This window comes from Eleutherodactylus coqui, chromosome 10 (assembly GCF_035609145.1).
Source record: "Eleutherodactylus coqui strain aEleCoq1 chromosome 10, aEleCoq1.hap1, whole genome shotgun sequence".
NCBI lineage: Eukaryota > Metazoa > Chordata > Amphibia > Anura > Eleutherodactylidae > Eleutherodactylus > Eleutherodactylus coqui.
In genome coordinates this window covers 60,652,782-60,792,101 of record NC_089846.1, presented here as the reverse complement: position 1 = coordinate 60,792,101, position 139,320 = coordinate 60,652,782, and the positions used below count along the sequence as shown (strand labels likewise).

Here is a 139,320-nt window from a genome sequence, read left to right as displayed (position 1 = left end):
AGTTTTTGAACAGTTTATACTATATACACTGCGTAGTCAAAAATAGGGATCCAGCGCTGTATCTCAGTACGGGTGCGCTATCTGGAAATGATGATAGCCTACTTGAATAGGAAGGAATGGAAACGATGGTACGGTACACAGGTGCCGGAATATGGATTTCATTGATGTGACGTGGCCCTTGTAAGGCTACATTCACACAGACGTTGGGATATTGCACTTGCCAACGTGCGCTTTTCACGCCATTGCAAAGCGTTTTTTTTAAATTCAAAAACTCATGTTGCTTCTGTGAAATTGCGATCCCCAGGCACACGTTTCACGGGTGCCGGAAGATTCCAAGGGTTTCCCGTTGATTTTGATGGGAAACAGCGCACACACATGCAGATCGCACAGCATGCGAGTGCCATGCAATGTCTTTTAGGGTCACATTAAAAACAATGGTGGAGCTGGTGTTAACTGTTGTCAGCAGCTGACACTGCTGCGACGGCCAAGATCTGAGTTCATGCCAATCACTGCTGTTAACCATTTAAATGGCACTGTTAATTCTGACAGCAGCATTTAACCCCTTGAGTGGCAGGTTTCCTACCACCCTGTCGTGCCCACCAGGGCATGGTCTAATCATTGAATTTCAACTAGTTTTGCAGTTGCGTCTCAAGAGCCATAACTTTTTCATTTTTCCATTGACATGGCCATATGAGGGCTTGTTTTTTGCGGGACAAGTTGTGATTTTTTAAACAGGGGGGAGGAAAAAAAGAAATGGGGAAAAAAGAAAAAAAGGGGCCATGTCATTAAGGGGTTAAATAATGTATTAACTTCCTTCTCTGGGTCATTACGACGCACACAGATACCACATGTGTGATTGTACTTTTGATTTTTTACAAAGTAAAGGGAGACAAGTGTTTTTTTATTTTTTTAATAATTTTTTTACTTTTTTTTTTAAAATTTTTTTTAAATTTTTTTTTTTTTTTTGTCCCTTTAGGGGACTTCCACAGGGACCCATCAGGACCCCTGATCACATTCCGGGGGTACGATGGTGACAGCCCTTTACATGCTGCAGTGACAACCCTTTACATGCTGCAGTCACATAGACTGCAGCATGTAAAGGGTTAACACAGCAGAGATCGGAGGTTTTCTCTGATCTCTGCTGTAAGAGCTAGTACCTAGCTGTCCTCTGACAGCCAAGCACCAAGCTCTCCCTGCCACAGAGACCATCGGCTTGCTTCTGACAAGCCGATGGTCTCTATGGCAACCTGTAAACAAAGCAAGACATTGCCGACATGTCGGCAATATCTTCTGCTGGTTTTTCAAAGCCCTTGCACTGCTCTGTGTGGGTCTGTGCAGGCAGAGCACAATGTCACAGCTTGTGTCATTGTGCTCTGCAGCTCCCATAGTGATACATAGCCCGGAAATCTTCCGGGCTATGTTGCTATGAGCAGTGGAGCTCGTCCCCGGAAATTTTCCGGGCGTGCCACTCAAGGGGTTAAATGGGCCGACTTAGAGGTCACAAATGGCCCCACTGTGATGAGAGCGCTGGGTGATAGTTTAGTCCCCTGCTGAAGGCTGCCAGAGCTTCCATGTATTTCTGCCTATTAAATTGTGCCTGTGGCATGTCTTAATACAATGCTGCAGAAATACCATATACTGCAATACTAAAGTAAGCAGTATAAGTGCTCTTGATGTTCGCAAGTTCAAGTCCCCTAAGGGAACTTAAAAAAAAAAGTGAAAGAAATGTATTATTGCAAAATAAAGGATAATTTAAAAAAAAGCTGTTTCCTGTGTTAATAAAAGAATATATATATTTGGTATTGCTGCATCCATAAAGTCCAATCTATGAAAGTAATGCTTTATTTATCCTGCACTGCGAAGATCGTCAGAAAACAAACAACGCCAGAATCATACTGTCTCCAAGAAAAGATGTAATAAAACAGCAATCAAAAAGTCGTTTGTACTCCAAGATGCTTTACGCATGCTTAAAAGTCGCATTTAAAACGCAACCGTGCGATGCATTGGATTTCAGTTGCTTCAGACGAATGTGGTTTTTTTTCCGCACAAGAATGAATACTCGATCTTTTGCGGCCGTCTTTTTTTTATACGCCTTGTGAAAAGGTAGGTCTTGCCCTATCTTTCATCATGATAAAATAAAACTATCCTTTATTTTATTAACCCCTTAGTGACCAGCCCATTTTGTGTCTTAAGGACCAAACGATTTTGATCATTGCAATAGCCAATGGCAGGGGAAGATGGAAAAAAATGTCCAGAGATTCCACCATTGTTTTGGGGTTTTTACAGTGTCCACCAGTCGGTAAAAATAACATAACTGTCTTATCGGGCTCAGCACGATTACTGCAATACCAAGTTTATAGAGATTTCTTTTATTTTTTACTACTTTTGCGATTACATTTTAAACAAAAAACAGTTGAACCTGCATCTTCGCATTCTAAGACCCATAACATTTTTATTTTTCTGGCAACTGAGCTATGTGAGGGCTTGTTTTTTTGCGAAACAGTTGTATTTTTTATTGTTACCAGTTACCTGTGACTTTTGGATTGCTTTTTATTACATTTTTTTAGCAGGCGAACAAAAGAAAAATAGCAATTCCGGCATTGATTTTTGAAACTATTTTTACGGTGTTCATTATGCGAAATAAACAAAATATTTTCGTTGTCTGGGCAGTTATGAACACAGTAATGCCTGTTATGTGTTGCTTTTTAAAACATTTTTGTATTTTATCCATTTAAATTAGTTTTTTTTTGTGTGTGGAAAAATGCATATTTAAAAAAAAAAAAAAACTGGATTTTTTTTCTTTAAATTAAACCATTGAATTTTTTTGACACTATTTATTAGTTCCTGGAGAGGACTTGAAGATGCAATCATTCGATCGCTAGAATAGTACACTGCATTACTTATGTAATGCATTCTACTGGGCCTATATCAGCAGCCTATTAGACTATCAGAGGCGGGGTCTAATGCATTGAGTTACAAGGCAAACATAGAGGCCTTTGTCAGACCTCCAGCTGCCATGGGAACCCATTGCTACCTTGTGATCACATTGCAGGGTGCCAATGGGTTACAGAAAGAGCGTCCCCCTCTTATCATATGTTTACATGCTGCACTTGCTGTTGATTGTGGCATGTAAGGGGTTAAACTGCCAAGATCTGAGGTTTCTCCTCTCTTGGCAGTCAGAGCAGGAGCCTGACTATCAGTAGTCAGCCAAACCACCTTAAAAAGCTTGGAGCTCTGAGTCACATTGCTCCGAAACATAAAACTTAATGAAATCAAGGATTCCTTTTATTTGTTGAGCTGGCTCCACCATTGTCTCGAACAGAGGGTGACAACCGGTAGCAAATGACCATTCTTGTATAGGGGTTGTCAGGCAGAGTTCCTACATTCTTGCATTTCAGCCTATTTATGCAATGACATGAGTAGGGCTTGATGTATCAATACAAACCCTAGAAAGACGTCAACGGAAATACATATCCTCCCAGATTCTGGGCGCGGGTCTGCTCTTACAGGTATCCTACTCATTCTATCAAGGGGCGAGTGTGATGGGATTATATAGAAAATAATCGGCGATTCCTAAACAAAACTCCTTCAAAAATAGGACACGCTGCAAAGTTTCTATCTAGGGTTTCTGTATCGCAATCGGATTGGAACTTGTGCGTGAAAATCGCTTGTGTAAATACAGTCTAAGTTTTGTGTGTCTGTGCATGCTGTAAAAGAACGATGGCGGACTTACAATTTTTTTCATTCCTATCCCCCCCTTCAAAAAAAATTGCAACTCTGATGCAAACTGACATCAATTTGTACTAAACTTTACCGAAAAATGGGAAAAAAACCATGCATCAAAATATAAGGCTAACGTCACATTGGCGAGCGCTCCCCGCCATGTGGATTCCCTGAGGATGCGAGGCGGTTTAATGCCAAAACAGCCTCACATCACTTCGGGGAAGAAGCAATCCTCCACTGCGGCAGTCACAGCCACAGCAGGAGGATCGCAGAGTTTCTCCCATTGTTTTCAATGGTAAACCTGGCGATGCTGCCACCAGCCCCACTGAAAACAATGGGGCTGCGATGCAACAGCATGCAGCAAGATAGAACATGCTGCGATTTGTTTCCTGCATCGCATCGCTCATGTGCATGACCCCATTCAAAAGAAGGGGTTTCATATTTGTGTGTCTTCCAATGCCCAAATCTCATGCGATTTTTGACACCCGTGTGAAGGCAGCCTAATAAAGTGAAAACTCTACTGCAAATAATGGGCACCACAGCGGCTCAGTATTTACCGCATACCTCCCAACTTTTGAACAGTGAAGAGAGAGACAATGCTTGTGCATTGTTGAAAAATTTCTTGCTGTTAGGCCATATCGCTCTTATGCTAAATCATGCCTTTTGTGTCCCTTCACAGTAATATCGACCCCCTCACAATATTAGTACACCTCTATATAGTATTCAGATATTAGTTCGGGATTACAGGGCAGTTACCTCCAGTTATCACAGATGAAATTCCAGTTGGAGTTGGCCATTTCTCTTCCTTATCAAGGCCAGATCACTATGATAACTTCTTCCACTCACAACTCATCTGCAAACTTTATGCTTCTGGATGTTACTCACAATGCTCCTCTCAGTATCCCCCATAGTAGTAGTGTCCCCACAAAACAATATGACTTTTTGTTCACACTGCAGTAACTTCCATCTACTCACATACTCTGATGCTGCACACCGATGGGATGATGCTCCAGGTACAGCTTGACTCATGTCCTGACTCCAGACGCTGTACTCTCAGAGCAGGAGCCGGGGTGAGGAGTCCGGTTGTGTGAAGAACATTCCCTGTCACTGAATCACACCCGAGGGTGTGAGTAGATAGATATAGGGTATCTATCTTCTGTAGTGGTGTGAGGGTATATATATATATTGCCATATGTTCTTTATACTTTTATACCTATATGCAAGTTTTATTCAATTCCAAATGAGAAAAAACTTAAATGTCACCTTACATCAGATATCCCAAGGCTTTGCAAGAAGATGTTCTAGAAATTCAGAGAAGATACCGAACCAGACGCAAGGACGCATGTACTTGGCTGTTTTCCCAGAAGCCCATATCAAGATGTTCAAATGTACATGACTGTTATATGATTTTCACTGTCTCAGTCCGCAAATCCGGACTGCCCATATATGGTTATGAGCCCATCACCCCCTAGTGGTGAGAGGGCAGAGGGTATAAGATCTCATGTAATCTGTAATAAAGTGCGCAGTTTTTTCTCCCGTGTGAGGAATGATACCAGATCCCTGTGTGGTGTCTATTCTTACGGCCGGCAGCGGGGCAAGTGGGGTGGGCCGGATTGGTGTTGCACTTAGAATTTTAACCCTCATAAATGGCGCAACCAACAGGGGCGGTAAAATCGGAGCTTACAACGCAATTCACCCGGATCCACGCCACTGAGAAACCGTCCTGCTGCAAACCGAGCCTGATCAACTCACAAGAACTCCAGGTAAGACAAGCATATATTTATGTTGTGTTTTACACTGCGAGTCTTGCAGCAGGATGGACTATCTGTGGTTTGTGACCGGACGGGTTGGGTTAAGAGTTCTACACGGTAACTCGTGTGGGCTCCGGGTTTGCCGTCATGGACCACTGACCGTGATATGCGCACCAATGGCTCACCCAGAAATTAGTCTGTAGTCTATTTGTTGTTGAAGTCCGTAGCGTTTTAGCGATAGTGGAGATTGTTTGTTGTATCTGCAGAATTTTTTTCTCTTACTTTTCATTTGATCTCACAGGAGAAGGGACCCTCAGGTTAGTTTAGTTAGTTGTTAATGGTTTAGCAGAGAGGGATGCATTTTGTGAGATGTCTCATAGAAAGAAGGGACTCTCGGTCGGTTTGCCTTATATATGGGGCTAGCGATTTGATTTCAGAGAGATGCATTTTTATGCGGCTGGTTCCATAAGGAGAAGGGACCCTCGGTTGTCTGCCGGTATATAAGGGGCTGACAATTTGAAAATTAAGAGGGATGCATTCTTTGGAGCGTGTTATTATTATTATTATTGTTGTTGTAATATGCGTAAGATCTTATTAAAGAAGATAGAGCCCCTCAAGGGCTGCCGCCGTGTGGATGAATCTGTAAAATGTAAGAAAACTAATGAAAATGTGTGACACCGACCCGCACGGCTGATTACAAAATGGTGTCTGGGAGGAGGTCTTTAGGACCCAGAGGTGCCTTGAAAGATCAAGGTTTGCTAGAAGCAGAGAGAGAGACAGTCAGAGTAAGTTAGGTATGTACACATTATTTGTTTAAGAAAGTATCCGTAAGTGAAATGTTGAAAAGTACAGTAAGTGATCAAGAGGGCGTCAGGAGAGTGTCTATTGAAGGTTATATTGGCAGTTAGGTAGGGGAGAGAAATAAGGGGAGCAGGCAAAGTCGATAAGTAAGTTACAATGCACGTGATTTGTTGGCAAAAAGAGAGATGGAAATGTGTATAATACAAGATAGATAATAGATAATATGTATAATCCATACTAGGTGGGTATATGTGTGTATATATATATATATATATATATATATACTGTAGTGCAAATAGTTAACTGAGCTGGCTTGTAGGGGAGAAGAGTCCGTTGACATGTAGCTGCTAACTTGTGTGTAGCCTTCCAAGGTCAGGAAGATAACAGCGAGAGAGAAAATACAATAACATCCTTAGTTAATATCTTGGCTTGCTTGCAATGAATTGAAATGAATTTAATTAGTTATACTGTCTTAGTAGGCAGGGAAATATAGTAATTTCTAAGTTATATTTTTACTTATACAGGGGTTGAAAATGAATGTTGCAAGGTCCCAGCATATGTGTTAATTATGATTTTAAAATGCAGGCAATAGTTTGAGCTCAAAATTATTCAGTATGTGTTTCATAGTCGCGGAGAGATAAGAGATTTGTTTTGAAAAGGTGGGGGCTTTCAGATTCACTCTGAGCTCAGGGTCACAAGGGGGGTTGAAAAATACCCAGAGATTCTAAAACACTTCAGTGTTTAATACAGCATATAATAGCTTCAGTAGATAAGAAATATGGAATATTTCAGTCACTCAGCAAACTTTTTCACATAATTTGTCATAAATAGCGCTCATTCACAATCTCATCTCAATAGAATTATGTACTTTATAAAAATAATAGCACTCACCTCAATGTTTTTCAACTAATGTATGTATGTTTGTCAAACTTTTTTTGTCCGTGCATCTGCATGGACTGGTACACCTTCAAAGGGGGGCGACGGAGCAAACTTGAGAGCATGGATGGATGAGAGTTGGTGACCCGTGTTCAAGCTGCGGTGAGTGATGGAATGTGTGATGTGGACGTGTGGACGGTTAAGCTGAAATTAAGCTGAGAAGACGGACGCAATGTGCCAATATCGAGGGGGTGGAGCTAGATGATGTAATAGTACGTAGTAATGTTTCATCCCTCTTCTTGTCCAAGGCAGGGGGGAGAATTTTGAGCAGCTAGTAAAAATTTTTGTTTTGTTTTTTTTCTCCTGTCTCAGATTTGATAAGACTGCAGGCAGGAACAGACTAATAATGAATTCACTTAAAGGGATATCACATTTCAAATATTAATAGATGTTTTGTAGATTATTCTGTCCCGTTGTAACTCATGTTTCTGTTATAGGTGCTAACATTTTACAGGCCTTATCTGCATCCATCAAATCTTTTTACAATGTTATACTACCTTGAAACCGGGTACTATTCTTCCAATTGCGTACCCTGGTTTAAAGGGGGGGGGAGGAGAAGGCATAGGTGATCTAGGTATTGCAAGTCAGCCATTTTAGGTATTGCAAATCAGCCATTTTTAAATTTTTTGCAAGTCATTTTTAAATTTTTAAATTTTTTGCAACAAGGTTCTGATCTTTTTGAAATAGAATACCAGCCTGATTGTCTAGCATTGATGCAACAAGAAAATTTAAGTTTTAAAAAAGTTACTGAAAGCCCTTGTTAATAATGCATATTTTGAGTTGTTTTTTATAGATGGTACCCAGGGTGATTGACGACTCCACACTGGATATACAGTGGTTACACAACAAGATGTCCTAAAAAGCAGAATGTCTCCGCATGTCACAGTACAAGAAGCGGAATTAAAAGCACTCACAGAGGCGTGTGGAGTGGCCACAGGTAAGACGGCAAACATTTACACTGACTCCCGGTATGCATTTGGCATAGCTCATGATTAAGGCCCAACATGGAAGGCCAGACAGTTTTTTTACCACAGCAGGACAGCCAATTAAGAATGATGCAGCGGTGCAGTCTCACGGAGACCCTACTTCTACCTGACAAGGTGGAAAGCTCACACCAATTCCTACACCGGAGAAGCAAGAGGCAACGCCATCACAGACCACACCGCAAAAGCAGCGGCAGTCAAGCCGTGGAAGAAAGAAGAAAAGAAGAATTTGATAATAACTTTGGACTTTGACAAAAATTTTGGACTTTGATTTGAACTTGGACTTTGATAAAAACATTGAACTTTGATATGCTAAAGACTTTACAGTTAAGAAAAAGACAAATGGACTAAAAAGGGACGGCGTATGGTGAACAGTCAACAGAACTTGCTTACCATAGTCCCTGTGCCCCATGATGGCCCAGCTGACGCACGAAAAGACGCACCTCTTAAAGCAGTAATGATGTCGACGCTTGAACGAGGACGGGTGGCTCCTTGGTTTTCTGTAGCTGCTGCATCATTTGTCCAGTTTTGCATGATCTTTGCCGTAAAGCAACAGGGCAGAAGTAAATTTGCCACATAACACTTGCCTAGACCACTCTACCCATTTCAGGGATTGCAAATTGGCTACACTCAGCTCCTACTTGTTGGGAAGCATGAAAATGTGCTTGTTGTTGATTTCTTTTCAGGTTGGAGACCTACCCTGTTACCAAAGTAAATAAGCAGGTGACCGCACAGAAGCTCATGAATGAGGTAATCCGCAGATATGGGGCACCGGAAGTGATTGAGTCAAACAAAGGTACAAATGTCACAGGTGAAATAATGCAACACATCATGTCTGTTTTGGGTATATTCTAGGCTTTTCACACACCCTACCGTCCACGGAGTAGGGGGAAAGTAGATACAAAAGACAATAGAGGAAATGGGAAAATTTTGAATTGAGTGTCTTTCATTAGTTTTTCTTTTTTTCCAGGAGGATACATGCCACAGTAGCTGAGTTTGGTGAATGATTTTCTTGTTAATGTTGTCATAGGTTTCTCCAAGGAATTGTCAATAATGTATTCTGTAGTCTCTGCTTTTATCCCAGGTCCTACAGATGAGTGTCACAATCTAAAACCAGGTGACAGGGTCTATGTGAAAAAGTTTGAGAGAGAAACCCGGTTTGAATGTCCTTACCAGATGTTGTTCACCACCCCAACTGTAGTCAAGCTCGAAGGAAAACCCACTTGGATCCACACTTCGCACTGAAAAAAACTAATGATCCTGCATATCCTTTAAATGCTATAATGTGGTACAATTCCTCTAACACACACCTTTGACTACTGTACACTAGCCCCCTGTTTCAGAACAAATTAATACAATTAAATGTGCAATATGTAGACTACACTGAGGGTGAGAATCCAACACCGCATCGTGCTAAGAGAGACATTGACACTCAAGGTGGTAACTTTGATCCACATGTATACATAGATACAATAGGAGTGCCAAGGGGGGTGCGAGATGAATTTAATTCTAGAGATCAGGTTAAAGCAGGTTTTGAGTCCTTATTTGCTTTTATCACTGTTAATAATAATGTAGATTAGATGAATTATATCTATTACAATCAGCAGAGGTTTGTAAACTACACCAGGGATGCTTTTGCAAGGGTTAAATTGACCAGTTAGGGCCTACTGCATCCATGGCGTTCCAAAATAGAGTAGCCCTGGATATGATTTTCGCAGAAAGAGGTGGGGTATGTAATTTCCTGTTTGTGTATTATCCCTTTAATGTGACCAAAATTTCCCTTGTTTGAAAAAGATGAAGAGCCAGTTCCGATAATGCCAACCAGGTACGTTACCAGAAGAATGGAGAGATGGACTAGTACTGTGCCGCCCCAGTCTCATAAGATGGACTGTCAGTGGACTTCCCATTTGCCTAGGGAAAGTGCAGAAGACCTTAGGTTCCGGCGAGGGCACACCCTGTGGGGTGTTAACTTGTACAGATAGAGGGTATGGAGGCCCGGAAATAAGCCCAGGGAATCCATGGCCTCCTTCTGAGGTGAGGTAGGGATCCCTCCCTTTTAGGAGTAGGGACTTACGGGCAGTGGAGAAACCCTGACGCAAGGGAGAGACGACCGAGGAAGAGTGCAAAGTCTGATGCTTGATCTCCATATTAAGTTTTTTAGGGGGGTTTGTGAGGGTATATATATATATTGCCATATGTTCTTTATACTTTTATACCTATATGCAAGTTTTATTCAATTCCAAATGAGAAAAAACTTAAATGTCACCTTACATCAGATATCCCAAGGCTTTGCAAGAAGATGTTCTAGAAATTCAGAGAAGATACCGAACCAGACGCAAGGACGCATGTACTTGGCTGTTTTCCCAGAAGCCCATATCAAGATGTTCAAATGTACATGACTGTTATATGATTTTCACTGTCTCAGTCCGCAAATCCGGACTGCCCATATATGGTTATGAGCCCATCACCCCCTAGTGGTGAGAGGGCAGAGGGTATAAGATCTCATGTAATCTGTAATAAAGTGCGCAGTTTTTTCTCCCGTGTGAGGAATGATACCAGATCCCTGTGTGGTGTCTATTCTTACGGCCGGCAGCGGGGCAAGTGGGGTGGGCCGGATTGGTGTTGCACTTAGAATTTTAACCCTCATAGTGGGGCTAGGCCGGGACATCTCCTTCCAGATCTAGGATTGTTCCATTGAATTCGCGACAAATGGGAGGCCTGTTGATTAGGACTGTTGCCCTAAAACGCTTGGGTCTTGGGTTCAAAATCAACCAAGAGCAGCATCTACATGGACTTCATATGTTCTCTCTGTGTTTATGTTGGGTTTCAGGTTCTCTGGCTTCCTTCCACAAACCAGATATAGGGTTATTGGCTTCCAATTTTAAAAAATGGCCCTAATGTGTATGAGATTGAAAAATTAGATTGTGAGCCCTATTGGGTACAGAAACTGATGACAATATGCTCTGATTTTCAGTCTTTAGTGTCTTTATAGTGATATTTCCTCATCAGTGGAATTACTTTATTACCTTCTTCATCATATCAGATGGTTCTGCTCTTTGTAACTTTCACTCCCATCAGGTATATGATCCTCTAATTGCACTACGGACGTTCTTCTCACTTCTTGTTGCCGGCAGGCTTCCACCTTGGTAGGTAAAGTCTATTCCTAATGTATGCATACATTGCATCTCTGCATTGTGGGAACTTTATACATGTTCTGCTTCTTGTGATCCAGATACAATATCCTGTATACCTCCTGCATATATAAGTTATGCAGCAAGTTGTAGTTAATGCTGCAGCACTACAGGTGACTCAGGATTTTATGGTTATTGTTTGTTACTGTAATATTCTTCACTTCTATACTAGAAATATGGTTTTTATGCCGTCAGTTTTATATACAGTTGTACAGCATTTGGGGTTATTAGGGGCTGCTCACTCATGACCCTACTCTATTGGTTAATGCACAGGGGGCTTCTAGCATGGATCTTGGCTTTGGAGGACCATATCCAGTAAAAACAATGGAGATCCCTTGATTTAATAACATTTTGGTGTTAGGTTTCATACACTTGTGTGGATTTTAACATATAGTATGGTGCACAAAACAGGACCATATCACTCATCATATTACAGCTGCTTAGTTTTGAATGTGGTTCTGATTCATTTATCATAATTTCCAGTTCTTCTAGGGAAGAGCTTAGTCCAATATTACATTCTCTGATTTAATGATGCCAGAATCGGAGACAGCTTTGATCGTGGCCACTAACTACTTAGATGCTGTGGTCAATGCTGATTGTTGCAAGTAGTATACAGGGGAGAAGATTCCTCTGTCAATCAACTGACTCACCTGCAACATCTTCATGGGGTGCCTATGGGCGGCCATGGCAGCCTAAGAACTCCAACGGCTGTCATGCATACTGTATTATATTTGTGGCTTGTATATACTGCAATACCAAAGTATGTGAGCAAACACGGTGGATAAGATGTTATACTACGAAAGCTTTTAACTAAGCTAATTATATGACCCAACAAAACCAAGCTGCCTAACAATCCATTAATAATCAATTTATTCATCATTAGTATCTATTTACATGGAAAGATTTTTGAAAAATTTATTCATATCTTACAATAAGGGTCCTTTTAAACGGGACGACTGTACAGCGTCTAAATGTCTGACAGTCGAACCAACGATTATCGCTCCTGTGCTTGATAATTGCTTAGTGAACGAAGGAGAACTTAATCGGAGATCCCTTCTGGCCACCCACCTCCATTCAGAGTCAGGGTGCGTTCACACGAGCGCATAAACGGCGCGTTTTTGCGCCCAATCGTATAAACGTGACCATCTGAGGTGTTGGTTTCCAATGTATTCGTTGGCACGGGTGATTTTACGGCGCGTAAAAACGGCAACCCGAAAAAAAAAGGGAACATATGCGACCGAAATACGCGCCAACGCATATTCGATGGCCGAAAAGATAGTTTGCAAAGTAGGAACAAACGATAATACGCTTTCTAGCTTTGGTCATGATCGCCGAAAAACGTTCTTTCCGGCGATTAAACGCTGCGCACGTGCGAACGTAAATACGCCTACGCTCGTGTGACCGCGCCCTTAATGGGTAGTCCTTCATAGATGAATGACTAACTCTTGACTGAAATGAACAACGAATGATAAGTGAACAAATTGTTGTTTGTCGTTCAATCGCTTGCCGTGTTTACACTGAACAATTATTAAGTTTCGCACGATCCAATGATTAGCTGAACCGTTCCATGTAAAAGGGCCCTAAATTGGCGCATTAAGCTTGTACATGCATTTTCAACATTTAAGTTTCTGTCCAAGCTTGATAAGATGGCCTTGTGTCCTTTTAAAGGAGATCTTTAAACACGTCTTGATGAGAAGTGGTAAAATATTTACTCACATTCGAGGGTTTACTTTAAGGTGGAGTCTCTGAAGTGCCGATACTTGAACTATTTTAATCTGCAAGATAATCTTCAATAGTTCTAAGGTTGAGCTGTTCCAGATATGCACTTTGTTCCCGCTTCAGTAATAACAGTGCATGAGAAAATAAAGTCCACACCCCTCTTCTCCAAAAAACAGTTTTACGTAAAGTAAAGCCGGTTAAGCTGGTCATAGACGGAACAAGGTACGACAATCCACCACTCTTCAGTCTAGCGATCCACAAGGGTTTTACGGCCTGGATTCTCGTGGATACCCTCCATGACATGCCAAGACAGATTTTTTTTGCATTCAGGTACACATTTACTTTAAGGATGGTTGTCTGCTGTGAACAATCCCTTTTGGTTAGAAGGTTTCACTAAACTTAGATGATCACAAGGTGACCTTCTGCTGGGACCCCCAATGATGAGCGGTAATCTCTGGGGGAATTTCTCAGCAAGTGCTCAGTTATCTTGGAGCTCCACCATAGGTGGAATTAAAGGGGTTCCATGGGATTAGTAAAACATGGCTGCTTTCTTCCTGAAACTGTGCCACAGTGGTCCAAGGGTTATTTGGTGTAGCAGCTCAGCTCAGGAAATGAATTGCACAGGATAATAGGCGCATTCACATGAAGGTATAGAATTCAATGTAATGACTGCTTTTTTATTAATATGTTCACTTTCATATGACGCATTTAAAGAACTGAGGCCCCACTTGTTGAGTAACACAAGGATGATGCTCTTATATTACATGACAAAGGGGACCATAGTTCCTAAAATGCATTTTATATAGTAAAATATTAATAATCAGTCTGTATATTGGATCTGGCCCCTGCTTTGATGCATCAGCTGTTGGTGCATAGACTTGGATGATAGTCATGTTCAGAGGTTCTCCACTGATGCAGTCATGACCGTATCATTGATGTATTTGGGGGTCTCTATGCACCTTGCGGTCTTTTTGTTTGCCACAATAGCAACCCCTTACCTTTTTTCTGTTTCCCGAGTAATAAATGGGGGTGTCATCCAAGCTGAAGTCCCCTAATTCAGTCCAATGCAGTTCACTGATTTCCATTAGATCCACACTTGTTCTTTCCATTTCTCTTTTGGTAATGTATAGCTTTTCAATACTCCAGACCTGCTGGAAAGTGAAGTGAAATGGAATGGGCAATGAGGTAGCTGCTAAACAGCGGAGCACCTGGCATCGGTGGAATCCCTCCAGAGCTGCTCAAACCAGTCCCAAGACCTGCAGTGACAACACTATGCCAGACAATCTGGAGGACCTACAAATGGCCAAAGGTTTGGAAAAGATCAATTTTCATCCCACTGCCAAAGAAGGGTGATGTCAAGGACTGTGGAAACTGTAGAACAATCACTCAGTCTCCCCATGCCAGCAAGGTGCTTCTGAAAATCATCCAGAAGCGCTTGTGCAATATCCTTGACCAGGAACTTCCCGATGTTCAAGCTGGATTCCGCAAGACCAAGAGGGACCCGTGACCACATCACAAACCTGAGGTAGATCATGGGAAAGGCTAGAGAGTATCAGAAGAAGCTCTACCTGTGTTTCATTGATTACACCAAGGCTTTCAACAGTTATGAGCATGATGAGCCTTGGAAGGCATGGAGGGAGGTTGGAGAACCAGAACACCTGATCATGTTGATCAGGTCCCTCTACAGCAATCAAGAAGCCACAGTGGGAAGCAGGTATAGGGATACAAAAAGGTTCAAGATCAAAAAGGGCACAAGACAAGGATGCATCCTCTCTCCTCTTTTTTTTCAACCTCTTTGCAGAAGTGATCATGAGGTGGATAGACTTAAATGATCAGGGTATTGGGCTGAAAATAGGTGGAAGAACCGTCAGTAATCTAAGATATGCAGACGATACGACCCTGGTAGCAGTGACAGCAAAGCATCTGAAGACACTAATCCTGAAGCTAAAAAAGAAAGTGTGAAGATGAGACTATACCAAAAGAAGACAAAGATCATGACCAGTGCTATCAAGGAAGTCCACATGAAGGACAACTATGAGGAAATAGAAGTGATTAATAGTTCCTTATTTCTTGGGTCCCTCACTGATCATAGTCGCAGCTCTACAGGTGAGATAAAGCGTTGATTAGCTGTAGGGCATACGACCATGGTGAGCAGGGACCCAGTATGGAAGTGCAAGGATGTATCAGTCACTGTGAAGGTTAATCACAGCCATCGTCTTCCCGATTGCAACATATGGCTGTGAGACGTGGACATTGAAGATAGCAGACAGAAGAAAAAATTGCCGCTTTCAAGCTGTTGGAGAAAACGTCTATGAGTCCCCTGGACAACTAGGGCCACCAACAAAGCTGTCCTGGACCGTATCAACCCAGAAGTGTCCCTGGAAGGCAAGATCACGAGACAGAGACTGACTTACTTTGAACACGTGATGTGGGTGAATTCGCTGGAAAAAGAGATGCTATTTGGAATGGTCAGCAGGAAAAGGAAACAGAGGAGACAAAAGACATATTGGCTGGACACTGGAATGGACATCAGGCAACTGAAAGCAGCCGTAGAGAAAAAAGAAGAAGCATGAAGAAGATTTGCCTAAAGAGTTTCCAAGAGTCGAACACAACTAAACAGATAGAATTGGAATCCATGTCATGCACAGATGTGTTGGGTTCTCCAGACTGAGAGACATGGCTGATCTCTGTTCTCACTAATAGAGGGTCCTGCAATGGTTTAATTAAAGAAGTTGTGCCAAGATAGTATCCCTTGTTCATTTGAAATTCACAGAACATACACTACCGTTCAAAAGTTTGGGGTCACCCAAACAATTTTGTGTTTTCCATGAAAAGTCACACTTATTCACCACCATGCGTTGTGAAATGAATAGAAAATAGAGTCAAGACATTGACAAGGTTAGAAATAATGATTTGTATTTGAAATAACATTGTTTTTACATCAAACTTTGCTTTCGTCAAAGAATCCTCCTTTTGCAGCAATTACAGCATTGCACACCTTTGACATTCTAGCTGTTAATTTGTTGAGGTAAGCTTGTGAAATTGCACCCCACGCTTCTAGAAGCATCTCCCACAAGTTGGATTGGTTGGATGGGCACTTCTGGCGTACCATACGGTCAAGCTGCTCCCACAACAGCTCAATGGGGTTCAGATCTGGTGACTGCGCTGGCCACTCCATTACCGATAGAATACCAGCTGCCTGCTTCTGCTGTAAATAGTTCTTGCACAATTTGGAGGTGTGTTTAGGGTCATTGTCCTGTTGTAGGATGAAATTGGTTCCAATCAAGCGCTGTCCACTGGGTATGGCATGGCGTTGCAAAATGGAGTGATAGCCTTCCTTATTCAGAATCCCTTTTACCCTGTACAAATCTCCCACCTTACCAGCACCAAAGCAACCCCAGACCATCACATTACCTCCACCATGCTTAACAGATGGCGTCAGGCATTCTTCCAGCATCTTTTCATTTGTTCTGCGTCTCACAAACGTTCTTCTTTGTGATCCAAACACCTCAAACTTGGATTCATCCGTCCACAACACTTTTTTCCAGTCTTCCTCTGTCCAATGTCTGTGTTCTTTTGCCCATCTTAACCTTTTTCTTTTATTGGCCAGTCTCAGATATGGCTTTTTCTTTGCCACTCTGCCCTGAAGTCCAAAATCCCGCAGCCGCCTCTTCACTGTAGATGTTGACACTGGTGTTTTGTGGGTACTATTTAATGAAGATGCCAGTTGGGTACCTGTGAGGCGTCTGTTTCTCAAACTAGAGACTCTAATGTGCTTATCTTCTTGCTTAGTTGTGCAATGCGGCCTCCCACTTCTTTTTCTACTCTGGTTAGAGCCTGTTTGTGCTGTCCTCTGAAGGGAGTAGTACACACCGTTGTAGGAAATCTTCAATTTCTTAGCAATTTCTCGCATGGAATAGCCTTCATTTCTAAGAACAAGAATAGACTGTCGAGTTTCAGATGAAAGTTCTCTTTTTCTGGCCATTTTGAGCGTTTAATTGACCCCACAAATGTGATGCTCCAGAAACTCAATCTGCTCACAGGAAGGTCAGTTTTGTAGCTTCTGTAACGAGCTAGACTGTTTTCAGATGTGTGAACATGATTGCACAAGGGTTTTCTAATCAAACAAACACATTGTACCATTAGAACACTGGAGTGATAGTTGCTGGAAATGGGCCTCTATTCACCTTTGTAGATTTTGCACAAAAAACCAGGCATTTGCAGCTAGAATAGTCATTTACCACATTAGCAATGTATAGAGTGCATTTGTTTAAAGTTAGGACTAGTTTAAAGTTATCTTCATTGAAAAGTACAGTGCTTTTCCTTCAAAAATAAGGACATTTCAATGTGACCCCAAACTTTTGAACGGTAGTGTAGTTCCGCACTGAGGACTCCCCTCTATGTTCCAAAATGGGAGAGCCACCCACTACGAGAAACTCCCATTCTAGTGGTTCTTCTGTTATTACAGGATGGCCATTCATGTGACTGCCCTCCTATAATACTACACCCACTGCAGAGAAAAGATAGGCTGGCTGCAGCTTCCCTCAGTGACATCACTGGTCTGCTGGGGGTGCAAACTGTAAGCAGTTAGTGGAACGTCCTGCAGTCTCAAGGAGTTGGACATCTGAGCCAAATCCTTTTAATTCAGAATACCACGGTAGGCTACATTAAATCCTATTGCCTGCACAGTAAGGTGAGTTGACGTGTAGCAGACAAATCCATTTTTGCATAATTTTTCCTTGAATTAAGACGTTTTTCTGGTGTTTTTCACTAGTTATGGCAAACAATGTTTTTTGTTTTCCAGATAGAACTATATTCCAGGACTCCTAGACTATAGAACAACCACAATGATCAGAAATAATTATACACAAAGGAAAATGACGTACTTCACACCGCCAAGTACATATGAAAACCTGTGGATGGAGTTTCGTCAAAGCTTCGATCATGTGAAGCATTTACTGTTGGATTTTATCATGGCGTTGAGTAACATCCTGAAAGCCGTGGCAACCATTTTGAACATTTTATGTGAGGTTATTGAACTGCTGATTCACTTTATACTGACTGTAGTGAATGAAGTTTGGTTGATTGTAAAAATAGTCCTGGTTATGGGAGAAACAATAAGAGCGCTGGGTCCAGAAGAGCCACCAAAAGGGCAAAAACCCACCTCTGATTATGTCAGTAAATTTTCTGCAAGTCCTGATTCTAGTCAGGAGGTAACAGCACTCAATACTTCAGGCAGAAGGGAGACACTTCAGTCTGAGTTCAGCAGAAAGGATTTTACTATTCAGCCTGGATCAAGTAGAATGGATTGTTTCCGAACGGATAACAGCAGGAAGGATTCTCTTAAGTCAGAGTATATGAAGGATTCTTTCCGGTCTTATCCAGGCAGAAAGGAATCTGACCGGAGAAAGAAAAGTTCTGTACAATTTGATCTGAGCAAAAACATTTATGTGGAGTTCGATTTGATCAAGAGGAACTCTAACTTTTATCCAGGATAAGAAGCTGACCCTATGCCAGTGATGGGCAACCTTTTGAACTCGATGTGTCAAAATTCACCAAAAAAACGAGCATAACTTGGGTGGTGTGTCACTTCGAGAAAAAAAACATAAATTTGCGATATTTATAGTTTAAAAAACAAAAATGTATAATTGTAATGTATAACTGTATTTAATAAACCCAAAACACCCATAGCACAGGCCCTTACCACTCCCAGCCTCCCCCTCAATTATCTCAGTAATGATGAGCCCCCAGCAGTGATAGCGCCCCCAACAGTGGCCCCCAGCAGTGATCGTGCCCAATATCCGAACAGAGAAATGGCAGCATTCCAGGCGTATTACGTTATTTAATAATTAATTCCTATATAAAACCGCAATGTTTCGACCCGCTCGGGGTCTTTGTCAAGCATAATACCCACAGCGGCCCCCAGCAGCGTACCCCAGCAGTGACAGTGGCCCCACACAGCACCCACCAGCAGTGACAGTGCCCCCCACAGCGGCCCCCAGCAGTGACAGTCCCCCGAACAGCATCGCCCAGCAGTGACAGTGGCCCCCCACAGCGCCCCCAGCAGTAACAGTGGCCCCCCACGGCGGCCCCCAGCAGTGACAGTGGCCCCCCACAGCGGCCCCCAGCAGTGACAGTGGCCCCCCACAGCGGCCCCCAGCAGTGACAGTGGCCCCACACAGCGCCCCCAGCAGTGACAGTGGCCCCACACAGCGCCCCCTCAGCAGTGACCATGCCCACTGAGACCCATATACTTACCCTCTTCACCTCTGCCCTCCGCACTGCTAGCAGGGATGATCTCCGGTGCACAGTGTGACATCAGTGTGCTGCCGGACGCCTCCTCCCCCGGACACTCTCGCAGAACCAAGTGGTAGGAGACGTCAGGAAAGGGTGAGGAGGATCCCAGCTGCACACTGACATCACGGTGTGCGCCTGGATCAGCGCTGCTAGTAGCGCTGCTTAGTGAATGCCGGTATTCACCACTAACAGGGAGAACGGCCGACAGCGGCCACGTGTCAGCGACTATGGCTACACGTGTCAGTGCTGACACGCGTCATAGGTTCGCCATCACGGCCCTATTTTAATTGCATTATCTCAACTCCATTAAAGGTTAACCAAACTTTTTAAAAACTTCAGAGGTTTTGATTGCTGGGGTCCGAGTCCTGACACCCCCACTGATTACTGAAACAAACTGGAAGAAGCATTATTCTAAGCACCGTGCCCGTTTGGCTATTTCCATCAATGCTTAAAGCCGTGTAGTGGCTTAATAGAAAGTCTATATAGTTGGTACACCGTTTGCAATTACAGCCAAACAGGCACAGTGGTCAGCTAAGTGTTTTTGGCCATTCATTTTAGTGATTGGTGGGGGGATCTCTGCACTCTGACCTCCACCAATCAAAATGTCAGGACTCAAACCCAGGAGTTCCTGTACTCCAGGTAGCGGCTCTACCTGCTGAGCTATTCAGCTCTTTGCATACCTCCCCTGCGTAACCTTGTTTTTGTCCCTAGGTCCTGCTCCAGGTTCCTGACTGGCTCCTTTCTGTTTCTTAATTGGACTTCCTATAAAAGCCTGGCTCTTTCTCTAGTTCCTTGTGAGATTATTGTGCTCCCAGCCAGTAGTTAAGCTTCACGACCTGCCTGCTCCTCCATAGTGTGAACTGCAACTACCCATGTACTGATCCCTGGCTTCCACTGACTACGCTCCTTGCCTGCTCCTCCATACTGAGAACCGATAGTACCCATGTACCAACCTCTGGCTTCCACTGGCAATGTTACCTGCCTGCTGCTCTTGTATTGCGAACCGATACTACCCGTGTGCCAACCTTTGGTTTCCACTAACTAATTTCTCACATCAAACATTTAGATCATCACTTCTCCACCCTCCTAAGCACTGCCAATGTCCTAACACTATTCCTCATAAATATGTTGTCTGTTGTGGCACCCAAGATTGGCGGATGTGCCAGTATGATGCTTTTATAATAAATGGCTGTGGAGTGATGGCTGTATTGCTGCGTTTTCCCTTGTTTGACTATTGTCCGAGCTAGAGCGACTAACCAACAGTTTGTATTTCTCCAGCAGCTACCTTTGGAGCGTATGCAATTTTGGTTCCTGAAAAACGCACCGTTTCACTGCATGTGTATATGAATTTTTGGTGCATACATGTTTTTTTTATGTCCGTGTTGCATCCATATTTAATGCGTTTTTTCACGCGCAAGAAGGACAAATTGACGTCACTTTTTTCCACTGTCTCCTGGCAACATGCGTAAATAACGCAGTGAACATGCATGTAACATCTGTTCTCAGTGCATTTTTTACACTCCCATAGACTCTCATGAGAGATTTTGGCCCATAATAGGGCATGCTGCGATGTTTCGTTTTTATATGCGTGTAAAAAACGCAGTCTGAATGCAGCAATTTAATTCAAGGGTTCCATATTCAGTTAGTAAAAAAAATACGGACTGAATGCGGTCAGAAAATACACCTGTGCGAATGGACCCTGACAAATTAAGTTAGGCTGGCTTCACACAGGCATATTTGCGTGCACAAAATTTGCGCTTGCAGTAGGCAGAAAAAAAAGACCCCATTGATCTCAGTGGGTTTGTTCACATTTCTGTATTATACAGCATTCTCAAATTTTTGCGTATTTGAAAACCAAAGTCAATGGGGGGAGGGCTATGCAAATGTGTGCGCAATACTCAAGGAAATGCGTGAAAGACTGCATAATTCCACTGAAAAAAGAACACATCTGAAACACATCAGACTAATTAGCCTTTGCCATCCGAGCGTCTTTGTTTACTGCTCGCAAATGAACATGCATTGTTGGCACGAAAAGTACAGTAAAATACGCCGATGTGCGCGCAAAAAAGCATAGTTCATTCCACAAAACTGCTACGCTCATGCATGCGCAAATATGCTAATGCTTGTGTGAAGGGGACTTTAAGGGACTGTTCAGGATTTGAACCATGTGACGATGAATGGTGTTCCAGCTCCGCCCACTTTGGCCAATATTGGCTGCTGGGAATCACTGGAGGAAAAGAAAAAGGGAGAAATTAAATAAGGAAAAATGGCAGAACAAATATACAATTTTACATTAATCTGAACAAAAATGCTGATTACAATTCCTCTACTTGAGTTCCAGAATCAATCAGAAGCTCTACAGAATCAACCAGCAAGCCCGGGTTCCTCCAAAGTATAAAATTAAGTATAGAATGAGCAGAAAGTAGAAATAACCATCATGCTGTACAATATGCTGTAGCCTAATACATGTGATGAGTGGATCAGAATATGTTGTCATTGTATGATGGACCAGCAGGTGGCGCTATATTAGTATAAATATGTGACTTGCACATGAACTACAGTTATAGAAGGTCTTCACTGTGTATGGTAGGTAAAGTCCTCTGGTGCAAGCACCGAGTCATGACCGACTCCTAGGGTGACGTCACATCATGATGTTTTCTTGGCAGATTGTTTTTGCAGGTTGGTTTGCCATTGCCTTTCCCAGTCGTATATATGTGCGGAATTAGTGAGTATTTGGTATATATGCAGTTGTTTTTTTTTTGCAGACGTATTCACTGCATTTCTCACGTGTGCAAAAAACATAAATGGACCATTTGATGTCACTTTGTTTTTACACTGTCTCCTGGCTTTATGCGAAAAAACACAGTGAATATACGTGTAAGATGCTTATTCACTGCGGTTTTTAATGCTCCCATAGACTTTTATGGCCAATTTTGGAACTGTGAATGTGGACCAAAATAGAACATGCTGCAATTTATTTCACCTGCGTAAAAAACGCTTGTCTGAATACACCAATGTATATCAATGGTGTTGAATATTGTCCGTATTACGTCTGTAAAAAATATGGATGTATTAGGGACAAAAAAAAAGGTGTGGTACGGTGTTAGCCAGTAGAGCAAATTGTGATTGTTTGGTTTCTCTTGCTGAGAACAATCTTGTAGATATTATACCTTTTAATGTCTAACAAAAATACATGATGTTATTGCGAGCTTTCAGACCTCTCAGGGTCCTTCCTAAAGCATCCTGTGAGGTCTGAAAGCTCGCTATAACATCATGTATTTTTGTTAGACATTGAAAGATATCATTTCTACAAGATTACTTGGTTTATCTCCTTGAGAACAATCACATTATGGACAGAAAATATGCTGGTATGATTGCAAAAACAGTTTGGGGCCTCCACCTGATTCACCATCTTCCTGACCCACCGGACCTCTACCCCACAACTAGGAAGGGCCCAGTCATTGTATATCTGTTTTATCCTCCATTATTACACACTTTCACCCTGTAACTGTAGTGTACACTTACCATACGTGCAGGGAAAGCTCCCAACACAAACGTACCTATAGGCCTCCCTATTCACCCGACGGAGGCCAACAGACTGTCCTTTTTACTTCTGCGGACTGGTATACCTTAGCTTCTTTTTTTTTTCTGCATGGACTAGCACAGCAGACTGTGGCATGCAGAAAACGTGCTATACTTTTATATATATATTACAGTTGTGGTAACGCCATACATCCCAACTTTTCAACAATGAAAATAGAGCACAAAGCACATATTGTCAATTTTTTAAATGCTAGACCACACCCTTTTTACATTAAGCCACGCCCTTTACATCCCCTCACAGTAATAATGCAGTCAGATACCAGTGGTACATAGTGATTACAGTGATGTTACCTCCAGGGATAACATGTTACATCTCCTCTGATTAGTGTCGTCCATTATAGATAATCCCTCTCTCTGGGCCAGGAATATTTCTTCCAGCTATGACTCATCTCTGCACATTCACCCCATCCTGCCGCTACCTCTAATGAACTTCTAATAACCTCCCATAGTAGCACTGCCCTATCTGTAGCCCCACTTTGACTCAGTGCCCCACTCTGTGGCCTTACCTAGACACTGTGCCCGCTCTGTGGCCTAATTTAGGCTCAGTGCCCCCTCTGAGGCCTCACTTAGGCCTAGTGGGCCCTCTGTGGCCCCACTTAAGCTTAGTGTTCCCTGTGTGTCCCCATTTAAATCCAGTCCTCCTCTGTAGCACAGTGAGGGGGCACTGAATTTAAATGAATATGCAATGCCCCCCTACTGTTGAGCCCGTGCTTCCAAACTTCTGTCCCAGTGAAACCCCTCTTCTTTACTCACTCTCAGTAGTGTTGGACGCTTCGCTCAGCCACTGCCATCCGGCTCAGGACACAGTATACCCAGAGTGGGAGACGGGTGGGTCTCCTACCTCCCTGGATGGCAGGACAGCCCCCAAAATCTACGACTGTTGCTTCAAATCTGTGATGGTTGGGAGGCATATGGAAACAAGGGCTCTCTTTGGGGTTTGGGATCCTGTGCAATTGCCCAGTTTGCCTCCCTTAACACCAAATCTGGCTGTAATAGGGGCTTAGGTGGGGTCCAGACCTCCAGAAATGGGATGAGAGTACAGTACAAGGACAATACAGTATAATCGAAGTATGAATACAGTCAGCGTAACAGGGCCAAAAGTAGGGACTGTCCAGAACAAGCCAGCTTTAGGAATCTAACTGAACTCACAGGGAGGGCAAAGTTAAAAAGTGATGATAGCAATGTCAGGGAACTTCCAGAACTTTTCAGCATTCTGATCAGTGGGGATTCCCCACAACATCTACCGTAATAAATAAGGCTCTAGGGGTCTTGGGGGAAAGCAAGAAGGAAACATGTGAAGTGCATCCCCGAAGTGTCTTGTGTAATAGTTCAGGGGCCAAAACTGTAAAAGAACCAAAAAACAAAAGCCCCTTTAAATCCTGTCTTTATACATTGATGCATTAAAAATTGGGCAATGTTTTAAAACATGTGTGATCCATGTACTAGATTATAACAGGGACATCGTAACCTCCAGTTCCAAGTCTGGCTCGCTGTCTTTTTTTTCTAAATAGGATTATAAAATGTGAGTACTGGATGTTCTACATAGCCCTCATTACCCAACATAACGTGATATCATCATTCACCCGTCTTTATTACCATGAGTTGTATAACTGAGCGCAGTTCTCCTCATACAGAGTACTCATAAAACCCTGGAGCAAAAACAATAACATCGCTGTGCTATCTCTTACTGGGAGTGTTGGGAATTTGCTGGGAGAGAAATTGCTGTCAACTGCAGCTGAGATCACCAAAAAAGGGCTAGAGGAGTCCGAGATAGGGGGGGGGCTGATAGTAACGGAAAAACAGAGTACGGAGGGGAGCACCGGGACTGGGGAGTTAACACTGGTGGAGGAAGGATATTAAGGCGGAATAATAAGAGAGAAAAATCACCTTGACTTTCCTTTTTACTGAAATAATGGGATTTTTTCACAGTACAAAATGTTCCTCTCATGGAAAAGAGTTTAATTTTGGCTTCCGACCTCTGACTCTGGGGATTATCCGGCTCTGCTTCTTAAATTAACTTCTTGTTCTCAAGAACGGAAAGCTGAAGACTTTACATAGAGACAGTTTTCATTTTCAGTATTAGGAAGAATACCAGTCACGGCACAAAATGCATCAATAAAATGAGTCTAGATGATGGGTACTTTTTCTCCTTGTGGAGACCACCAAGAAGGTGTAGGGTGCCTTCTAGACCATGCAGTGCCTTCTGGGAAATTTGCATTGAATTAAAATTACAAATATCCGCAGAGATTATTTAGATTGACCCTCTCAATTAGGGTGACATTACATGGGACAACTATGATCTGAATAGTTGTTCAATAGAGAGAATGCAAGCAACAGTGTAAACATGGCCACCATGTGAGTAACGAGCAAGAAGTCATTCACTAGTCGCCTCATTTCATCTCACCTAACAATAGTTCCTGGTTGATTAATTATTGTCTGGTGTAAATAGTTAATCATTGTCTTTCAACGACTGGCCAAGAATTTTGCAGGGAGGTGTGTGCTTGTTCGGCATGTGCCTTCCACCAAATACTGATTGGCTTCCACCTTTTTATTGAAAAATTTGCCCCTTCTCATGTCTTTCAAAGACCAAGAGTCCCAGCTGGTCTTCGTAAGAGCGCTCGCTGCTGCAGTCTCTCATTGGTTTGGCCTTCAACGGGTCCCTCGAAGACCACTTGCACATATTTATGTGTTGGTAACTCATGAGCATGCATTGGGAGGGGGGGGGGGGGTGTTTGAAATTTCAAATATATGCCACCAAAGAACCTCATGCCTCCTTACTAGCCGACCAACGATATTTCAGCCTGTGTAAATTATCCTAACAAGTCATTCATGGATGGCGAAATTGACCAACAATCACTCTCAGTAACTTAGCAACTGTTTCAAGTGACTATTCAGACAATAGTTGTCTCGTGTAAAGCCACCCTAAGAGTACGTTCACACGGGATGGAAGTGCTGCGGAATGTTAGCAGTGGAAAATTCCATGGCAAATTTCTGCATCCAAAGCAGAGTCAAAATCCACACCATTGGTGCAAATTTTCACTTGAAATCTGCTGCATATCCACAGCTGATTTCAGCAAACACAGTGTTTCCCATATGTCCTAATTCTTTGCACTGCAGCACAGCCTTTCATCCGGGACCCTGTGGCCACTAGTGAGTGCAGCGCCATTGCTCAGATGCCGTGAGCCATGGTCACTAGAGACTGCCGGGCGCCGGGGCACACTGACAGCACAAAGACTTTAAAGGTCAAAATTCATACAGATGAATGCGGAAATGCTGTTTCCGCCCTGTATGAACATACCCTAAAACGCTAATCTTCATTCCGCAGTCCATTTGTCCAGGCCTTCTTGTCTATTGTACAGCAGATACATCTGCTATATTATACGAGTACTTACCCTGACCTTCTGCATTACGCTGAACCATCACACATTGCAAATAACCTGACCTTCTATATTTGGAAGATCACATTGCTTGCAGTCATTGTCAGCTTGAAGTCTACATCAGATCCATCACGCATGTCATGGACTGTCTTTCGGTTTATGTTGAGTACAGGAGCTAGCTCTTCTACATAACTACAGCACTTCCTATACAGAAATTCTTCAAACTTCCAGATGCTTTTGTGCCAAGATATCATCGTTTGAAGTGTTTCCAGAACTATTGACTTGACCCTCCACTGAAATACGGTGGCTTAGACTATTCCTCATACCTTTACAAATAGGCCTACTGGTTCTAAACTTACCTTTTCCCTAAACTTTTTCAAGGTACTTTTTCCAACAGGTATACGGACCCTGTATACTATACTCTGCTCTATAAACATAGTGTACCAGGGTGTAAAGTCCCGTTCAGGACCCTTATCTATTATTGAGCGTGGAAAAGAGACTACGAAGAACGTTTCTTACTCAACCCAAAATGTCCTTAAATTACTCGGACAGCCCATTAATGTCAATACCGACTGTGTGATTATGCACTTGAGCCATAGAGGTGCTGTAAGGAAGTTGAACACTTACTGCAAGGTTGCCCCACAAAATTTAGCTGCATACCGTACTTTGAGACTCCCTTTTGTCAGCTGATCATCAGGAGAGCAAAGTGTACAATTTACTATTCCCTACAGCTAAGACCTGAGTACTAACTGGTTAGTTTCTCATTAGAACTATTTGGACTCTCATGCATGAAAATGTATTGGGTTGTTGATAGAAAATGAATTTTATGATTCCTTCAACAAGTATTGACTTTTTTGTGTTGCAGATTCAAAATCATGAGTAAGGCCTCCTGCACACGGGCAGATTTGCATTGCGAAATTCGGAGCAGGATTCCGCCTCCAGATTTCGCAGCAAATCAAGCCCCTAGCATGCTATGGAAAGACATGATTTCCTGCCTGTAAGCAGAAATTGCGGGAAAGAATTTACTGCATGCTACGATTTACCGCAGGATACGCACAGCCAGCTTCTGTTGAAGTCAATGGAAGCTGTCCATGCCACGGCTATTCCGCAATCATCATTTCGGAATGGCCGCAGGAGCCATTGCTATGGTGACAGTGCGGCGTCCTCTCAACTGTGCATGCGCAGCAAAAAAGGCCGCAGCATTCCCTGTACTGCACATATGCCGCCTGGCACATTGACAACAGAGGAGAAAACAGAGAAGACGCCGGACAGGTAAGCAGGCCTGGCAACAAGTCGAACTCCGCTGCGGTAATCCCACATGCAGTGTCCGACCGGCTCGTGTGCAGGAGGCCTAAGAGAAGATAAAATATATCTCCCTCCAAATGTCCCCCAGATCTAAAATACGGTTCTGCATTTGGAAATTCCCTCTTACTGTAAGGGTGCATTCAGACAAACGTATATCGGCCAGGTATTCACGCCAGCCAATATACGGCGTCTCTCTCTCTCTCTGCAGGGGGAGGAGGCTGGAAGATTTGGGAGCAGTGCTCTGAGCTCCCGCCTCCTCTCTGCCTCCTCTCTGCCCCTCTGCACTATTTGCAATGAGAGGACGTGGGAGGGGGCGGGGCTAAGTTCCTGGAATTAGCTCTGCCCCATCCCACCTCCCCTTATTGAAAATAGTGCAGGGGGGTGGAGAGGAGGCAGAGAGGGGGCAGGAGCTCAGAGCACTGCTCCCGACTCTTCTTGCCTCCTCCCCCTGCAGAGAGAGGCGCCGTATATCGGCCGGGCGTGAATACGCAGCCAATATACGGTCATCTGAATGCACCCTTAGGCTCCCTTAATAATGAGCTTATAACAAAGCGTACCACTGCCAGGATCTCCAGCGATCAGCTGTAATCAGTGGGGAAACCTGATAGTATGTGTTTGATTTTCCTGCAGCGCCAACACATTGGAAATGAGGTATTACACATTGTCCATTCAAATCAATGGGTTGTCTGTGTAATGCAGGACAAGACAGAAGTCTCCATAGCGGCAGACAAATTTCCATTCAGGTGAAGGACCCTGGGATCTCCTCTTTACCAAATCAGAATTACCTAATAGTTTTATATGAAGAAAGGTTTTCTAAACTGGACAACCCCTTTAAGAGTTGCCTGGGAAATGGTCCTATTAATGCGATTGTCCTCTTGGATATTAATCTCACACAAGTCACTTATCCTCTTAGTCTTTAAATAGGCGTGTAAGTCTCAGGATTACTATGACAGGGACCGCATGCCCCTTTCTCTGATGTGCTGCCATTATCTGCTAGCAATGTTATCATTAGAAGGCAAATGCTCTCAAGAGATGAGTGCGAAGCAAGAGCAATCTCTGAAAACATAGAGTCTGACCCGCAGAGATCCTTCTCCTAAAGGCCATGCTCACTAAAATATTATACTGATTGGAAAGAGGGTCATTTATTATGGAAGGACATCCTTTTATGGATGGGATGGGGAATTCTGCCAGACCCATCTGATATACATGATTATAGTACATGTGAAATGAAGTCTGGGATCTTGGATCACTACTGATGTCCAGAATTAAAGGGCTTTATAGAAATCCTAAACCCATTCTCCATTACTGATGCTGAAAGTCTTCTCCTGTGCTGCACCTATCGTTGGAATACCTGACTGCTTTCAAACCTTTCAAACTCTTCTGTTTATTGATGCATATTTATATGTTAAAGGGTTGTGTTTCTATCTCAGCCACACATGGTGGCCAAGATGATAGAAACAGCTAAGCTTGGTGAAACTACATTGTTTCCATATGTCCCATAGAAGTCAATCTAAACTGTTTCTGCAGCTCCCAAGTTATGGATACACTGTAGCTCGCTGTGCTACACCTTTTTGTAACTCCCATTGACGTCTTTGCTCTTTCCGTTCTTCCAACAATCACAATCAGGGTGGCGAGGTGGCGGTGGGGGCTCTAACTCAAGATAAGTGCTAGTCCCAGATCTGGGACCAACACCTAGCAGATTTTTATGGCATATCCTATGTACATGCCATAAAGGTTACACATGGGGAATTCCCTTATAATGCAAATAAAACCTGATCCTGACTCTGGTTATATGAGTTATGCCAAGTTTTCATCTTATCCCCTGTCATAGGATAGTGAATAAGCGTGTGATCAGTGGGGATCTGATGATTGGAGTCTCCACCAATCAAGTGTTCACCCCCATTTGAAGAGAGTGATGATTGAGCTGGGTGCTGCCACTTCATTCATCTCTAGGGGACTGCTAGAGATAGCAGAGGCCTGTGCTTGACTTGTCTTACCAGTCCTGTAGATATGAATGTAGTGTGTAAACTCAACTGCCACGCTATTCAGACGGGACCATCACTCTTGTGATCAGCAGGGGGTCTGACCACCAGAGATGTTCCCCTATCCTCACTAAATTTCTTGAGAATCCCTTTAATAAGATCATATTGAGTGGGTACACAAAGATAGGGTCTATCTAAGAGCACATCCTCTATCAGTATATGAGGACTATAGCTTCAATAACGTTGATAGCTTCTAAAATATCTTAAAGAAACATCATATTAAAATGACACATCCGATGTGTTAGGTGTTATTTAAAGGAATTGTCCACTTTGGATAGTTTCTTTTGATTAGAAAAGTCACCCTATTATAAACTAATCAAAAGCTGTTGGCTGCTGGGACTCTCAGGGCTTATTCACATGTCTGTATATCTGCCGGGTTTTCACGCCCAGCCGATATACGGTGTACCTTTCTGCAGTGGGAGGAGGCACTGAGCTCCCGCCCCCTCTCTGCCCCTCACTTCTTTTCACAATGGGAGGGGCGGGACTGGGCAGAGCGAAGTTCCGCCCCGTCCCGCCCCCTCCCATTGCAAATAGTAGCGAAGAGCGGAGAGTTGGCGGGAGCTCAGAGCACTGCTCCCGGCCTGCCTCCTCCCCCTGCAGAAAGGGACACCGTATATCGTTCGGGCATGAAAACCTGGCCGATATACGGACGTGTGAATAAGCCCTAAGGCTGGGTTCACACGGGCTGGATTTATTGCGGATTTGCTGCGGAAATTCTGTGCGGAAATTCCTTAGAATTTCTGCATATGCAGATAAACCGCTGACAAGCTTAATTTGATCTTGTGTTTATTGTTGCGTATTATGTGCGGTTTTTCTGTTTTTTAGCTCGGATTTGTCTCCATACATGGAGGCCTATGGACAAAAAACCGCTGCGGCAATGTCCAAAGAACTGACATGCTGTGTCTTCAAAAACTGTGACGCAACAATTCCCCACTGCGACGGGGCAGAAAAATTCTGTGAGAACAACTTTTTGCCAAAATACATTGATTTTGGTTTGCACTAGAGATGAGCGAGCATACTCGTCCGAGCTTGATACTCGTTCGAGTATTAGGGTGTTCGAGATGCTCGTTACTCGAGACGAGTACCACGCGATGTTCAAGTCACTTTCATTTTCTTCCCTGAGAAATTTGCGCGCTTTTCTGGCCAATAGAAAGACAGGGAAGGCATTACAACTTCCCCCTGCAACGTTCAAGCCCTATACCACCCCCCTGCAGTGAGTGGCTGGCGAGATTAGGTGTCACCCGAGTATTAAAATCTGCCCCTCCCGCGGCTCGCCACAGATGCCTTCTGACATAAATCAGGGAAAGTGCTGCTGCTGGTGCTGCTGCTATAGGGAGAGCGTTAGGAGTTATTTTAGGCTTTAAGAACCCCAACGGTCCTTCTTAGGCCATAGAAATCGCAAATCGCACCTATGTGCGATCTGCGATTCCTGTTCTCTTCTCTATATGCGCTCAATGGGGCCAGTGGCAGCAGCGCCGACCCCATTGAGAACATATAGAAGACAAATCATTCTTCTCTGCCACAGCTGTAACAGCTGTGGCAGAGAAGAACGATGTTTGCCCATTGAATTCAATGGAGCCGGCAATACAGCAGGTTCCACTGAAAGCAATGGGCTGCCGGCGATCGCAGGATGAATTGTCGGGAAGGGCTTAAATATATAAGCCCTTCCCTGCAATTCATCCAGAAATGTGTTACAATAAAAATATATACCGTATATTCCGGCGTATAAGGCGACGGGGCGTATAAGACGACCCCCCAACTGTCACCTTATACGCCGGGAATACAGCGGAGCAAAGAATAAAAATCATTACTCACTTCTCCTGGCGTTCTGCGGCGCTGCTGCAGGCTGTCGCTCCCTCCTGGTCCCCGGCAGAGCATTGCTTTCTGGACACAGGGCTCGAAATCCCCGCCTCCAGAAAACACAGGTGCCTTCAGCCAATCACAGCCAATGACAATGATGTCATTGAATGGCTGTGATTGGCTGAAGGCACCTGTGTTTTCTGGAGGCGGGGATTTCGAGCCCTGTGTCCAGAAAGCAATGCTCTGCCGGGGACCAGGAGGGAGCGACAGCCTGCAGCAGCGCCGCAGAACGCCAGGAGAAGTGAGTAATGATTTTTATTCTTTGCTCCGCTGTATTCCCGGCGTATAAGGTGACAGTTGGGGGGTCGTCTTATACGCCCCGTCGCCTTATACGCCGGTATATACGGTATATATTTTTATTTTTATACATTTCTGGATGAATTGCAGGGAAGGGCTTATATATTTAAGCCCTTCCCGACAATTCATCCTGCGATCGCCGGCAGCCCATTGCTTTCAGTGGAACCTGCTGTATTGCCGGCTCCATTGAATTCAATGGGCTAACATCGTTCTTCTCTGCCACAGCTGTTACAGCTATGGCAGAGGAGAACGATCTTTATGCTGACAGTGGTGGGGGGGGGGGGGGGCACTCTTGCCGCTATTGTGGCTTAATAGTGGGACCTGTGAACTTGAGATGCAGCCCAACATGTAGCCCCTCGCCTGCCCTATCCGTTTCTGTGTCGTTCCCATCACTTTCTTGAATTGCCCCAATTTTCACAAATGAAAACCTTAGCGAGCATCGGCGATATACAAAAATGCTCGGGTCGCCCATTGACTTCAATGGGGTTCGTTACTCGAAACGAACCCTCGAGCATCGCGAAAAGTTCATCCCGAGTAACGAGCACCCGAGCATTTTGGTGCTCGTTCATCTCTAGTTTGCACTTCAAACGCAGCAGGTTTTCCATCCTGCGGATCTGTAACAGCACAATGCAGCAAAACCGCGGCAATTCCGCCCCGTGCGAACCCAGCCTTAGGCCTCACTTACACGACTGATGCGTCTGCACCCTGGCTGCATCATCGGCGAAAATCGTGTAAATGAAGAATAGCCGGGATCAAATCAAATAGAGCCAGCTGTTTTCACAGCATTGGACACTGCTAACCCCCCCCTCCTCCCTTTTTCTGCAGCTCCCATAGAAGCTTATGGGAGCTGCCAGCATATATCGGCCGAACGATAAGGCAAGACCTACCTTTTCTGGCTGCATATAAAATTGGTTGCCGATGTCCTATTGTTTCAACGCAACATTTTTAAGCGGCTAAGAATCGCTCATCTGAATGAAAACATTGCAGACCAATGCTTCAGATGGTCGCGATTTTTTAATGTGGCTAAATTAGCGAATAAGGCCTTATAATTAGCTATATTTTTGGGGGAAACCAGCAACTAATGTTTGATTTTCCTACAGCGCCTACTTAGGAAAAATAAAGCATTACACAGTATATAATATATGGACAGTGCTGGGTCCTCCGGAGCAAGAGACTCTCTTTGTGGCAGCTCTTTAGCTAATAGATATGGAGAATACCTTCTATTAAATCACAATTCCCTAACTGGGTACCTGAAAAGGTTTTTAAACCAGACAACACAAGATCTAATACTATAGTGAGGACTTCTCCTAGGTGGTCATATTTTGGCACACACACTCTTTAGGTCTGTGAGTGCGGCCAGTGTTATATGGGTGTGGTGGTGACTAGGAACCAATGATTCCTTATTCATACCAGATGATAACATCAGCTACGGATTGATGTCCGCTCTCCACTATCTGTGATGGGAAATATTCACTAACATATTTGTGTTTCCCACCCAAGTTATTTGGAAAGTGTCAGGATTCCCGTGTTCCCAAAACGTACGGCCGCACAACGATGCAAACTCACAATGTGTGGCCACTACTCAAGCCTGGAAGATCAACTGAAAAAGTCCCCAGAAAGGAGACGCACGCCTTAGGAGTGGCCACATTTGCCGTGGAGCTTCCGCAGCATTTACAGTACAGTCTATCATAAATCTTTACACAGAGCAGAAAATTTCTGCACTAAATTTGCAGCGTTTATGAAAAATGTCGTAGATTATAAATCCGCAGCCTATTTAGGGTGCGTTTACACGAACAAGTACCATATCCGTCCAATATTACACTCTTGTGGCTTTGTCACAAGAGCGCGTCTGCAGTGGGTTCATTCTCACCTGCGCTTTATGTGACATGCTGTATTTTGGTGCGCATTTCGCACTGAAGGGACCATAGGGGTCCATGGGGGGTGCAATGGACTGCACAATTTAGCGGGGAAATCAATAATACCTGGGATTAATAGGCTGCACAGCCTTTTAAATCACGGCACGGGTGTGTCCTGCGCCGATGTGAACGGTCCCCAGCAGCACAGAAAATACAGTAAACAGCACTGATATGCGCACAATGGAGGGACCTTTGCAACGCAAAAAGTCATGCTATCGCGAGCGTTTCTGCGCTTATGCCGTGTGAAACTGCCCTTAACCCTGCGATTTCTGCTGCAAGTGGAATGCATTTTTCAAGAAAAATGCATTGAAATGCACCTCTGCAGCATGCGATCTTCACACGTGGGAAAATAGCATGCTGTTTCAATAGGAAAAATAGAAAAATCGTATCACATTTGCATGAAAAACAAATCTACATTCGTGTGCGATGCAATGTTTTCTGCTGCCATAGGAAATAATGGGCGATCCTAAAACATAATCACCTAAAAATAAGGCACGCAGCAGTTTTTCAATCTCAGACCATCAGAGCTTATTCACACGAGCGTATAACGGTCGGCGTTTTCATAATGTATATGCTGTCGGACGGGGGAAGACAGTTTCGCTCTGCTGAGCTATCTCTGCCTTCCCTCCCCCTCACTGACACTCTGCAAGGGGAGGATGGGGGATGGGGCCGGGAGCTAGTGTGCTAATCTCCCACCCCCTATCCGCCACTTGCTGCTGTTTGCAATGGGAGGGGGCGGGAGCTTAGCCCCCATAGGACCCTCTCATTGCAAGAGGCGGAGTGGAAAAGAGAAGAGGGAGGGAGCTAGCAGTCACCCGCTAAACTCCCTCCCACCTCCCTTCTCTGGGTGCTGTCATAGGCTCCCATAAGAGTCTATGCAGGCAGCGGCGTAAGAGCGCCCATGCATGGTTATGCGCCCCTGTGCACTGATGCATTGTAAACCAATGCATAAGAGGGCCAGCGTATATCGGCCGGGCGTGAAAACCCGTCCGATATATACCTGTGTGAATAAGCCCTTAGTCTATGATAAAAATCACTCGTGTGAATGATTACTTTGAAAGGAACGTGCTCTTTTCATGCACGATATCTGATCAAATCGCAATCAGTCAGATATCGCTCATGAAAATCACCCATGTGAATGCACCATTAGACTACTTGCAGAGATGCAAGTTGGGCCCAAGAATCTCAGGCAGAATTTTCTCCCCTATGCAAATAGCAATACGCTGTGGATTTTAACCCTTGAAAGCCCACAGTGAATACAGCCTGTGTGAAGGCGGCCTACAGGGCTGCTCACCCCCAGCAAACCCAACAGTGGAAACGAGTGCACTGACAGATCAAGCTGAGGTACCTCCAAAGGTCAAATATGAATGATCAAACAAAAAAATGGAAGGCCGCCTAAGGCTGGTTGCCCATGGGCGAGGGGTCATTGTGAGATCCGCGGCGATAAATCGCACGTGGAGCTCGCATGACACACTTTCCATAGGAGAACTATGAAAAGCACAGTGTACTGCACACGAGCAGAGAATCATAACGATTTTCCGCTCGCATGATTAAAATTGCGGCATGCCACGATTCTCCGCAGTGAGTCTATCATTAATATAGGCTCATCGTGGAGACCTTGTATACTCCCACCTCCTTCCCCACGGCGGAATATCGCCACTGTGTGCGCCTGGCACGCTTTCTCGCTGAGTCCTCTCCCCTGCAGAACTGAGGAGCAGGGGACTCAGGGGAGGAGGATCCGGCTGCACACTGCCGTCAGAGTGTGTGCCGGGATCAGCGTTACCAGCGGGGAGCTGCGGCACCCCAGCTGGTAATCACTACAGTGGTGATTGGGCGTCGGCACGCTGCAGGCCACATTAAATGAGGCAGTGGGCCGGATTCGGCCCGCGGCCTTGTGTTTGACACCTGTGCTTTAGAGTATAAATAAAAACAATAAGACAAAACCTCCTAAAACATATAAAAAAAATGAAAATTGCTAACTAATGACACAGGAGACATACAAGATAAGCATATAAAAATCTAACATAAGTCCAAGGTCAAGATTGTAGGATCAAACATTCACGCTGCCACTTTAGGGCCCTCGTGTGCAGAAAGTTGATCAGCAAATATTAAAATTTCATATCAATATAATTTCAAAATGGTTCATTCACAGCACGGAGACGACTGAGTAACTTCTCTTGTACTTTGCTGTACTTAGGTTTTGTTCACATCAGCATCGGAGGTTCCTTTTGGAACTTTCATCTTTGGTTTCCACTAAAAACAGGGTGAAATAGTGTAGCTTGCAGCACTATGTTGTCCTGTAAAACTCTGTAAAAAGGAGGTCCTGCTCTATTTTCCTGCATTTTGTGCAGCAAAAGTCCCATAGACTTCTATGGAAGGTGCAACAATATGCAAGGGGAAGGGTGTGACATTGCTCAAAGTACAGGAAACAGAAGACATCTGGAGCCTTAGGCCCCCTGCACACGGCAGAAATTCCGCGGCAGGATTTACCACAGAATTTCCGCTCGTGGAAGCTGCCATAGGATTGCGTTAGAAAACGCAATCCTAGGCAAACGACCGTGATTTGTCTGCGCAAAATCACGCTCGGAAAACAAATCGCGGCATGCTCGATTTCTGCATGGAAATGTCACTTCCCGGTCGCCGGATCCGGTCTGCGCATGCGCCGGTTGCCCGGCAGCCGGCACATCAAGTGAACTGAGAAGAAAACCTTGCTACTTTAAAGAGGACCAGTCACCTCTCCTGACATGCCTGTTTTAGTAAAAACACATATTTCTCATTATATTGCAATTCTAAAACTTAATTTATTGGAGCTGCCTTTTCTGTTCCTCAGTTATTTTACCTGGAAATGTATGAATAAAGTGCCAACTGTGTGTTACCCTTCTTGTCTGTAAGGTGTGTTCCTACACACTTTACATTGTCCAATGAGGGCGTACAGTGTTGGGAAACAGCCTAATGTCAAGTGCAAGGCTAACATCTAGTTGTCAATCTGTTTCCAGGAGGAATAACAGAGGATTGAACACTAAGATTTCAGTACTATTTTGGGCTGCTCCCCAGTTCAGGTAGATGTGTGTTTCTGGCAGCTCCAGACACTAAGACAAGGGTAACGGTGAACAGCTAATTGGTGGGGATAATGAGAGTTGGACTCCCACTTATATACTGTTGAAGATATGCCTCAATAGTTAAAATTTGGGAAACCTCACTAAATTTAATATGCTTTCCACCAAGTGACATGGATGGTTTTATTACCATAAGGGGGTCAAATAATGTTCTCTATCATATTGGCCATCTTATCAGATAGCATACAGCCATCACTAGATATAGAAGACCTTCACTTTTGCTTCTACCCCAGGGGTACAGCTATAGAGGGTGTCATGGCCATGTTACAGATTGTATCTTGTATTGTGGCCCAGGAGCTTCCAGTTATGCCTCTGGGGGTGCAGATGTAGAAGTTATATCTGGGCTTCTCTGTCAGAGTGGTCCTAAGGGCTACTGTGTCATACAGGAAGACATAAATGTTATAATTGGCCTTGTTACAGACGATCGCGCATTATAATTGGGGTGGTTATGGCAGCCACTGGGGCCCAAGGCTTCGGCGGCCCGATGACCATCCAAACTGCCCCACCAATCAGCTTAATACCCTGTATTCCAAACACTGGCTGCAACATCATTGCATTGCTTTTGCATTTCCATGACATGTACTAGACACTATTACCTTGTGAGGTTGGCACAAAGTAAAATGTGGGGCATAAAGGAGGGCACTATCACTGTAGGTAAAAAAGGTATTGTGGTGGGCACTATGAAGGAATTCTTATTGTGCCAGGGCACTATTACCTTGAGTCACAAAAGGGGACACTAGTGCTAAATGGGGCACAAGCGGGCACAATTACTAAGGGAACGCACTCAGATGGGCATTGAGGGTATGCATATTGCTGACTGTAATTACGGTGGGTGGGCAGGCACCCAAGTTGTGTGAACAGTCTGAGGCCTATAGTCTAAAGGGTTGTTCCACGATTGCAAGTTAGGGGGTAACTTGCTGATTGGTGAGGGCTCCCCTGCCAATCTCAGGAACGAGGGTCCTCCCTGCTGGGATGCTTCTCCCCCCCTTCCCCAGTGATGTTAGAATAAATAAAGGGCTGCCAAGCTTCTGAGGTCGACCTCACTATTAATTTTAATGGGGCTAACAGAAATACCCAAGCGCTTGGCAGTTACTTTGAAAGTGAATGGAGTGATGTTGCTCTTGCATAATCAGTGCTCCATTCAGTCCCCCCCTTACTGTGGGGGTTCAGTAACCCTCCAGTGAGAAGGATGAGGGACCCCTATTCTCGAGATCAGCAGGGGTCTCAGGATTGGATAGGGAATAACTTGTAATCTTGGTACAAACCCTTTAATCCATCACTGGGTACAAGTTTTGCATTGCGGCCAGGAATTTGATATCTTCTGCAGATATCTGATACTAGCATCCAGGTAGGAGGTCTCTGTATATCAGCACAGTCTGATCCTGCCCTGATAATATCTGCTGGTATACTACATATAGGGCTGTGTGATCCTGTCCCTGTAATAACCACATAGAGGATATTATTCCTGGCAGCCTGTGCTACATTACACCGTCCAGTCATGAAGGGGTTACTACTATCAGCCTGACGTCAGGGTCTTTTGGGATTCCATAGTCAGGGCAAGGGAAGGTGAATGTTTTCTGGCTCCTCCCTGGCTCTGTACTCAGCTGTGAATGATCCGCAGATCACAGACTGGAGCTGTGTGACAAGGAGGAGAACATTGTGTCTTCTCCATCATTCTTCCATCCGCCGCCTGGGGAACAGCACAGGTAAGGCCAGGCATACATACAATGGACGGATCCAAGCCGCGAACGACCCATCAGCACCGTTAGATGGCAAATTGTAAGCAATTGTAATGCTAATGATTATTGCCCTGTGCCCACCACTCTCCTGGCATGGGCAGCACAGTGATATTAACTCTTTATAGACTCTGTGGATTTCTAGGAGGACCAGCTGTGATTTGTTTGTATTAGACAAGGGATGTGCAGCGTAAATATTTATTTTTCCACAATGCTACAATGTAACAAGGATGGTGGCTGGAGGGATACAATGTTCATCAAGAGGCTCCATAGACTTCTGCGGGGCTAATTATCTATTGGACAGGAATGAGGCCCACTTCAAAAGAGCGTATGAGTATTTGCGCACACCTGGGCGCTGCGTATTTGGGGAAAGAACTATGCTTTATTTTGCATGTGAATTGGCGTATTTTACTGTACTTTTTGCACCCGCAAGGCATCTTCATTTGCGCGCGGCAAACAAAGATGCACCGATTGAAATGGCTAATTCGTTATTGAGTCATGAGTTCCAGATGTGTTTATTTATTTATTTATTTATTTATTTATTTTTCTGCATCCGAAATGCACAGGAAAGTATGTGCATTTGAATTAACCCATTGAAATCAATGTGCTCAAATTTTGCATGCGCATGTACGCTTGTGTGAAGGGGGGCCTTAGACTATGTAATTACGAGGGCTGTATTTTTATGTGCTGTTCAGACTATACCTGTAAAGGGCCATATTTACACGGGCGAGAAAATGTCCAAGTTCTGTGTGATTGCGAGACACTCAGAACTTGCGTGTTGTAATAACCCATTATTGCAAGATAGAAGCGTTGCAACGTGTCCTACTCTTTGGGCAATATCGCCCGTTATTTTCTATGGGAGCAAAAAGAAAAAGTGCATCGCAGTCACGTGCAGATACAATTTTCATGCGAGTGCAATGTGATATTTTTTTTTCTGTTCTTACGGAAGCAAAATGCGCATGAAAATCGCATGCGAAGAGATGCGATGGACTTTTCTTGTAAAACGCATTACAATCATGGGGAAAGTTGCAGGCTGGACAGACATCTGTCTGGGATGACTTAGTGAGTCCTGCACTGAGCAGGGGGTTGGACCCGATGAGCCTGGAGGTCCCTTCCAACTCTACCATTTTATGATTACAAGTCTGATATTGTCCCAAGTTTCTCAGATCGATATCCTGTCTCCTGTACAAACATGTCCTCAGTCACATGCAGATGTAGCAGAGCTGACTATGTTTACCCTGATTGGGCAGAAATGTAGTCGGGGCTCATTCACACGAGCGTATTCAGCCTGTGTATTATGTGCGTGTAATATGCAGTGCTAAAAGCCCATTTATTTACAGTGGGCCATTCAGACCTGCGTTTTTCATGCACATGAAAAGAATCGCAGCATGTCCTATTTTGATACGTACCATTATCATATGTTATTTACAGTCCAGTTATTTGAACCAATGTAATAACTGGGTTGACAATTCAGACACGTCTGAAGAAGCATCAAGTCCCTCCAATGGTTAGAGACCTTATCCAACCCGACATTAGGGCTCCTTGGGACGGACATATTTGTGTATGTAAGATATATGCGTGCAATGCAGGAAATAGAACCCATTGATGTCAATGGGTTCTTTCACATTAATGTATTTTTGTGCACATTTCGGTTGCACGCCAAAAAAATAGGGGCTGCTCTATTTTCCTTTGTATTTGCGCACAAAAGGGCCCCATAGAAGTCTATGGGAGGTGTGCAAAAGTGTGCGCAATATGCAAGGGGATTCGTGATACACTGCGCAAAACCGCAGGGAAAAGAACACATCTGGACCTCATTAGGTCAAATAGCCTCAGGGTGGGAGTGTGTCGCCTGCGCATATAAATTGGCCCAGCGTGCACAAAAGCGTGCAGTACTATGCACTGATGCGCGCAAATCATCCTTGTTCACTGCGAATACACTCGTCTGAAGGAGCCCTTACAATGAGATTTTACATCACTTTGGGAAAAGTATAGACTTCTTTCCTTGCATTTGTTAAGATTTCTGCTTGCTGTCACTGAATGGAAATTTTTCTATTTACATTCATATGATGAAAATCCTACAGAAACAGACCAGCCCAAATATTGGAGAGGTGGATAAATGTTTCTTTGAAATATGCTACCTAGACTGATATATTGCAGTAAACCCCTCAGGGCAGGTAAGAGATTTGAGCAACTGCTGCACTTAAGGGGTTGTCCATGCTTTTACTATTAATGGCCTATCCTCAGGATAAGCCATCAGCAGTGGTCCACCACATGGAATCCCCAACGATCAACAAATCCTCCGGCCCGCTGTCAGTAACGTCATCATTGGTGGTCAGGCCGGAAGTGTAATAGGAGGCATTGCTGCCATTGATTTCTGTGTGATTGAAGCCTTTCTATTACACTTCCTGCACTGACCGCTGATGACACAATTACTGACAGCGGGTCGGAAGATCAGCCGATCATCGAGGATCCCAAGTGGTGGACCCTTGCCGATCAACTATTGATGACTTATCCTGTGGATAGGCCATTAATAGTAAAGGTCCAGATGACCCCTTAGCTTACTGATGATTGGCTTCCACGTTAGAAGACACCAGGATGATAACCAGCCGTGGTAAGAAGGGGTCTGATACAGATATTACATTGGAGCCAACAAGCTTTAAGGTATGCCTCTGTAGCAACCCCTCAGTTGTCAGATGCATGAGGTCTCTAAGGTTTTCTACTAGAACGGCTCCCATTCACTGGCCAGCAGCAGAGATCTTGAAAAATGAATTGTAAGTATATTAGAAAGCTGCTGAACTCATATACAGTGATTACAGAAGTTTTCCAATTCAAAAGTATGTATGACTCTGTCAGGATATGTGATCAATAGCCGATCAGATCGTCAGGGGTCCCTGACGGGGGTCTGTTTTATGACCTATCCCGATATGTGCTTGTTCTACCGGTATGTATTTGTTGCTCTGACGTAAAGCCATTGACAGTGTGGCATGTCTGAGCACCATTTCTGGGGTATTGCTGCTGTTACTGTATCTTTTGACCACCCCGAGGACAGATCAGCAGCAGCTTTGGAGCATAAATCCCCTTTAAATACTAGTTACATAAAACGGGAAAACCCCTTACAAATCCTTCTTGTAGAGAAAGGATCGGTCCCCAGGACCCCCACATAGGCGGCTCTGCTAGATGTCTGAGCACATGGTGTCTCACCTACCACTGGTATTACTAAGGGCGGCTTCAGACAAGCGTATGCGCAATTGCGCACACTTCAATGCGATGAATTTGGTTGGATGAGGTAGATTTGCATGCATATCAGTGTGAAGGGCCTGTTGAGGTGCAGGAGCGACACCCTCCTTCTGTGATTTTAAAAGGCTATTTAGCCTAATGGGGTCCAGATGAGTTCTATGTTCCACAGAATTGCACAGCAAATTGTGCAATTAACGTGGCTGTTAAGTACGTATTTGTGCACTTCCCATAGACTTCTATGGGGCCATTGGTGTGCAAATTCGCACAAAAATAGAGCAGCTCATATTATTTTTTGGGGTGCGTAAAGTATGGAAATTGGAACGAACCCATTGAAAGCAATTTCAGTTTTGTTTTTTTTTAATGCAAATGTCAGTGGGACTTTCTAACGTTAAAAACACATTGCGCAAAAATCGGAAGTTAACATTCATGTGAAAAAAAAACGCGCAAGTAAAATGCAAATGTGCAAGAGCCCTAACAGTGAACAGTCAGATCCTATTAAACCTAGTGTGTCCATTCAAACAATGGTGCAAGCACAAAGGTTCACATTATACACCTATACAGCACTACTGCATGCGTATTGTACATGCACATAACACACACGGCTCTACTGCATGCGTGCATGCACACACAGCTAATATAACTCTGCTACATACAAGCACACACACACACACACACATTTGCAGCTAGCATCTCAAGCACTGATTTTATTACCACTAAGTGTCCACGGGGACAGATCCACAGCGGGTAACCCGCACGCGTGATCCGTGCCCTATAGGGATGCAATAATATAATTAAATACCTACAAATGTCATTTTTCCCTGAGGCGCAGATTGCGTGTGCGGGAAAACACACGCAGCATGCTCCATTTTAGTGCGGGTCTCCCACGCGGATGGCTCCCGCAGGCTTCTGTTGAAGCTTATGGAAGCCGTCCGGAGATCCGCGGCACACCCGCTGCTGAATTCCTGCTCTCCAGTGCGGGAGAGCAGGAGTTTAAAAAAAAAAAAAGAGTGCACGGCGCATGCGTGCGGCACGCTGCCGGCGTGCCGAGCACATCCGCCGGGTCGAAGAAAGAAGATCTGGCCGCGACAGAGGGAAGATTCGCAGCGTCCGGACAGGTAAGTAATTGTTATTTTTAGGCCTCATGTCCGCGGGAAAGGAGCGATCCGCTGTGGGATTCTGCATGGAGAATCCGCGGCGGGCCTGATTTTCCCTGTGGACTTAAGCCTGAATCCCCACATACAAGTGTAGTAATACATGACCCCCTTTCGCTGCTTCCTGGTCACATGGTTATGACATCATCTATGGTCCTGCTGCTACTGCAAGATCTTTGCTGTTGTCTGTCCCCATGTGTGTACAGAGCAGGACCTGCATCCTGGGGGAGGTATGTGAGTTATCGGCTGGAGAGGAATGATTGGACCATACAGCCTCAATATGTATGGCTGCAGGGTTCTTCCCGATGATCGATCAGCGCACTGCCGGATCGTTAAGGCAGCGGTCAGGGGTCTCTGGATCTATCAGACCTCAAGGTGCAGATGCTTTTCAGCAAGATTTTGTCATGCTGAAAACTGCGTCTTCTAATCAGAAAAATATGATAATAGAACAATGAAAGGCACAGGAATAATTGTTGGGACGATCAGATTGCCCCGTGTAAAACCACCCTGTCTCATGAATGTATGTCTGTAGGTCGGTCCTCGATACAGAGATCTCTTCCATCATCTAGTTATATCCAGGACTGTGATATAACAAGGGGGCATTCTCTACGTCTAGAGGAAAGAAGGTTTCATCACCAACGTAGAAGTAGGTTCTCTACTGTAAGAGCAGTGAGACTGTGGAACTCTCTGTCTGAGGACATGGTTATGGCAAACTTGATAACAGAATTTGAGGGGACAGGATGTGTTTTTGAGTGATACAATATTATATGTTATAATCACAGGGTTGTTGATCTAAGGATTATTCCGATTGCCAGATTGGAGTCATGAAGGATTTTTTTTTCCTATAAAGGAGGAAAATTGGCTTCTGCCTCCTTTTTTGTCTTCCTCTGGATCAACATGGGTGGTTGGGCGGTAATAGGCTGAAGTAGATGGACATGTCTGTTTTCGGCCTAACATTTGTCTATCATGTAAATTTGTCTTGCTTATAAATAAATAAATAACAATAACTAATCTAAATAGCTATATAGATAGAATATAGTATAATATTTTGTGGCACATTTACGCCCCCTGTCCACGGCCGAGGAGGAATATATATTCCGACGTGGGGGAGGAGGGGGGAGAGCTGACGAGTCTCAGCAGTGAGCCTATTTAATAGATAGGCTCACCGCGGAGAATTGCAGCATGCCGCGATTTAAATCCCGCGAGCGGAGAATCGCTCGGATTCTCCGCTCATGGAAGTCGGCGCTGCACTTTCCATAGCAATACATAGGCAGCCTTATTAAGACTGTTTCATACGCTGGTCTAAGTAGAGTTCGTGCCAGCGTAAGTGTGACTAATCTATTAAGAGGTGCAAGCCTTTTAATAAATTTCTCTCCTCTGTCGGCAACTGTGTGTGTCAGACTGAAATCTCCGCCAGCTAGGAGCTGGAATAAGTTCCAGCTATAGTTTTATTTATGCCAATTTCAGATGTAAAGTATAGTGAATATGTGCGTGACCATACCCGCCAACGCTAGGCCCCGCCCACTTTCAAATCAGGGGCTGGTATACAGGCTTGAAAAAAACAAAAACACAATTTTGGCACTTACACTAAAATTAGGATTGTTTGACGCCATAGTTCTGTCAGCAGATGATACACATGTTCTTCGTGAATCTCTTTACATGTGTGTACGCTGTTCTCCTGTCTGCATACTGTAGTGTCATGTAGTACCAGGTAAGCGTAGCCTGGAATGTGAGATGATGGGCGAGTGGTAGTTGGCGAGCGGGGAAGGGGGTGCATTTTTCCAGAGTTACATCAAAGCATTCGGAAATTCTCAGATATTGCGATAGATTTCCTTTTGGTTCTGACTCATTAATAACCTGTAATGAGCGGCGGTGGCAAACAATGAGCTGCTAGTGATGTCATGTCTGAGAAGCTCTATCTGGTTCCCGTCCTCATTACACAATGTGACCTACAGGGGTTTTCTCTTCTAGACGTCATCCACTTATTGCCTCGTAATAAATATCCCTCTAGAACATTCTCTCTTCTGTTTTACTGCTACATGATCAGAGCTTTCCATGCTCTTAGCCTAGAGATATAACCCAAATTAGTGGAACCAGCAGAAGACCTCATCCACAAGACGCCCAGAATTCAAACAGTCTCTGAGATGTTGCAGGCACTAAATGACCCCCAGGGCGGTACGCTATCAAAATAGCGGGCCATTTTGTACACTTGCTATTGTAACAACGTGTTACGTTAATAGTATAAAGCACTTGCTACATCTGTAAAGGACCATAATATGGAACCTATCACTTAGGTATTCTCCTTTATTTGTTTCCCCCAACTCCAGAACTTTAAAGGGGTTGTCCAAGATATTGAAAAAAAAAAGTGCAATGGCAGTGAATAGGTTAAAGTGACCCTCCAGTTTCAGGACAACATTTTCACCTGGGGCTATTTTGCATGCAGTTGTTTTTTTGTTCCCGTCCCTCCGATCCACCAGTTCTGAGTCCCGTTTTTGGCCATGCAAGATGGGTGATGTAATTTTCAGTCTACCTAATCTTCCATTGTGCATTGGTAGTCTTAAACTACTAATGCACTGTATCTGCTCTCTAATTGGCTAGAGTTGCTTACATGATCAGCACTGGCCAATCGGAGAGCAGTGCACAGTGTGCATTAGACAGTTAGAAAATGGCTTCAGCCATCTTGGACAGCTGAAAATGGGGACCAGAATAGGCACAATTGTAGTGATGGCAGAGAACAAATATAGGTAATATCTCCCCTCCAGTCATAGAAATTGGAGGGTCACTAATAAAATTAATAGTATATAAATTTCCCACTTCTCCAGCAGCACCGCAATTGTGGTCCCCACCAGTCTATAGTGATATTGCTGTAGCAATGGCATGCAGTGGCTACACATAACCACAGCAGCTAATCGCTGGCCTCAGGGGTCTTGTGTTATACAAGCTAACATTACCACTGAGGCCAGTGATTGGCTGCATTGGTCACATGTAAGTACGGCATGTCATTGTTGGAGCAATGTAAACAAAGACCGCCGGGGATCACCGGAGCAGCAGTGCTAGAGTGGCGGTGGATTTACCAGGTCCATATTGGCTATTTTGACATCCCCTTTAAATCCACTGTAAAGATATATATATATCTCTATATATCTACAAGTTGTCAATATACCATCTTAGAACCCATGGATTCCATAAAGTTATCGTCCCCCACTTAGTCAGGGCGGAGCTTATAATCAATGGCTTTCAATAGACTCATGCTATTACATGGATAGCCGCCACATTTCCTATCCAGTGGCTGAAGTACGGTTGCATCTGGGTTCCCTCAGCAAAATCAGTCATTTGGCATGGGTCTTTATGTTGAGACAACCACTTTAAGTGGTCTTAAAAACAGAACTCCCCTTGAAATCTATGATTCTTTTCAGTCAGTGGTATATTATATGGTTAGTAGTAGGGATAAGCAAATTCTTTCGTTTATTGAGTCTCCCAACATGCTGATCTCTGTGATCTACGGTACTGCAAATCCTCTGTGGTCGAATTTCTTCTCTAGAGGTTGGAGGTATTTTACACAGAAGATGGTGGTTCTGTAGCAAAGTCAAAAGTTAGGCCCCTTTCTGGAGCTGGTAGATACCAACAAACTCCCCATCACACATAATGGTGCTCCATCCCTTTTTCATGACCGTAGTACATTTTCCACTTGCCAATTGCTAAAACTGCAGTAATCAGGAACCAAAACACTGTGCAGGTTCCCAGGACCCATTGGGAATGAGACCAACCAGGAACGGGTCTCCACATCAGGGACCCCATAATGGCCACAAGTGTCTGTGTAACCAGAGTATACACAAAATACAAGGCTCATCCTATGTTCACACAAGAAGCCGATACACACATTGGAGACCATTTACTGGTCCCAACAAAGGGATCTGTTGATGATCTAATGTGTTGGTTGGGGGCAACGCTTGGACATTTATTTATTTATTTTTTTAGTGGCCATATTTGATTTTGCAAACCAGGTTTATTTTTTCTGAAGTTGTCCAACCAAAGGAGCCGGGAAAGAATACGAGAGGCTTTACACAGGGCAACTAATATATCATCCAAATATTTACATGATAGAGCGAATGTGAGCAACAGTTGTTCCACGTAAACACAGCCACCAACCGGGTGATGAGGGAGACCTCCTTCACTAGTCACTTAGTTTCAGCTTACCTAAAAATAGTCGCTGTTAATAATTTATAGTCTGATGTAACGGGGTAATAATTGTCATTCAATGACCAGCCAACAACTTTGCAGGGAGTTGGGCGCATGTTGGATGTGCGCCTCTCACTGATTGCCTCCTGCCTTTTCTTTATTTTCTTTTTTAAAATATTTTGTCCTCCCACGTAATGCTTATTGGTTCCTGAAAACCCATTAATACATGTGAGTGATCCTTGACTGAGCAGTCCCCGCTGGTCGTCAAGAGAACGCTCTTTGCTACGGACTCGTTCGTCAAGTGAGAGACTGCAGCAGCGAATTTTCGCTCAAGACTACTTACACGTATTTATGTGCATTCATTGGGCTTGGCAACCAATGAGCGTGTGTTGGGAAGGGGGTCGAAATTTCAAATACACGTCCCCAGAGAGCCTCACATTCCCTAAATGACTTCCACCGTGTAAAGCTTCCCAACAATTCGTTCAGCGATTGCAAAATTGAACCAGTGAAGAACAATCGCTCTGTTTAGAAGCACACACAGTCATTTGTACACTTTAGCCACTATTTCGACCGACAATTCAGGCAGTAGTTGTCCCGTGTAAAGCCACCCAATGACCGCTACCTGTACAGCCATCTTTTAGGTCCTTGATACTTCTGTTCTCGATCTCCATCATGCACAGACATTTAGAATAATTGAAAATAACAATCCTGATCTTACACATACGTGAATTGGATCCCAGTGTGCATACAGTATATACTGGTTACTTCACACACTGACAACTAGCAAGCATCTACAAAAATATCAAAAAAACCTCTTAGACTGAATTATGCACAAAAATATGACATATTCAAACAAACACTTCCTGCTTCCATGGAGACCGAGACACGCCAAAGATTTCCAGCATGTGATCTAAGATCTGGATGAAAGAGCCTTACAATCTCTATAAATCGACTTCGTCTCTTATGACCAACCTGGAAGTGTAAGGGTTAATAGAAATTGGACTGTGAAAAGTGGGTGAACTCTGACCTCAGACCCCCATGGTCCCATATGGAGGATGCAGCAGATGCAAGAGGCTAAGGCCCTTAACCCTTTCATTGCTGCTCTATAAATTATAGCTGCAATTTCACGCTAGGGAGTATAATACCTTTTTATTGGGTAAGCTCTCCGAGTGTTACACTGTATGTATAGTGCTTGTCGATGACAAGTTATATAGGAGACGATCCTAAATATGCCCGGCTGATGGCTACAGGCACTGAAAGCACCCGGAACACTCTAATTTGTGTTCTGATCTTCAGCATTACATTGGTAGATGGGAAAGGTTGCTTACTAACAGCTTGTATGTATGTATGGGATACGTACATGATGTAGATCCCCGTAGACAGATCCGATAATTATATAATGATGATAAATAAGATTTATATAGTGCCAACATATTCCACCATATTTTACAAGTTAAGGCCCATTTACACGTAACAATTATAGCTTAAAATTCATTCAAACAACCGAAAATGAGCGATATGTATTTGCGGGAATTGTGCACTTTTCATCTGAATGATGATTTTAGGGGAACTTAAAATCCATTGTTCAACCACAGAGCAATAAAGTATCTCTCAATAGATCGCATGCTGTTCTCTCCGCGGGAGCTGGGAGATTACATTGTATTCTGCTGGCAGCCCTAATGAGAACAATGCAGCTGTGTGCACAGCTGGGCATGTGATTAGTCACACACTGGGCTCTGCAAACAGCTCCTAGAGCTCCATTTACATGCAAATGAAGATGATATAATTGACATAATGGATTGAAAGATTATCTATGCGTGTAGATGGGCCTTTAGAGGGAACATAGATAAAATCAGACATTACATATAGCATTAAACCAATAGACAACGTGAACAATAGGGGTGAGTACTCCGTTTACAAGAGCTTACAATCTATGAGGAAATAAGAGTGAAACAAGACGTTGTCGTGCTTGTTCTGTACAATGGTCCAGTCATCTTTTATATAAATGGGGTCCTATACATAAAGCTGTATGAGCCAATCACTAGTGGGTATCTATGTAGGTACAGATATGAAGTGCATTACGTTGTATAGGGTGTGGTGGATATAGTGAGAAGAAGGGGGTCAGTATTGCAAAGGGGGAATACAGAAGAAGGGTAAATGGAAAAGTTAGATTAGAGATTGTAATAGCCCCCCCCCCCCCCTAAAAGGATGTGTTTTTAGGGTGCATGGTGTTAGGTTAATTCCCAACATCCACAGTTTTAAGTCACCCTAATTGCCCAAGGTAGCACATTCTATAGAACTGGTGCAGCTGAAGAGAAGTCTTGGAGATGGGAGTTGGGACGTTCAGATAAAAGAGGAACTCGGGGCCCTTTTTAGCTGAGCCGAATCTCGTTTGAATGAGTGAACGATGTCAGAGATCGCTGGTTTGCTGGAGGATATATAGGGCATCCCGTTTATACAGGCAGATACATTGTTTGCTCGTTCAAATGAGAAATTATTTAATCTTTCTCATTCACTTATACAGGGAATATGAACAATTGAAAGATCAGTATTTAAACTGAGCAAAAAGTGAACGATTTATCAATCGTTTGCTGAGTTTAGACTAAACAATTGTTGTCCACTTTCACTTGTTTGAATTATAATTGTTCCATTCGAAAGGGCCTTTAGTCTATAGTCATTAGCAGAGCAGAGGGCATGCCTAGGGTGGTAGACAGAGAAGAGGGAGGATATATAGGGCAGTGCAGCACTGTGGTTCAGAGTGATGGGTATAAATTATATAGTAGACAATCAGTTTAGTGACTGGAACAAGGTGGAGGCATTGATGTAGCAGCTGGACGAAAAGATAAGCCTCACTGATGCATTCAGGAATGGATTGGAGAGGGAAAAGTTTAATGAGGGGAGACCGATAAGTAAAGTAGACGAGAATGGATCAAGATAACCATAAAGGGTTTTGATCGTTCTGTTGTGAGATAAGGACGAATTCTGGAGATGTTTTTGAGGTGCAAGTGATATTGGCGTACAAGTGATTGATTTTTAGGGAGTGAAGGAATAATCGGAGTCAAACATGACCCAGAGATAGCGGGCATGCTGCTGAGGAGTCATGGTAGTATCACATACAGAGGTCGAAATATCAGGCTTAGGTAGGTTGGTTAGATGGTAGGTTTTCCACCCTCCCCTCCAACCCCAGTGCCTCTTGTTTTAATATAGAATAGAAGTAAGGGCTTATGCCCATGGCCGACACGGGGTACTCCTGTGGTTTTACGGCGTGGGAGTTCCGGGATCGTAAACAAACCACGACCACTGCTGATGTGGAATATCGTGCATTTTTCCGCGGTCTCCATCAAGGCTATATTGATGGAGACCCCCTGCGGCGTAAATCCGCAGGAAATAGAACATGCCGCGTTTTTTTGTGCTCTTGGCACCTCCTTCGCCAGGCACTTGGCGGCCTCTATTGATCGCAGCGCTGCTAGTCAGGTTTTGTGGAAGTGGGCAGTGGTGCTCACTAGAGTATTGCGGGTGCGTGGAATGTCAGAGGTAAAATCATATGTTGTGATAAGCCATACCCTGGTCATTCTCCTGACCACACCCTCCCTTTTTGGTAGGGAATGTTTTCCCGGGGGTTGTGCCAAGGCTGAAAAGGATGGGCAACACTGTTCCAGACATATATGATGACCCATTGTCACAGTCCTGGGTATAAAGAGATGATGGGAGACATCTCTGTGTTGTCCCATGATATATTTATACATAGTTATAAGGTCGTCCCTCAGCCGGCTTTTTTCTAAATTAAATAATCCCAATTTTGATAACCTCTCTGGGTATTGTAGTCCGCCTGTTCCAGTTCGCCCGTTACAGTTATTACTTTTGTTGCCTGCCTTTGTAACCGCTCAAGCTCTGATATGTCCTTCTTGTGTACCGGTGCCCAAAACTGTATGCAATTTTCCATGAATGGTCTGACCAGTGACTTAGAAGGCCAGATTCACATGGGTTTATTTGTTACATTAATTTCAATGGATTTGTCCATAAGCACGTATTTTGAGTGCACAATTGCGTTGCACAGAAAAAGTCTTAATACCAAAAGTGTAAATGTATCTCTTGCCATATCCACTGCATCTGAGATGACTGGTGCCATCTCTAACTAAATCTGGGTCAATGTGACGAATGACAGCTCCTATGTAAATTGTGATCATCAATCAATTTGGTCTTCAGACTATTGTGATTGTGACCTCCTGCTAATGTAGTTGCCCATAAGGTCAGTAACAACCATATTGACTAACTATAGCTGACGATGAAAATAAAGGGTCAACCGGCAGCATTCTCAGGTCATCAAGGAATTTGAGCAATGTGGAAATCATGACCACTCTCTCCTTCTCCTTCTTTTGGCAAAAAAACTGCAGCCAGACAAAACATAGACATTTTTTTTAGGCCATGCCCATTTTATGCCAGGCCACGCCCCTTGTATCCCCTCATAGTGGTAGTGCTCATTAATTACCCCCAGGAGTGTAGCTAAAGGCTCATGGGCCCGGGTGTAAAAGTTTATCTTAAGGCCCCCCAACTTCTCTTAACCTCTCACAGTAATGATATATCTCTAAATAACAGTCATATATCAGCTCTGCATAATGATAGTGATTACAGTGCAGTTACCTCTAGTGATCACAGGTGGCATCATCACTGATTGGTGTCGTTCTCTGTCCCTTTTCTTCTCCATCTGGGCCACAACTTGTCACTGCAGAATTTGACAAATAGAAATCTTTGGCTTCTTGCTTTTCCATCGCCTTCCTATGTTTTCCACACCTTTACACAATCTATAGTGCCTCAGATAGTGATTACCGTATATACTCGAGTATTTTTTATGCTGAAAAAGACTCACTCGGCTTATACTCAAGTGAGGGACTAGGTAAATAAAAAAAAAAAAAGCTGCAATACTTACCTCCCAGCCTGCTTCTGTGTCCCCAGTGTGATGGTCTCCCCGGCGGTGCGGCCAGCTGCTCTGTAATCCTCTCCGCTGTCATCTTTCTGATCTGCTTTGAATTCCTCTGCTGTCAGCAAGTAAGCACTGTGATTGGATGGAGTGCCAGCCAATCACAGCCGGCACTCGATGAACCAATTACAGCGATTCAGTGATGTCATTCACTGAATAGCTGTGAATGATGGCGCTCCTGCTGCGATTGGCTGGCGCTCCATCATCCAATCACAGCACTTACTTGCTGATGGCGGAGGAGTTCAAAGCCGAGCAGAGATATGACAGCTGGAAGGATTAAAGAGCAGTTTGCCGCACTGTCGGGGAGACCATTGCGGTGTTTTGTTTGTGTGTTTTTTTTTTTTTTTTTTTTAACCTAGTCTAGCTAGGCTTATACTTTAGGCACCTAGTTTTCCTAGTTTTGTGGTAAAATTAGGTGCCTCGGCTCATACTCTGGTCGGCTTATACCCGAGTATATACGGTAGGCCTCACACCACAAGTGCTGCATTTAAGCACCCATCCACGCAGTATAACTGCCCATTTTTCTGCCACCATCAGTAATAATCCCTTTTCTGTCCCCATAAGTAATAATACCCTCTTTTCTGCCCTTGTGAATAATAATGCCTGCTACTAATAATTCTGCCCTCATAATTATGCCACATTTTTTCCCCCCATAAATAGTACTGTCCCTTATCTGCCCCCATAGGAAATAATAAATACTCACCAGCTGCACACTCCCCCCACTACTGCAGACTGTTCCTCCTTACTTATAGGTACACGCCAAACATGTGACTGTCACTGGCCAATCTCTCGTTTTAGATTGGGAGGCCAGGGATTGGCCAGTGCTGGTCACATGAATCTGCACATACATGTACCTAGAAGTAACGAGGAACAGTCTGGAGTGTCTTTGAGGAGCATGCAGCTGGAGAGTATTTATGATTTTCATTTTTAACCAGCAGACCACAAAAAGGGCCAGACTGCATTTCACTGGATCTGCCGGACTGGTGAGAACCAGATTTGGGAGCCCCTCTCAGCTATAGGGAGTACAGGCAGACAGGGGCTCCCAAGAGCCTTGGATATCATGGAGCCCGAAGCCAATGTTCCTACTGTACTAATGATAATCCGGCCCTGGGAACACCCAACGAGACCTGCCGTTCTGGAGTTGCTCTGACTTCATCGTCTACACATCATAATTTGGTCCTTATCTCAGTTGCTTGGATCCTTCCTTACACTTCCCATTTTTCCTGCTTCCAACACATCAACAAGATAGAATTGAGTTGCATCCAATAAGCTATGGATACAATATGTGGTCTTCCCAACATCTACTGCATGCCTAGGAAGGTTGTAATTCTCCAGCTGTCATTGACTTGCAAGTATCGGATGGCTTGCAGGGTGCAGCATGCTGGGACTTCAGCAAACTCTCAGGACTCTTAGATTTTCAGTTTTAAAATCAATTAATTAAAATTTGCCTTTTGATTAATAGAATGACTTATGATATTGGAGATGTGTAATACAATCTATTATGTGGGGGAAGCCAGTTATCTGGAACACCTGATATAATAATGTAGGTTTCCATTCTGCACCCGGACGATCCCTGCAGAGTCACTGAGAGTTTAGCACCAGGGATGGACTGACAGATGGTGCTTCACGCCTCCATAATGACACATTCTTGGCTGAAGGATCTGGACAGGAGACGGGAGACTGATGTGTGTAACCTAACCATCTTCCTGCGAGGAAATGCTGACCCCGCTGACTGTCTCCAATACGGACATGATTTCACTGGCCTGCGTCCTACTGATCTGGAAGGTCTGGCCAATGCTCTACTACTAGCCTCTGCTCACATTTGCTTTTTGATCTCTCAGTCAGAGGTTGCACAGAAACTTTCATCACATTTGACAGCAGGAAAAGTGTAGCATGCCGAGCTATTCATGCAGTCAAACATCAGAACCCTTTATAGGTCAAAGGGGTCCATTGGGGGCTGTTTACATGAACTGTATGGAATGATCTAGCAGAACATTGCTATAAACCATATTGCAAAAGGAGCACAGAGCCTAATATAGTGTTACTGCAGAAAAAAGGCCATTAAAAAGGGTGGTCCCACCATTAAAAGTATTCTTACTTTTTTTGTTTACAGGGCAGGTGCATCCTGGTAGGATATGTTTCTCTAACAGGCATCGGCACTTGTGAAGCCCCCTATGTTGTGAGAACTCCAATATCTGTTTTCAGCCCTAATGGCGAGGTTGCAATTTTATTAAACTATAGTGACCCAGAGTAGGATCCCTCCATCATTCGTAAGTCTGTTTGGCTTTAAGTGAGTTTGTTTGTCTCTTTGTCTCATCAGTGAGTCATGATTGGTGGTTTGAGTAGAATAGGGGAGGAGTTAGTGTGTCGTCGGAGAAGGAGGTGCGCGGCTATGTCTCTGCTGCTGGAACGTTTGTCTCCTTGGGAATGAAAGAGCAAGAGATGCTGCTTAAGAGTCGGTGGGGGAATGCAAGAGTTATACGCGCCCCCGCTGAACTGCATATGGAGGGGAAGCACAGAAGTCTGTTACAGCTAATGACTAAAGTATGAGTGATATGAGAGACTGTGTAACCCAAGCAAGTGCCCTTCAGATAACAGCCACTGAGGATGTGTGCGCTTTGGGAGAAGAACAGTCTATTGTCAAATGTGTTCAGAAAAGTAGAGTTCAGGAAACTGTTCTGGAGTCTGCAACTTCATGTTAGGGTGCCTTCAATTGCGATATCGCTGCGTTGTTTTTTTTTTTAAAGCAAATGTCAATGGGACTTTCTAATGTTAACCCCTTAATGACATGGCCTATTTTGGGCTTAAAGGGGTTGTCCCGCGGAAGCAAGTGGGGTTAAGCACTTCTGTATGGCCATATTAATGCACTTTGTAATATACATCGTGCATTAAATATGAGCCATACAGAAGTTATACACTTACCTGCTCCGGTGCTGGCGTCCTCGTCTCCATGGCGCCGACTAACGCTGTCTTCTCCTTCCATTAGACGCGCATGCACTGTGCGGTCTTCTCCTTTGTTCAATGGAGCCGCTCCGGCGTGCTCGCGCCACCGAGGTCTTCTGCGCATGCGCAGACCAGCTCTCCGGCGCGAGCACGCCGGAGCGGCCCCATTGAACAAAGCAGAAGACCGGACAGCGCAAGCGCGTCTAAAGGAAGGAGAAGACAGCGTTAGTCGGCGCCATGGAGACGAGGACGCCAGCACCGGAGCAGGTAAGTGTATAACTTCTGTATGGCTCATATTTAATGCACGATGTATATTACAAAGTGCATTAATATGGCCATACAGAAGTGTATAACCCCACTTGCTTCCGCGGGACAACCCCTTTTAAGGATGCAACGATTTTTGGCGGATTTTCTTCTCCATTTTTCAAAAGTCATAACTTTTTTATTTTTCCATCGGCGCAGCCGTATAAGGGTGTGTTTTTTTGCGTGGCGAACTGTAGTTTTTATTGGTGCTATTTTTGGGTACATAGACTTTATTGTAAAACTTTTATTATTTTCTTTATGATAACAGGGAGAGAACGCATGAATTCTGCCATAGATTTTTTTTTTTTTTTTTTTTTTTTTTTACAGCGTTAATCATGCAGTATAAATGGCACAATCCATTTTTTTTCTGCGGGTCGGTACGATTACAACAATACCAAAATTCTTACATTTTTCTTTTTTTGTTCGTTTTTATTTATTTATTTTTTTACATCATTTGTGTCCCTCTGGGGGACTTGCAGTACAGCACTGATGATCGCTGTGATAAGGTATTGCAGGGCTACTTATACAGCGATCCCAGGCTATGGCAATACAGGACACTAGTATCTGGCATCCTGTTGCCATGGCAACCAGGCGGGTTCTCTGCGATTATATCGCGAGAGCCCAGTGACGTCACAGAGGGAGCACGTTCCCTCTGTGAACCCTTCCCATGCTGCGATCTACATAGATTCTGTCAGGGAAAGGGTTAATAGTGGGGGGAACATCTCCGTTGCACCCCCGCTGTTTCAGCGGGAGGCTGGCTACGGCTAACAGCCGGCTCCCGCTGCGGGATAGCGCAAGATCATAAGTGATCTCGCGCTATCCCCAGGACGTAAGTTTACGCCCTGTTGCGGGACGTACCCCGCTGACAGGATGTAAACTTACGCCCTGGAGCGGGAAGGGGTTAAAAAGGCATCGCTTATCGTTACGATTATAATCTAGGACTGAATTGCAGTTATCAAGTCGGCTAAAAGCTTATCTCCCTTGCTAGTGGCTGAGCCGGGTTACGATTCAGCTTTTGAGGGAAGGAGACAGTAGAGCCACAGTAAACCGCTGCCATCTTGTACCTCGCTGTCTCCTCGGCTGAAGGCCTGGTTCTCGGTCGCTGCACAACTCTAAAGGTGGCCATATGCATTAGATGTATGGTGGTAGCCTACCCTCAATGGAAGATGTTGGAGGGGAAAGAAGGATCGGGTGTATTGGTTTTTAACACACCCAATTCTTATTTGGCTGACCGCTATCTAAGATGTAGGGGCCACCTTTTAGACATTGGGACATATTTTCTTAGACCAGCATTTCATACACCGGTATAAGTCAATTTTGCACCCAGCTAATTGTGACAAATGTATTAAGTGGCATAGGTTTTAGCTATAATTTATACCAGTTTCTGGTGTATATTCTAGTAAATTTTGCAGGCCACAAGCTAACACATATTCTAAAGCTAAACCTTTTGAAAAAGGAACAGGGCTTGGTGTAAAAGTCCAAAAAGTAGCAGTTAGATATAGCTAGGAGATAGAGGGATGGATAGATAAAAGGGGCTTTACATTTGAACTTTTTTTTTTTTTTTATTACTTGTTACCTTATTATATTTAGCCAAAGAGCAAACCAAAAATTATCTGTTTTCCCGGTAACAGACTGCAAACAAACATCATGTAGTCTGATCCTACAGTCATGCTCCCTTCCATCTTCCTCTGCTTCTTACTAAAGTACATTGAAAAGGTGATGAACTGGAACATAGTCCTGACCCGGAGGATCAGGCACAGTATTTTCTGCAGACCCGCCCTAGCCCCTGGGGGTACAGGCATCTTGTACATAATGGAAAATTGTTTTGTAATCCAGCACAACCTCTTTAAATCTAGGTGCTGGCATCAATACTGTTCACTAACTGGTTACAAATGTGCTGTGAGTAAATTTTCACATCTCTTACAAGATGACCTAACCATTCATTATATATGAATTAGTGTATACAAGGCAAGAGATTACATCATAAAAACCATGAAATGTAACATTTTGGCAGTAATATGCTATTGCCACATTCAATTGTTCACATTTTAGTCGTCTTTAGCTCAGTAATATTTTCCATTCCTTACACTTAGTGTGCTGGTGCAGTCATACGGGGATTAGGACATTATACGTACATCTACACAGGCTGACTTGATTTGTTTGCTGCCATAGAATCTGCTGATATAGCACTGCGGATAATCTCTGCTATATATACATCACTACTGTTTGCATTACCAGCCTTCAGGGTTGTATAACCCTTAATCAAGTATAATCTCCGGCCAAGACTCAGGTGCAGCCGAGGTGTCAGGCAGAAACATGATGCCAACTAAACATTGCCACATGTCTTGGCCAGAGATGTAAGTTGAAGCTCCTGGGTTGCAATGCAAAACTGGGGCCCTACCCACATATGCCATACTGGTGATTTCTTATCTTGACAGAGGAGCCTTTGGGCCCCCCTCAGGCACTTTGGTGCAGGTGCAATTGCTACCTTTTGCATATAGTGACATCTATGGTCTTGGCATCACTGTACAAATAGTATACCAGCCTTCTTACATAGTGGGTATAACTTTGCATGTTCTCTCTTGCTGCCTTCCCCACTACTTGCACCTATACCAGACGGTGAGAATAACTATACATATATTTCAGACCCCGGGACAAGTTGCTCAGGTGTCCTGGGCAGATAAAAATGATCAGGACACCTGAGCAACTTGGTGTCTTGTTTCCAAGGTACTGCTGTTCTTGCAGACATTATGTTGGTGGTATACACTAAAGAGTGTTTAATCTAGAGAATGCCCCAGCTACAGACTTAAGGTGCATTTACACAAACAGATGATTGCTCAAAATTCATCAAACGTTTTGAGCGTTAGTTACTAATGGGCTAATCAGCTCTTTAGTAACTAACTAGCTTCATTTGCATGTATTTAGAGAACAGCAGGTGGTCTGTTCTTTCAATTTATTGCTATTGTTCTCCAGTGGGATAGCAGCTGTTAAAAAAAAAAATGTTATCAGCGCTGCCCGCATGCGGTCCCTCTTAACGGGGGCAACAGAGTTTAAGCTGATGGGCACACATTTACACACAACAATTATCTCTTAAAAGATGGCTTTTGAGCAATAATTGTTGTGTGTAAAAGGGCCTTTACTCCCTAGGCAGAGAGTGCTCTAGCTAGAAGGTGCCCCTACATAGAGTGCTCCAGGTACAGAAGAATGTGCCCCTATATAAGGTGCTCCAGCTAGAGAATTTGATAGAGTGCTCCAGTTAGTGTACCACTCTATAGAATATTCCAGCTAAAGTAGGAAGCGCCCTATATAAAGTGCTCCAGCTATAGACTACCACTATATAGAGTACTCCAGCTAGACTGACCCTACATAGATTACTCCAGCTAAAGTAGAAATTGCCCCTATGTAGAATGCTCTAGCTAGTGTGCCTATATAGAGTGCTCTAGTTAGACTGTCCCTATATAAAATTCCCCTGATAGAGTACCCTTAAATAGATTGCTTTCGCTAGAGGCTGTCTATAGTATATAGTAGCCCAGCCAGACTGTCGCCCTATACATAATGCCCCAGCCAGAGAGTGGTTCTATATAGAGTGCTCCAGCTATACTTTGCCCCTATATAGAGTGCTTCAGCAAGAGATTTAACCCACTAACTGAGACCCAGCCAGAGAGAGCTATCATATACAGTGCCCCAGCCAGTGACTCCATAAACAATATACAGTGTCTGATTCTATAAAATGCGGTGGAAAGCCCTTTTGGAATATCAATGAGTTGGCTGTAATTCTGTATCAATAGCACTGAGATCTTGGTGCATAAAAATCCAGCATGGTCATCTATCACAGTGAGGTCTGTTGCTGGGTGCCCCTATATAGAATTCCTCTACTAGGGAGAGTGCTTAAGCCAAAAAGTGACCCCAAGGGCAGAAACCTGGCCATAGAGTTTCCCGATATACAGTTCTCCAGCTAGTGATTATCTCTACATAGAATACTCCAGCTAGAGGAAACGCCTATACAGAGTGCTCCAGCCAGAGAGTGCCACTGTATAGAGTGTTTTCAATAGAAAGTGTCTTGATATACACTGCTTCAGCCAGAAAGTACTCCTATATATAGTTCCCCAGCCAGATTGTGCTTCAGTTAAATAGTGCTCCTGTATAAAGGGCCCTCAGCCAGAAAATGCCCCTATACAGAATACTTCAGCTAGAGTGCTGCTATTGAGAATGCTCCAGCCAGATCGTGCACTTGGAATTCTTTAGCTAGAGAATGCTCTACCCAGACAGAGTCAATATACTCCAGATAGACAGTGCCCATGTATACAGTGTCCCGGGCAGAAAATATCACTATAGAGTGCTTCAGTCAGTGTGCCACTATATAGAATGCTCCAGCTATAGAGTGCATGAGTGCCTCTATATTGAGTGCTCCAACCATAGTACCCCTATATAGACTTCTCCCATTAGTGTACCCCTATATACAGTGCACTAGCCAGAAAATGTCCCTATATAAAGTGTCCCCATAATCGGAGCTGCATCTAGAGAATGCTTTATATGGAGTGCTCCAGCTAGAGAGTGCCCCTAAATAGATTGCTCCAGCTAGGGTCCCTACTTACAGTGCCCCTATACAGAGTATAGTATGGCGAATTCTGTTGCTGAGCAGCTACAGAACCAATTACAATGTGGAACTCGAGTTAACTTGTAAAGTCAGCAGATCTTTTCTATAACCGGGGTGTGTGGTTAGGTGGCGCAACCTGCGGTCAGGATGGGAGAAGATCCAGTTAGGCTCTTGACTTTGTCTTTGGAGTCCAGTTATATCTGCAACAGATTCTATCCTGCTATGCTTCCAGAACAAAAGCACGCTTGTAAGTAGCGGGCTATCGGGTGGGAGAATATATTATGGATGACCTAAGAAACGCGCAGTTGCAGCAGATGGAGTCATGTTTTACTATCTGGGACCATCTGAGTTTCGTGCATTTCATATCCTCTAACTAGTTTCTGTTAGAAAGGAGCAGCAGAGAACGGTCCTGAAATGCATCCCGAGCTTCCCATTAATGGAGGCAGCCAGCTGGGATGTGAATGCTATCTGATATAATCTATGAGATCAGCTTTACAGCCATCTGTCTGCAAGAGCAAATGGAAGAAGGGTGGGGGGTGACTGAAGAAAAGTGCGCAGACTGTTCCTTTCACCTACCCCGGCCACACACCTCTCACAAGACGTCATCTGAATCCATATGTAAACTTATAAATGATACTCCTCCATTTTTAAGTTATTGATACTTCTGGGAAAGCTGGGTTATAACAACTGCATTATAGATCTGTTACCCAACTTTCCTCAAAGCCTGAATGGCAAATCTGCCTTGTTTGCTTGCTCCTGTCCTATTGAGTAATTATAAAAATTTGTTATTAGGGGTCTGGAAAGGCTAAGTGATGAAGCCTGCCAGAACAGTGGCCGTGGCTGTCTTGTGTGCCAATCAGCTGTCTTAGACTCGCATACAACGAAGATGCAGCTAAATTTAAAGTTTCAGACAACCTGACAAAACCTGAAAACCGAAGTACTTCTAGTACATTTATTTATGCGTTATTCATATGTATGACCCCATGCTTTTGAATGTGGTCATAAACATCAGTTATTTCCCCCCCCCCCCCCTCTTCCCGCCTGCATTGCATCACCCATCATTGTTGTCAATGGGGCCGTCAGAGCATCACACCGGGTGCTAGGTGCATGTGAGGTTTCCAATTGAAAACAATGGGGAACCCTCCGCTGCGGCTGTCAGTCGCGCTAAAGGATTGCTAATTCCCCAAAATGATGTGAGGTGTTTTTGATACAAATACTCCTTGCATCCGCGGGGAAATCGCACGTTGGTGAGTACGATGTTGGTCCTAAGTGATTAAAAGGGAAGGTTTCATCATAAAATGACCTACTGTGTAAATCAGCTTTTTTTGTGTTGAACATATTTTGTAAGAATTTTTGATGGATGGATAGATAATAATTTCAAGTATTGTTTTGAGTTATGTAAGGCAGCTGAATATATATCCATAGATCTTGGGAGGTCTTGTGTGTCTATATGTGATCGTTCTTACTGGACTTCTGCCCTTATACATTTGGAGTCTGGACTATGTAATTACCGTGTAATCCCCGTACAAGAGAAAGTTGGCCAAGTGGGATGAAAGTGACTGTGACAGTGGATTTAGTCGATGCTTCGCTCTGGGAGGGGCTTCCATCCTGTTTTGTTAAGGAGGAAGGAAGCTTATCTCATAGGCCTCATTTCCACAGGAAGTCTATTTATATAAATCCCATGTACTGATGAGCGCAGGGATAGATATTTATATCTCCATGCCTGTCCTCCCTGCTGCGATGAAGATTAATTTTACTGGCACTTTATTAGATTTACATTAAGAACCATCAACCAGAACAGATGGGAACCTTAGTTCACCCTGCTTTATCCATAATATCTATAAATATACTAATAGGTGAAGTTGGGTGGTGAGCTCCAATGGGGACAGAACCCACTATTAAGTGATGTATAGTGCTGTGGAATATGTATGTGCTATATGAATGGGTAAAATACAGAATACAATGTGATAAAAATTCTCTTAAAGCAGAACCAATATGTCTTTACAGAGGAAAAATCCATCTGAAGTGTAGCGTGGCCCAAAGTGCAAAATCCGAAACAGGGCTCTTTAATTATTCTACACAATTTATCAAACTGGTACCATTGTATGCCATAAAGGAATTGGGCCCCTTCATGCACCTGGCCACTGGTGCAAATTCAACCACTGCATCCACTATAGCAGTGTTCCCCAACTCCAGTCCTCAGGGACCGCCAACAGGTCATGTTTTCAGGATTTCCTCAGTGCTGCACAGGTGATGTAATTATTGTCAGTGCCGCGGACATTGCCAGAGGTGTTCTTACCATAGGATATCCTGAAAACCTGACCTGTTGGTGGTCCCTGAGGACTGGAGTTGGGGACCCCTGCACTATAGGACCCCTAGGGGTTAATTTGGCTCCTTAAAAAAGAAATGGCTGACACAATGGTTTCTGATTGGCAGCTTAGTATTTGTATTATAGCTGTATTTTATATAGAGCAGTAGTAGGGCTCTCAAATAAGTGTATGTACTCTCTGGTACCTACTTATGCCTCCAATTTAATATTACAGTTTTTTTCTGTTGCATTTCCTATGAATCTGGCAAAAAATTATGATACATTCTGTCGAGCTCTGTATGTACAGAGGTATACTTCCCTAAAAGCATTGCTTCTAAGGGAGAATATCTTTTTACATACAGTACTTGACAAAGACTAGCAGCCTGTAAATTCATACAGCCTCCATGCAATCTGTTTTTCTGTGTGCATGAACCATTAAGAGAACACATTTCATGGGGCTTTGCAATGGGGAAGAAAATGGCATAAAAGAGTGGACTGTGTTATAATAACAGTAACCTATACTCATATTATCGATATCCAATCCTCTAAGGTCTCTGTCTGCTTTTGGATAGTTCAGTCATATGCCCAGAAATTGGCTTTGCCAGCTACACGCTTGGGGTACTTTTACACGGGCAGATAGTTGTCCAAGTGTTCGCTCAATAGCGAGATTATGGGCGACTGTAGTCCCATGTAAACACTGGATCAGAGAGGGCAAGTGAGAAAGTATCGTTCACTTGTCAGAGTTGCCTGGTTTTTAGCTCACGTAAAAACCAAGAGACTGTTGGCTCTGTTTTAAATAGGTAGTCCTGAATTTATGAATGACTGCTGGTCTACTCTGAATGGAGGCGGGTGGCTGGTAGACATCTACGATGTGTTCTGCCTTTATTCAGTGAACGATTATTTCTACTGTGTGAAAGCACAGAAGCGATAATCTTTGAGACTGCTGTTGGGTGCTTAAGCACCTGAGAGTCGTCCCATGTAAAAGTACCCTTAGACAATACATGACCACTCTACTTGGAAATAGAGGCCAGAGTGGACCAGTGTGGCAGGGAACTGGAGTGCCAGGGACATCAATAAAGTGAGGATAAATTGTCTTGTTGTTTTAACATAGTCTGCTCTTTTAGGCTATTTACACCACCTCACTGGACAGCTCCTTTAAGTAGATCTGTATGTGTCCAATAATCATGATGCTACAGGTTCAACATATCTTATTTTTTTTTCCAGATCCAAGAGAAGATTGGCTAAGAAGCCCAAACAAGTCAACTTAACTTGTTTGACTTGCTTAACTATGGAGATAATGACCTCCAGGTTAAAGTGAGGGTTTCATTCATCAGAAGTGACTTTCCATTGGAAGCTTTAACCTCGCAGTTTGCAAGATGCCAGCGAAAACCCCGATGTACTTAAAAACCTCAACTCCCAAGAGGGGTAAAAAGCCCAAACTTCGAGATGTGTTATCAAGAGAAATGATTAGCCCTCCTTTAGGAGACTTCAGGCACAGTGCTCATATAGGACTAGATGGAGAAGACATGTTTGGGGAGTTATCTTTCTTACAGGGAAAGTACGATCTGCTTCCAAACTTGGGTCGAAAGTTGACTCTCCAGAGTGCAGACAACAGCCTGGACCAAGAGTTTCATGACAGCGAGGGCAGTTTCCGCCCCTTCTTAAAAAATGCTGTATCTCTCCCTGTTGTCACTGGAACACAGAGTAAGGAAAAAGCTCCTCCAAAACCGCCCAGGCTTCACCTTGAAGAGGTCCCCAGCCAACGCTCCATGTCCATTAGTTATGGGGAAGAATGTTTTATAAGAGAAGGTGACGTGTCTTTCTCCTCCATCTCCAAAGAAGAAAGCAGCAGGTTTTTGACAGTTTCTACAAGTTCCTCTGAAGGATCTATTACTGGAAGTGGAACACTCAGTCCTGGATGTGGAACCGAAGTATCACATAGTAAAACGGACTCCATGGACTTCCAGAACCAGGAAAATCCCCCTTCTGAATCTCTCTTTCGGTTGGACCTGGACCTTGGACCATCAATTCTGGATGATGTTCTGAGGATAATGGATGATTACAAAGCTTCATGATTGAAATGTATATGGACATTTATGGACACTATTTATTGTTGGGCAGGAACACTTCACAGATGGACAATCTAATCATATAGAGTAATGGGGAATGTCTCTTCAATCAGAGGGCCCTTTTTATATCAGTATTTTAAATGGCTTACTATGATTTGTAATTTACCTTACTGGTATAAAATCCCATAAAGTAGGAGTTATTTTTGTTAAATACTAAATTCTAAATTTCATCAGAAAATACATTTTCCAGGAAATTCTGTTGTGACTTACTCTCCTAGTCACTATTGATGTCAGTGACCTAACATAATTCTGGCAAGCAAGAAAATGTGTCATGTTTTACTCCTGTTGATCTTGGTGGATTTTTGTCTGTCTGCAGTATTCCCAAAGGTTGCCAGAATTCTTGAACATTTTTCAGTTGTTATGGTTTTGCTCGTAAATGTGCTTGAAGATCTCACCACAGAACAGTTTCAACTGTTTCCACCTTAAGAAAAGAAAAATTCAAACATGTCTTTTCTTAATTTGGCCGTAGACATTTTTAATTGCCCTCGGCCAGAAATCTCATCTTCAAACTCCCATGATTACATGAATAATAGTGAAGAGCCCTGGCAGAAGTCAAAAGCAGTGGTTACTTCTCAGGTGGTTCCAAGTATGAAACCATTACCATAGACCATTGGGTTCAATGAAGGACCTTTGTACATGGGACAACAGCAGATGTTTAGAAGAGCTCCAATTAATAAGATCAATGCCATTTAAATGGCTTTTCCACAGGCTAACAATACTAGGCACTTAGTCCTTCCCAATATAGTATTATTTACTGTCAGCAGCACATCCCTCGATCACAGGGGAAGATGTGCTATTAACAATGATTTTTTTACTGCAGCCTAAACGACCCAATCAGCTGACTGAGTGTTTTGCTTATTCATCAATTGACCAGGGCATATTTACATGGCCCGATGATTGGGTGAATATTCATGTTGATTGTCCACCCACGTAGAACGTATCTGAGAGACATTCAGTAAAAGAACGAGATGGCAGAAACTGATGGATGACAAATTATAGTATACTGGGTTTAGCCTTCCAATGTGTAACCAGACAAAGGTTAGTTTTATATACTGCTTGCTGCATTCTACCTGATGTATATTAGATTGGACTCAGCATTATATATAGTTTACCAGAATAGACTCCGCTATGTATACTTGTCAACAGAGTGGACTCCGCAATTAATGGTCACCAGAATGTGCTTTGCTTTATGTATTGGTCATCAGACTAAGCTCTGCTGTTGCAGTGGCACTTGAGTGAGCTCAACTTTGCAAACGGGTTGCCCAGTTGTAAACTATTGAAGGCCTATTTTTAGGATTAGACATCGATAAATCGGCTGTGGTGCACCGCTAAGACCCGTATGACCAACTATTTGCCAGGCTGCTATGCTCATGTACTGAGCTGATTTCTGCATGAAACAGACAGCTCTGTTCTCAGTGCAGTAACTCAGTGCAGTAGCTTGGTATTACAAAGTTCCCATTCACTTCAATGGCAACTTTGCCTTTAATACCAAGTCTGGCCACTGCACTGAAAACAGAGCTATCTGCTTCCTGCAAAAATCAGCTCAGTGCATGAGCACACTGGCCTGACAAACAGCTAATTGTCAGGGATCCCAAGTGGCGAACCACCGCTGATCTACTATTGATGTATTCACCGCATGGGCCATCAAGAGTTTACAACTGGACAACTCCTTTAAATAGTGGTTACCAGTTTGGACTTTGCTTAGTATATGCACCCCCAGATTGGTCATAAAATTAGACTCTGTCTTGTATACTTGTCACCGGGTTAGACGTAGCTTTACATACTGGTCATTATTAGAGATGAGCGAGCATACTCGTTAAGGACAATTGTTCGATCGAGCATTGTCCTTAGCGAGTACCTGCCCGCTCGGAAGAAAAGATTTGGCTGCCGGCGGAGGGTGGGGAGCGGCGGGGGAGAGCGGGGAGGCTGGGAGGAATGGAGGGGAGATCTCTCTCTCTCCGTCTCTTCCCCCCGCTCCCCCCTGCTCACTGCCGCAACTCACCTGTCACCCGCGCCGGCAGCCGAACCTTTTCTTCTGAGCGGGCAGGTACGCTCTAAGGACAATGCTCGATCGAGCAATTGTCCTTAGCGAGTGTGCTCGCTCTTCTCTAGTCATTATATTGGGTTCAGCCTTGTATACAAGTCACCAGGTGGATTTTAGCACTGCATACGGGTCATGAAATTGGACTGTTTTGTATGATGGCCACCAGATGAGGCTCGCCTCTTGTATGATGGCCACCAGATGAGGCTCGCCTCTTGTATGATGGCCACCAGATTGGGCTTTGTTTTTATATTGGTGTTCATATTGAGTTAAGCCTTTTATATAAATCCCCCGATTTTAGTTTTAGCTTTCTAGACTGGTCCCAGGATTGGAATCTGCTTTGTATACTTGTCCAAAGATTAGACTCCACTTTTTATATTGCTCATTAAATTTAGGTTCTACTTTCATAGTGGTAACCAATTTGGACCCTGCTTTGTATACTGGTCACCAGGTTCAGCTCCTCTTTGAATAATGTCATCAGAAGGAACTCTGTTATGTATAAGATATGACTAAGCCTCTTATACTAGACTATAGGCTCAGACATCTATACTTTAGGTTTATATGTTTGATGAACTAGGTGATGTACCAAACAGCCCTTTAGATTTTGGCGAGTGATGTTTCCCAATGCATATCTGTTATTAAGTAGCTTCAGAGCGGAAACCTTCCAGCAATCCTTGCCGACTCAGTAACTGGAACTGTATAGAGCTTGCATACCCAGTTTTGCCTAAGATTCCCTCTAACCCCACCTCCTGGGGCAATTTTGCTGCTTTATATGACATCCCATGTAGCTTGCTTGCATAAAATCAACGGTATACTGCAATACTTACATACTAGTCTACTAGTCTTCAGTGGATGTGGCTTGCAGAAGGTTTGTGACTGGTGCACAGTGCCGGCTTTAGGTTAGATGGCATCCTGTGCAGAATTTTTCTTTGTGCCCCCACTCATCATAAGTAAAAAAAATAATATACATGTATATTGTAAAGACAGTCTGCCTATTCAGCTTGTTCAGAAAGAAGCAAGATAGCTGCACAACTACTGTATCTGAACCAACATAACCTAAAAAGAGCACCAGATCCAACCTTCAGTACATAAATACAGTGCCTAAACCAACTTTAGTACATAAATACAACACCAGAACTGAGCTCAGTACATAAATACAGCACCAGAATCAAGCTAAGCTGATGACCTACAGTGGTAGAACTAAGCAATTTGTTGTGAGGGTGCCGATGGGGGGTTTCTTGGAACATCAGAGGGGAGAAGACAGAGCCAGGAGGAGGAGGATTCATGTAGTTCCACAAGAAATTGCCACAAGGATGAAGGTCTTCATCTAGCTAGGTGGGCCTACATGTGCCTGCAGCCTTGCGCAAGCACTTGGCTTGCAACAGCTAAGGTTAGCCATGCGGATGCGATCATAAAAAAAGGGTATCGTGTGTCATTATTAAAGAGGGCACTGGACATATGAAGTATTCACCTTGATTCCACACTTTGTGCCTGAACCTAGAAAAGGTGACTGCATTGGATCCAGCTACATTCCCTAGCTTGACTTGGCAGTGTTATTTGGGCACCTAATGCCAATATTATTTGTGCCCTGCTTATTTATATGCTGCATTTTCTGAGCACCGTATGTACATTATAAGTGGGACATTAATAGTAGATTAGGTATGCATTACAGTATTGGCTATTCTAATCGGTGATGAAATATGCTTCTATAGCACCACACATTAAAAATCAGCTTCCTTGTAAGTCAGTGTCCAACCTTCTAATAGGCCTTGCAACATGAATAGGGATATAAGCCAAACAATAGGTGGTGCTATGGAGGCATTTCTTCCATTTGCATACCTTTTTCCCAGGGAGCATTGCATCGTTTATAAGACTCCATACACCAACTTGGCGCTCTCCACCAGGAGACGCAGTACTTCCCCAGACCTAGTACTGAATTGCAGTGGATAGATGTGGCCTCGTCATTTTGTTACAGAGGTGTAATTTGAAGCTGCTGGGCCCTAATTATATGGTTTTATTTATAGTATTGATCACCTATATGTGTAAGAGACCTTATGGGTCCATGGCCCGAGTGCAACTGCGTCTACTGCTCCTATTATAATTCTACCCCTGTTTTGTTATATGACCCCCTAACCCCCCCCCCCTCCGATTATTCATGTTACATTCATCTAGGAAATGTTCTGTCAGGCTACTGATCTGTTTTGGGATGTTTAAAGGACGAAACTGTAAGTATTTTAATTGCTGAAAATTGCTAAGCACGTTATTTCTGGTTTTACTGGCAGGAAAGAAATGTGATGACAATTGATGAATGTTTGGGACACAATTCTAGTTGAAAGTTATGTTATTTTTAGAGATAAGCAATTAAATCCCGTAACCAAAAAAAAAAGCCTATGATCTTCCCTGACAGGGAGCACTTGTACAATGGAGACCGTTGTTAAGTTCTCCGAATTTATTTGGACACCTCTACTGCCCCCTGATGGATAAAGTGGGTAGTTTCAAAAAAATGTTCTCCATTTTTTTTCTCTCAATGTTAGCATACTAGCCATGCAGGGGGACTATGAATTGTGAATATGACTTGTACGTACATGTTACTGGAAGACGAAGGTGCATAACCTGTATATACTGGTACCTGAAGGAGGTGTCTGATTGTAGTTTCATATTTCCCTGTTTGCCTGATGAGTTCCTCATTGACTGAAGCTGCTATCAGGGATGCGGGGGAAATGTACACCAACTACTTGGGTCCCAAATATAACAAAGTTGAGCTCCCCTTTTGTAAACTATTATTTAATGGGGCTTTCAAAATGATGACTTCAAGAGGAACTTGTTCTTTGTAAAAAACTTTTCTGTTGATACAATGTTTGTAAAGTGTCTATCTATAAATATATATATATATCACATGTTTCCTAGATACTGGTTTGCTAGTTTTAATAAATAAATATTTGTACTTTGTGTCCTACTTCCTTATCCTGAAATGTGATGTTTGATCTGCTATGGGATAGAGAGATATGAGACAGAATAAATCATTTCTTATGCAGCACAGTGAATAACGATGCTGCATGGGACTGGGGGCGGGGCTTAAGGGATCAGCGAGCTAGATGGGGGAGGAGCTAAGTAAGGAAGAGGAAGGAGAAGACAGGAAGAACAGAAAGAGAAGAAGCGTGGAGGAAAGAGGACGGAGCCGAGCAAGACGCCCACCCACCCGCCCGTGAGATGGGTGAGGAAAGACTTTATAGGACTTTATGCGTTCGGAAGTTGTCACAGCTGTGGTTGGCCTGAACTTTCCATGCTGGAGAAGAGGAGGGTTTACAAGCCCAAGGAAAGTGGGCTTACAAACGTCCTGTGGAATAGTTAAAGCTAAAATCAGTTTAAATTAAGCGGGTTGTAGCATGGGAAGGGTTATGGAGTTAAAATAGTTAAATTAAAATAGTAGAGGTTAAATATTTAATAAAAGCTGTGGCCTACCCCACATTTACACACAAGAAGTCTCCGGGTAAGTTTTTGTTATTAGTTAAGGGAGCGTCAGTCAGGTTGATGCCCCCAGTCACAGTTTTTATGTATCTTGTCAAAATTAGTTCACTGCCCACTTTAAGTTGAGTTCTCTCAGATGCATTAGACTAGAGACACCAGCCACTTGATTAGAGACACCAGCCCTTTCATGTTTGGCAGTTCCCTGTATGGGCATTAGACCCATGACCCCAGAGTGCGGCATACAATCACATGACAGATTTTTCACAAATCAGTTTGTGTGAATCCACATTAGATGAAAAAACCCAGTGATCTGAGCGACTTCCAACAAGGCCTGGTAGACTAGCCTAACCATGATGTGCTATAACAACAGACAACCAGTTCCAGCGCCATTGTGTCTAAGAAAAACAAAAAGATGAGACTCCAGTGGGCAAAAGAGCACAAAAATTGTATCCCTGAGCAGCGGAAAAACTTCAGGTGCATCCAGATTTCTTCTGCGCCATGCTAATGGGAAGTCAGAATTTGGTGCAAGCAGCATGAACCGATGACCCCTTCCTATCAGCTGGTGCAAGCAGCATGAACCGATGACCCCTTCCTGTCAGCTGGTCAGAGCATGTCAGCCCCTCCATCTAATCTTCAGCGACTACAAAAAGCTTCCTGTCCGCATAGGCCAATATTCCAGTGGAACGATTTCATCACCCAGTGGAATCTACGCCATGATGAATTGCTGTGGTTGTGGAGACCAGAGGAGATCCAACGGGCTACTAGATGGGGGTCCTTATTAAAGTGGTCATTCAGTTTATGTAGTATAGTTATGGATCTTAGCTTTAGAATTTTAGGTTGTGACCTGGTTCTTGACCCCCAAACTGGACATATCGGGATCAAGACCACCAACCCTTTGACAGTTATTGGCTAATTTAGTGTGTGGCCTGCTTGGCATTTTCTCTTCCGGTACAAACTAGTCCAGATGAAACCTGTAGTCTACAATAGGGCCCAGTGTTTTCTAGCTCCACACTATTTCTATGTACCGTACAATGCTCACCTGAGACCCCCACCTCTCTGGAAAATGGGGGTCCACTAATGGACATTTAGCAATCCTCTGTAGCCAAGAATAGGTGTAGAGGTGGCCATGTGTAGAACCCCAGAGTTGGGGTCCCACAGCACTCCTACCACCGCTGCAGAGTAAGACCTCCTGTCCATGGGCTGGTCGGACTCCACATGCGGGGGCCTGCAGTGGAATCCCACCCTGCCTGTGGCCGAGGACACACATTTACTTATGTGGGCCTCCTGTGTCCCATCCGGAACTTCTTTCTATTGCACTACAGGCAACAACTTTTTCTTTCAGAACTCCTTTCCTGTGGTATCCGTGTCACACCTGCAATTGAATTGGCCCACCTGAAAAACTCATTTGCATGCTTTAATGCATTCGTGGACGTCCATTGATTTGTGAATCTTCTGCAAATCAAATCTGCTCATGCGCATGAGGGCTCAATGTCAAATTTTTAATTGAAAAGTGGTATGCGATGTATATTTAATTATGGAAAAGAATGTGTATCTGGTTTATTAGGGGTTAATTTCTAATGCTCCCACTATTTAACATTGTAAGATTCAGCAGAATTCAAGTTTATCCCTCTCACCCCCGTCAATCATCCTTAGATAGTTTGGGGATTGGCTAGTTCAGTTGGCCCTAGCTCAGGATTGGTAGGCGTAGTGAGTCTAAAAGGCAGTGAGAGGGCGGGGTTAGGAGAGGAGTCCCATCTAAGGTGAGCCAGCTCAATGAAGACTGAGAGGGGGAAAGGAGCACGCAAGAGAGGGAAAGGAGAGGAACCAATACCAGAGGAAATCTTCCTGTAAACTAGAAGGAACCCAACACCACAACTGTGAGTTTAACTTGTCCCTGCGCAGCCAGGAGTTAGAGCGTCCACAGGAGCGCATGTACTGTTCCCTTCATTCCTCCACAAATAACCTCCTAGTTCAGTAACCACTTTACTTAGCCTGTCAGTCTCATCCCATTCTTCAGGAGAGAGTCAAGGAATTACTGCATGTAATTTGATGTGTTCACAAAGTTGTTGAAGATTTTACTGCCTGCTAGCTGAAAAGTGTGAACCTTGTACTCCGCCCCCAAGTCTAAGTAAACCTTCAGTTTTACAGTTACGTTCATGGACTTGTCTTTCATTTCATCACCACAATGCATTGATTCAAAGGGACTGGCATCACAATGAATTTACATTAATTGTGTTAGGGCGCCCACCCACTGGCGTTTTTTTTCCCTGCGAAATTCACAGCATTTTTTTCTCCTGGGGTCTATGGGACTTGTAATGTTAAAATCGCGATCGCGCAAAATCGCAATTTACCGCGAATCGCGGTAAATTGCGATTTTGCGTGATCGCGATTTTAACATTACAAGTCCCATAGACCCCTGCAGAAAAAAAATGCTGCGAATTTCGCAGGGAAAAAAAAACGCCAGTGGGTGGGCGCCCTTAGCCAAGAATTCTTTAAAATCCCGCTTGCTGCACAAGCTACCATTGTAGGCAGAGTAGCCACCACCGTGACCGGACCAAAGTCAGCGCGCCCGCTCAAGCTATTCATGCAAACACCTGCTTGCTGCAAATGCAAGCATTGAAGTCTTAGAGAGATGCTGGCTTCATAACTCCAATAGACTTAAAGGGGTTGTCCCGCGCCGAAACGGTTTTTTTTTTTTTCAAACCCCCCCCCGTTCGGCGCGAGACAACCCCGATGCAGGGGTTAAAAAGAACACCGGACAGCGCTTACCTGAATCCCCGCACTCCGGTGACTTCTTACTTACCCGGTGAAGATGGCCGCCGGCATCTTCTCCCTCGGTGGACCGCAGCCTCCTGATTGGCTGGAATTGGCACGTGACGGGGCGGAGCTACACGGAGCCCCATTGAGAAAAGCAGAAGACCCGGACTGCGCAAGCGCGTCTAATTTGGCCATTAGACAGCGAAAATTAGATGGCAACCATGGAGACGAGGACGCCAGCAACGGAGCAGGTAAGTGAAAAACTTTTGATAACTTCTGTATGGCTCATAATTAATGCACAATGTACATTACAAAGTGCATTAATATGGCCATACAGAAGTGTATAGACCCACTTGCTGCCACGGGACAACCCCTTTAAGTAGCTGGGGCCACGTGCATGTACTCTGCGATATGGCATCAGGGGGCAGTCTGGATACCAGAAGTGGAATGGCAACCTCTACCTTAAAGGGACCTGCTGGTTTCAGGGACAACAGGGCATATTGCCTACAGGTGTTCTTCTCTGCCATTCTTTCAAAGTGCTAGTTTCAGCTCTTGTTCGCAGCCGGCTAGGATGGCTGCAGCAAGTTTCTAACTACCTAATGCACATGAGCTGCCAGGGCCAGTCACAGAACAGGTATAGTGCATTGGTAGTCTAACACAGTGGGGATTAGGTAGTCTGAACATTGCATTGGCCATCCTCAACGCCTAGAAACAGGACCTGGAAGCAGCGGATGAGAAGGATGGCAGAGCGGAACTACTGCAGAGAATATACCCCCCTCCACCCCGCTGTCCTGGAACAGAACTTTGTTGCTTTTATGTCCTGTCTGAGATGCAGTACAAGTCCCATCCACATATGGGCAGTGGCCGCTGCAAGGGAAATCTGGTATTAAAAGAGGGTAGAAGGTTCGCCAGGATGGGAGCCACTTAGTAAGCTGCTCTCTGTTTTGAGACGTTGAGGGGGTCCTAATGTTGTCACAACCCCTTTTAACTCCTTAATGCTACAGGACGTAAGTCTTTTGTGGATGGCGCAGGCTCAGAAGTGATGGCGTGGTTGTAACCAATAATGGGCTCCCGCTGCAACAGTGGGGATCAATGAGAAGAGCAATCCCCACTGTTAACCTTCTACATGTTACGATCAATATACATCACAGCATGCAAAGGGTCCACAGAGGGTGCTCTGCACTCCCTCTGTGATCTAATCACAGAGGACCCATGGGTTGTCATGACAACTGGACGCCAGACACTGATGTCCAGTCATCTCATGGTCTATGATTGCTATTGCAAGTGATAAGGCAGAGGTACTGCAATGCATTATCATATCAATCATAGCTATTATGATTCTAGTGCCCTATAGGGACATAAAATATGTGGGGGAAAAAAAGTGTAAATAAAAAAACCTTTTTTGCATATGAAAAATTAGAAATGTTAAAACTCTCACTTATTTGGTATCATTCATAATGTAATTTTATCCTTGCACGACAAAAAAGCGTAAACAAAAAAGGCAAAATGTTTTTTGTGTTCATTTTGCCTCTCAAAAACATAATAAAAGTGCACAGAAAAACCATATGTACCCCAAAATGGTAAACACCAGCTCATCACACAGAAAACAAGCCCTCACAGAGCTCCGGCAATGAAATATAAAGTTATGGAAGTATGACTGCAGCGATGTAAAAAAAAAAAAAAAAAATCAAATAAAAAGGGTTTAATTGGGCAAGAGTGGAAAAACGCTAAAAAAAATAATTTGGGATCATTGTTACGCCATGTCCTTAATTCAACTACCCTATTCCTCAAGCCATGCCTCTTTCCACCTTGTAATCATAGCAGGGCCTACTTTTCCCGGTAGTCCTCCTTATGGCGTATACTCATCGTTTTCATGTTTCTATAATGCGCCCTCTGCTGGCAGAAAACTGCAAATGGGCAGTGTATCTAAATTTGATACATGTTGCTTTCTGCATCAACCTCAGCAAACTGAGACTGATGCAGGAGGGGTGCACATATGTTCTCTGTAGGACCGGATTGGTCAGCAGAGCGTTCCTGTAGCATTGGAAATCCAGCCCAGTGCATATCGTTGTATGATTGCTCTCAAAATCGACAAATCAGTATGGACTGGATTTCCTGCCTATGGTGGGTTACTGCTAATTAGCATAACATCTGTTCCCATTATATCCAGTGGTGAGAGAAGTGCTTTCAAAACCCCATTCGCACGCAGGGAAAAAAAAACACACTGAGACTTTAGGGCACGTCACAGATGTTCTAACAACGTGTGCAAAATCTGAATGCATTTGTTGAGATGGGAATATCCCTTTAAGGGTCGTACAAAATTTTTCGTGTGTTTTGTGTATTTACACATGCCCATTGATTTCAGTAGAATTCTACAGTGCGTATTACACACCAAGATGGTCCGTGTCACTTTTTTTTTCCGTAAGAGAAAACAAATAATCTTGTAGATCTACCTTTTAATGGCTAACAAAAGGTACATGATGTTACAGCAAGCTTTTGAACCTACTCAGGGTTCTTCCTTAGGCATAATAGAACAAATCTAAAGATGTATTTATATAAAAACTTATACACATGATCACATAGGAGGGCACAAACATGGTGAACTTAATTTGTTCTTGGATAAATATCAGAGACCGGATAAGAGGGCACAGACATGTTGGGATTAATAGCACTTGGATAAATACCAGAGAGGGATAAGCATGATGTTGGGTGCACTGTTCAGACACAATCCTCTGCCTCTGGCAGACATGGGCGTTGTCCTGCTCTCCCTATTACCTGAGCTTATACTATTCTCTTCAGGCACTCCTGGGGTTAATTGTTTCTCGGTCTCCAGCTCAGCTAATGCACCTTTTCCAATCACTGCCCTATATAGTTGTCCTGAGTCTGTCAGACAGTGCTGTAGTGTTGTTGTGAGTTTGCTTTCTCTGACATCCTGCTCAGCTCCTGCTCCTGGATTTATTCTGTTGTTATCTAGCATCCTTCTGTTTGTTGTCTTTGTGCCTTTGCACCCTTTCTGGCAGTAGTCTCTTCACCTGTTCCTGTCTTGTCCTTGTAGGCCTCTCAATCTCTGTTTTGTTACTACTCCCGGTCCTGGTTTGTCTTTTGGTGTATAAGCGTTCTACCTGTAAGGGTTAGCTAGTGCCTAAAGGAAGACCATGGGGTCGTCCTTATTGGGACGAGTGCCCCGTCCTAGGCAGGGCTAGCTCTCCTCTCCTGTACTAGCTTAGGGCAAGGTATCTTCCCTAGTTCACCTCCGTGGACTGGTTACTGTCATCTGGAGTCCTTACCTCCGAATCCCTGAGGGTCAGCTATCAGCCTCGCTGGACTGGGCCTTCACTGACCTGGTAGGTTGATCCAATGGTTCCACATCCAAAGTCTTAACATGAAATAGTACTAAATTTTTTTCATTTTACGTTTTTTTTTGTGCATGATCGCATAAAACAATATGCTCATGTGAATAGAACCCATTCATTTCAATGGATTCATTCACTATGTAATGCATGGGACAAATACACATGTCTGAACGGGCCCTGATAATACAGATTATTCATTGCTATTAAATAAAAGATTCTGTCTGTTTTTGGAGCATATGCCATTTGGATAATTAAACAGAATCGTCCACTTTAAATTTGTTATTCTAATAATGCTCTGCATGTTCGCAGAGAAACTGTTTCTTGTTTTTCTTTTCCACATGCTTCCTGGGGTTTTGATCCGGATAAGCGGATTTCCCTTTTTTCTTTCTGTACCCACCCAAAAAATTTTAAATAAAGAATTTTTTACAAAAAAAAAAATACACGTTATTTTAGGCTCAACAAATTGAACGCAAGTCTTTTTTCACCACTATATTCAACCTCTCTCTGACCTCTGGCATCTTTCCCTCTTCTTTCAAGCACGCCATCATATCCCCACTGCTAAAGAAGCTGACTCTGGACGCGACTGATGCTGCCAACTACCGACCCATCTCAAGCCTCCCCTTCATCTCCAAACTACTAGAATGCCTGGTTTACTCCCGCATTGTAAGCTATCTATCAGAGCACTCTCTCCTAGATCCCCTACAGTCTGGCTTTCGACCTCAACACTCGACAGAAACCGCCCTTACAAGGGTATCCAATGACCTACTGACAGCCAAATCGAGGGGTGATTACTCCCTACTGATCCTCCTCGACCTCTCCGCAGCATTTGACACTGTTTACCACAAACTTCTCCTCAGTATGCTACGCTCCATTGGCCTAAAGGACACTGCCCTCTCCTGGTTCTCCTCCTACCTATCTGACTGCTCTTTCAGTGTCTCCTTTGCTGGCTCTACCTCCCCTCCTCTTCCCCTTGCTGTTGGGGTCCCCCAGGGCTCGGTCCTCGGCCCCCTTCTTTTCTCTATCTACACAGCCCCTATTGGACAAACCATCAGGAGATTTGGCCTCCAATACCACCTGTATGCTGATGACACCCAGCTATACACCTCTTCCCGTGACATCTCTGTACCTTTACTCCAAAACATCACTAACTGTCTGTCTGCTGTCTCTAACACTACGTCTTCTCTCTATCTAAAACTAAACCTCTCTAAAACTGACTTACTGGTATTTCCACCCTCCACTAACCGCCCTCATCCTGACATCTCCATCTCAGTGTGTGGCGCCACCATAACTCCTAGACAACATGCCCGCTGCCTTGGAGTCATATTTGATTCTGATCTCTCTTTTACCCCCTACATCCAATCTCTGGCCCGAACCTGTCAGCTGCACCTCAAGAACATCGCAAGAATCCGCTCTTTTCTCACTATAGACGCATTAAAAACGCTTACTGTTGCCCTCATCCACTCCCGGCTCGATTATTGCAACTCGTTGCTGATCGGCCTCCCCTGCACCAGACTCTACCCTCTCCAATCCATCCTGAATGCGGCAGCCAGGCTTATCTTCCTGTCCAGGTGCTACTCGGACGCCTCTGCCCTGTGCCAGTCACTGCACTGGCTGCCCGTTAAATACAGAATTCAATTTAAACTCGCTACCTTCATCCACAAAGCCCTCCACAGTGCAGCGCCCCCCTATATCGCCTCCCTTATCTCAATACATCAACTAGCCCGGGCTGTCCGCTCTGCTAACGAAACCAGACTGAGCGCCCCTTTAATTCGAACTTCTCATTCCCGCCTCCGAGACTTCTCCAGAGCAGCACCTGTCCTCTGGAACGCACTACCAAAGGCTACCCGAGCAATCCAGGACTCGCAGAACTTCAGGCGTGCTCTAAAAACGCACCTCTTCAGGGAGGCATACCACATTCCCTAAACAAACCTCTCTGTACTCCGCCTGATAACATGCTCCCTGACCTACTGACTGCAATCCCTGCTAGCCATCATAAACCGCTCCTGCAGTCATACAGTTTCTGCCGTCACACGTCTAAATGTCTGACCATTGTCTATGTGTATAACATCGCTCACTCTCCACCTCGCCATACCGCGCACATCTCCAGCCCTTTACCTTCTGTATCACCCCACTATTCGTAGTATGTAAGCTCGTTGGAGCAGGACCCGCACCCCTATTGTTTCCATCAATTGATTACTATGTAACCGTGGTTCTGTAATGTTTGTACTTTTGTCTTTCTGTATCCCCCCTGTCTATGTAAGCGCTGTGGAATATGTTGGCGCTATACAAATAAAGTTTATTATTATTATTATTATTTTTCAGCCTAAAATACTGTTGTTAGTTGCAATATCAAAATTATCCATTAGAGGGCAGCATTGCTGTATTTTAGTATATTGTCAGTGGCAAAACTGCATGAAGAAACAAACACACGAATAAAAGTGAAATGTTGGGACCTGCTATGTCAGCTGCAGATGGAGGAAACATGACTGACACATCGTGATAACTCGATTCACAACATTGTAGTATATTGCAGTTGAGCTTTACCAATTCAGTTTCCATGTAGATTTTCCTTTTTCTTTGTTTTGCTACTCTGCTGTTTGCAATCCATTTACAGGTAGGGGGTGTCCTAAGCAGCCATTCTATAGGACTGTTATGGCCAGGACTTCCTCTCCTACACTTTCCATGCTGCCTCCATTCACCTGCAAGGCAGCTTCTGAATGCCTGCCCCTCGGTTGCATGTAGTAACTAGCAGTGGGTATTAGTGTACCTAGACGCCACCAGAAGCTAGAGGTTTGAGAGGGGGAACGCCCCTCTCACACACCCAGCTCCCGATAGGGTAAAGGCGCAAAGGTCCTAGCAGCACAGTGTGCACAGCTTTTGTGTCGGCCGTGCTGCAGCAGGGTCGGCAAAAAGCCAAGCACACGCTGCTGCATGGACTCTCACCGCTGATTATTGCGACTCTTCTGAGGGATGCTTCATTTCCTCACCCAGATCAGCTGTCAGTCCCTGACACAGCCTTTGTGGAGCGTTCCGGCTGGCTGCTCAGTCCACGGGGCCTCCTGTCACAACGGATGCTTGCCGGCCTACTGCAGGATGAGACCTCCGTGTCACAGCATATGCTTGCTGACCAACCGCAGGATTAGCCCTCCGTCCTGGCCACAGCCTGTAACTTTGCTGCCTGCCCGCAGAGTGGACGCCAACCACTGTCAGACCGGAGTGCCCCATGGCTGTGTCCCATTGCGGCTCTTCTGCTGCACACAGCGGCGGCCACCTGTGAGAGCGTCTCCCCACCACCGCAGGGGCCTCTGTGTAGCCAGGCCTTATTTGCAAGTGACATCAGGGAAAAGAGGTCCCGCCTTGTGTTCCTGCGCTTGGAACTACCGATGTATGCTTGTCATATTAAAGCCTTGTTCTTTCCTTTCCTGCTTAGTGGGCTGCCAGAACCTGCAGCCCACGGCTCTGTCCAGCCAATCAACATCAGGGGGCATCACCCCCCTCTCACTCTTGACTCCACCAGGTCTTCCTGGTGGCGTCAAGATACACTAATACCCTAACAGTGTACCCATGTCCCGATTACTAGAGAAGCAAAATGCCTAATGACAGACAGTGGTTACCCCGTTCGTGGCTGGCTCATATGTGATTGGCTGCACATACCCGGCTGGCCAGATCTCATTATCACCAATCCACAAATAGAAAATCCAGCACTGGGCACGATCAGATCAATGCAAAATTCTTTATTGGTATACAACTCAACATCTGTGCGAGATAAAGCACAGCTATGCATTTAGGCTATTGGCCTACAGGTCCTTTTAGATAAGCCAAATTTTTGGCTCAGTCTAACAAAAGCCCATTGACACACACATTGCTTGGCCCTTGATTCATTTTTTTTTAACACAAAGCAAGAATTGGCTTACAGGAATGAATGATTGCTGGTATGATTTTCGTCCCCATAGGCCGGCTGAATGTCTCCTTGTTCACACTGGGGGGTGTACCGCCAAGCCGCGAGCAGTTTTATGGTGCTGAAATGGTACGATCCACCAATACACAGCCTGATTGTCTGGGGAGTGAAAGCTCGGAGCAACATTCAAGCCCAATATTCAGCCTGTGTAAAAGGACCTTAAGGCTAGCTTCACACTAGCGATCGCGATTTTGCCGCGAGAAAATCGTGGCAAAATCGCGTTGTTGTTCACTGCGATTTTATGCATCGGCGATGCTTTTTCTTTTGAAGAATAATCTTGCATCACTGCCACTCGCGATAAAATCGAGTCAATGGGACTTTCTAAAGTTAAAATCGCATCGCAACGCACGTTAGTTGTGTTGCGATAAAAAGAAGCCTCCATAGGGCAACATGGGAGATAAAAAAAATCACACATTTCAGAAATATAGGGCATGCCGCAATTTTTAAATCTCTCAACATCACATCAGTGAAAATATCGCAGATGAGAAGGAAACCATTGTAAATCATCGGTTTCCTAAACTGCATGATTTTCTCACTCGTGTAAACCATTCTTAGTCATAGTCTGCTGGTAACAGGTGAACACACCCTTTTAAAGCCCCATCAAATCATGTGACCATGTCAAAGTTTAACTATAAAACATGTGCAGAGATCAAAAATTCAGTAGTGATGAATGAGGTCCCGCGCTCGTTCCCCTGTCAGGCTGATGACTGCCTAGAATAAAAATCCAATATGCTTCTCTAGTCAATAATGTCCTCCCCTAATGGGTTTTAACACTTTCAATAGCACAACCCCGAAGGCTACTATTATTGCCAGCAGGGAGGATGTCCCTAAACTGATGGATAAACTGACTGCAGCAATAGTAATCCTGTCCGATAAATGGCACCTGATCTGTATTTTCAACATATTACTAGTATATTTCACATATTGAGCATTACCTGCTGAACATGGCGCTAAATATACAACACTAGTAGAAAGCCCGTTCCAGGACGGCGACGGCAACCAATATATATATAATAGTAATTATTAGGAAATTATATTACTAGTGTTTCTCGGGTGGTGCAATGTGCTACACAGCTTATGATCCCCACACATCACACACAGCGCTATGCTACATGGTACAACCATTAGGCCTCCTGTCCACGGGCTTAAAATCCGCAGCATTTCTCCCGCACGCGGATCCGCGCCCCATAGGGATGCATTGGACACCCGCTGGTAGTTAAATATCTACGGATGTCATTTTTCCCGTCAGGCGTGGATCCGCGTGCGGGAAAAAAAATGGACATTCTCCATTTTAGTGCGGGGCTCCCGCAGGCTTCTATGGAAGCCGTCCGGATCCGCGGGAGACCCGTACCAGAATTAACTCAACTGCTTCGGACGATGCGGTTCTTCTCTTCTTCGCGGCCGGATCTTCCTTCTTTGGCCCGGCGCATGCGCGCGGCACGCCGAGCACATCCGCCGGGCCGAAGAAAGAAGATCCGGCCGCGAAGGAAGGAAAATCCGCATCGTCCGGAGCAGGTGAGTTTATTCTGATTTTTAGGCATCATGTCCGCGGGGCAGGGGGGACCCGCTACGGATTCTGCATGAAGAATCGGCGGCGGGCCTGATTTTCCCTGTGGACATGAGACCTTATGATCCCCACACATCTCACACACAGCTCTACTACATGGTACATCCATGTTGATTTCCAAGAATCACCAGCTCAGCAGACTTCGCGATAGTGATCAGCCCCGTGTCGTGTGATCCCTGACTCCACCCACACAGGTGATCACATGACGGTGACATCACAGGTCCTGGTGGCTGCTGTCGGCTTATCCAGTATGCATATATTTATATTCCACAACACTTCTGCTCGATTCGACCCAGACAACCAATCACTGTGAATTAGCCAACCCAAACAACCAATCACTGTGAATCAACCAACCCAAACAACCAATCAGGTTGTGAATCGAGCAGAAATGTTGTGGAATATAGATATATGCATCCAGTATACAGGACTTTCTACCAAACTGCACAATGACGCCTCTCACAGCAGTGATGTTACTGCAGGTCCTTCAGCCCACCGGATCTCTGTGGTGGTGGTGGTAGGTCAGTGTATTCTGTCAGGACCTCTGAGTTGTGTCTGAGATGAGAATGGCTTAGTTGTATTCTCATTTTGCTATTTTTGTCCTCCCTTTCCAAGAGCCCTAACTTTGTCGGTCAGGCTCTGTGTTTTATATATGTAGTAGGACCTTCAATGATGTCACCAGGGGGGGTGGAGCAGGAGAAGCACTCACAAACACATACATACATACTCACGGTCAAGTGGCCGTTAGTACGGTAGTTTGATATATCTTTGCTCAGGCAAATTACTCAGTGGAAATAGGAATAATAGTTAGAATGCAAAGACGCAACTCATATGGCACCGCACACCCTGTCAATGGAAGACTCGCACGAAAATAGGACATGCAGCGATTTAATCAAATTCGGACCATAGGTCACAGTGAGAAATTGCTCATATGAATGAAACCATTTAAATGAATGGGTTCATTTTCTGCACAAGTTACGTCAGTCTTGGACACGGAAAAAAACTTGCCTGAGAATATCACTGAGGGAATACATCCTGATAGCAGCTTCACCCAGGAGTATGCGCCATTGTACACAGCTCAGTGCAACTTATTTGTGCTGTAAACCATTTGTTTTTGCGCTTGTATAGGCGTATTGTACTGTACTTTTTGCACGTTCATTTGCATGAGGCAACAATTATCTGATTTAAACGGCTGTTTAGCCTAATGAGTTCCAGATGTATTCTTTTTCCGCAGAATTTCACAGTATTCGCTCACTCGCCATAGACTCCTATGGGAGCTTTGGGGTGCAAATGCACACAAAAGTACAGCATGCTGCATTTTTTTTTCATGTACACAAAATTGATGTTAATGGGTTCTATTTTCTGCGTATCGCGCACGTAAAAATGCGTGCAAATAAGCCCGTGTGAAGCCGTCCTGAGAGTGTGAGGCATAGCATGTACTATTGTCTGAGTGGTCGCTGAAGCGTAAGAATAACTATTTGTGTACTATTTGTGACTGGTCGTTGGAAGACAACAATATCTGTTTACGATGATTAATCAAGTATTTACAGGTGAGCAGAAATGAAGCCGCTAGCGACTAGTGAACGAATTCTCACTCGTCACCTGGTTGCTGGTCATGGCTACATGGAATAACCGTTGCTTACGCTCAGCCTACCAAGCAACTTTTCAGATCATAGTTGTCCTGTATAAAGCCACCTTCAGAATAGACTTGGAGATAATAAAGATCTTTAACGAGGATGTTTTCAGTGTGTGACAAAAAAAAAAGGAGCGACAAGTCATGTGATGTAGACTCTGCTTGGTTCCATGCGGAATTTGGGTTGGAAATTCCACATGTGGATTTGCCCATTGAAAAGGGCTAAATCCACTTGTGGATCCATGACCATACACCTGCATAGCCACGGCAGAAGTCCACAGTACCGCTGCGATCTCTGCTGTGGTTTTTAGAATCACATTGGATTCTGCCATCTACATATACCCTAAAGGATAATACTATCCTCAGGCATCAGGGTGGCATCTAGCAAACCCCTATCTCTGACTCTATGTAGAGCCTACTGTAAAATATGTTCTGGATAAGCCAAAGTCTCATCTTTTTAGTGTTTGCCTCCCATGTACTATTGTCTGTTCAAAGAACGCCTAATACTGTTCAGATGTTGGTATGGCAGGAATTCTTACTGGAAAAACTGGATCTTCTGGAATTCGCCCATTAAACCATTTCACAAGACCTGGTGACCCTTTAACTTTTTTCCATTGATGACGTTTAAAAAAAAAAATATTTCAAATACATAGTAACATAGTATGCAAAGCAGAAAAAGACAAATGTCCATCTTGTTCAACCTGTTTCCAACCCACTGTTTGATCCAGAGGAAGGCAAAAAGACCCAAGAGGCAGAAGCCAATTAGCCCATTTGGGGGAATAAATTCCTTCCCGACTCCATAATGGCAGTCAGAATAATCTGATGATCACCGTTTTGATAGTTCCTATCTGACTCCAAGTCCTGGATGAACAACCCTGCTGGTTATTTAATGTCTATAGCCTGCAACGTTGTAGCGCTCCAAAAAGAAGTCTAGTCTTAAACTCCTCTATTGCTTTTGCCATCACCACATCCTCAAATATCCAATAAAAAGGTCTGATACGGATATATAGATTGTGGGATAGGTACTGAAATATTTTTCTTGACAAAGTATGGCAGTACTACATTTTAGCAGTAAGAAGGTATTATTTATGCATTGTGTGCTGGTACAGGATGGTCCACGGAAAGGTAGCCCAATACCATGAAAACTGTCTAAAAAAAAATCTGTCATTGTTGCCCATAGCAACCAATCACAGCGCAGTTCTCATTTTACTCAGTAGTACGTATAAGAAATGAAAGCTGTGCTGTGATTGGCTGCTATGGAACAACAAAGACAGGTATTCTTTTAGATAGCTTTCATAAGAGTGTGGTGCCCAGCTACTTTTTTGTGGACCACCCTGCATAGTCGTGGCCAAACGTTTTAAAACAGACACAAGGGAAACGGACTTGTAATTTGTATAGCACCAACTTATTTCGCAGCGCTTTTAGGTAATTTATTCATTACCCACCAGCAAGCTGGGTACTCATTTTACGGACCTTAGAGTCAACCTTGAGCCGGCTATCATGCGGGGATTGAACTTGCAACCTTCAAGTCATGAGCAAGAGCTTAGAACTGCATACTGCTGCCTTAAGACTCTGCGCCACAGAGTTTGCTGCTTTACTTTTTATAGTGGCAATTTGCATTGACTCTAGATTGTGATAAAGAGTGATCAGATGAATTGCAAAATAACTTAATCACAAAAACTCAATTTCCACGAAATTTCAGCCGTGCCACAACATGACCCACTAACATAATGATCTTCTCGTTGCCAGGACCGTCTCTCAAGGTTGGCTTCACACTGACGAGGGCGATATCGGGCCATAAAATCATGACTCGATATCGCCCTCACAGTCCATGGGAAACCCCTCAATGGAGGGGTTTTCATGTGAAAACAGCCTCGCACCACTGAGGGGAGTCAATCCAGCTGTGGCTGAAAGGGATCGAGGCTGAAGGGGTTTCCCTGTCGAGGCTGAAAGGGATTCCCACAGCAGAGAATCACTGAGTTTTCCTATTACTTTCCATTTGGCCGGTGACCCCTTTGAAAACAATGGGTGATATCGCAGAAAGATAGAACATGCTGTGATTTTTTCATTTCAAGCAACATCACATTAGTGAAAACATCGCAGATGAGAATTGGTTTCATAATTCTGTGTTTTTACTCACTCTCGCATTGTACGAAAAGTGCGCCATTTTCTAACCGTTGTGAAGCCGGCCTAAAGAAAATTCGACTACGGGATCGGTTCGTCACCAGTGCAGTACTTGCTCAGAAATGGCAGTAGGCAGGTGTCGGTGCATCTGCATGCAAAGTGAGGTGAAGGCTTTTGGAGACCGGCCTGGTGTCAAGAAGGGCAGCAAAGAAGCCACTTGTCACCACGAAAAACATCAAGGACAGACTGACATTCTGCAGGAAGAATGATTGTCTGGAGAAGACAAGGCGAGCGATACCATGAGTCCTGTGGCATGTCAAAAGTAAAGCAACCTGAGACCATTCATCTGTGGGGTTGCTTTTCATCTAAGGGGGTGGGCTCACTCACAATTTTGCCTAAGAACATAACCATGAATAAAGAATGGTATCTAAACAGCCTCCAAGAGCAACTTCACCCAACCAAGGAGCAATCTGGAGATGAACAAGCTTTTTACAGCATGACGGAGCACCAGTAACAAGGAGGTATCCTCTACATCTAGAGGAAAGAAGGTTTATACACCAACATACCGTTCTTTAATGAAAGAGCAGTGAAACTGTGGAACTCTCTACCTGAGGACATGGTGGTGACAAATTCGATAAAAGAGTAAAAGAAGGGCCTGGATGCCTTACTTGAGCAATACAATATTATATGTTATAATCATTAATAAATACAGAAGGGCCGGTATTCCGGTTATTATTCCGATTGCCGGATTGGAGTCAGGAAGGATTTTTTCCCTTAAGGCCGCCTGCACACGGCCTAGTCAGATCCGTCTGCGAGAATTCTCGCAGCGGGACCCGACCCGAGCGTCTGCAGAGAGCAGCATGTCACTCACCTGCTCCCGCGGCCCCGACTCTTTCATGTGCCGGCACATGCGCAGAGTGGGGCCGGCGGCCAGTGAGTGACGTGCGAGCCCCGCACAGAAATAGAGCATGCCGCGATTTGTTTGCCGCGCGGCCAAATCACTGCTGTCTGCCTAGGATTGCGTTTGTTAACGCAATCCTATGGCAGGTTCCAGGGGCGGAAATTCTGCCCATCTGCAGGCGGCCAAAATGGAGAAAATTGGCTTCTACCTCATTGGAGTTTTTTTTTGTCTTCCTCTGGATCAACATTGGTGGATAATAGCCTGAACTGGATGGACAAATGCCTTTTTTTGGCCTTATGTACAAGGTGAAAGTGATAACTAAGTGTCTCGAACAAAACATGGCCAGGAAACTCCCCAGATTTTAACCCAATTAAAAACCTGTGGTCAATCCACTGAAGCAGTAGATTGTGAAAAACAAAATCTGTGTTAGTATCAAAATTAGAGATGAGCGAATGTACTCGGTAAAGCACTACTCGTCCGAGTAATGTGCTTTATCCGAGTACCTCCCCGCTCGTCCTGAAAGATTCGTGGAGCGCCGCGGAGCGGGGAGCTGCAGGGGAGAGCGGGGAGGAACGGAGGGGAGATCTCTCTCTCCTTCTCTCCCGCCCGCTCTCCCCTGCTCCCCGCCGCAACTCACCTGTCAGCAGCGGCGCTCCCCGAATCTTTCAGGACGAGCGGGGAGGTACTCGGATAAAGCACATTACTCGGACGAGTAGTGCTTTACCGAGTACGTTCGCTCATCTCTAATCAAAATGTTTGGCCATAGCTGTATATTCTGGGAGCAGAGAGGGAAATCCTCTTACTGCCATAGAAGGAATCGGTAGTGCTAGGCAAACTGTAAATCCTGACCTCTGCCAGTCTACCGCTTCTGAACGAACTCCTGTCACAACCCGTGAGCTGTCTGAAAACAATTCCTTGGTACCATGACTTGGCGTCTCCAGTCCATCCATGAGCCAGTCATTGCTACCACAAACTACTTGGGGAAGCGTTTCAGTATAAACATACTTTGAAAATCCTGTCTGATCGGAGCTTTGATTCATAGGGGTAGCGCCGTAGTGGCTGCTCCCTGCCTGCATCATCTAAGGTGACAGCTTTTCTCCTATATACAGACAGGAAGAGGAGGGTCATTCAAGGCGAGAGGGTGGCGTGGTACCGCCTTCATGACTCCATGACTCTAAGATTCGTTCAGACAGGAGGGAGGGAAGTAGGTATAATATACATAGGAGACCTCAAAAGTGCGATAGACAATCAGAATTGATACTTACCTACCTGGTCTGTGGTGCGCCGAGAGCAGCTCCCGTTTCTTCAACCGCATAAGTGGTAGGTGCGGGTCCCATTACAGATTTTGCATTGGGCTCAGACGCTTCGTGTTACACCTCTGCAAGCTGTCACTGCCAGGAATCCTCTAAGTATTATGCAAATGCGGTGAGTAAATAGTATGTGGTTTAATAAGAAAACAAGAACAAATCTAAGGTCTAAGCATAAAAATACTCTCAGGAACTGACCCATCACGCATCGAGGAGGCCTTGTTGCCTTACAGTGATAAGGGTGATAGCCCTTGGAGTGAAACTTGTTTTTCCACTTTGCTTGTTTGTACAGTATTATGAGCCACATTCTCCAGCTTGCAGGAAAATCCAAAATTTTTTCCTTGTTTTGTTTAGACAAAAATAAAGGCCCCCTCCCATTTATGGTAATAATTACTTGTAGTGGTTACAGCCGTATGCATGCATCTGGACAATTATACACAAACGTCTAAGTAAGAGCAGACAAATAAACACAGAAAGCGCGAACCTGCGCCAGACGAGTCAGGATTGTTCACAACTGTAAATAATTCTCCTCACTTCCCCCAACCGGGCCTACCGTCAGAAATATTTGGGCCCCTTATGTGCAAACGGTCAGCCTCCCTGCATCTCTTTTATGGCCATCAGCTTCCATCATGTGTCCTATTGCATATATTTGGCAAGGAACTGAGAACAGTGAAAGGGTGAATTATGATATTTATGCAACTTTCTGCATATATATTTCATGGGTCCATGAAGGAGGAGGAATTGGAAATAATTCATACCTCCCAAGTTTAGAACAATGAAAAGAGACCCAATCCTCATGGTTCACCAATGCAGGCTGTAGGAATAGGTTTTTTTTTTGTACATTAGACCACGTCTTTTATTCTAAGCCACACCGTTAGTGCTCTCTCACAGTAATAGTGCTCCTCAGTGTCCTCTTCACACAGAACTGGTGAACCCCTGAATAATTAGATACCACATTAATAGTGATTACAGTTCAGTTACCTCCAGTGAACACAGTTGACATTGTTTCTGAATGGTGTCATTCATTTTCACTTTGTTTCTCTATCTGGGTCCAAACTGCCATGAAGATTTATTTCAGCCACGACGCATATCTGCCCACTCTTCCCATCCTGCCATACACCCAAGACCCGTGATGGCAAACCTATGACACGCATGTCAGTACTGACATGCATGGCCATAGTCGTTGACACGCGGCCGTTCACCCCATTGGTGAATACCAGCAGGGGCCGCCGCGGCTCCCCTGCTGGTATTCACTAACCAGCGCTGATCCTGGCGCACACTGCGATGTCAGTATGCAGCCAGGATCCTCCTCCCCCCTCCCCCGACGTCTCCTGTTGGTTCCGTGGGAGCGTCCGGGGAAGAAGGCGTCCTGCAACACACTGACGTCACAGTGTGCGCCGGAGATCATCGCTGCTGGAGGGCGCGGAAGCCAGCAGAGGAGCGGAGCTTTCAGGACGTGGATGGGGTGAGTACGCGGGTCTTGGGGTCCGCTGTCGCTGCTGGGGGGGGGGGCGCTGTGGGGGGGCCGCTGTCACTGCTGGGGGGTCTGCTGTCGCTGCTAGGGGTGCCGCTGCTGGGGGGTCCACTGTCGCTTCTTAGGGGTCCGCTGCAGGGGCCACTGTCGCTGCTGGGGGAGTCTGCTGTCGCTGCTGGGGGGGTCCGCTGTGGGAGGCCACTGTCGCTGCTGGGGGGGGTCCGCTGTCGCTGCTGGGGGGGTCTGCTGTTGCTGCTAGGGGGGCCGCTGCTTGGGGGTCCACTGTCGCTGCTGGGGGGGCCGCTGTTGGGGGGTGAACTGTCACTGCTGGGGGGTGAACTGTCGCTGCTGTGAGGGCCACTGTCGCTGCTGGGGGGGGGGGTCCGCTGTCGCTGCTGGGGGGACTGCTGTGGGGGGGCCACTGTCGCTGCTGGGGGGGCGCTGTCACCGCTCGGGGCTGCTGTGGGGGGGCACTGTCACTGCTGGGGGTCATCATTACTAAGATGAGTGAGGGGGAGGCTGGGAGAGGCGAGGGCCTGTGCTATGGGTGTTTTAGGGTTACTAAATACAGTTATATATTACAATTATCCCTTTTTGTTATTTAAACTATAAATATCGCGAATTTATGGATTTTTTTCTCAAAGTGACACACCACCCGAGTTATGCTCGGTTTTTTGGCGAATTTTGGCACACCGAGCTCAAAAGGTTGGCCATCACTGCCCAAGATGCTTCTCAGCATCCCCATAGTGCACCCATTTGCAGTCTTACTTAATAGTGAACTTTCCCTACTCTCCACACCCCACCGCTCTGGAACCATGGTAACAACAACCATCATCTTTCTTCCTCGCTTACAGGACTGCCGCGTGTAGGAGAGGACCGCTAAGGTCAAAGTATTTTATTTCTATTAACGGTCTGGTTTCAGCACCATTTCTGTTTTGTAACTTTTAAATTTCCTCAGGCCTCAGGATCTTGATGGGGAAGAACGTGCGCGTGGCTAAAGGAAGCTATGGCGCTGCATGGCAATTAGTAGTAGTACAAGAGGTGGTTCCTGCTCAGAAGTGCAGAGAGAGAGACTGACAGACGGAACTTAGAGTGAACATAAACTTGCGTTTTTTTAATGCTGCGATATCGCTGCGTTTTCTTTAACGCGATTGTCAATGGGACTTTCTAATATTGAAAACGCATCGCACAAAAATTGCAAAGCACAAACTTGTGATACGTTTTTAACATTAGAAGTTCCATTGACAATCGCGTAAAAAAAAACGCAGTGTTACCACAGTGTTAAAAAAACGCATGTGGGTGTTCACAAAGGCAAAAAAGAAAAGTTGCATTCTGCCATGCTTCTATAGGCTAACACGGCTCTGCCTATTTAGGGACGTGGCCTGCTCATTTTCTACAAGGAGTTATTGCCGCCATATGACACAGTATGCTCAGGAGACTTCTTGTCTAGATTCCCAGATGATAAGACAAGCATATACTATGGGCAATGAAGTTCTTCGTTATCAGCATATTGGAGTGGAAACCATCACTCAACACCACTCAACAGGGCCAGGACCTAGGAAAGGCCTGTGCTGCCAATTCGCATAGAGATTTCCAGTAGCCATTAATCCCATGTCCACCACACATGCCGACACCAACCCAGTTGCTACACCCGTGAGTGACTCTGCTAACCACAAACCCTCTATCCCCCAGGCTATAAAATGGCCCTGCCAGCTCACCATCAGCTTCACCTGCCCTCTACCCAGCATTACCTACACTCCGCAAAGGAGGGAGGGTGGAGACAAGTGATGCTGTACACAGAGTGCGTTGTGGGGCAGTCCTGTGAGTGAGGAAGAAAGAAATTAGTTACTGCTACTTCAACACCCTAGAGGGATACCCTGAACACTTAACCCTCCCAGCTCTCCACATTGGTCAAGTGTTGGCTTGTCACGGCGGCACTTACCAGATTCTCTATCCGGAGGAATGATACATAGCCAAGGTCAGAGCTGTATTGAGGGCCATCGTCGACACCCCTAGGATAGGGAATGCCAATAAACAGGATGATAGGGGTAGTAGTCATCACTCGTGACGCCACCGTTCCCACACACCTGGCATGCTACACGGCGGAGAATAAACACAGAGTCTTGTGTATCGTACCTTGGGTCACCATGAACGGTTAGGGCTCGGTATAACTTTACTTGAAGTAACTTAGGCAAGCAATTATTCACAACAATGCAGGTATTAGTGATAACACCCCGCACGGCAGACACGTGGGTGTGACTCAGCAGCGTACCTCTGAATGGTGATCCTGGAGTTGGACGGCCACATAGGAAAACTTGTGATATGAATTGGTACCTGTACGATGGGTCTCTATATACAGAACTACTCGGGATGCTTTCTCTTACGGACCTAGGACTCACTCCACTCACATCCGGACTCCAATCTCTATGGGATATCTCTCCTCTTTTTCCATCTTCCCCTACATGGAAGCTGAAGGTGCTTCCATGTGGCTCTGTGTTAGGTCAGGAACTACCACTGAAGATGGAACCCTCTTCCAGCTCTCAATCACTCTAGTTTATACCCTCTCTCATACCACATGACATGACTGATACATTTACATGCAGGCAATAATTTTATTACTGTTAACCTCTCAAGCGCCGCAGCTGTGCAACACACACACTGGATATGACAGGACAAGCTTTGCACAGTGCATCTACATAGGACAAAACATTTATGACATTTAGGGAGGGGACCAGGATGGTGTGCTGGGCCACTAAACTACTAATGCACTGAGGTTCCAGGCAGTCGGACAGGTCTCCTACCTCCAGTGATGGTAGAATAAATATAGGGGGAAAAAAAGCGGTTGTCGGCACTATCCTTTTTTAAAGAGGCGCAAGATGTATTTTAAGCTAGACTCCTCTGTTTTTATTAAAAGTTAATCCAGCATACAATTTTAATAAAAAAAGTGGAGTTGAGCTTAAAATACGTCTTGTGCCTCTTTAAGGAAAGGGATTGCGCCTACAACGACTCGCCCCCCCCCCCCCCCTACATTTATTTCATGTATTTGCACGTCCTCCTGGGAAGGTATGATGTTTGTGGACTGGCTGCACCATCTCAGACTTGTCAAGAGTCGATCAATCTCACTCCCATATATAGACCTAAGGGAGAAGAAAATAAATTAAAATGCCCAAAACATCAGTTTACAGACTTTGGAACTCTCAAGTACATGCAACGCTCCCTCTTTTTCCTCTCATCTTTCATTAGCTTCCAGGGATAATGGAACAGTCCCCAAAATCCAAGACTCTCCCGCTAGATGCACGACAGCTAGAAATCATGAAATACTAATTGAGGTCTGTGAAATTGCACCTATGTAAAGTAGAACCAGGTTACCAAACTGATGGATGGGTCTAAGGGCTCCTTCACACAAGCGTTTTATTGCAGATATTTTGCCGCGATAAAACACCAGCTGAAAATCGCAACCCTCTGAAGAATTGGATTCCAATGCACTTGTTCAGATGGGCGATTTTTTGGAGCGCAAAATCGGCCGCCGATAGTCCATATAGTGCGCATTCCGGCTGGGCACTTTTATGTTGACCGGAAAAGAAAGGTCTGGACCTATCTTTTGCCGGGATACACTGACCGGTTCAATAGACTCCTATTAGAGACTATGAGGACTGGAGGAAAAGGGAGGTGGGGTTTAGCAGCGGCTCTGCTAAACTCCCCCCCCCCTCCCTTGCTGGCTGTCGGCAAAGGGAGGGGGCAGGACGGGGTGAGCAATTAGCACACTAGCTCTGCTAAGCTCCCGCCTCCTCTTGCCATCTCCCTTTACCAGCAGCTGGCAAGGAGCGGAGAGGGGGCAGGAATTTAACACACTAGCTCCTGCCCCCTCGCTTTACCGGCAACTGGCAAGGGACACAGAAGGGGTGGGAGTTTAACACACTAGCTCCCACTCTGTCCTGTCCCCTCCCTTTACTGGCAGCCAGCCAGGATCGGAGATGGAGGGAAGGGGGAGTGAGTTCAGCAGAGCTAAACTCTCTCTACCCGCCCAACGGTATTCCGGGCTGAGGTGTATACACGTCGAAGCCCGGCCATCTGAATGGACATTAAAATGTGTGATGCAGCCGCGACTTGGTCGTGGGTGCCTCTCATTCATGCAATTTTCTGCTGTGATGTGATCAAAAATCGCAGCACCCGTATGAATAACGCCTACTGGTTTTAAAATCAGATCCCGGTGGTGTTTTCTTATGCTGGACCTTTCGAACCCTGTTGCAGTAGTGGCTCATCAGAGGATCCTCTACTCTCATGCATCAGTCCCAACCTAGTCTTGGTTATGCAATAGCTGAGCAGGAGAAATAGAAGTCAAGGAATTAGGGTGTGTATATGAAGATGAACTCTGCAGTCACACCGAGGTCTGCACCCGCATCCGTCATGTGATGTTTGCCTCACACAAATCCAAGATGTTTACATTTATGAAGGAATGCTTCTTCTGGCTGCATAAAAGCAGATTCGTCCTAAGGCATATTACGGACGGCACAGGCTGTCACTGATCGAGGCCACATGTCTCTCCCTGGATGAAGAACAATGACATATTGACAATGGGCTCCAGCATGCGGAGGGGTGGGGGGCGTATGGGATTTGTACAATAGGAACCATCCCCAAGGGATACGAGAGGAAACTGGTTTCTGATCTCAAATGCACAGTCTATTCCTGATAATTGCTTCCTAATGTAATTACTTACAGATACCACAATTTGCAGCCAGCCTACAATGTGAGAAATATCAAGCGTGTTATTATTCCCTGACATGGCTTTTAATAATCATCACCAAATTAATGAGCAGGATTTAGAATTAATGAATTGTAACCAAGGAAAATGAACTTTTATGATTAAAAGTACAAAAAATGAAAAAAAAAAAAGGTTCCCCTATATAAGTGCTTACCAACTACTGCACTCACTCCAGACTCCCTACTGCGTAATGGTAAGTACATGAGTCTACATACATGCTGACACTGCTTTGCAAGCATCAAGGTCAAGCATTGCCAGTTTTCAACAAGCTATCAATATTAGAATGCCAGCAGTCTGAGGAGCACCGAAAAGGTCATGATTTGAGGCACAAAGCCTGGCATCTCAAGCATATATCTATAGCTATCTAAATGTGAGATGGTACATTAACTCAGCAGCACCACCAATTAGAAGTGAGCTTCCCTATAAGTCAATGTCCAACTTTTTAACAGGCTTTATAATATGGCTAAGGATACTAAAGCAAACCTCCAGTTTCTGGACAAAATGTGCAATAACCTTCTATAGCCAGTGATTGGCTGCGGTGGTCACATGTCCTGGTCAGCAGTAACTAGGAAGTACAGAGTGGCTGTGAAGCAATTTTAGGTAGTGGGAAACCCCTTTAATAACCAAACATTCCACAAACTGATCTCTGCCGCGAACCTATTACGGTACTAGCAGTTCCAGTCCACATCGGACCTGTGATCAGATTTTAATAGACCTATAAATGTAATATGATATTTTCTTTGAAATAACCTGCCAATAACAGACTCAGGACAGACAGACCAGTGTTGTACACATCCAGAATTCTGGACACGTCTATGCTGATTGGACCTGCATGTACCTATAAGTATATAAGGAATTGAACCTTAGGGGTTATTCAGACGTGCGTATATCAGCTGGATTTGCACGACCGGCTGATATACACTGCCCCTCTCTGCAGGGATAGGAGGCGGTGGGCCGGGAGCAGTGCACCGAGTTCCCGCCCCCTCTCCGCCACTATTTGTAAACATTGTAAACAGTGGCGAGGGGCGGGAGCTCAGTTCACTGCTCCTGTCCCATCCCGCCTCTTCCCCCTGCAGAGAGGGGCAGTGTATATCGGGCGGGCGTAAAAACCCGGCTGATATACACACATCAAAATAAGCCCTTAAATTATATATTCCATTATTGACGCCATGTCTCTTATATTCAACATTGTGTGTCGAATCATTTCATAAAATATCTTTAGGACTGTTGGTTCCCCATTTTTCTGATGCAGAATTCCAAATCCCCTGTATAAATCATAGATGTAGAACATAACATTCTGGTTACTTACCAGTTACCACTAGGGGGAGCCTAAAAGCTTACTGCATACTGGTTTAGTATTTATTGCGATGTATAAATGGTTTGCAGTAAAATCTTTACCTCCCGCTAGTGGTGGTTGAGGATAATGAAAAGGTTAACATTTAAAAGCCACTTTCTGTAACTTAGGTCATCAATATCAGTGCAGGGTGGGGGGAAAGGTGTTGAACTCCTAGCACCCTAGTTGATCAGCTGTTTAAAGAAGATGCCATGGCTTCTTGGCAAGTCCTACAACCTCTTCATGGTATACCAGCCACAGCATTGTACATTTCAATGTGGCAGTGCCCGCTTTTGCAGCTCAGACCAAGCTGAATAAAGACTATGTGACCAATAAACATGATGTCCCAGGCTGCAGAAGAGGCTGCTGTTCTCACCTGAGGATAGAGGATAACTTTCCATCTTGGGTTGACCTCTTCAACAGCAATAACTTGCTAGGAATATTCAATGGAAAGTCTTTCAGATGATCTAGACAGGCAACTGTGCAATATGAAAGAAAACCCCTATTTGTAAACTGACACGACGTTCTTAGTTCTAAAGAAACCTTCTGTGCCACCCATCGATTTACAGTGGGGGCAAATATACCAGTCTGACCAGGAATCTGGTGCCAAAACGCCCTTCTGCTACATAAGACACCATTGATATAAATGGCATATGATAGGTGGGGCTACGTTACTGATTTTGCATTACCATGATTGGTAGAGATTCCAACAGTTGGCCCTCCACCGATCACATAGTTATCACCCATTCTGTGTATAGGGATAACATTCAATCTTGAGATAACCCCTTTAAGAATAGTCATAAGAACGCAAAAAATCTAGAAGCCCACTGTGGTTGCCCACACCACTGACTTGTACAGAATACCAGCTGCTATGTACTAAGCATCTCAGCTTGAATTAATTGTAAACGCTTCAAGATTTCCATGACATCAGACCACAAACTTACAGGAAAACATTTTATTAACACTAAAGTAATAACGGCACATCATCCATGTTAATGCTTCTATTAAAAAGGTAACAAAGGTGTATAAATACGCTTGTGTAAGATCCAATATTACATTAGTTAACTAACCAGCCATATAAAATCTTTTGAGGTGAAAAAGGGTCAAAGAGCATAGAACCTCTTAGATTCTGGAAGATTTATAGTCACCAGGGTGTATGGTCCGCTTAAAAAATGGTCACCTTAAAAATGTGAGGGACATCAATATATGTACTTAAAGCGGTATAGAAACCCACATTTAAAAGAAGAGTTTCCCCTAATCAGGTTCTTCATTTATTAGTCAGATAGAAGGATGGCTACAAAATGTCTCTCACACTGGAGGACTCAAAAGTCCATTCTTTACACAGCCCATTGGTTTATGACGCTACAGGGAAGTTGAACAATTTTTTTTTCAAGTTGCCACAAAGTTTATAGCTCGTTGTTGAAGATCCCAACATTGTGACAACCTATAATCAGCTTATAGTTTTTTTTACAAAACTGGGATTGTTCAACTCATTTATTTAAATATACACACATGGCATTGGTTGGTGTTCTCCAGAACCTGGTAGACATTTGGGATTGCCAAGTCAATTTATTAGTCTGTGGGCCTTTTTTTCATAAAATGTTCTCTCTAATGTTTCTCTACACAGTTGAGAATCTCTGTCCTAAACCCGTAGCAACCTGTTCACTCCTTTCCAATGTCCTATAGTTTATAAAATGGGCCCACTCTAAAATCTTAAGACCCTTGTTCAAGTATTTAAGAAAAAAAGCAAAGAAAAAACTGCAAAACATACTAACTGGCAAACACTCACAAAAAATCCCAATGTATAGCTCTGATGGCCTGCTTGAATACAGTGCCTTGGATACAACCAGCTTGAGCCATACCAATGCTGGAAAATTTGGCTATTCCAAATGATCTCATGTGCATGGGGGTCTACGAACTGTACTCTGATTGACCAAGTTGAATAGTAGCAGCTCATTCCCCTCGCCCCTTTGAAATACACATGGACTCTCAGTTGAGTGTACATGTTTATGGTGGAGTCGACAGAAATAACTATTGGCCAAATGAGTATGGCTAGCTATACCAAATAATGAGATTTATAACATTAAGAAGGATCTGTTACTAGAAAGGCTTCTTTATATTTAAGGGGTATTCCCATCTCAGCTTTTCATAGCCGAGATGGGAAACTGCTGCCATGACTATTGTCAATCTGGTCAGTGCCTATGGAAAGTGAGGAGCACTTAGCACAGCGCTGTTTCTATCCACTAGTAGTACAGCCTGTTTCCATCCACTAGTAGGTGTCCTAATATAAGGAGGTCTATCTGGTGATCACTGGCCAGAACCTATTTACAAAGAATGTAATGCAACTTTCTTCTCTCAGTTAATATGTATGGGAAAGAAAACTACCAACTACGAACATCACTTCATGGTTCCTGCCTCGGTGATGTCATACACTTCTTGTGGATTAGTTTTTTTGCACAGTTTATACAGAAGAGTAACACTTTATATTTTTAGCCTATTGTGAACAATATATACTTAATACAGATATGAAAAGTTTCCCTTCATGTTCAGGATGGGGGTCTTGAGGAGCAATGCGGTTTTGTTGTAGAATTCAGGCATACTGTGCTTTCTAGTACAATGGGTAATGTAGAAGAAGGTGACAGGATGTTATATCTCAGGCATCGGGCCTGTAGCATGGTCTACTTTTGGAATAATGAGGTGCAAGGATGAGTCACAAACCAATGTCACTTTCACAGTAATTTTGTCTTTACATCTATCCATCTTGAACTTGAAGGGTTGTCTTGTGCTGGTTGTTCTCTACTCCTCAATACAGGTTAACAGTATTTATTGGTCACGCATGTTCTCGAATCTGCTCTTCATTGCTGACCTCCAGACCATTCTTCCTTAAAAGAGTTTGTTTCTGAAGTCCCTTTAACTTGAACAGCAACTCACGAATAAATACCTGGAAAACAGTCAACAAGATTTACATGCACTTTCAATAAATCTCAAGGTTTGATTAAGTTGGGCTGTATCAAACAGTTTTGTAGAGGAACCGATTAAAATGGTCATTGCATTGGTTTCATTGACTGAAATATTTTCTAAAACATTTATAAGCCAAGAACATTACTCTTTGATTACTTCAAAATTAGTGGTCTTCACCAAGAACTTAGGTCTGTGACATCTACTAGATGCCCAACACCTAATGGGGCAGAGAGGAATTCTATTTCACAGACTGGATTTTTTTTCTTTTTGATTCAACAGTTGTTGCCAAACTATGCTCAAAAAGTTTATACTGAAACCAGATCTAACCAATGGAAAAATGTCAAAAATGTAACAATTAACCAGCAGCTACTATAAGTTGCCAGATTAATGTTAGATTTAGGCATCTTATATGTTGGCCAAAAGTCTCCCCTGGGTAGTCAGTGTCTTCATACAGGAGAACATCTAGCAAAAAAACAAACAGTATAGCATTGCTGAAGCATCACTCTTGAAGGAGGGACAAGGGAGTGACAGACGAAAACAGGGACTGAACAGTTGCTGTTTAAACTGAACGAATTGAATGAGCGAACAATGGTTTTATGCCTGCATTAAATGAACCACAAACGATTCTTGTTCAACGTTCAATCTTTGACTCGCGTTTAGATCGAACAATATTGTTCACTTTTGCTCATTTGAACGATTTTTGAACTATAATAGTTATGTTCGAAAAGCACCCTTAGCTATGTGCAAGCAAATCATCAAGATCTATGTTAACCAATTTCCTCAAGAAAAAATTATGTAAGTATTATAATCCAAAACAATGATGCTTGAGTTTGGTGAAGACCAGGCCCTTTCCTCTACATTTAAAGATGTGACATGGAACATTACTATGTATGAAATAGGAATAATCTATATAAAAAAGTTCACATCTCATGATGTGCAAACATGTCTGTCATATGCATTGGGAAAGCTCCGAGCACATACACTAAACGTAGACCTCATTGACCAGACAGAGGACAACACGTGCCTACTGCAGGCAATTACTTGATTCAGCTGAACATCTCTGAGGCCAGGCTGATTGCATCTTTTATCTACACATAAAAAGGATTGCTTATCAGCTGCATATCTCCCCACTCCCGGGACTCGGGGTTCATCTCCAAGTCAAACTTCAAAAAGTGGATTTATTCTGAAACGCTACAGTGTTTCAGGATAAGACACTTAAGGGCGCAACAGGCCACTCTGCCTGGGTTCATGCTGTCTATGGTTCGGGCAGCATGAACCTGATGACACAATCCCTTTAAATGAGCGATGCTCAACTTTCTATATTATCGGTTGGCTTTTTTTTTTTTTTTTTTTTTTTTACAGGAAATGTTCATGTAAAAGGAGCTTAAGAGTCTTCTGGCAATGTCTCATCTCCTGCGGAAACAAACATTTAAACATGTTGAAATCCAATGTGACCGACATCGGACATTGAAAAAAACTTAGCTGACCCACTGTGATTGATGATCTTGGCCAGCTTTTGTCATATGGGTGCGGCCAGCTTAAAATGATGAGAAATACTGATAACTCCGATCTAGCCCTTAAAGGGGTTGTCCCGAGGCAGCAAGTGGGTCTATACACTTCTGTATGGCCATAATAATGCACTTTGTAATGTACATTGTGCATTAATTATGAGCCATACAGAAGTTATAAAAAGTTTTATACTTACCTGCTCCGTTGCTGGCGTCCTCGTCTCCATGGTGCCGACTAATTTTCGCCCTCCGATGGCCAAATTAGCCGCGCTTGCGCAGTCCGGGTCTTCTTCTTTTCTGAATGGGGCTCCGTGTAGCTCCGCCCCGTCACGTGCCGATTCCAGCCAATCAGGAGGCTGGAATCGGCAATGGACCGCACAGAAGGCCTGCGGTCCATGGAGACAGAGGATCCCGGCGGCCATCTTCAGCAGGTGAGTATGAAGACGCCGGACCGCCGGGATTCAGGTAAGCGCTGTGCGGGTTGTTTTTTTAACCCCTGCAGCGGGGTTGTCTCGCGCCGAACGGGGGGGGGGGGTTTAAAAAAAAAAAAAAAACCGTTTCGGCGCGGGACAACCCCTTTAATGTTCTCTACAGCCAAACCTGTAAGCAGAACAGTGCACACATCTTTACAAATGGAGAGACAAACGACCTGCCGCTTAGCTAGCACTGTTTATAAGGGACATGCTGAACACACTGGTTAGACAACTCTCTGTTGGCACTTAAAGAATGTACAAACACACTCTTGGATAATTGTCAGAAGGAATCTGAGGCCAAGAAATGTACCAAGTTCATCAGGGATGCTGAGATTTACCAAGATCAACGTGTATATAGATGGCAAAATTCTTACTATCCACCATGTGGCAACTATGGAATTTATAGGGTCTCCATCGATATCATCTATTCAAGTTCGTAGAGTGAATTCCACTATGGGAAATCTTCTTTTTTAGGTCTGTGTCAGTGATTTCAGTAGAACAAAACTAGGAGAGGGAACATTTTCAAATGACATGGTCACCCCAATAGGACCTCCCACTCTCAATGGGTACTCCTCCTCAATAGCAAATCTCGCTTTTAGAAGTTTGAGACCTTCCAAACTTGATAAGCAGCCTTTCCTATGACTATGGAACCATAGCCTTTAATGTGTGAAACAGAGATGTCCTTGGTCTCAGTTTCACAAAATGTCCGTTCCCATTACCCTTTTTAGCTGGATAGAAAAAAGTGTTGAGCTCTTTGTTTTTCTATCCTTCTAAAAAAACGAACAGGGATAGAAACCTTGTGAAATGCAGACGAAAGAGTTCTACTTTTCACACATTAAAGGCTATGGTTCCATCCAGTCTTCTGTCTCAATGTCGTTTTTGAGGTATAAAAGTCGGAAACCCAAAACAGGCAATGGGGATGGATGGAGACAACGGCAGACTCTGAAAAGAATCTTATGGGTTCAGAAAATGTCCCAAACGTATGAATAGGTTTTTTCATGCACATATGTACTTTTACCTACAAGCACACGCGGTGAAAGACTTTTAGACTGTGTTCACATGTAGCGTATTTGCTGTGGATTTTGTCACAGATTTTAAAGTGTATCTGCAGCAGATTTCATCTTTTCAATTTAATTTAAATTTAGACAAGGGAGGATGGCTCACAGGCGGTGTACTTCCTCATTGAAGAGCCAGCCAGGAATTCAGAGACCACCATCAGAGGCTGAGAGTCTGCCAGAGCATGAGTCCCATGCACTGCTTACACAGAGCGTCGGACTAGCATCTGTCTATGGCATTGAGGGGTCAAAGGTGAGGCCATCTGCTACAGCATTATACTGGGGACTGAGCTGGACCGGTGGTAGTGTGGCTACTGCAGACTAGTGGTAGACTCTGGATACTTTGCTTTCATGGGCCACGAACCTTGGCAGCAGAATAGTCAGTGAAGCAGTAACTTATGGCAGGCCGCCCCCCTGACTACTTAAGCAGCGTGGCCTACAAAAATCTGCCCGGTCTGGCAGATTGCCAATCCAGACTTGGGCAAGTATGAACAATGCTTCTGGTTGGTTGCCTGAAGTCTAACTATCGGGTGTATAGCTCTAAGGAGGCAGAGTAACAGGGCTCTGGTGTCTGAAGGGTGCCAAAGGCCCATCTGCCACATAGAATAGCACTGTGATTTGAGAGTGAGACCTCAAGGTTGGATTTCAGAAAGGCAGATTTTAATGAACTCAGAAAAAGAATAGGAAGAATCCGAAGGCTGGATGTTCTTAAGGACAGAAATGTCCAAAAAGGTTGGGAAATATTGCAAAATGAGATTCTTAAAGCACAATAGTTACCAATCCCTAAAAAAAGGAAGAATGGGAAGCATTTAAAGAGACCAGGATGGATGAACACAAAATTTGCACACATGTTAAAAAGGAAGACAAATATGTTTATCAAATGGAAAGAGTGAGGAATATCTAAAGAAGAATATAATGCAGTCTGCAGAAACTGTAGGGCAAGTGTCAGAAAAGATAAAGCTAATAATGAATTAAGGCTTGCAAGAGAGGCTAAAAGCAATAAAAAAGGATTTGGGGGGTATTAGAAAAGCAAAAGAAAAGTCAAAGATGCTACTGGATGCTTACAGGATGAAAATGGTGAAATGGTTAAGAATGATGTTGAGAAGGCCGAACTTTTAAATTCCTATTTTGTATCGGTTTTCTCTCAAAAAGTAGATGGAACATCAAATTATCTTCCCTGTGCTATTGGGGGATTAAAAGAATGCAGGCTATCTATAAGCAGAGAGATGGTGAGGGAACACATAGCTAACCTAAATGAATTCAAGTCTCAAGGTCCAGATGAATTACATCTTAGGATACTAAAGGAAGCAGCAAAGGTAATTGCTGAACCACTCGTCATAATCTTTGAAAATTCCTGGAGAACAGGAGAAGTCTCAGAAAATTGGAAAAGGGCAAATGTTGTCCCCATCTTCAAAAAAGGGAAGAATTTGGAACCAGGAAGCTACAGGCCTGTGAGCCTGACATATACTGGGAAAGATCTTTGAAGAAATTATTGAACAGCATGTATGCAAGTACTTGGATAAAAATGGAGTAATTAACCAGAGCCAGCATGGGTTTGTAACAAACAAGTCATGCCAGACTAATCTAATTTCCTTCTATGACAGAGACACCAACTGGGTTGATCAGAGAAATGTGGTGGATATAGTATATCTTGACTTTAGTAAAGCATTTGACAAAGTATCTCATATCATACTTATTGAAAAAAATGACCAAATATGGGATTGACAAGGCAACTGTTAGGTGGATTCACAACTGGCTGAGTGATCGTACTCAAAGGAAAAATGTGTCGTACATGCAATTGGACGAATGTGTCAAGTGGGGTACCACAAGACTCTGTCCTGGGTCCAGTGTTATTCAACATTTTTAGAAGTGATCTGGAGGAGAGAATTGAGAGGAAATTGATCAAATATGCTGACAACACAAAGCTAGAAGGGATAGCTAACACTAGGGAAGAGAGAGAGTATTCAAAAAGATCTAGAAAAGCTTGAACAGTGGGCAGCAACTAACAGAACCATATTTAACAAGCAGAAATGCAAAGTCTTACATCTGGGAAGGAAAAATGATAAAAAACACATACAAAATTGGAGGAATTGGGCTAAACAGCAGCACGTAAAAAAGACTTGGGTATACTAATAGGTCACAGACTGAACATGAGTCAACATTGTGATGCAGCAGCTAAAAAGGCAAACACAATTCTGGGATATATTACGAGAAGCATAGAGACTAGATCATCTGAGGTAATTATCCCCATTTACTCTTCCTTAGTCAGACCTCATCTGGAATACTGTGTCCAGTTCTGGGCACCTCGATTTAAAAAAGATATAGCCAAACTAGAGCAAGTTCAGAGAAGAGCTACCAGGGTAGTGAGCGGTCTGCAAATCATGTCCTATGAGGAACGGTTAAAGGATCTGGGAATGTTTAGCTTGCAAAAAAGAAGACTGAGAGGATACTTTATAGCGCTCTACAAATATCTGAAGGGCTGTCACAGTGTAGAGAGATCAGCCCTATTCTCATTTGCACAAGGAAAGACTAGAAGCAATGATATGAAACTGAAAGGGAGGAGACACAAATTAGATATTAGAAAAAAACTTATAGTGAGGGTGATCAATGAGTGGAACAGGTTGCCACGGGAGGTGGTGAGTTCTCGTTCAATGGAAGTCTTCAAATAGAGGCTGGACAAATATCTGTCTGGGATGATTTAGTGATCCTGCATTGAGCAGGGGGTTGGACCCAATGACCCTGGAGATCTCATTGCAACCACTGGCGTAACTATAGGGGATGCGGTTGCACTTGCGCCCAGGAGCCTTAGGGGGCCCGTAAGTCCTCTCTTCTCCATATAGGGAGCCCAGTACTATGAGTAAAACATTATAGTTGGGGCCCTGTTACAGGTTTTATATTGGGGCCCAGGAGCTTCAAGTTACGCCTCTGCTTCTAAGCCTACCATTCTATCATTTAACCAGTTTTATAGATGGCACATTTCTATTTTTCCATTGTGATGTAGAAGCTTCAGCTGACTTCCCTGTGACGATGGTTTTATCACATTTCTTCTGCTTGTAAAGGAAAATTCTGATATTAATGTTTTACTAGGAAATAATCGACATTGCAATTTCCTAAGAACATTTAAGTAACTTCACGTCAAACCATTTTCAGGACTTGTAGTTTTCTGTTTTAGGTCAGGTCTACAGATGTCATAACTGCAATAGATTATCTGGGCTTTAACCGTGATTTCCTCTGGTGTCCCTAATTCTGCTGACAGGGTCAGGTTGTGACGTTCTGCTCATACAAGCACACCCTTAACAGGAAACTGTGGCTATTCAGGGTACAAGGAGTCAATTTATCAGTTCTAGGCGGATGAAGAGCCCAGACATATAACACAACACAGACACATTTCACAGGCAAACGCTAAAGCATAACTGTGGAATCTGACAAGCTGGTAATCTGTATATAAACTTCGTCTGAGCAATGAAACCACTATACACTTCCCAAATGCAAACATGCACAATGTTTCTCATAACTTACACCTCCATATATGTTAACATTGGATGACCTATAGATACATGTGTAATAAAAGACTATGAAATGTCTGCATGCAACACAGTCTGGAGGACGTAAATAAAGCCCGCTTCTGGTGTCCTTTCATTTCATCAACCTCTTCATCTCGAGAACATCTCCTGATGTAGAAGTGGTGCCATGATTCTCATTTAGGTTTCCCTTTCCTTAGGTTGAGGTGGAAAGAGATCACTGCCCAGTTTCACATCACTCATAGTGACAGTCCGAGACCATCAACACACTTAGTGGTATGAATCCACGTGACACCCCAGGCCACATCCATGCCTCTAGATCTTTGCTTACCCTAGTGTCAAGGCTTCCATGTATGCAGGTGCCATCACAGCTATCCTAAACCCATTTTCAACAAGTCTTAACAGTTTTTTCTCAGTTACTGATTTTATATAGTTTTGGTCTGCCTGTCCCCAAAGCTATATAAAATCAATATACTCACCGTGGTGCCAGGCCACCGCTTTGGTGGTTCGGCATTACAACATCTGACAGGTGATGTCAACCGGGCAGCGGGTCTGGTGACATCCCCTAAACCTGTCACCTGGGCTTCTAATGTAGAAGCCCTGTGGTAGTTTTCAGGGATGTCACTGATGAATCCGCAACAGGCCTCATATTTGCTGCAGCTGTCCTGTGGGTAATTGAGCCACATGACTACTGCAGTGGTTGTACACGGTAGATCACAACAGCAGTTGCGGAGAAGCAACACAGAATGGTAGGTGAGATTTTTTTTTTTTAATATTCAGGGTTATTATTACAAATTATCTTCCTGATTTGAAATCCTCAGAATCCACATTTAAGGACACTCCGATACATAAATTTGATATCAATGAAAACAGAAACTCGAAACGTTTTGTTGCACAACATCAAAAATGTTTTACCCATCAGAGGTGTTCATTGTCATCCCTCTTTGTCACTCAACATACATTGAGCCTGTAGTGAAGTTCCTGCTGTACACGTTGTAGTGTATGATGACTGACTGATGGAATGGGTTCTGTGATGCCGCAGATCATGCATGGTGGGCAGTCAGGGAGGCATGTAGACTTTCTGTAATACTCCCACAAGACAAAAAAAAATAAAAAAATCACGATGTAAGGTTCGGGGAACGTGGAGGCCGAACAAGTTCACCATCATCATGATAACCTGCACGGCCAATCCGTCTTTTTGGTAGTTGCCTATTGAGCTCACTTCTGACTTCATTGTGAATATGGTGGTGGTGGGGTGCCCCGTCCTGTTGGAAGATGAAACCTGGGATTTCCTGTTTCAGCTGCGTCAGAAGCCATGTCCGTAATGTGTCTAGGTATGAAATCACTGGGATTGTTTGCTCATGGAAAAAGAAGGGTCTTTACACTTTCCCACAGGTTATAGCGCAAAACACATTCACGTTCGGGGAGTCACATATATGCTACACGTATACATATGGGTTTTCTCTGCCACAGATTTTGACATCATGCTTGTTACCGGCTGAAACATGACTTCCATCAATAAACTCTAAAGATTCTATGAAACCATCACTTTCCATTACAGTTTGCAGAATCTTGCAGAAAGAATATCACTGCGCTTTGTCGTCTGGTTTCAGGCTCTGTAACAATTGCAATTGGTATGGCAAATATGGCAAAAGTTAGTATAGAATATTCCACACAGTTGGCTGCGTTTGTCCAATTCTCTGCTGGCTTTGACGGTTGATTTCTGAGGACCACTGTTTACATGCTTTCTGGTGGATGATTTTTGCTTACAGATAAAACTTATTTCCTTAAAATTGGAATAGTATTTACGAAACGTGGGGGACTACATACCTTCCAACTTTTTGATGCGTCAAAACACGGACACTTATGTTTCATTGTGTGAAAGATCCATTTTTTAAATACATATCTGTAAGCTTGAATAGTTTTAATTTATACACTAGCACAAAAGTCATTGGAATTCAGAAATTTTTAAGTTCCACATTGGATCATATGATGGAATAACAACCAAATATGTGTCCTACATACACTTAGGAGGCATATAGATAAATTGGCTATATTGGTCCATAAACTGTTAAAGGGATTATCTAGGGGACATAGTTTTGTTCAAAAACTTCTTCAGCTTGTAGTAGGAAAACAGAGCTTATACTCACCCTTCCATGTTCCGCACCACTGACGTCTCTTCAGTCCACAACGAACTTCACTACCTGGGGGGGGAGTGATGACGACCTAACACTGGGTCACGTGAGCACTGTAGCTATTTACCGGCTGAAGTGAGCAATTGGGTGTGTCGGTCATGTGGTCCTACTGTTGGGAATGTCATCACCAGTTCCATGCAACGGGCAGTGAAGACCAGCAGGGACCGGAGAATAGGCGAGATGGCAGCAGCGGGGAGCGTTGAAGGGCGAACATGAATTCTGTTATTTTGATACTGCAGGCTTAAAAAAGTTTTGGAACAAAACTAAGTCCCCGGATATCCCCTTTAATGCAAATCTATTTCCTAAGTCAAAAAGTGGGACAAGTAATGGGCAAAGAGGTACAGAGGGACTCGGATCAAAAATACGGTAGGGACTGTCTCTCCAGAAACAGGGACACTTGGGAGGTATGCCACTGAGTGGATCGTAATCAAACTTTGTTTGACATTGATGCTGCACACTAATAACAGACTGGTAGACGTGAAAATCAAGGACACAAAAAGCATTGATATGCTTAATTGATATCCAGTTTATGTATCGAAGTGTCATCAAACGGCAGTCATGAGCATTTCAAATGAGGAAGATCATTTGCAATAAGCATGCGTCACATACCACCTTCTCTTCCTCCCAGTCACAGGCACACAGCAGTCAGTCTGCACCAGTTGGCCATGAGCATCCCCCCTCTCCTTCACCCCATGCCAAATCCCTGCACTTTCTAAAGCAGTCCACGTGGATGATTTGGAGGAGCTGCTTGATCATGCAGTGTCATGGATGCCAACCAGGTAGTCCAAACAACCAGGGGAGAAGATCAAAACATTGAATGCACTGATGGCCAACCATTTTCTTCCTTCAAGGAGGGAAATGAAGGTTGGTCAGTGCGCCCGGTCAGCCCTTCACAGACAAGGTGTACTCAGGGGAATGTGGAAACGGAGGTGCTGGCTCCCGGTGCTCACTGTGACAGAGGCCACTCAGGAAGAGAAGGACGACGAAGAGGATGAAATACTTGATCTAACATGGAAAGGCAGGAAGAGTCATCATTGCAGCTTGCAGGGAGAAGAGGAAGAGGCGGACGTTGTGGAGCAGCACCATGCCAAGGCAGCGAGTAGGGTTTTGCAGAAAAACAAAAAGGGCAGTGCCACCACCCTCAGCTACTACTAGTTGCAGCAGCACCAACACCATTAGACCCACAGCTAGGTTTACTGACAGGACAAGGTGCAGCCTGGGCATTCTTTGAAACCGCAAGCAATGACAGAAGAGTAGTCATCTATAAGATCTGCTGTAAGAATTAAAGTGTGGCAAGAATCGTAAACAACCTCAACACAACGAATAAATCAGAGACGCGCCAGGTGAAAAAAAGGCAATAAAGTATTAATGAGCCAATATTAACTCACCTGGTGCCTGACGGGGAAATCAGCCTGATAAACCCCGTCGGCACCGATGTCCAGAATAGCCTTGTACAGGTTCTTTTTCTCCCACATCCGCAGCACAACGGAGAGCAGCAAAAGTATATACAGCATACAAGCACCTGTCCGGCGCTTGATAGACGGCAATATTAAAGGAAAAAAGGCTGCTTTTGCGCTCGTCGGGATAAAAGATAAAAATAATGTAAACTGACATTGCGGAAAGGTTGCAGGCGATGACGCGGAAAAAGCAGGCGTTTAAAAAAAAAAAAAATCAGTACTGCGCATGTCTGATGGTGAGCCGTGAGGACAATACACAGTATATATGAAGAGAAAGAAAGACGGGTACACGCAGACGTTGCTAATGCCAGGGTCAGAATCCGCCTCTGCCTTGTGCAGGTGGCCTCATCCTGCTCCCTCTTCTGCTGCTTCCTTCATCTCCCTCCCTGTTCATGCAGTAGCCTCTGAGCACAGAGAGGCAGTTTTGTGTAGGGCAGTAGCATGCCTACCTCAGGCTTTTGCTCCAGGCAACGTAAAAGGTTCTCAACCCCTTTTAGTCCAGTGTCAGACCTCATCCAACATTAAGAATTCCCTGCATAGCTCCGAAATCGGGCAAGGTCCGACACATATTTCTAACAGTATGCAGAACAGTGCTCCGCTGTTGGAGGCGGTTCTGCATATGTATGCTATAGCATACAGCACAGCGCTGCCCTGCATACTGTTAGAAATACGTATTGTACCTTTCTCGACATCTGAGCTATGTAGGGAAATCTTAATGTTGGGCGAGGGCCGATACTGAATTGAAGATTGTGAATTTTCAAGAAATTGCTAATAAAATCATCATGACAGTTCCTTTTTAAGTGTTTCTGTTGAGTAATTCCAAGGAATCCACAATGTGCTTTTCCATCCAAAGTAAATAAGAGCTTGGGAGTGTGCGGATACAGGGAAATTGGATTGGAGAGGGTAAATACAGCCCATAATAAAAGAAGGGTCAGCCTGAACAGTTATAATACATGAATACTATATATTATATTTAAAAGCTAAAACTACAAAACAATCAAAGTAAATAACAGAATATATAACAATACACAGCACACTAAAGTACAGTCTAGTCTACTGCAATACATACCTCTGTGTTGTTAGTGCAAGAACCAAGGATGACCTGGGGAGACAAAATACAGAACGCCATCAGTTACATTGGATGGAAAGCATTTGTTAAAGATGCAATTAGGATTTTCTCTATGAAGTTAATCGCATTATTAGCTGCTGTGTGATTTTTCATTAAGATTCGACCACATGGTGCGAGACTCAAGTTGGTATCATTGAATACAATCAAAAGCATAAAAGGCTAATTACATCATGTGAATTATATCGAAGGCATTGAACTGGTGGTGTGAAGACACAAGACCCAGCCGAGCGCTAGCTTATATGATGAGCGCTGTGTTATATGCCGATTACCCCCATCCATTACCCTCCTCCGCCTACTTATCTGCTCTGTGTGGGAAAGCATTTATTGTAGACCACATCAAAGATGGGACTGTTTCTCTGGAAGTCCCAGCAATGACAGACATAGATTACACTTAGCAGTTTGAAGTTAATCTTTATTTCCCATAAGTCTGAAGTGGTGAACAGATCTCAGCGAGAAACCCCATAAGAGTACAGTCTACTTCCCCACATCCATGAGATAACAGACTCAAGAAAAACTGTTCATGGCATCGAAAAAGAAAGGAAAAATCTGGTCAACTAACAGATAAACAAGGACAAATGTTTCACTATCACCAAGTGACTGTATGGAAGGAAAATGTTTCTATTTGTGAGAGCAATGCTCCTTGGGAAAAAGCCATGCAAATGAGTGATGCCTTGCAATATGACTAAGGATGTGAGTCAAGCCAAAATAACCATGTACAGGATTATTGTAACTCATCAGTGTACAGTAGAGTTCTGTCTGGCTAGGCGACAGGGCATCAGGCCATAGGTGGCGCTGTGGAGGCATTACTCCATCACCCATCTGCATTTCTTATACAAGACTTCCTACACCCTTGTGGTGCTCTCCACATGGAGATACATTATACACCCCCCGTCCAGATTCACATTGATGGTCTCTCACCTAGCTAGCCAGAACCCTACTGTGCACTGATGGGGGGCAATAAGCTGGAAACAGCGTATGTACACGTTAAAAGGTTAAATATTGACTCATAGCTAAGCTACCATTCTAATAGGTACAGCAACGGAACTGAAGGGCAGGCCAGCGTAAAAAGCACAACCCAAGAATTTGTGACCCCTGTCCTATTACAGTAACCCATAACCGTAAGTTATGATGCTCATAGGACCTCACTGGTTCCCTTTTAAATGTTGATCATCTAGCCTCAGGATCATCAGATTGTTGAGAGTTCGACTCTTGCCACCTCCATGGTCAACTGTTTGAAGGGACTTCAACACTTTGGAGAGTGTTGTGGGCTCTTTTTTGGGTCTGTGACACTTCACTCATCGGGCACGCAGCATTCCTGAATATCAGCCCCATTCAAGTGAATGTGATTGAGTTGTAATACCAGGTCTAAATATTTGGAAAAAAGTGCATATATTTGTGTGTTTTATATTAAGGTTGGTGGGGGCCTAAGCCCAAGCCTGGAACCCAGACACCGTCAAACCATCTACAGCAACCACGGAAATGAGTAGTAGCCACACAAACTGTACTTGTAACCCTCTTCACTGAAGTCTATGGAGAAAGAGCCAGTGACTCTCTTAAACATCACAAGCAAGAGTCAGATAAATGCATAACCACCCTTCCAGCTCTTCTTGGTAGTACACGTTCACAAAATAGCCATCAGGGGATCCTCATTTTCCTTAGAGAAGGGCTCTCAGAGATGAGCTGTATATTTAGTACCCATATAAATAATGGCTGTCAAGGTGTAACTAGAAAATGCTGAACCCCAGTGCCTTTTCAATTTCACTACCAGCCTTGTCTTTCAGTATATAGGAAGTCCTTAGGTCATAAATACATACTCAATGTAATCAATATGTGGAAAAACACAAGAGCAATAAAATGAGACTGTATTGGTAAGGTGAAGGCTTCCATTGGGACTCCCAAGAGGTGGGGAATGTGCCCCTTGGGCAGCCCTGTAATCTGGCCCTGCATACAGACTCAATGAGAATGTTTCAATGTAACAGATACGCAAGTAGGTTACACGATGTTGCACATTTTCTCAACAATTGTCCATTATGAAACCAGGAAAAGTGAGGAAAATATAAATTGTATCAGTAACTCAATTTTTTACATTGGTACAAAGTGTGTGATAGGCTAATCCATCCAAGTATATGGTTGTGTTATGTAATGCTCAATTCTCACCTGCAAACTGCTCCTTCTCTCCTCATCTGTATCCAGGTCTAGAAGGTCATCAATATTCACCTCATCTGGCATGTCCATTTCCTACAAGACAGAGAAGCATGACAAGTTGAGAAAGGAGTTAAAGGCAAAAGCTCCAAGACAGCTAGCCAGATCTTCATTGTGATCACATGTGGATGGAGTAAATGGGAGCTATATAGACTCTTTGTAAAAAAAAAAAAAAAAAAAAAATAAAAAAAAAAAAAATTATATATATATATATATATATATATATATATTGTATATATCTAAAGCCCCTAGGAGTTGTCATTTTGCTGCAAAGCTCGACATGCAGTTACATCGCAGGCAGATATACAAATGATGAGAGTTTTGGTGATGGGATGAACAGTCTTGCTACCCGAAACCCTAAAAGTGGTTCCACCCTTGGCCTATAAAAAGGCTCTCAGAAGCTCCTTGTATGTAATGGACCTACTTTTTCGCTTGTGTAGAGCTTGTTGATCACTAGACGCCTCTAAAATGCAATCAAAGAGATTTGCCAAGTTAACAGAGTTTGAGAGGGGCGCATTATTGGAATACGAGAAGCTGGATGGTTGTATCGACTAACGGTCTGCCACTTGGGCCATTCTGACCAGACTGTTAGGTGGTGATGGGACCAGTGGATGCATGAGGGCACACAAGGTGACCGGGCTCAGGATGCTTTTGACAGACCACCAGTAAAGAGAATCGTCTGATTGTCTGATGAGCACGAGCAGCTCCAACTCTTTCGTCGTCCACTATCTAAAGACACCATTGTTACAGGTCTCTGTGTCTGTCGGAACAATTTCCAAAACTCAGTGAAGGAAACAGTGTGGAAGATTAAAACACCGAGACATTGAGTAGCAGTTAATTCAGCCAAATGACTTCATAGGGAAGAGAGACACATAATAAACTAAGTAATGGTGCCGTTAGAGGAGGTGACAGGAGCTGCGCGATATATTTTTATATATTTCCGTTCCTTGGATTCCATGATGTCCCCCTCTGAAGATCACACGGCACACAGATATCTGACTCTTTTCAGATTGCTGCGTGCGCTCTCCTCCATAGACTTGCATGGGAGACCACATGCACGGGACACTACAAAGAGTCAGATTTCTGAGCATTGTGTGGTCTTCAGAGGGGGACACCATGGGAACTGGGGAGTGGGAGTGTAGAAAAAAAACTACATCACCTGTCACAGGCCTTAGTTTATGGTACAGTAGGGAGCTGGCAGGTTCCTTTTAAAACTCTAGGGTCGGGGAGATCAAGTCCAGCCCATGATAACATTTGCAGAAGTCATTAAAGCTGCCTTCAAACTGGCAAGAAAATTGTGCAAGATTTGTGCGCCTTGCAACGCACAAATATGAAACCCATTCTTTTGAATGGGTTCATACACATTAGCAATGTTTTCCTGCATGGAACTGCGATGCAATGCGGAAAGCACATTGCAGCATTTCCTATCTCTCTGCGAGATCGCCCATTGAAAGCAATGGGAGAACTCTGCGATCCTCTACTGAGGCTGTGACATTTAAAGCGGGGGGATTCCCTTCATCCCCATAGTAAAGCAAGGCTGTTTTACAAGAAAACACCTTGCATCACTAGGGCTTTCACATTTGGCAAGAGTGATATCGGGCCGTGAGTCACAGCCTGATATCACACTCGCCAGTGTGAAGGAGCCTTTAAGTTGCTAATACACAATTACTATTAACAATTATCTATTAACATTAGTTGCTGGGCTGCACCTAGCGCTCACATGGTGTGGAATTCACACAGCTATTACCTGCGCAAAAAAAACCAAAACAACGCAACAATAGCTGCTGAAAATCATCTGAATGGATGATTTTTCCTGTGCTGAAGTCCTGAGTTTCAGCTGCAATCCTTCCAATGGGAGGGACTGAAAATATTTTCTGCTGGAGAAAGAGATGAGGGGAAACCCCAGGGCTTTCCTTCATCTCACCGGGAGACCCCTCATCACCACCATGAAGGAAACCCCCGTGGCTTCCCTTCATCTCAGCACAGATGGAGGGGTTACCCTGCAGGGGAAATAGAGGGATTCCCCAGCAGCCTGTGTAGAGGGGTTCCCCTACAGGGGAGATGGAGGGATTCCCAGCTGCAGGGGAATCCCTCCATCTCTCCTAGTAAGGATCCCCTCCATTTGTGATGAACTTGGAGTTGTCATGAACTTGAAGGAACCACTTGTTTGTTCTGTTGAGCAATTTAAATTGTTCTTGTTTTATAGTTTTTTTTGCAAACAACTGAAAGTTTGTAATGTTGGTAAATAAACCTGCTTTGCAGTGACGAATAAATAATTTATTATAACAACTCCGCTCCGCTCTGAGAGCAGGAAAGGGGAATCCCTGCAGCCAAACGGCTCCGTCTCAGGTTGGAACTGAACAGCACCAAACAGACCCTATTGATTTTTATGGGGTCTGTTCAGTTTCTGTTCAGCTGCTCGGCTTTTGGACGGAAGAAAAAGCGCTGCATGCAGATGAGAAAGGCTACACGTTCTCCATGAGACATAGTGAAGCACTGCTGACAATATATTTGGACATAGACGATATTATAATGGAAGTTACATTCATTCCATACCCAATACATCTGTGCAGAGGACAAAGACTAGTGTAAAGCAAAACCATGAAATTAAATTGAACACAGGATTACAGACGCCGTCAGCACACGGATCAATAACCCAAGCAAACAGCGAGACTACTGCAGCTCAGACATGTCCCCTAAACGGGATGTATTACACACAGTAAGCCATTTGTGTTCATGTCTAATGCCGGTGTTACACAGCTGCATGAGCATTTATGCATGCATTTGCTCAATTGGCATTGCGTATTTATGCACACATGTGCGCGTTTTACTGTACTTTTTGCCCACGTAAATCGCGTGCATTTGCACATGCATAAAAGCCCACACACAACTGTGCTTTCATTCATTGAAATGGGCAACTAAGCTAATTTAATATCCACCATTTTTTTACACAAATGCACAGGACAATAGAGCATGCTGCTTATCTTTTGGCACAAACTAAATGCATGCAAAATACGCTTATGTGAACAAACCCATTGAAATCAGTGGGTACTATTTATTGTGTATTGCGCGCAAATTTCGCATGTGCAAAAACGTTTGTGTGACATAGGCCTAACACAACATTAGTGAATGGAGCACTTAGCGATAAGTCATTCGCTATATTGCATTCACAATCACTAAAAACAAGGGGTTAATAAAAAGGGAACTGATAAAATATCACAAAATAAAAGCCTGCGCTCAAAATAGTGGCCTACATCAGTCAGAAATCTAATCGGTCACAATATGATATTCTGCCAAAAATGGATTCTGTTTCACTGAAGGGCATTCTTTGCTCATACAAGGAAGCAGTCGCGGACCGCGCTAGTGTGACCAATTATACTTGGCTACTTTACCGTTATAACCTGTATAATGTGTGAACGGCACTACAGCTGCAGATTGTACCCAGCCAATCATATCTGCTCATAGGATGGCTTTACATGGGACAACTTTAATCTGAATTGTCGCTTGAAATAGTCGCTAAAGCGTATGAACGGCTATTTCTGTGCTTTTACACAGAGCAATCGTTGTTTGCTTGCTCAATTTTACAAATCGAGGAACAAATAGTTGGGAGTGATTATAGAGGCTGAAATATCGTTAATCGACTAGTTAGGGGGTGTGCGGTTCTTTAGCAGGCGTATATTTGAAATTTTGCCCCTTCACAACACAAGCTCATTGGTTTCAAGTCCAACGAACACACAAATATGTATGAGCGGTTTTTAGTATACAGTTATCAGTGCAAGAAATGTATCATCTCTTCCTGACTTAAAGCAATACGAAAAATATATCAGCACAGAACTAGTACAGCAATATAACTATATATATATTAATCCATAGCGGTACAATGTGAAATATACACATTTCTTGGCTACAGAGCAATGTCTTTAAGATATCACTACTTCCTAACTCCATGCCCAAACACATTATACATAAGTCATTCTGTTCCATGTACAATTGTATGTATAGGGTGTATTCTCATCACAGCTACAGACAAGAGACGTCAATCAAATAAGTCAATACATAATTAACATATGTGAAAAATACATATTACGCTAGAAGCAAAGGGTGAGACTCGGGGTAAATAGATTACCGTAAGTAAAGAATCCTAAACCTGCGTGGGTCACTGTGTCACACCACAGATAACAAAGATGGACCCAGCTGCCCAATTAGCAGATAATGAGCCGATGGCCCCAGAGAATGGAGGTGACACATAGAAGGGGGATGTGCTCCTCTAGGGACACTGATTAATGTCACATACATAAAATGTCCATCCATGCTCACAGGAAGATGAATGGGAGATGTCCCCGGGAAGCTGTTCAGTGCTGGGGATTACATGAATTATTTATACAATGTGCATGCATGAATATGTTATATAGAAGGAAAGGAAACGCACCAGCTCTATACCAACGATGGGGCAATATGTCCAGGTTACAAGCAGAAGAACGGAGCACTGAATGCCACAAGTCTGAATGCAATCGATTGGGCACAGCTAAAGATAATTCCTTTACTATGCTTAGCAATTTAGTTTAAACACAAAACGCGTTATGCTATATGTACTTCAATAAAGGAATCATCTTCTTTAGGATTGCCGATTAATTACATTTAGACTCGCACCATCCATCCAGTGCTCCGTTCTCCTGCAGCATCTATACGATCACCTTCAGAACAGCCTGTACCCAGGATCCGTGGAGCAGGCAGCAGACTTTAGCATATACTCAACAGTGCTATGTAATTCACAACCCCATCAGGTGAGCATCACACCATCTTCAACGTAAAAGGGTTCATTCGGAACTTCTACTATCGATGGCCTATCCTTAAAGGGGTGGTCTCGCGGCAGCAAGTGGGGTTCAGCACTTCTGTATGGCCATATTAATGCACTTTGTAATATACATCGTGCATTAAATATGAGCCATACAGAAGTTATTCACTTACCTGCTCCGTTGCTAGCGTCCCCGTCGCCATGGTTCCGTCTAATTTCGGTGTCTTCTTGCCTTTTTAGACGCGCTTGCGCAGATCCGTCTTCTCCCTTCTTCTCCCTTCGGCTCCGCTCGGCAGCATCGGCATTTTGGCTCCGCCCCCTTGTACGCATCATCGCGTAGCTCCGCCCCCGTCACGTGCCGATTCCAGCCAATCAGGAGGCTGGAACCGGCACACATCATGGGGCGGAGCTACGCGATGATGCGTACAAGGGGGCGGAGCCAAAATGCCGATGCTGCCGAGCGGAGCCGAAGGGAGAAGAAGGGAGAAGACGGATCTGCGCAAGCGCGTCTAAAAAGGCAAGAAGACACCGAAATTAGACGGAACCATGGCGACGGGGACGCTAGCAACGGAGCAGGTAAGTGAATAACTTCTGTATGGCTCATATTTAATGCACGATGTATATTACAAAGTGCATTAATATGGCCATACAGAAGTGTATAACCCCACTTGATTTCGCGAGACCACCCCTTTAAAGCAGCTACTGAATTCTATTGAGTATAACAAGTACAGCTGGCACCTCTGTGGTGATTTGAAGGCAGTTGCCCTTTTAATGGGACTGCAGCAGGGATATACAAAATACATGTGTCTCTTATGTGAGTGGGATAGCCGAGCAAAGAAATTGCACTACTTGCGGAAGGAATGAACTCCCAGGTAAAATGTAGCAGTTGGAGAGAAGAATATCCAGCACCCAGCTCTGGTCGAGGCTCAAAATCCTGCTACCTACCACCCCATCACATCAAACTAGGTTTGATGAAGAACTTTATGAAAGTCATGGACCGGACTTCACCAGCTTTCTGAAACCTTGATGAAAAATGTCCTCGACTCAGCGAGGCAAAGATTAAAGACAGGGTTTTTGTGGGTCCTCAGATTCAAGAGCTCTTCAAAGAGGACTGGTTCAACAAGTTGCTGCAGGGTGATGTGAAACAAGCATGGAATGCTTTTTGTCTTGTCTACAAACTTTCTCAGGAATATTAGGGCAGCAAGCTACAAGGATCTGGTACAAGACATGCTGATGCAGTATCAGAAACTTGTCTGCAATATGTCTCTAAAGATCCACTTCCTTCATTCCCATCTGGATTTCTTTCCAGACAACTGTGGTATGGTTAGTGATGAACATGGCAAACATTTTCATCAAGAGATCGCAACAACTAAACAAAGATATGAGGGGAAATGGTCCACTACCATGCTAGCTGACAACTGCTGGACACTACCATGCTGGCTGACTACTGCTGGCTGACCACTGCTGGACACTACCATGCTGGCTGACTACTGCTGGACAATCCACACAGATGCTCCCGAACACAGGTAGTCTAGGACTTGATTTTTTACAGGTATTAACCATAGACCTATTACTATTGGCATGCATCTTGTGACATAAACAATTATTGCAGATTACAAAAAAAAAAAATAGAGCCAGTTTTGCATTTTGACTGTCATTCGTGTTGAGCACATACAAATTGCTAAAAAATTACTCATTTTAGTTCAGTAACGTGACTTTTGTCAAAATTTGTTGACCAGTGTACAGTGCTGTCCGCTCTGTCAGCAGTCCAGGAATCAGCTGATGACATGCTTGTCTGTTTTCTCTATGTACAGGTTTACAAGCAGGAATGCTTTAATAAAGCGAATCTTTTAGCTCAGAAGGAAATTAGCACTAAACTGGGCTATAGACCTTAGACAAGAGTCTGAAATACAGAATAATTTTCACATTATTGGCAAACATTTTTACATTCTTGTGTCCAATGCCCCAATTTTTTTGTCGAACAGTGACAGTGCTAGCTTTCCAATCACAAATGATCAAACATCGTGGGAACAATTGTCAATATTTTTGAAGGTGCAGCTACCACCAAATTGTGGTAAACTTTAACAGATGGCAGTAATCCAGCATGTTTCTAGATGGATGGTTGATCATTCGAATAACCAGTTAACCTTGAAGTGGTCAACTAAATCTTAATGGTTTTGGCCAAATTAAAAGTTACCTGCCCAAATGATGTCCATTGTTAGAGCATTACAGCATTCATGTCATTTAATGAAACTCTCTTGCTATAAGGTGTTATATAGGATGTGACTGTCCCCAAAGTTGGCCATTCACATTAGATAACTGAAGGCCAAACCAGCTAATATCAGTGGCCAACTATCTCAATGAGACTGGTAGTGTCCCAGTACATAAAACAATGTCCATAAAGACGTGGTTTGACAAGTTTGCTGTGGAGGAACTCAAGTGGCTGCACAGATTCTCAACTCTGCTGACCACTTTTGGTGTGATCCAACATCAGGGCCATCATGGCAAAAGTTCCCATAAATACACTCCAAAATCTGTTGGAAAGTTTTCCCAGAAGAGTGGAGGCTGTTCTAGAAGCAAACCTCCATATTAACACTCATGGTTTTGGAATGGAGAAGTGTCTATCACACACACTCTTCATGATCCAACTTAAAAAATGGTTTCAACTGTTTGCTGCTTATAACAGCCAATCACAGTAGAGCTTTCATTTTACTAGAGTGGCTTAAAGGGGTTCTGACATGAAAAAAAAATTTTTTTTTACTTACCTTGCCTGGCCAGGACCGATCGCCAGGTATGTCCCGACCGTCGGGCATCTTCTTCTGTGGCTTCTAGAAGCAGAGCTGGAGCGGTCAAAATGACCGCTTCCTGCTCTGCTCCGTTTGTCAGCCACTTCTGAGGTGAACAGATGGGCACCACGTCACAAGCAGTGCTTGCTGTGGGCGGCCCGTCCGTCCTAGCTGAATTCTTGAGTTCTGTGTGTGCGCAGTGGAGAGGCGGCCCGTTCTGACTTTTGTCAGAGAGCACCTGTCTTCTGCGCATGCGCGCAATCCCGGAGGGGGGCGGCCCATCCCGGCTCGTCGGAGGAAGAAGAGAGCCTGCTGGGAGATGACCCCCGCTGCACAAGAACAACAGGAAAAAAGGTAAGTATAAGGTTTTTATGCTTTAGCATGCCATTAATCGTGGGTTCCCTGTGTCCATTAGGCAGACCTGGGAACAACGGCTGCTAAAGCATAAAAATCTTATTCGTGACAGAACCCCTTTAACCCCTTGAGTGGCAGGTTTCCTACCACCCTGTCGTGCCCACCAGGGCAGGTTTTTTAAAATGGTCTAATCATTGAATTTCAACTAGTTTTGCAGTTGCGTCTCAAGAGCCATAACTTTTTCATTTTTCCATTGACATGACCATGTGAGGGCTTGTTTTTTGCGGGACAAGTTGTGATTTTTTAAACAGGGGGGAGGAAAAAAAGAAATGGGGAAAAAAGAAAAAAAGGGGCTATGTCATTAAGGGGTTAAATAATGTATTAACTTCCTTCTCTGGGTCATTACGACGCACACGGATACCACATGTGTGATTGTATTTTTGATTTTTTACAAAGTAAAGGGAGACAAGTGTTTTTTAAATTTTTTAAATAATTTTTTAAATTTTTTTTTTTGTCCCTTTAGGGGACTTTCACAGGGACCCATCAGGACCCCTGATCACATTCCGGGGGTCTGATGGTGACAGCCCTTTACATGCTGCAGTGACAGCCCTTTACATGCTGCAGTCACATAGACTGCAGCATGTAAAGGGTTAACACAGCAGAGATCGGAGGTTTTCTCTGATCTCTGCTGTAAGAGCTAGAACCTAGCTGTCCTCTGACAGCTAACAACCAGCTCTCCCTGCCACAGAGACCATCGGCTTGCTTCTGACAAGCCGATGGTCTCTATGGCAACTTGTAAACAAAGCAGGACATTGCCGACATGTCGGCAATATCTTCTGCTGGTTTTTCAAAGCCCTTGCACTGCTCTATATGGGTCTGTGCAGGCAGAGCACACTGCCACAGCTTGTGGCATTGTGCGCTGCAGCTCCCATAGTGATACATAGCCCGGAAATCTTCCGGGCTTTATCGCTATGGGCAGTGGAGCTCGTCCCGGAAAATTTCCGGGCGTGCCACTCAAGGGGTTAAGGAATAAGGATCGGTTGCCATGTTGTGGGTGATGTTGTGATACAGGTCCAGTCACACTTACAATATGTAGCATATTCAGAATGACAAAGAACGTGAACCATACTAGCATCAATGCACACCCGTTGTCGTACTTCATACCAACATCATCATATGTTCAAAGGTCCATGGCATTATACTATCATCGTGGCCTACTGCACCGTAAGTGCAAACATCAGCACATAGTATAGACCAGTGGTGGCGAACCTATGGCACGCGTGCCAGAGGCGGAACGCAGAGCCCTTCCTGCTGGCACGCATCGCCATCAGCCGCTCACCACGTTAGTGAATACCGTCAGGGGCCGCGGCTCCCCTGACGGTATTCACTCACTGCGCTGCTAGCGGCGCTGATCCTGGCCACACTGTGATGTCAGTGTGCAGCCAGGATCCCCCCTTCCCCTGACGTCTCCTACTTGGTTCCGCAAGAGCAGAGGGGAGGAGGCGTCCGTGAGAACATTGACGTCACAGTGTGTGTTGGGATCATCACAGAGCAGGTGATCTTCCACGCGAAGGAGGTAAGTATGTGGGTCTCGGGGGGATGGAGGCCGCTGTGGGATGTCACTACTACACTGGGGCTGCTGTGGGGTGTCACTATTAGTACTGGAGGCCGTGTGGGGTGTCACTATTAGTACTGGAGGCCGCTGTTTTGGTATTAGTACCGGGGGCCTGCTGTGGGGTGTCTCTATTAGTACCGGGAGCCTGCTGTGGGGTGTCACTATTAGTACCAGGGGGCTGCTGTGGGGTGTCACTATTAGTACCAGGGGGCCTGCAGTGAGGTGTCACTATTACCGTTGGGGTATGTTTACATCTGGCGGAAATGGGCAGGGCTGTTTCAAAATAGACAGAGTGCAGATTTTGACTGCTTCTTGGATGCGGAAATGCTGCAGAATTTTCCACAGAAATTTCTGCTGAGGACATTCTGCAGTATTTCTGCATCCCAAAAGCAGTCAAAATCTGCACCCTGTCTGTTTTAAACCCGTCCTGTACTTTTGAGAATGACGGGGGTAAAATTATACGAGGTGATAAGCCCCGCCCTCTGACATGTTGGCACTTTGCAGTAAATAAGTGGATTTTGGGTTGCAGTTTGGGCACTCGGTCTATAAAACGTTCGCCATCGCTGGTATAGACCTTCTCCACAGCCTAGTGGAATCACTGCCCTGTAAGTGCAAGGTAGATTTCTTAAACTACACAGAATGTGGAAAATTACTACCACCTCTCATAACCTTTTCTAGTCACTCAGTACCTCTATACATTGCCTTGCCACCCCAGCATATAACATCTTCATATAACATCACTCTACTTGCAAACCAAGTTAACCAATTCACTAACTCTCTTCAACATGCTGTCATTAAAGTGACGTCACAATCCCTGTGTAACTTGGTCCTCTTTGGAGAAGATTCTCCCCAAGTCCATAGGTATCACACCACCATTATCTGTCAAGTGTGCGCACACTTAGCCACTGGAAACCGGCCTCATTTGTCTTGCAGCTTTACCTTTGTCCCGGCTTAGGTCCATGGTGCCATTGGTGCCTTCTAAGACCAAGTCCTGTGCGGGTAGGGAGACTCCCTGGGGCAAGGATTCACTTTGTTGCCCTGTATATAAATACCATGGACGAAGCAGAGTCACTTGCTGAAACCTTCCATTTCCCCATCCAGCAGCCAGAAACCAGGGTATATGCCCAAAATAATTTTTAGCAATGTGACCATAATTAATAAAATTCATTATGATGGTTCTAGCCGACAGAAACATGTAATATATATGTAGCATCAATCCAGAATTTTAGCCCTGTTGCCCATTACCATACTGACATGTTCACCCTCTCCCGCCACCCCCTCTGCACACACCCACTACACAAGATCAATATTTGACAAGAGGTTCCTTTAAAAAAAATTCCATTTGCTAAAAGTCTATCTAAAAATCTAGGTCTCTTCGGCCCCTGACACCTGAACTCTGCTGTAATTCTTCCAGAATGAGACCCGGCTTTATGGTGGAATTCTTTCCTACGCACAAATATTTAAAAAAGGGGGAAAAAAAGCATATAAATTTAGCAAATTCTAGATAAACAGGAGCCATACAGCTGATCTGGACATCTACACAATGTCCCCGGATAGAGTTACCTACTGCTATGTAAATAGTTTCCAGAAACACAGCTTTGGCAAAGAATCCAAGCTTTTCCATAAACACAACTGATGTAAAGGACGAGCCACGCCACCTTTTTTTTCATTTGCTCCAAAGCACTGGAAACAAAACAAAAAAATTAAAAACAACTTACTGCAAATACTATCTTTATTAAAAATCACCAACTGTTTGTGTCAACAGCTCCTATGCAAACAAATGTGTCTCCATGGTTACAGACTATAAACAAACCCTGTGTTGTCTTATCCTGCAGTGATACTGTAAGGGCCTCACTCTAATGGGTTAATGATGCCATAAAAGGTAGACTGGGAAGATGCACCAAATGTTGCGCCAGAATTGCCACAAGGAAATGAGCATGCTCACTGGATTGATGAGGATTGGCGAATGCCCTGATGTGAAAAGAACAAGAGGTGGCCATCTGTGATAATGCCAGAGAGGGAGAGAGAACACTGATGAGGTGACACAGGACAGGAGCAGGATAGCATAATGCTGGCAAAGAGGAGTGCTCCTGACCCCTGGACAAGGCTGCAGGAGTCGGTAGAAGCAGCAACTCCCACAAATCAAACAGTAAGTGAGGCTGGCCTCATAAGGAACACTGGCTGTACATAACAGGAAGGGTTAAAATATAGTTAGTCTGTAGGCCTGCTGTAGGAAACGGGACTTATGCTAAGGACACTGAACTGTTGGCAAGTTCCTTGTGCTAGAGCCTCTGTTCATTTGTTGGCAAGGGGAGAGTCAAGTGTTGCCTGGGGTATCGAGCAAGTCTTAAAGAGAGATCACAAGTGTATACTGTAATTGGCCTTTCTAATAGAATGAATTGGAATTTTACCCCCAAAAGGGAAGATCTGCAATCTATTCTGTAACCTGTATTTCTCTGAGATGCTACTGCTATTAGCAGAGTGTTGTCAATATTGTTCACAATGGTATTACTACTGCTACAAATGGTTCACAAGGTATTATTAGTTGTCTTAGGCTGCATTCCCACGAACGTATATCGGCTCGGTTTTCACGCCGAGCCGATATACGTCGTCCTCATCTGCAGGGGGGGGGGGGGGAGGATGGAAGAGCCAGGAGCAGGAACTGAGCTCCCGCCCACTCTCTGTCTCCTCTCCGCTCCTCTGCACTATCTGCAATGAAAGGAGGCGAGACGGGGGTGGGGCTAAGTTTAATGAATTAGCCCCGCCCCCGTTCCACCTCTCCCCATTGCAAATAGTGCAGAGGGGCGGAAAGGAGGAAGAGAGGGGGCGGGAGCTCAGTTCCTGCTCCTGGCTCTTCCATCCCCCCCCCCCCGCAAATGAGGACGACGTATATCGGCTCGGCGTGAAAACCAAGCCGATATAAGGTTCATGGGAATGCACCCTTACGTTGTACTTAATAGTAGATAGTGCTTAAGTACCCATAAGTAAAAGTTTGTGTAATCATCAGCATTCTACCGTGCCTTTTAAATAAACAATGTACACTTTGGTTACTCCATCTGATGCATCTTATGTTGAACCCTGCGTCACAACAGATCTGCTACACAATTCCCAGATTACACAGGAGATGAGCAGCCAAGCATCGAGCAATTGTATGCTCGCATAAATGAGCCGATCAGCCGATAAACAAGCATTTGCTCATTCCTTGACTAATTACTGTTCCTTGTCGGGCAAACGAGCCTTCAGAGAAATATTGGACCCAATAATAAGTCTGTATAAAACCCAATTTGAATAGCGTACATGCCACTTATTTTGCACATTGTATTTGCGAGTTAGACTTACACAATGTATTACAGTGGATGGAAGTTAGAGAATGGTTATCCACATGGTAGGTGGGGGCCCTGTTAGAGTTTGGTGCCAAGGAGCTTCAAGTTCCACACTGAGGACCCTATAGGTCATATAATAATAAGGAAGAGTTACAGGCTATTCAGGGTCTATATAAAGCTGAGTTTTAGCCCTCATTACTTGCTGTCACCTTTAAAACCAGACCAAGAAAACACAGAAACAATTACTTTATTTTTAGCTTCTGACTTGACCCCCTGCGTCTTGTACAAAACACTTGGCTCCCTCGGTAGTCAGTACAATTACTGTGGCTGTCACCGACACAGCAGGATCCTGGGAGGCTTTGCAGCAGAAAACTTTGCAGCGGAGAACATGACGATAGGACAAACTTTACTAAAAAGCAACACAACACAAACTAAGAAGGATTATAAATATAGATGAGCGAGCACGCTCGGATACAGCAGTTACTCAAGCGAGCATCGCTCTTCTCGAGTAACTGCTTACTGGTCCAAGCGTGCTTGGGGGGGGGGGGGGGGAGAGAGAGAAAGAGAGATCTCTCTCACTCTCCCCCTCCACCCCCCGCTGCCCCCCTGAGCACGCTCGGACCAGTAAGCAATTACTCGAGAAGAGTGATGCGCGCTCGAGTGACTGCTGTATCTGAGTGTGCTCGCTCATCTGTAATTATAAATCTAAACCGAGGAGGAGGTCAGGCCACTTTTACACCCATAAGGTCCCCACAGACATCCAATGTCTTTAGAGCTTCCAAACCCTGAGCAGATATGGGGGGGGGAAATAATCCAGGAGCAGTCTGTATAATTTCTATAGCCATTCCAGAGATGTCTGTAACAAATAATAAAAATAACACCATGTCCTATTGTTGGCCAATTTCTTCAATGGCAGTCACCCACTGAAGTCAATGGGGACTTGAGAAAAAACGGATGACATCTGTGCGCCCTCACTGATCATTGGCAAGCAATTCTAGAAAAGAAATTAAATCCCCTTCAGTTCTTTTTTACACGCAAGAAAAAAAAAAAAAGGTGGATGACACGGATCACACATGGACATATAAAAAATATCACAAGGTTATACACATTAAAATCAGTTTGCTTTTCATGCATTGGACATGATTGTGTGAATGAGACCTAAGACCTACAATAGAGACAACCAGGAGTTGTGATTGTATTGGTCTGGATCCTGGCAGCCCCCTACCACACATTATGAGCATTTGTTTGCCGTATATCAGCCAATTAGGCAGGATTTTTGCATTGTATGATGAAAACTAATACAGTTTTTCAAAATACTTCCGGAGATCCTTGCTTGCCGTCATCCTGTCCTTGCAGCTACCCAGCAACTGGACGGCCAGAGCTGCAGGCCAACACACAAAGCCTTAAGTGGACATACAGGTTTTCTTCTATGAAATAAGCCGACAGTGATTTATAGGACAGCGAGACCACTTTCCTACCGCCACGTGTACTTATTTTAGGCTTGCATAGAGGGAATTTAAAGGGGTTGTCCCGCGAAACAAAGTTGGGGTATACACTTCTGTATGGCCATATTAATGCACTTTGTAATGTACATTGTGCATTAATTATGAGCCATACAGAAGTTATTCACTTACCTGTTCTGTTGCTAGCGTCCCCGTCTCCATGGTGCCGTCTAATTTTCAGCGTCTAATCGCCCGATTAGACGCGCTTGCGCAGTCCGGTCTTCTCCGTGTTGAATGGGGCTGCTCGTGCTGGAGAGCTGCTCCTCGTAGCTCCGCCCCGTCACGTGTGCCGATTCCAGCCAATCAGGAGGCTGGAATCGGCAATGGACCGCACAGAAGACCTGCGGTCCACCGAGGGTGAAGATCCCGGCGGCCATCTTCGCAAGGTAAGTAAGAAGTCACCGGAGCGCGGGGATTCGGGTAAGTACTATCCGTTTTTTTTTTCAACACATGCATCGGGTTTGTCTCGCGCCGAACGGGGGGGGGGGGCTATTGAAAAAAAAAAAAATCCAGTTTCGGCGCGGGACAACCCCTTTAATAAGGGCTGTGCAAGCAAAGATTTGGGTCCATTTGCAATTTTTCCTCCATCCAAGACTTTGAACATATTTTCAAATGGGCGTCATTTAGTAGAAGGGGGTTTACTACAATTTACAACCCAAAAAATTTGGTCTAGGTAAGTTTCCCTCATTTTTTTTTTTGGTATTTCTCTATGGCCACCTGCACACAAAGCGTAAACGCTGTGGAATTTCTGCGGCAGAAATTTACAGCGCAAGCCACGTGGAGGAGATTTAAAAAACGTTTGAAAAACATTGCAGATTCTAAATCCATTTATGCTGCAGATTTCAACTCTAGAAATACAAGAGTTAAAATCTGCCATCATTTATCATAAATAAAGCATGTCACGTATATTTTCACCTGCGCGAAAATATAGCGCAAAAAGCTGAATGTGAGGGAACCCATTGAAACCAATTGGTTCTACGTTCTGCGGTTTGCGCACATGATTTTCACCGATCTGCTGGAGCCCTAAAACCTCAGCAGATTTTGCAGCTACAGATCCGCAGGTGGATTTAGTCCCGTCACTTCTTCACAGTTATCGGTGTGACTATGTGCCGGAATTCCTTACATGGGCTGTGCCCACTGACCGGGCTAAATCTGCATTCGGATCCAAACTGCACAGATCCGCCTCAAAAACCATGTCAAGCTCCGCACTATTTAGGACTTGGCCAGTTTGGCTTTGCGGCATATTTGCTGCGGGTTTTCCTGATACAGTTTATGTAAAGCCGGCCTCAGACTTATCTGCTGCAGCTCATTTAATATTATACCAGCAAATACATCATTCCATATCCGGATAACTTCACCGAGGTTCAGATGCAGATGTGAAGCAAGCCTCCAGCAGCCGTCAATAGACTGTTGCCATTTTTGATACTTTGTATTTAAGTAAACAATATAATGTATAATAAATATCTTTTATGCTGTTTGTGGTGGGAAAATCAACAATTTACAGTTGGTCATACACAGTAGATTCCGATATACTGATTGTAGGGACCCATCGGGTGGCCTCTATATTACATGTCAGACCCTTCCTGCAAACAATTAGAACTGCCAAATTGAGCAACTAGCAAATAAAAAGAAGTGTGATATAGTAATATATGTGCTGAGGCGCGACGAGCGTGATTGGTCATACAAATACAGTCGCAGCCAATGACAAAAAATCCAACATGGAGAATCAACTTGTTTTTTAGAAATGGTAAAAATATGTCACATGCATACTTTCATGCAGATTTGCTCATCCGGAGGGGTGGGAATGGGACTTGTTATTTGTATAGTGCCAACTTATTCCATGGCGCTTTCTGTTAATTTATTTATTACCCCCCACTAAGCTGGGTGCTAATTTTACCAACCTCGGAAGGATGGAAGGCTGAGTCAACCTTGAGCCGGCTATCTGGTGTTTCACTGGGAATCATCAGATCGCACGGCATGTGATGTTTTTGACTGTCCCATTGAAAACAAACAGCACATGCAGTGATTTTTTACCTCACAGCATCGAGGCAAGGAGGAGGGGGTGGCTAAAAAAAATATATTGCTCATTTGCATGACTCCATTCTCGTAACACACGGAACTTGCGTGAGTTTCGCGCTTGTGTGAATGTAGCCCAAGTTTGTTCATCTGTGTCGCCGGTGCTGTAAATTAGAGCTTTTACAGAAGAGTATATGTTGCAATACACTCAATTAGTGCATACCTGCGCGTGCAGAAACCTCTCTGGGGCTCTTTGGTGTGCAAATACACACAAATTAGAGCAGGTCCTATTTTTTGCACCTAACTTGGCTTAATAGCCATTTAAATCAGGACAGGGGGTGGTGATGAAGCGTACTCATCGATTTCAATGGGTTCAAGTCTATGGCAGGTTCAAAAAAATCAAGTGGAACGGTGCAACCCTGCGGAAAAAAAGACAGCTGCCTTTATTAGGATTCTTTCCTACGAGCATATATACACCCGCTGTTTTCATGGTCGCCCGATATACGCTGTGATCTGATGCATTGGATTCCAACGCATCAGATCACATGGCCGTATTCCCCTAACGTAAAAGCGTCCGGCCGGCAAATATAGCGCTGGGCGTTTTTACATCGGGCCCAACAGATAGTCCTGGAACTATCTTTTGGGCCAGAATATATTGGCCAATGCTTGGGCTCCTACGGGAGCCAATGACAGCAGCCGGAGAAGGGAGGGAGTTTCTAAAACCGCCTTCAAATGCTTCGCAAAATTTTCACAACAAATTCTCAGTGTTTTTTAAAAATGCTGCAGCTTCTAAGTTTTCAGCATGTCCATTTATGCTGCTGAGTTCATCCCTCGAAATGCAAGGATTAAAATGCGCAGCAGATCCCCTAGAGAAAAAAAAAGCGTCCGGATCCGCAACACATGGGGGAGATTTACTCCCTGAGATTTTCCTGCGTATCTGCATCATGCGATGTTGCTTGAACAAAAATCACGGCATGCCCTATACCTTCTGCGCTTTGTCATTTTTAATTGCCCTTGTTTTTTTATGGAGCCTTCGTTTATCGCATCACAACGCCTGAACTTGCGATTTTCATGCAATGCGTTTTTAACAATAGAAAGTCCTATTGTCTTTCTCACAAGAAAAACGTGCAAGAAAATTGCAAGCGGCTGCGATGCTTTTGTGCAAGAAAGCAGTGCTGATGCTCAGACATCTTATGAGCAAAATTGTGATAACGCCCCAATTTTCTCGCGGCGATATCGCGATCGCCCGTGAGCAACTAGCCCAACTATCTGCTATCCAATATTCAACCACTGGTCTTCCCACTGATCACGACAATCGGGGTCCCATGTCTCCAGGTATGAATGGAGCGGCTGCCAAGTATGCACACTGCCATTCATCTCTATGGGACTCAGAGATCACTAAGGGGCTTTTACTCAGTGTCTCGTCCGCAGTCCCATAAAGACAAACGGAGCAGCAGTGCACATGTTCGACCGCCGCTCTATTAATTCAGGGGTTTATGGGACCTCCCTTCTCAACAGTGGGAGTCCCAGCGATCAAACTCCCATCGACCAGAACTTATCCCCAAACTTGGTATACAACCCCTTGTCTGCAGGTTTAGGCAAAAATGTGAGATCAAGGTACAAACCATTAGGGTCTTCAGTAATTAAAGGTGGTCCACACTGGTCCACACTGATCGAACCTGATAATAGCCAGCAATATATACATGTCCACCATGATTTTATCACTCTCTGTGTTCCTATAGGATTGTACGCTACGTCCTCCCCTGGAGCTAAGGGGGGGGGGGGGGGGGGTTAAACTGCTTCTATACACAACTGAAGTTTGGACAAGATAATTCTGCTGTGCGGAAATATTTGCACCAAAATCTTCAAATTTTGACTCAGATTTGAAAATAACTTAATTGTGCTGGCAATCCTGCATCATAATCCGCATTAGGGCCGCTTTCATAGTGTATTTCAATAGGCACTCTCACACTGGCTTTTTTGTGCCACGCATTTTATGTGCGCAAAATCACAGGCAACTTGTCCTATTTTGGGCGTTTTAGCACTTTCTTTCTCGCATAAATCGACATTGAAATGGATGGGGTGCGTAAAAAACTTAAATACGCAATTGCACGCTGTTTTTTTCCGCAGGTTGCTATGCCATGTGACATCATCAGCTTGCTTGTCTGCATTTTTACTGTGCACAAATACGCAGCAAAAACACAGGCAAACGCGCACAGAAACGCAGCTCTGCGTGCTGTAAACGCGGTGCAAAAAACATAGCATTTTTACGTATAGCCATGTTAGAGTGGCCTTAGACATGTGGATTTGGTGCGGATATTGACAGCGGAATATCCGCACCAAATCCAATCTGTTCATTCTCATGAATGTGGTTTTCGTACACATTTCACGTGCGCAGAAAAAAAAAGTAAAAATCAGATCTGCTCTACCTTTCTGCATTTTGCGCAGCAAAGGCCCCATAGACGTCTATAATAGGTGCGCAAATACGCAAGGGGGGAAACATAAAACGCTGCGCAAAATGCGGGGCAAAAAACACATACGGATCTTATTAGGCTAAGAAAGGGTGTGCCGCACGCATGTGAACTGGCCCTACGTGTGCTATAAAGTACAGTACTATGCATAGACACGTGCGCAAATCTACCTCATCCAACCTAGTTCATTCAAAAACACGTTGCAGTGCGGTGAGCATTTTTGCGCAGTCTTCTGAATAAACCCCTAAATATGGACTTTGCTGCAGGACCACCAATTTTGCTGCATCCTGTTAGAATAATTCCTTCCACGTGAACGCACCTTAGGGCTTCGCAGCCATCAGGTTCGCTGTACCTGCCTCTGCTTCTTGCAGCGTGCTCCGTAGAAGGAATGGTTAATTGACTACATCAAATTATATGTAAAATAGTTGGGCAGAAAGTTCTGCGCTTCGCAGCAGGATATTACACCGCACGGGAAAATCCACGCCAAAATCCATACGTGGATTTTAAGGCAGTGGATAAATTCCGACACAAATCTGTGTAGTGGGGATGCAGAATATTCCGATACGACTTGAATGGCACAACCTAAAAGTAAAAGTTCTTATTCCACCAGATATGCCTATTCTCCCTCCTGCCCCCCATATGGTTGTATCCCCCTCCACTCACCCTGCCCTGGTACAGCTGCTCCATGCTCTCGTCTATCCACTTCTCCACGTCCAGCCTCTTCTGCAGCTCCTTGCGGTCGTACTTGACGGTCACCCGGGCTTGTCTCCTTTGTATGGCTTGGCCCGAATCCCTGCTCCTGGATGGGGAATGGTTCTTATTGATCAGTTTTTTTCCAACCTTATTTGCAGCCATTGTTGAAAGTGAGGGTCAGTAGCCGGGCTGGTGGTCCCTACTGGTCAGTGCAACTCACTCAATCCAAAAGCAGCCTAGTGCCAAATGTTCCCTTCTAGGATCTATATTGATCACGTGTTCCAAGCATCAGTGATCAATTATAGAATTCCCTGCTAGATATTCCCAGATCTGCTGCCGCTGCACAAGTATGGATCCTGTAGGATACAAAGGGGTTATTGGGGGGCAACCGCTGCAGTCTCAGATCTTGGGATCCACTCCATTCATGTCCTCCACATGTTCCTAGAGCTGCATGATGACTATAGTGGAGCAGATCCCAACTGACACAGCACAATCCTGCAGCAGCGAGGAGGGAGGGGCGCTGGGAGAACTCACAGTATTGTGCCGGAGGCTCTCAGCTATTCAGCCATGTGCTAATGAGCCACAGACCTCCCACGTCCGCAGACCCTCCAACATAAACCTCTCCAGCCTGCGCTTTCCATGCGATATGCTGTCGAATGTATTTATACGATATCACTCAATTGCATATATTTTATATACTACGTGCGAACAGATAGGAACGCGGACACGTAAAATAACGTTCCGATATTGGAAAACATGTGCCTCCCCATTAAAAAGACGTTGGTTAAGGGCTCCTTCAGGCGAGCGTTAGAGCAAAAACGCTCGCTCCTCCGCAATGTATTTGCACAGTGAAGGTTTAAACAGACCAGGGCATGTGCAAATACTAAGGAGTGTATTTGCACACGAATAGGTCAACATTTTTTTTTACCGTTTTAAATTCGTGCTATTGCATGTGGTAAAAATAAAAAAAGCAGAAAGAAAGGTCCTGCGGTATATTTTCTCGCACGTGGTAATATCGCGTGAGAATCATGCTAGTCAAAACACAATGATGGAAATCAATGGTTTCATTTCGTCACGTTTTGCGGGCATGAATTTCACGGCAACCAAATGGGACAAAATCATGATCGTGTATTAAAGCCCTCAAGTATTTTTTGCGCAAATACTGTGTGGACTTGTGCAGATACCGCTACTTCATATGCTGATTTAAATGGCTATTAGGCCAAATGAGGTTCTGGTGCATGCCCGCGCGGACATATGTGCGCATTTGCACACCCCTATCGACTCTTATGGGAACCTTTGGGGCGCAAATGTGCACAAAAATTAAGCATGCGCAAAATGGAACAGCAAAAGTGAACCCAGTGAAAACAATGGGTTCTATTTTCTGCATATTGCATGCACAGATTTTGCGAGTGTAAATGCATGCGGAAATACTATGGGCTCACTCTCACTTTAGCGCGCACAGAAAAACAAAAATGTGACATGCTCTATTTTTGTGCGCACAAAAGGCACCATGGGAGTCTATAGGGCTGCGCAAATGTACACCTGTACGCCAATGTGCACGGTCCCCAGCAGTGCAGAAAGTGCAGTAATAAGCTCACATACACGCACAATAGTGCAACCTTCACAGTGCACAAAGTCGCACTGTCACAAGAGTTTCTGCGCTTACGCTCATCCGAAGGAGCCCTAAAACAAGGTGGACAAGGTTGGCTTCACATGAGCAGAAGCGTATTTCTACGTGCCTGAGCGTAGCGTTTTTGCGGAACGCACATTGTTCTTTTGTGCCGCCTCAACGTATTTTACGGTACTTTTTGTGCCTACAAGGCATGTTCATTTGCTCGTAGCAAATAAAGACGCGCCGATTGCAATGGCTAATGAATTGCAGATGTGTTCTTTTACGTAGAGCTTCACGCATCTCCTTGCACATTGCATGCGCTTTTGTGCATACCCGTTGACTTCTACACTCACTATCGCAGGACATATATGTGTTACGCATGGAGTACAATTGCTGGCTATTGTGGCCTCATGGGTGCATTTTACTGTACTTTATTGCGCTGCTGGGACTGTTCATATCTGCGTGACCCCTGCAGCGCCATGTTTGAGTAGGCCGGACTTCCTACTTAGTAGGCGGGGCGGCTGACTCGCTAGGCCCAGGTGTTTTCATTTAAGCCCGTTTTCACTAGCTCTTTTTCCATATGTGAATACTACGCCTGTGAAAAGACATGACTTGCCTTATCTTTCCCACGCACAGTTATTACTACGTGCGCAAAAAATAGGGCAGCACTGATTCTCCCGCTGTTTTTTGCAAACTCCTGCACTATGGCACAGAGTTTGAAAAGCCCAAGAACGGGGGAAAAAAGCCGTTCATGTGCAACTTCACTCTGTTGCAGCAAGTGTAGTTGCGCTTATGGCCGCCTGAAACCTAAGGGTGGTTTCAGACAAGCGTATGCACAAATACTTTTGCTGATACGGAACACACATAAACTAAGTTGGGAGATGGCAAGAAACAGGCTGATATGTGCGTGCCAGTCCACGCGCTTGCGTGTTACATCCTTTCCGTGGAATAGAATGGCAATTTAACGCAAAATTAGAGCCAGCTGTCTTTTTTCCCCTCCGTTGTGTGCAGGGTAACTCCCTCTTCTACCTTTTTTTAGATTGCCATAGACTTCTATGGCAGCTTTCTGCGTAATATGGACAAAGATAGGGCAAGTGCTATCTTTTCTTGTGCAAAGATTTTTGCGCGCCAGAAACAGGTTTTTCTGAACGAATCCATTTAAATCGATAGCTTCGCTTTTATCGCGTTGTACGGACGATATTTTCATGTATGGAAATGCCTCCGCAAATATGTTCGTCTGTTTAATGGCGGATTCAGACGAATATATTTGCGGACGCATTTCTGCATGTGAAAATATCGCTTGTAGAACGTGACAAAGTGATGCCTGCAATTTCAATCGATTTGTTCAGACTAACATGTTCTTTTTGCGCAAAATCTTAATTCATGAAAAGATAGGACCTGCTCTATCTTTGTCCATGTTACGTAGAAAGCTGCTGGAAAAGAAGACAGGTGGACCTGTAATATTTTACGCATGCAAAAACACGTGCAAATATGGTCACGTAAAGAAGCACTAGGAACGGCTTCAGACGACCGCATGCGCAACATAATTGTGCAGCGAACGAGGTAGATTTGTGTGTGTATTAGCGCATAGTACTGTACGTTTTGTGAATGCAGGGCCAGTTCACCTGCATGCATGACGCATCCCCTTCCGTGATTTAAAAGACTGTTTAACCTAATGAGGTCCAGATGTGTTATCTTCCTTGCGGTTTTGCGCAGTGTTTCATGTATCCCTTTGCGAATTGCGTGCACACCCCCATAGACTTCTATAGGGGTCTTTGGTGCGCAAATACACAGGGAAATAGAGCAGGTACTATTTTTTGCGCAAAAGTGAAAGCTCTATAAAGCTGGCTATATATCTCAATGAACCTGCTGATTTGGTGAAATTGGCCAACATGTATAGGAGAGGTAAGAAACTCTCTTTTCCTCTCCATGTCCGCTGGCACACACGGATACCACTTCAGGATTCAGCAGTGGAATCAGTGCGTGCAAGTGGGTATGAGGCCTTAGTTCTGCAACCACATTTATGATATGAGCTTAGTTCTGGTTCTGTAATTATGTTATGAGCTTGGTTCTGGTATTGGTATGGTATCCATGTATTGAGGTTGATTTGTGATGTATTTATGCTGTGAACTTGGTTCTGGCGCCATATTTATGAGTTTGATTCTGCAAAAAAGTCTGCACAGAGTGTCATTTAACCTACAGGCAACATTCATATTAATATTTGTTCAAGTAGCTCCAGAGAGGTAATTTGAAGCACATAAACCCCAATGCAAAATCTATAACAGGCCCCATGCATCATTTACAGTACTGGCCTCCTGTTGTGGGGTTGCAGGACCTTATGGAATCCTTCAAGTGCAACTGCAACTTCTGCCCCCCTACAGTTATACCCCGGTATAACTTTTCTAGAGCCTTCCTATTTCAAGCTTGCAATATATTAAAAATGCTGTGAGCTTATATGTAAACTAGATGGGGCTTACAGAAGTGGAAAAAATCAGCTGATGTCTGGAATATTTAAAGGACATAAAAAAAACGTTTTAAATATAGTAAGTCATGGGGCACATTTTTTTGACCCATCGGTCAGGTTTTTAATCAAATAGGTAGCAAAACTGCAGATGTTCACTTCAGTCTACTTCTCCGTACAATCCTAAATACTTGTATGGGTACAGTGATGATTACTTAGTGCATCTTCTAACGGTTTTTTTCCTTTTTCTTCTGTCGCCACCTTGTGGTGAAGCATTAGACATTGCACCTCCTCTGATTATATGGATCTGCAGCCTGATACTTTTGTCAGTTCCAGATGACAAGAATAGAATCTTGAGAACTTCACTCCAATGCAATGTATATGAAGCATAGGTCTGCATGGGAGCTGTATACAAAATGATAGAATAATTTTTAATCAAACTTATTTGCAAAGTAGATTTTTTTCCCCTTTGCTGCAGTAGAGCAATCTGTCCTCTTCTACGCAGAAAGGTCAGTAGTGCTTGTGATACATTGTGGCTTTCTCCCTTGTTGCTGTGGATGTTCATTCTGAAGCCTCATAAACTGCCACATATTAATAAAGAGCATTTTCCCTTGAAATAAAACACAAGTGTTTGTGGTAACTTGGAGCATGCCAGAAAGTTTTATTGGAAACATACAGAGATTTTGTAAGATGTTGGAAATTCTGTGTGAATTACTGTGGTTTTCTGGTTTCTGAAAGCACTTGGCACTGGACCGATAGTTGTAAACCATGGTACTATGTTAACATGCATATTTGCTAAATCTACATGGCAATATCTATAGAGGAGACATGATCTTGGATATCTCCATAATCAGTTCTATCAGGGGGCTAAATAATAAATGGATTATGCCAAGATGCCATACCCTGTTCATATGCTGTATTGTGTAGTTGGGGTGTCCAAGGCAAACGTTGGCTCTGCTTTGTGCACTCCAGAGGGTGAGGTGTCAAGGGCAAAAGTCAGCTTTGCTAAGTGGATCCAGCCGGGAGGAGGGAGCACATACAGAATGGGAGGAATTGGGCAAAGCAGCAGCACATGTGAAAAATACTTGGGTATACTAATAGATCATAGACTGAACATGAGTCAACAATGTGATGCAGCAGCCAAAAAGGCAAACACGATTCTGGGATGTATTAAGAGAAGCATAGAGTCTAGATCACATGAGGTAATTATCCCTCTCTACTCTTCCTTAGTCAAACCTGTTACCCACCACTTCTGCAGCACCAAGAAAATTGCACTTATGGAGATACAAACTTAAAAGAACACTTTAAGGAACACACCAACAGCGGACTTAAAACTGAACTGAACATGCGACACTATTATATAACACCACAGTTGTGTCTAATAAAGAACAAGGAAAAGAAACTCCATAGACTTTGACTCAAAGTAGGACTGTGCCCAAACACTGATCAGGAACATCCTAAGTCTGGCAGGATGGAACAGAATCCCCAACAGGACACGGACAAAGGTAGAATCAGCTGTGTTATCAATATGTCATCTCACAACCTCACCAACGTGGAGCTCAGTGTCCTCTCAAGGGGACTTACCTTCTGTCCTACTGAAACACTTGATAAAACAGAACTCTGCAGTGACATGGAAGAATATTTCAGGAAACAAAAACAAAATACAAAATACAACCAGCTACTTGCAAGACACCACTGACCTACTGAACAAACTGTCAACTGTAGGTCCCTCCCCAATGGTGTAATCTTGGCCACCATAGGTGTGGAGTCCTTATATTCCAACATCCCACACAAGAATGGGCTGACCGCCTGCTAGCTACACCTTAAGGCCAATGGGATTGTCTCCTAATCTGTGTTACAACTCACGAGATTCATCCTCACACATAATTATTTTTTCTTTGGCAAACAGATATACCGTCAACTCATCAGAACCGCCATCTACAGGCCATCAGATACAACTGGATCTGCTCCAACCCAACAGACAGGAATGAACATTTATGTAGTGTCCCAGAATAACATCCTAGTCCCCTCCATAATTGTCATACATGTATTGTGTAATGTGGATGCACTGTGCAAAACTGTCATGTCAATTTTTTATGTGCATGCTGCACAGCTGCAGTATCTGAAGGCTTAACACCCCTAAAATCACTGCCTGTCAGCTCTGTCTGCTGAATGTATATATCCTACTGTGTCATGTGGTACAAGTGAGGTTATAAATGTGAGTGCCTGAGAGCAGGAAAAGTTGTTGACGATCATCCATCTACCCATGCTGTTAGAGGACCCTCAGTGATGCAGGGAAGCACCTTTAGTTTCCCTGCATTAAAAATGGAGAAGGAGAGGCTCCCCATGTTAGAGCTGAGGATCTTCCCTCTTCCCCGATCCGCAGGGGAAACCACAGGGGCACAGGGAGACACCTCTGGTTTCCTAGTGTCTAATATGGAGGAGAAGGAGAGACATCCCTACTGCATGTGTCACTAAATCCCCCTGAGTGAGAGCAACCCGGAAATAATTCTGTATAGAGCGACCCACCATACCAGGTACCCATTCACACTACAGGCATTATTTTTCCTGTTTGGCCGTCCGCCATTAGGATCACCATACAGAGAGACCCCTACCTTCTACCTCCTCTGGAGTATACCCAATTTCCAGTACTGGTGACATATAGATAATGCGGACTAGAGGGCCGTATTGTTCCAACCTCTGAGCTTCTGCCTGTAATTTTATGCAAGTGAATTGTACCTGTAACTACTTGTTTTGAAAAGTTAATTCCAAGTAAAGTTTACTGGGTCTCAATCGTTCCTGAGGTCCCGAGGTACGACACACAAGTCTCTGTGTTTATTACTTCGCCATATAGAATAACAGTGTGAGAACGGTGGTATCACAACGGGATATATACTTCTACAAACATTCCCCCTTGTGTTACCACTCGGCAACACCGTGACAAGGACTAGGCCTCCAGCCATACACAAGTCCCAGTGTCTCATTTCCCCGTGAAACCATCACAACTATTGGCGTCTCTAACAGGTCGCCACATTTATACCTTCTTAAAGGGGCTACCATCCCCCCTCAACTGATGACCAAATCACCAGAGCCACCGGGATACCTAGAAATCAACTACTCCAATACACAGAGAAGGAAGGAAACAATCATGTATCTCTAGTAGTGACCTACAACTCACAGCTGGCGGTACTAAGGAAAACCGAAAAGAAACTCCATCATACCCTACACAAGGATGACTGTCTGAAAACCATATTCCCAGACCCTCCCCTTCTGTGTTACAGGCAACCTCCAAATTTGAGGAACCTTATGATCAGGATTGCATTGCCCTCTGACACACAAAGGAACCAATCCCTGTAATGTAAGGAGCTGTAAGACCTGCTCACATGTACTGACCGCGGACAGGATACAAATCCCCAACACATAGCAGGACTATAAGATCCCTGGGACATTCACATGTTCCACGTCTGATGTTGCGTACCTGATCCTGTGCAGTAAATGTCTTGTTGGGGGCATTTATGTTGGAGAAACAGAACAGAAAGTGAAAGCGAGAATGAGATCTCACTGCCACACAAATAAAGAAAGTAAGACAGAAATACCTGTGGCTGAGCATTTTTTTTAGCCATGGACACAACACAGAACATATGAAGGTTACTACTGTGTTTCCCCAAAAATAAGACCTGTCGCGATAATAAGCCTTAACCCTGATTTTCAGGGGGCGGGGGGGGGGGGGGGGGAATAGAGGGGGCTTGAAATATAAGCTCTCCCCGAAAATAAGCCGTAGCTACACTACATAGAAAGGAAAAAAAGCAATACTCACCTAGCAGGCGCCATCCGGGTCCCTCCCGCTGGTCTGGCGCTTCGGTAGGCTTCTGTGCAGTCCTCAATGCAGACGGAGCATCTCTTGATGTTATTCAAAGCATGGCTGTGATTAGGTTATCAAGTGTCGGCTTTGATTGTCTGAGGTGGCGCTTGAGAACCAATCAGACCAATTGCTTGCTGGAGGCGGGGTATTGAAGCCTGGTCACCAGCAAGAGATTG

The 139,320-nt window shown here is 44.2% G+C and overlaps 2 protein-coding genes and 1 long non-coding RNA gene across 4 annotated transcripts; 1 reads left to right on the top strand and 2 right to left on the bottom strand.

The window, feature by feature from the left end:
- Positions 1 to 21,248: 21,248 nt before the first annotated feature.
- Positions 21,249 to 87,698, bottom strand: LOC136580516 (uncharacterized). Its single transcript, XR_010786962.1, has 3 exons — positions 87,543 to 87,698; positions 51,862 to 51,943; positions 21,249 to 21,628 (listed from the first exon to the last, which is right to left on the bottom strand). It is a non-coding gene; the product is annotated as an uncharacterized lncRNA (long non-coding RNA).
- On the top strand, positions 38,541 to 69,462 carry LOC136580515 (cdc42 effector protein 2-like). 2 transcript variants are annotated; one of them, XM_066581125.1, is made up of 2 exons: positions 38,541 to 38,623; positions 63,574 to 69,462. In XM_066581125.1, exon 2 carries the CDS (start codon positions 63,726 to 63,728, stop codon positions 64,422 to 64,424), a length of 699 nt encoding a protein of 232 aa, XP_066437222.1. In that variant the 5' UTR covers positions 38,541 to 38,623; positions 63,574 to 63,725; the 3' UTR covers positions 64,425 to 69,462. The 2 variants fall into 2 exon arrangements, with proteins under 2 accessions (XP_066437222.1, XP_066437223.1); XM_066581126.1 differs by having other exon boundaries at positions 38,553 to 38,696.
- An 8,395-nt stretch (positions 87,699 to 96,093) lies between the features above and the next one.
- LOC136580514 (protein phosphatase 1 regulatory subunit 14A-like) lies at positions 96,094 to 131,707 on the bottom strand. The gene is made up of 4 exons (XM_066581124.1): positions 131,180 to 131,707; positions 111,610 to 111,690; positions 109,393 to 109,425; positions 96,094 to 98,094 (listed from the first exon to the last, which is right to left on the bottom strand). Exons 1-4 carry the CDS (start codon positions 131,369 to 131,371, stop codon positions 97,984 to 97,986), a joined length of 417 nt encoding a protein of 138 aa, XP_066437221.1. The 5' UTR covers positions 131,372 to 131,707; the 3' UTR covers positions 96,094 to 97,983.
- Positions 131,708 to 139,320: the final 7,613 nt, after the last annotated feature.

Excerpts from the sequence above, each read along its gene's own strand:
- LOC136580515 (XM_066581125.1), top strand. The coding sequence starts at position 63,726 with ATGCCAGCGAAAACCCCGATGTACTTAAAAACCTCAACTCCCAAGAGG.
- LOC136580514 (XM_066581124.1), bottom strand. The coding sequence starts at position 131,371 with ATGGCTGCAAATAAGGTTGGAAAAAAACTGATCAATAAGAACCATTCC. Across the intron at positions 109,426-111,609 it reads AGAGAAGGAGCAGTTTGCAG|GTCATCCTTGGTTCTTGCAC; the intron begins GTGAGAATTGAG and ends TTGTCTCCCCAG. Across the intron at positions 98,095-109,392 it reads CTTGCACTAACAACACAGAG|GTATTTATTCGTGAGTTGCT; the intron begins GTATGTATTGCA and ends ACTGTTTTCCAG.